This window comes from Elgaria multicarinata, chromosome 2 (genome assembly GCF_023053635.1).
Source record: "Elgaria multicarinata webbii isolate HBS135686 ecotype San Diego chromosome 2, rElgMul1.1.pri, whole genome shotgun sequence".
Taxonomy (NCBI): Eukaryota; Metazoa; Chordata; class Lepidosauria; order Squamata; family Anguidae; genus Elgaria; species Elgaria multicarinata.
This window is the reverse complement of record NC_086172.1, coordinates 13307018-13451196: the sequence shown is the minus strand read 5'-3', so window position 1 is coordinate 13451196 and position 144179 is coordinate 13307018. Positions and strand designations below refer to the sequence as shown.

The 144179-nt window shown below is 43.8% G+C and overlaps 1 protein-coding gene across 1 annotated transcript; it reads left to right on the top strand.

Annotated features, from left to right (window-relative positions):
* Nucleotides 1-92103: 92103 nt before the first annotated feature.
* Nucleotides 92104-142503, top strand: SH3BP4 (SH3 domain binding protein 4). Its single transcript, XM_063116048.1, has 5 exons — nt 92104-92181; nt 124674-124935; nt 130331-132684; nt 140513-140701; nt 141568-142503. The coding sequence occupies exons 2-5, from the start codon at nt 124818-124820 to the stop codon at nt 141793-141795; spliced, it is 2889 nt and encodes a 962-aa protein (XP_062972118.1). The 5' UTR covers nt 92104-92181; nt 124674-124817; the 3' UTR covers nt 141796-142503.
* Nucleotides 142504-144179: the final 1676 nt, after the last annotated feature.

Here is a 144179-nt window from a genome sequence, read left to right as displayed (position 1 = left end):
AGAAGCCAGAGGCCTTTTTCTCAAATTTCCACATCATGGGTGATGAAGGGTCATCTTTAGAGAAAAACTCTCACGACCAACAGTAAGGTGCCAGCCGAGAGAGAGGCCCTCTTCTTTGTGGATGCCCTGTTGCTGCAAATGTTGGAACCTGGCATATCATTGCTTTGCTTCGCTACCACTTCCCTTCCACTTCACTTTGTACACTTGTGAGCTAGGCTCTGACTGCACTGCTGGGATGCAATGCAGAACATTTGAAATGCATACCAGAGAAAAATAGATAGATTTGTGGCTTTGGCTGGCTGGCATATCTCTCAGAGACAGAGTTAGACTGAAGACACAACTCAGAGATGGCTGTAGCTGAGCCCTGAGAGGCTGCTGTACCACACAGAGCCTTTTTAAGAGTGTCTCAGAGTCCAGTTTTGCTGCAGGCAGAGGCGGCTGGCGGTGGATTTTTTTAAAAAAAACAAGCGTCACCGGATGCAACCAAGCCATAAGTTGTTGCCCTACCCCCAGCCACAGGGTACAGGTGCACAGCCTGGCTGGACCATTGGGAGACTTTGGCAGAGAGAGAGAGGGGGTGGGGGATCATTTGAGGCTGGAAATGTTGGCAGGCTGGCATAAGGCAGAGAGAGGCTGAAGGCAACCCAGATGCTCCTGGAGCTTGGCCCTGAGGCTGGCTTGCCACCCAGAGTGTTTTAAGAGTGCATCGAAGTTGTGCAAGAGGAGAGGAGTTGGAGGCGGCTGGTGGCAGAGGTTTTTAAAGTATTGGGCAAAAGGCGGGATATAATAATAATAATAATAATAATAATAATAATAATAATAATAATAATAATGTAAGAGTCACCAGACATGACCAAGCAATAACCTGCAATAAGCAATATCCCAAGCCACAAGTGTGCAGCCTAGCTGGACCATTGGGAGACTTTGGAGGGGTGGGAAGAGAGAGAGAGAGATTGTTTGAGGCTGGAGGCTTTGGTTTGTCTGCAATGACTTAGAGTGAGAGTCAACAGAGGCTGCACAGACAACCCAGAGACATCTGTTGTAACTTAGCCCCATGGTGCTGGCATGAAACGCAGGGCATTAGGAAGAGGGACTCAGAGTTGCGTGTTTGTGCAGGAAGTAGACAGGAGTTCAAAGTCTGGGTGTGCGAAGTGGTGCCAACACACAAGCCTTGAGAAGCGAATGTATATAAGTGAGAAGTGTGAATGGGCAAAGCAGTGTTCACTGCCACAACACCCACCGTAATGTTAGAGTAGAGAAACTTGTGACAATTATACACAAGCTTTTTTTAAAAAAAATGAAATTTAAAAAAGCCAGCCATCCGGCCGGCCAGTAGCAAACCCTGTTAACAACAACAGCAGCTTGCAATGAGTGAAGATACAGTCAGAAAAGATATTTGAGGGAAGGGGAGAATGTAACACACAGAGTATAGCAAAAGCTTCCAAGTACAGCAAAAGCTACAAAAGTAGGAGTGAGTGAAGTTAATTTCAGATACATTGAATCTCTCACTTGTTCTTTATTTCAGTGATTTTAACATTAAGATGTTATGTAGAACAGATTTGTCTTAAATGTGTGCTCTAAAATCAGACATGTGACCAAGGCTATGTTTGGGTGGGCACGCCCCCTTGGTGCTGGACACACCCCCTTGGGGGGCGACCATGTTGTCCTCCTTTTTGGTTTCCAAAATATGGTCACCCTAATTCAGTGGGCATTTTTATTGCGCTGCTTTTCCTGCACACAGCAGGAAATGGCCCCAAGTTTCGTTTCAATAAAAAAAAAAAAAAAGGATTTACCGGGTCTTATTTTGTCACAGAATAAAAGACCAGAAAGAGTGAGAGATGTGTGGGAGGCAGATAGTGTCATTAAAAGGACCCGTGAAAAACCAGGAGTGGCCAATAACGAGTGTGTGATAAAACACTCGTCTGATGACGCTGTATGTATGTATGTATGTATGTGTTTGCAGCCCATCTCTTAGGTTAAAATCCTCACAAGCATTTGCCCTAAATACATATATCAAACAAGATGGCATTAAAACAAGATCAATACATTCAAAACTAAAATAGCAGTAATTAAAATGAAATCCAGCATGAATGCCAACGTGAAAGGTTTTGAAAATATATTTTAAAATAATCAGTTAAGAGCCTGTTCCCAGTATAGTGTTTTGCTGGTTTCACTTTTAAAGATAATATTGCAAGTGTGGTGTGTGTCAGTCATAGGTATGAAACAAAGTTCGTTGGGAGCACAAACTGTGGTTGGGGCAGCTGACATGGCCTGAAGGCAGGCAGGGAGCTATGAAAGGAACAGAGGAAAAGGAGATGGTGAATGGCAGTAAGGAGGCTGAGGAATGGAGTGATGGGTGCAGTTCTGGGGTGGGGGGAGCTTGGAAACCGAGAGAAAGAAAGAGGAGTGGATGAGCCAGGGCTAAGGAAAAGCGAGAGGTCCTCAGCTCACAGATGAACAGCAACTGCACCTTTAAGGCTGGGAGTAAACCCTGTTCAACTCAGCTGGGTTTATTTCTGAGTAGATACTCACAAGCTTGCACTGTAAGCCTTGTTTATTTTTAATTTCCTATTTTTTAGCCCAGGGGTAACCTCCAGGTAACTTGTAACCCTCCAGGTGTTTTTGCCTACAGGTTACCTGCCCCACACTATGCATTAGGGCCAAACTACACATGGGCCACATCTACACCAAGCAGGATATGGCACTTTCAAAATGTTTTGAAAACTGTATCTGGAGTGTGTCCTGGGCCCCAACAGTTGTCACTACTGTTATAAACCATTTTAAAGCAATAGTGTAGATCCTGCTATGATAGGGTGACCATATGAAAAGGAGGACAGGGCTCCTGTATCTTTAACAGTTGTATTGAAAAACAAATTTCAGCAGGTGTCGTTTGTATATATGGGGAATCTGGGGAAATTTCCTCTTCATCACAACAGTTAAAGCTCCAGGTGCCCTGCCCTCTTTTAAATCTGGTCACTCTAGTATAGCTCCTGCACCTTTAACTGTTGTGATGAAGAGGGAATTTCACCAGGTTCTCTATACATATAAATGACACCTGCTGAAATTCCCTTTTTTATGCAACTGTTAAAGATACAGGAGCCCTGTCCTCCTTTTCATATGGCCACCCTATGCTATCACTTCAAAACGCAACAAGAGTTTAAAAATAGTAGCCATGGGTGAACAGATTTTAATCAGATAGGAACTCAGCATGTCATAGAATCATAGAATAGTAGACTTGGAAGGGGCCTACAAGGCCATCGAGTCCAACCCCCTGCTCAACGCAGGAATCCACCCTAAAGAATCCCTGACAGATGGTTGTCCAGCTGCCTCTTGAAGGCCTCTAATTTGGGAGAGCCCACAACCTCCCTAGGACATTGGTTCCATTGTCATACTGCTCTAACAGTCAGGAAGTTTTTCCTGATGTCCAGCCTGAACTCAAGCTGTCCCATGCTGGGGGCTGTTCATTGCTGAAGGGACAAAGAGCTGAACTGAGCTGAGCTGAGTCCCTTGCCTGTTGGAGACTGTTTATTCTTGGATGAAGGGAAGACTGAAGAGCTGAGCTAACCCCATACTGAAAGCCTAAACAGAGAATTGCTAAGCCTTGCTGTAACCTTCCTGAGCTAAATCACTGAAATCACTATTAGGAAGGGAGGCTTGATGTTACACTTGTGTTTTTTTTTATTCGTTCAGTCGCTTCCGACTCTTCGTGACTTCATGGACCAGCCCACGCCAGAGCTTTCTGTCAGCTGTCGCCAATGTAGCAATTACCCTCGGCTTGGAGCTGCTGAATCACAGAAGCCTTAACTGCTGGAAAGCCCCTCATCCCAATGCTGCTGCCATCTGCTGCATCTCAATGCACCCCAATTCCTGCTGCTACCACCTGCTGGTGAACCCCCCTTTTTGCAATGCACCCCAGCTCCTGTTGGTCCAACATATTGCTGCACTACAACATATTGCAGTGCCTGGAGAATCCCTATTCATTGGACTAACAGTCAGTAAAGCCAAAGGACATAGACTTCCATTGGCATATCTAGATCCTGGGAGGGAGCAGGATGTGTTGACCTGTTGTTGTTTTCTATGTTGTTCTGTGCTTGTTGTTCATTGTTGTGAGTTTGAATAAATACCAGTGTGTGTGTGAGGTTGCTACTCAGACATCCCTAAATTGGTGTCCCAGGTTTCCTGGGTGGGGGCTTGAGCCAGAACTAACTATAAGGGAAGAACAAACAACCTCTAGACACAGAACCTGGCCCAGGTTACTCACCCAAGAGTTACACAAGTGACATTTGAAGAATGTTTCACAAAACAAATATTACACTGTCTGCTTCCATTGACTGTTGTGCCACAAACCCCAAAGTCTGTTTACTTACCTGCTCATCAGAGGGGTTGTACCATCACAGATGCAATCGGCTGATCAAGAGGAGGCTCCAAATCCAGGCCTCTGGAAGGGGTTTGGCGGCAGAGCAGCGCCAACGTGGCCCCATGGAGACAAGCCCCTTGAAGAGGCTGGGGATTGAACCATCTGTATATAAAGCAGGTGCTCTGCCACTGAGTTACGACTCCTCCCCTGATCTACAAGGAAGGTGATGCAGCAGCATTGAATGTTATGAATAAGCATATAATAATAATAATAATAATAATAATAATAATAATAATAATGATGATGCTTCCTCCTACATGGCAATACATTCTGCAAGGCAATACAGAATGACCAGGAGACACCAAATTCGGCCATCTCAGGGCTGCTCTGTTCTCTAGATCATGACTCGGGGTCCTGAAGTGAACCCTGCCACAACCAGAACATCAGGCTCTGTAATAAAGCCTCTGAGTAATTTCATCCAGGGCAATACATTCAAACTTTAACAGGCATGGGACATTAAAATGTAGAATTCCTCTTACAGCTCTGGGGAAAAAAATATTTCAAGTGAAATTTGGAGGGGGCTTATACACACACACACACACACACACACACACACTCACACACACAGATTTGTTTAATGTTCGGTAGGGCTCTCCAGGGCCTAATAAAGTGCTTTTGGGGCTGGCTGTGATTCGAGGTGTCACTTGGCCACCCCCTGCCTTAGGTACAAGTTCTGTTCTTTCATTGCTGCTCCTGACCTACAAATGTACATATAAGGATTTTGCCAAGGGAGAATGTTTTATGACAGCCTGAAAGGCAGGAAGTGAAGCATATAACACAGCATGACAGACTTGCATCCAAGCATTGGCAATAAGTCATCCTGAAAGTGGAGAACAACCTTTATTATCATTAAAATCTCACACGCCTGTCCTCCACCATTTAAAAAGGCAATGTTGTCTCTGTTAAAGGGCCTTCCATCATTATGATAATAAAGCTCCTTTTCGCTAAGGCCGGGCAGCCATAGTGACATTTTTGTTAATGAGGTTGGTCTTTTTCCAATTACTTTTCCAAATGTCACACTCTGACAACACAGGTTTATCGTGAAAAAGTCTGAACACTTCAGTTTGCCACTTTCCAGAGGACTGAATATTTTTCATGGGTGTTTTAAAAAAAAACTCTCTCCTGAATTGTAGCTAGTTGATGCTAAGCAGAAATGACTTTTACTGCCAGGTTCTGTAACAGATTGTGTATCAGAGAAAACTCTTTTAACCACAGCAGTTCCTGCATTTACCAGGACATTTTTTTTAAAGGACTTATCCAGACACTCTTGCAAAGTGCAGACTTCCCTTTGCATGCTCTGCACGTTGCTTGGAGAACCGTGTCCTTTCCCCAGGTCAGGAACGGGAATGCCTCTGTCAGTTTCATTATTAAAAACAGTGAAATGAATTTGCTAAGATTCTCCTTCCTTGTTTGCATATAGAAGAGAACCGTGCTGGAATAAAGGAGTCATAAAGCATTATTTCAAAATAATTATGAATAGAAAAAGACATTGATGCACAAGGAGGAAAAATTATAACCTTCCTTATTTTTCAATATATTGTTTTTTTGCTTATTTAAATGTTTGCACACATACACACATCTTCTCAGCTTCTAAAAATTGACCATCCAGCTCCCTAAAAAACCTTACAGAAGCAAATATAATCATGAATGTATGGAAAAACGGCTAAGTGGTGGTTGTTTTTAGGTTGATACCTCCAAAAGAAAGGGGAGAGACAGAAGTGTGACAGGCAAGTGTATATGTGGGGTGTGTGTATGTGTGTGTGTGTGTGTGTGTGTAAATACCTACCTGTTGGTGTGTGCACAAAAGCAGGGGCTGAGAGGGCCAAGGAGGAGGAAGGGTTCTTCTCCTCCCGTTCCTGTTGATTCTTCCCAGAAAATTCTCCTCCCACATATTTTTCCCTTTCAGCCCAGCTTATTACTGGTTTTGGAATCCACTTGGGTGGGAAAACCAGTTAAAAACACTTAGGCCTTTGCTAGACCTACCTGGTAATCCGTGCGGGAGGAGGGGTGAGCCCGCGGTGCAGCTAGTGCAGGCTGTTGCTCCAATCCACACGTCAGACGCGACAGGCTAAAGGAAAGCCCCATCGCGTCCGCCATTTTTTAAAATTACAGGGCCAGATGCACACGAACGCTCGTGTGCTTAGGTAAGTTTTTTGTTTTTTGTTTTTTTAAACATTCTCCCTGCTCCCTCCTGCCCCAATCTCCCCACCCTGCCATGATCTCCCCCTGGTTCCAATCTCCCCACCCCCTTGCACAGGGGCGAGCCTGGGGTTCACCCCGGGCTAACCCGTAGTCTAGCAAAGGCCTTAGAGTCACTTGTAGGGGTCATTGTCCTGAGTTCTTCGGCAAAGTGGAACTGAGGAGAAGTTGGCAGGCAGCATGCTTGCTCACTCCTGCACAGGCATGACTACCCATGGTTTAAACAGCCTGTGGATAGCCATTACATGCAGATGAATCAGACTGTGTAATAAAGAATACTAGACTCCCTCTATGGGTCTACGTATATTTGCACATTATAGAAGATCTCGTTGCCTTTTATTGTTTCACTAGCTGATACCCCTGGCATTGCTCAGCCCAATCTAAGATATATGTCTGTAAGGTCATCATCTTAAAGTAGGGGAAGGGGAGAGTTCAACAATCCACAGCTGCACTCTGCTTTTAATGTAAAAAAATAGGCCTGCCCAAATTAGGTCTGCCAATGTGGAGTAAAAAGAGAGAGAGAGAGAGAGAGAGAGAGAGAGAGAGAGAGAGAGAGAGAGAGAGACCGACCATCCCCAACCCTATGATGTTCTCTTTGGCCCCATCTTTCTGTTTCATTTTAACCCAAACTAGAGCTGTGTTCCAAAGCAAAGAATAGGGTGGGTGGTCAGCACTTTGACGTTTTGTCTTCACGCATAAAAATGTCTTAAGTCCAGCAATTGGTGCCAAGTTTTAAGCCTGTCTAGAATTCACATTGTCTGTCCTAGATTCCCTTATTCAGTTTCCCTTAATCCCAGATGTGTGTGGGCTGGTTGTAGCAAAAATCAATCTTTCCCATTAATTCCTTTCTGCTATTTTTGGAGATGCAAACAATAATCGCTAGATCAGTGCATATCTGTGAACAATAATGTGTTCTAATAAGATGGAGCAAGGGAAATACCTTAGCTACTACAACAAGAACCAAGCCAGCTTTGATACATTATAACTCTTGCCTTTGAAGAGAATCCGAACAAGTCTCTTTTGTCTTGTTAATATCCTGTGGGAAATAATGCCAAGAGATTGCTCGCATTCCGTCCAGAAGAACCAAAGCAGAAGAGCCACCCTCCCAAGCATGGCCACCACCACCACCCAGTCTCTATTGGAGGGAGAGGGTTTATTATTTGTGCAACTTTGGCTCTGTTATCTTTGAACTTGCCTTCAGTGTTCAGCTAAAATTAACCTACCAGCTGAACTAATACTTGTTTCCTTTGTTTATTTCAATGCTAAACTGGCTTTGGGTGGTTTCCCAGCAAATTTGTTTGTGAACCTCTTGCTAAAATACAGCCAGGAGATCAGTCTTGCCCTGAAGTGCTATGAGCATATCCAGCCTCTCTTGCAGACAAATTAAGTTAGCTGGGGCCAAGTGCAAAAGATTTCAAGTTGCACCACAGCATGCTGGCTCAAAGTAGGATGACCACTCTCCCTTTTGGAAATCTAAATGTCAGTTTTATTTGGATCTGTCTCTAAGCACTAATTAGAACACACCGGTTTGGGTTATGCCAGACTGCAGCGCTGATGGCTGAATGAACCTTGACCATTTTTAACATGGAAAATCATCACAAGGTGGATTTTCTTTTCAATATTATTGTGACAAAAAGAATATTCAACTCACAGACACATACCAATACGGCAATGTGCATCCACCGTTTTCCAGGGCATAGCGCTCAGCTTTTTCATTTGGCCTTCAGTGCCCTGAATATCTTTGTTGGAATTGCTTGGCGCGTGAGAAGGAGTCATCTCAGGGCAAGTTGAACCCCCCAATTTCTTGGATGTCTTCTGGAGGCAGGCTAGACATTGTGCCAATGCTGGGAATATTGCCAAATGCTTAATTGCCAGAGTGGTAATGTCTAAAGCTGTTAAATTATTTTCCAGTTATTTAATATGAGAATTATTTTGTATTTAACAAAGATGGTCTTGGGTTCTGCTGCAGTTCCAGCTGGTTTAGGGTTTAGTTGAGACATTGCCAGAGGTTGTGGTCAGGACAATCCCAGGCCTTTGAGAAAGAAGTTCTCTCACTGAAGTCTGTCTCAGAGCTCCCATGTCTGAATGTTCCTCCATACAACACATAGAACATTAGCATGTCAGGAAAGGAAAGGAACCTCTCGTGCAAGCACTGAGTCATTACTGACTCTTGGAGGGACGCCAGCTTTCGCTGACGTTTTCTTGGCAGGCCTAATAGCAGGGTGGTTTGCCGTTGCCTTCCCCGGCCCTTATTCCCTTTCCCCCAGCTAGCTGGGTACTCATTTTACCGACCTCGGGAGGATGGAAGGCTGAGTCGACCCAAGCCGGCTGCCTGAAACCAGCTTCCACTGGGATCGAACTCAGGCCGTGGGGAGAGTTTCAGCTGCAGAAACTGCTGCTTTACCTGGACGATCGTCCGTGACACTTATGTCGGTCCTTTTACAGGGTCAAGATAAGCATACCACCGAACAAGTTGCTAAATTTCTTAATCAGGCAATCCTTACTAGATCTGTTATGGTGGCAGGACTTTCCTTTGCTTCTAGCACAGAATTTTAAGGAGGCTCATGTAATCATACTTTGTTTTATTTTCATGTATTTTAAATATTTACTATGTATTTTATATGTTTTATTGGTCTGTTGACTGTAATAAAAGGAATTGAATTGCTGCTTTACCGCTCTGCGCCACATGAGGCGCATGTCAGAGAGAAGGAAACGTTAGGACCTGTCCCCCGACTTCTAGTTTTCTATGTACAAAGATGTTCTCATTTTCTAATAGGCTACACCGTGGGGCCCTGAGCTTTTGGGGTCAGTGGGCACATTTGGAATTTTTAGAGCGGGTCAGAGGTACTCTTACAGAATGACAGCTATGGAGTGAAGGCTTGGCCATTCATAAAAAGGCTGCCATGGTTGACATGGCTGGTCACAAAACATTCATTACCCAGAAGCTAACCTAAAAACTATCAGGGCAAGTTGGAGTCTCAGCTCCAAAACACAAAGCCAGGGTTTTGAACCCAAATAAAGATGGCAATGGGGGGAAGCCCTTTGCTTTGCAGCATGCCAGCCTCCCAGTAGAAAATGTAAAGTTTATAGACTTTGTAGACATAAAATGAAAACCAGAGAGAAGGGAGCCTGGAAGGTTCCAAGGAAGGTGCTTGCATCCACATTGGAAGCCCCAGGTCCTGACACAAGTGAAGCACCTCCTTGAGAATTAGGCCTATGTATGTGTATGTATAAAGTTTATAGTCCTGTGACAATGAAGAATGTCATACCACTGATTGGTGATTTTTTTAAAAAAATAAAACATTTTTATTATCACTTTTCACAAAATGTGTCACTTGCCCTTTAGTATGTACTATATAGATTGCATTATAATGGAACATAAATCAATAAAACATGTTGAGGACTAAAAAACCAACGGAAGTCACTTTCACCCACATAGAGGTGATCACCAATTTTCCTCCAGCTGCACCCCCCTTATTTTCACCAAAAAACCACTCTGGAGGTTCCCAAAACCCAAATAAGGATGGGAGCAAAAGCATCTTGTGTAATGAGATCTTAGGATCCAAAGCAATGAAAATGTAGAAAGACACATTTGGATATCATGTGGAACAAAAATGTAGACACATAATTGGAAGAGAGTGGGTTGTTGTTTTCCTTTTGATAAAGTCTATCAAAGGCATATGACATTGGCAACAAAACATGAAGTCCTCACTTTTATTTGCTAGTATATTCTGTCATCTTGGGCCTTAGCTAGACCTAAGGTTTATCCCAGGCAAATGGAGGGGTCGTCCCTGCCTGCTCCCTGGATCCCTTGTGTGTCACATAGGCCTTAGCTAGACCTAAGGTTTATCCTGGGATCGTCCCTGCCTGCTCCCGTGATATCCTGTGTGTCATTTACATAGAATCATAGAATAGCAGAGTTGGAAGGGGCCTACAAGGCCATCGAGTCCAACCCCCTGCTCAATGCAGGAATCCACCCTAAAGCATCCCTGACAGATGCTTGTCCAGCTGCCTCTTGAAGGCCTCTGGTGTGGGAGAGCCCACAACCTCCCTAGGTAACTGATTCCACTGTCACGCTGCTCTAACAGTTTTTCCTGATGTCCAGCTGGAATCTGGCTTCCTTTAACTTGAGCCTGTTATTCCGTGTCCTGCACTCTGGGAGGATCAAGAAGAGATCCTGGCCCTCCTCTGTGTGACAACCTTTTGAAGAGTGCTATCATGTCTCCCCTCAATCTTCTCTTCTCCAGGCTAAAGATGCCCAGTTCTTTCAGTCTCTCTTCATAGGGCTTTGTTTCCAGACTCCTGATCATCCTGGTTGTCCTCCTCTGAACACGCTCCAGCTTGTCTGCGTCCTTCTTGAATTGTGGACAGGGATGACCCCAGGACAATCCCGGGATAAACCTTAGGTCTAGCTAAGGCCTTAGATCCACAGGGATGACCCTGGGACGATCCCGGGATGTAGGCCTGGTCTAGCCATGGCCTTAGTTTCTAAGCTAACATTCACACTTAAAGTCTATTGTTGAAGGTAGCTTTGTACCATCAGTTAAAATCTGCAAATGGAACATCTTCACTAAAAGCTGTATTTCACTTGTATTTACTTTTTTGCAGGTGCATAAAGAAACCTTCTCCACATCAGCATTGCCTTCTGACTACAGAATTTCTGTAGTTCTAGCAGTCCTTGAAAAACTGAACTCTTAATAGACAGATCCTATATATATCTAAAGAATAATAAAATTCAGCCGTAAGCTGTAAGAGGTCAACTGAATTATTATCCTTAATTATTTGTAAAGATAAAATAATTGATGTTCTAAAACAGAGAATGCTTACCAGAAGATAAGAACTGCTCCAACCCAGCCACCCAGCCCTGGCAAACACTATAAGTAAAACCTGCGATCATTCCGTGGTGTTGCATAGTGCCTTGGCCACTGCTCAGAACGTGGCTTTTTGAACTGGCTTCTGCAGACTGGGGCACCAAAGGCATTCCTCACCCAAGGTGCTATTTATCCTAGGACCAGCCCAGTATGCATCTGTCTTCCCCTACTTACTTTTGTAATATTACTTTCGTTGGAACAGAATAGTTATTGCTTCTTATACAGACCGGAATTTTATTACATTTTTCATCTTCCTAACCAGATCATGTTGAAATGGATACTTCAAATTTCAGTTACAAAAGTAGAGTTAGAGAAACATGTAAGCAGCTTATTAGAGCAGTAGTATTGTATTTAAGTTGTCAGCATTTACAGGGTAGAAAAACTGAAGCACCGCAGCTTCTAAACAGGCTAAAATGCAGGGTGCTGCTCATTTTAAGGACTGTAGGGGCTCAGACAGTCTGCCGAACAGTTTGTTAAATAATAGTATATAACAAAAAGACTGTGGAAGCCAGAAAAGAAGTGAATGTGGGGTTAGGAAACGGCTGGGGTGGACTTGGAGGGGAAACAAAGTTAACCTCTGCTCGAAGGGTAAAATTCCTTAATGCTCTTCAGTGGCCTGGGCTGCTCCTGATACATGCGGAAGAGGAAAGGTTGGCTTACTTGTTGTCTTGCAAGAGGGCTGAAATTCCTTGCTGGGCTTTGTTGATTTTAGTTGATTGAATTATTTGCATTCCGCTATCAGGAGGCAGCTGGACAACCATCTGTCGGGTATGCTTCAGGGTGGATTCCTGCATTGAGCAGGGGGTTGGACTCGATGGCCTTATCGGCCCCTTCCAACTCTACTATTCTATGATTCTATGATTCTAGGATAGGGAATCTAACATATTTTATTGCTCCTGCTACTACCTTATAAGAGGGGAGCATAAAGAGGAACAGGCATGGTGGTATCTAGGTGCGCAAAGCCTGAAAGAAGATGGGTTTACAGTGAGCCTGCCATGATTTGCATTAGGTGTAAGCCAATTCCATTTACGCAGTGTTTGGTATTTTGCTGTTTGAAGCTTAAACATCACACAACAGAACTGTAACTAAGATTTGTTTCGTTTTTGAAGATAACAATGACAGAAAGGAGATTAACTCTTTCTTTCTTTCTTTCTTTCTTTCTTTCTTTCTTTCTTTCTTTCTTTCTTTCTTTCTTTTCTGTTCAGAGAAAGCACTACCAAGTGCTAAAATATGACACTAGCAAGCCTTAACTTGATACAAAAAATTACTGGCAGAGTAAAATTAATGCACTTAAAGACTAACTTATTCTTAGGTGACTGACTGCCCATGTGAACCAAAATAGAAAAAAGATGCATTGTTTAAAAACACACACACACCGTACATTGTAAGGGACAAAACCCAAACAATTATAATGGTTTCTAATATTTCTGGAAGCACTGAGAGTGGTTTGTTCACCAAGGCCATAGAATACAAGATGCAAAGGACTTAGATCAGTGGTTTCTGTCAAAGGTGAAGTGGACCTTTAATATATATATATATATATATATATATATATATATATATATATATATCGTGTTTTACAAAATACAATATTCTGCAATACTTCCCTCTCTCTCTACCCACCCCTAGATTGAGTTACAAAGTAAGAGAATACAAAATCCCTTTGAAGGCATATTCAATTTTTGAAAATTAACAATATCAAAACATTTACAACAACCATAGTGATTTATAACATACAGGTACCATCCGACCATGTTCTGCCATATTAGTATATTCAATGAATGATAACCATGCAACCGCAAAGGAATCATGCTTCCATTGACTTCTCATGACCTGTAATTTATATGACAATTTCCCCATTATTACTATCTTCCACACCACTTTGTACCACTCATTCAAGTCTATAAATTTGAGATCCTTCCAATGCAATGCTATTACTTTCCTAGCAGCAAACAAAAGAAATGAAATTAACTCCTTATATTTCAAATTCATGTTTGGTTCAATAAATAAGTTCAAAACAGCTAGTTCCGGATCCGTGTGTACTTGAGTTTTTACAATTTGGGTAATCGCAGAAAACACTGAGGTCCATAATTTTTGAGTCTCAACACATTCCCACCACATGTGCTGGTATGTCATGCCAGCCACTTGGCATCCCCTCCAGCACATGGGAGAGGAACCGGAATTAATGTATGCCAATTTTCTGAGAGTCAGATACCAACCATGTAATAGCTTCAGAGAGGTTTCTCTTGTGTTAGTAGATATAAAAAACAGTGGTCTCGCCCACATGTTAGTCTAAACTGCGTCATCAATAGAGATACCTTGGTTCGCTTCCCACCAGCACTTAAGACCATCGCTGTTGCTTTCATCAGAGACCAATAATATTTTATATATGGTGGACACCATCCCTTTAACACAGCCCGTATTGTTATCCATTAGTTTCTCGAAACTTGTTAAACACCGAACAACCTGGTCCCTAACACCCTTGTTGGAAAGGAATGACTGCAGTTGATATCCCAGGAACCATGAAATTCCAGGGTTGTTGTTTGATTTCAGATAGTGAAAGAGGGATCTTATTATAATAAAAATCTTTCAGTTTATACAGCCCTTTATCCCTCCATCCTTTGAAACCTCCTTTATCTACATTTCCCAGAAAAACTGGATGATAACAAAGAGGCAGCAATGGTGAGACCCCTGAGGCAAGAACTGCAGACCTCCTTACCCATACATTAAACATGGAATATGTGAACCTGTTCAAAATCCAATGGAGTGATCTAAATTTATGCTTCATAAATGGAGTGACTGTCAAAGGTACTCCATCTACTTTGACATTCTTTTTGACCTTTTTTCCCCCTAAGAATGAAAAAAATGAAATGAAAAAGAATGGTGAGCCAGGGAATGGTGAGCCAGGGTGCTGTTGCTGCCTTCCTTTGTGTTATTGTCAGTGCTGATGTTGTCAAGTTTTACTTCCTTGGGCTCTTTTGCTGCCATATCATTGGCATGTTTACGGGGAAGAAAGTCCCACTAAGTTCAACAGGAGAAATTCAGGCCAGAGAAGGCTATCAGTAGCTATTAAATGTGGTAGCTAAATGGAACCTCCATGTTCAGAGGCAGTAAACCTCTAGAGTCTAAATACTAGTTGTTCAAGAACAAACAGCAGAGAAGGGCTCTTGCATTCTTGCTCCACCTGGTGGGCTTCCCAGATGTTTCTGCCTGGCCTGTGTGGGAAAGGGGATACTGCACTAGATGGACCCTTGATCTAGTCTAACAGGGCTCTTCTTCTCTTCTTATTACTCGTTCCCCAAGAATGTATGCATCAGATAGCAACCTTGGCTGAGCTTGGAGACAGGGTGAACAAACTGGTTTGCAGGCCAGCTTAGGAGGCCTCAGGCGGGCCCTGGCTCCATCCTCCAGCACCTTACCGTCACTCTCAGCTCCACAGGATCTGCTACCCGGGGCAACCCCCTCATTCTGTCCAATGAGAGGGCCAGCCCTGCCACCGATGATGCAGGAGCTGCAGCCTGTGGGAACTCTTACCAATGTGCCCCCTGTTACTTCTGCCATATTGACACTGCCTGGTCCTTGCATGCATCCTAAATAGGTTCCGGCTGGGGGAGCTAGTAGGTCGGATATATGTCGCTCCTCAAAATGCTGGCCTTCACAGGCTCAACTTTCTTTCCATCAGGTTCAAAACACTGGAAACATCTTGGATTCAAATGGTTCTGTGTCATCGTACTGTCTTAATAAATTGGACAAAGTTAGTAGTACATGAATATATATTTTTAAATGTATTACATTGATATGTATGGATGGATGATTACATTGATATCCCACCTTTCCCTTCACAAGGAAAACAATGGTAGCAGCTCCCCATGGTTTCAGGTTTTCCCTGCCCTGCCTGCCCAGGATGCGGATTGTCCGTGGGACCTTCTGCAAGCAAAATGTTTGCTCTGTCACTGAGCGCCAGCCCTTCGCCATGGCTCCCTTTCTCTAGCTCCTTGACCGGTGCGTCCTGAACACCTTTCATGACCCTGTCCTAGTATTATCTACTCTGACTGGAAGCAGTTCTCCAAAATCATTCAGGCTGTGTGCTTTCTGAGCCCTGTTATCTGAATTTCTTCAGCTGGCGGTCTCAGGAATTAAGGACTTTCAGTGTGCTGATCTGACCCTGAAGCAATATGGCATTGTGAGCAAATGTTTTGAAATGCCTCTGGGCAGCCGAGGCAATAAGCCTATGTATACCAGTTGCTGGGGAACATGGGTGGGAGGCTGCTATTGCCTTCGTGTCCTGTTTGTGCATTCCTAGTCAACAGCTGGTTGGCCACTGTGTGAAAAGAATGCTAGACTAGACGGACCCTTGGTCCAGCATGGCTTTTCTAACGTTCTTATGTTCTTCATGGTCCAGCATGGCTTTTCTAACGTTCTTATGTTCTTCATGGTCCAGCATGGCTTTTCTAAAGTTCTTATGTTCTTCATGGTCCAGCATGGCTTTTCTAAAGTTCTTATGTTCTTCATGGTCCAGCATGGCTTTTCTAAAGTTCTTATATTCTTCATGGTTTTGTCTCATGTGTCAGTAAACGGAGATAATGAAAGGTTTCCTTCATGAAGTCTTCTGATCTATTGGTCTTATATAAAGTGTGTGAGGTACTAGACACCTCATGAAAAACTACTGCCTTCAATAAATGGCATGTGCTGTATTCACCCAGCTGACTTGTGGTAGACTCCAGTGGTCTGAAGCTGCTTTACACATAAAGAAAGATCAAGAATTTATTTATTTATTTATTTATTACATTTCTATACTGCCCAATAGCCGGAGCTCTCTGGGCGGTTCACAAAAATTAAAAACATTCAAAGTATAAAACAACAATATATATATATATATATATATATATATATATACTTAATTCTTGTCCTTCATATACTGAACAATGTGCTTTCATGTAAATACTATGAATAGTGATTTGTAAGAAAATCTCTGCTTGAATAATTCCTCAACCTATTCTGAGAAGTAGGTTTTTGTAAAAACAAAATATTCATTTCCCTTTCCTTCTTCATCATGACATACCTTTCATTTTTCTTTGGCTATCTCAAAAGATTTGAGATCTCTGGAGAATGGCGAAGCAAACAATGTGAAGAATGTAATAAGTAAAAACTTCTCTTTTTTTTGGATCTAGTTTTCTTAATAGTGTGAATTCCTTTTAGGAAATGTAATGTGTTCCACTTCAACAAGGCACTGAAATATATGTTTAACTCTTACATATCTGTGTTATATAAAGTCAGTTACTAGGGCTGTGCAGGGACCCCCCAATCCGCCTCGGAGGCCAATACAGAGCCCCTGGAGCAGCCCCGATCTGCCTCGGGACTGTCTTGGGCGTTCCCGACCCACCTTGGCACCAAAGAACTTTAGAAAAGCCATGCTGGACCATGAAGAACAAGGCCCTCCAAGGTGACTCAGAGTTTTCTGGGTGCCGTCTGAGCAGCCGGACTGCGCAGCTGGCACCCAGAAAACACTCCCTACTTACCTGGTGCCTCCATCATCCACCGCTGCAGATGGCGGAAGCACCAGGTAAGCCCCCCTCCCCCCCTTCCCCACTTACCTGCATCTGCTGTCTGCAGGTAGCTGCCAGATGCAAGCTGGAGGCAGCAGTGGACCCAGGTAAGTAGGGAAGGGGGAGGAGGCTTACCTGGGTCCGCCGCTAGCGCCGGCTTGCGTCCGGCAGCACCGGCAGCAGATGGAGGTAAGTGGGGAAGGGGGAGGGTGGCTTACCTGCTTCCTCTGTTGCCACCGCCATCTTTCTTCTGTCAGCTTCCGGTGCTGCCAGCAGAAATGAAAGGGAGTAGGCTGCAAGATATCTTAAAATTGGGCGGCCTACTCCCTTTCATTTCCAGCAGTGGCACTGGAAGCTGCCAGAAGAAAGATGGCGGCAACAATGGAAGCAGCAGGTAAGGAGACTGGTGTGTGTGGGGGGAGTGGCTCCAAAGCACTGAGGTGGCCCAAAGCTTCGGAGCCAATTGGCTTCAGCTTCGGGCCACCTCGGCCTTCGCCTGAACTGCCTTGGATCCAGATCGGATGGGTTTGAACAACCGCGATCCACAATAAAAGAATTGTTAGACAAGTTCTTTGCCCTTAGGGACGAGATCCAATTCAGCCCCCAAGCACGACTCCATGCTTCCAGCGAAAGAGGGTTCAAAAGCGCTTTATTGATTATAATCAAGATCTGAGTCTCTTGAAAGGCAAGTAGTCAGCCCTATCAGTTACCTATGCCTCCAATTCAACTTAGTCAATAAATGTTATTTTTTTTTAAAAAAATTGTAATCAGATAATAAATGCATAGAAATTATTCATAAACACTGACATTTGACAACCTATTCTTGAGCCGTCCAACACCCCAAAAGAGGGTTGTTATCAAGGCTGGCCTTATCATGAGGCAAACTGAGGTGCCCACATCAGGCATTGGAGCAGAAGGAGTGGTAAACTGTGCTGCTCCCTGCCCCCACCAGAAGGGCATTGAGGTGCTTAGCTTGTGTCATTGGGTTGCTTGTGGGTTTTGTTTGTTTGTTTTAGTTTTAAAAAGTTTCTAGACCTCATGGTCACAAACTGGAAAATGTAAACCTGTTGGTAATGCCTATTAAGAAATACTGCCTCCTTTGCATTTATATGGCATATGATAGATGCTTATATTGGTTATATATAATGTCCATATGACCATCAGGCTCAGATTCAGCTGGGCAGTAAAATCAGGCTTTTCTCTTCTCCATTTGCGAAACTGAGAAAAGGTGCAGAGGGCCTGAGATTTATGCAGATAGGACAACCAATAACAATGAGACTTCCTCCCAGCCAGGTAAGTGTGTATAGGATGGCCACCCTAGAAATTATGAATATGATTTCGATCATCAAGGATAGGTTTTGAATAGGGATGTGCTCCGCTTCTAATCGGACCGGAGAAGCAGTAGCGGAGCGGGGGGCTTCGCCTGCCCTTAAGGCGGAGGCGAAGAGGATTGGGGGGCCGGCGGAGCGTGGCGAAGAGGATCGAGGTGAAGGCGGATCCTTCGCCTCGATCCGGAGCTCCGCCGGAAAGGTAAGTGGGGTTTACCGGGCCCTGCCGCTGTCGCTGTCGTCTATGCGGCGACAGCAGCAGGGCCCGGTAACGCCCCCCGCCCTCCTCTCCCTTACCTGCCTCCGTCCGCGGTCCGTCAGCATCTCCAATTGAGCCCGTGGTTCCAGCAGGAAGTCTGGGCCGCACTTGCAGCCCAGACTTCCTGGTGGAACCACGGGCTCAATTGAAGACGGCGACGGACCGTGGACGGAGGCAGGTAAGGCCCCCCTCCCCCTTGGTCCCTTACCGGGCTCTGCCTCCGTCGCCGCATGGGTGGCGATGGCGGCAGGGCCCGGTAACCCCCCCATGGGGGGACCGGAGCTCCGATCTGGATCCGGAGCTCCGAGCGGAGCGGAGTGGGCACAGGCGGAGTGGGGGCGGGGCGGAGCGGGCCGATCCGAAAATGGCGGATCTTAAAGTGAAGCGGAGTGGGGGGTCCGTGCACACCCCTAGTTTTGAACTCTTTTTTTCCCATTTGCAGGTATCGCTTGTAGCTATTTCTGCACAGCTACCAGCTTGACTCTGCAGATACCATCTTTCTTCCCTTGTTCATTTTTCTGTGACAAAAATACTTTTCTCAAGTCCCATTAATTCTCCCTTTCCCTAAACAATCAGAACAAAGTTAAAAGATGTTGGCCCTGTTCAGAAGACACCTTAAACCACAACTTTAACCATGGTGAATAAGGCTTATTCACCATGGTTAAAGTCGTGGTTTAAGGTGTCTTCTGAATAGGGCCATTGCTTCCTTTGCATCATAAAGGATATCATGACAGGCATACCAAAGGCATTTGCATTTTGTTATATTCCTGCCTGGTTGCAACATGCCTTCAGTGACCTCAGGCTGAGTGATGTCCAAGGTCACCTAATGAGATTTTTGGCTTAGCAAGGATCTGAATCTGGATCTCCACACCCAACATTGTATCTTCAGGGCTGTAGTCCAAATCAGGAGCTCTAGAACCTATAGATGCCCATAGTGCATGTCAAATTTTTGAGTTTTGCAAAGTGAGGGAGAATCATAGAATCATAAAATCATAGAATATGTGCCTAGCAGCTGCTGGCTCAATGAAACAGATTTAAGGGGCACCTCTGCCCAGTGCTGAGTGGGAAGTCAGCAATCTGGAGGGAGTCTTTGTTCTCAATGGATGTTTTTCATGTTGGGTAGGAATTCTCAAATGGAATTTTGGATAGAGAGTGCAAACTCAATGGTAGCTTTTATTGAAGATTAATTAAGTTTTGTCCTCTGGTAATTACAACTAGGGGTGTGCACAGACCCCCCGCTCCGCTTCTCTTCCAGATCCACGATTTGCAGATCAGGCCGTTTCACTCCGCCCCCGCTCCGCCTATGTCCGCTCCGCTTCGCTGCGGAGCTCCGGATCCGGATCGGAGCTCTGTTTCCCCCCCCCCCATAGGCTTGCATTAAGCTAATAAAGTATACAATGTTTTTTCTGTTAAAGTTAGAAACTTCAAGTTTGGCACCATGACACCTCATGGATGTATACACACACATGTCAAGACTCAAGGCAATCCCATCATCCCCTGATTTTTGGGGAATTTATGAAAATCGGGCACCCCATTCATACCCCTTTCGATAGCTCCGTCAATTTGCACGTTAAAAACCTCAAACTCACCACCATGATAGCTTATCCAGGGATACACATGCACACCAAGACTCAAGGCACTCCCATCATCCCCTGATTTTTGGGGAATTTATGAAAATCGGGCACCCCATTCACACCCCTTTCGATAGCTCCGTCAATTTGCACGTTAGAAACCTCAAACTCACCACCATGATAGCTTATCCAGGGATACACATGCACGCCAAGACTCAAGGCAGTCCCATCATCCCCTGATTTTTGAGGAATTTATGAAAATCGGGCACCCCATTCACACCCCTTTTGATAGCTCTGTCACTTTGCAAGTTAAAATCCTCAAACTCACCACCATGATAGCTTATACAGGGATACAAATGTATGCCAAGACTCAAGGCAATCCCATCATCCCCTGATTTTTGGGGAATTTATGAAAATCGGGCACCCCATTTGCAGACGTGGACTGTTCTCTGACATTTGGACAGATAAAAAAAAGGGAAATGGGCACACTCACAGATGCCATCTAGACCCACAATCATGCCAAGGTACAAGGCAATCCCATCATCCCCTGATTTTTGGCAGGGCTTAAACCTGCAGACAGCTCAATGGGGCCATTTCAAAGGAAATTCCAACATGCCATGAATTGGGGAGTAGAGATCATCAACCTAATATGAATCTTCTTCCACACTTGAAAAATGGATTTGGAACTTCCAAAACTCCAAGTGAGCGCAGGAAGGACTTCTCCCCGAGTCAAAGCCAGACACAAACCATCCCTGCGAGGCGGGCAGGGGAGGAGGGAGGGAAGGCAGGCAGGCAGCAGACATTTCTGGGGGCATAAGGAAGTGAGTCAAGGATAAGCCAGTAATGCATATAAAATGGAATAAATAAATAAACAAAGGAGGGGTGGAATTAAAAGCAGCAGTGTTGCTGAATAAACAACAAGAAGAACTTTTTTAAAAAGGCTGTATCTGTCTTTTACCAGTAATGGGGGGGGGGGAGTGGACGTGCCCAAAGGGGGAAGCATCAGCCAATTTGACTGGTCCTGTCTAGGTACCAGTCTTTTAAGAAGCAAACGCTCACTTCAACTCATGATAGGCATTGCTCCACTGGGTTACTCTTTGGAGGGCTCTGATGGCCCTCCAAGTACAGGAAAGTGAGGGCACGTCCACATGCCCTAGGGGAGCTCATCCCCTTGCACCACATGTATTCAGTTGTTCCCCAAAGTTAGGGTGGGTAGCAGTGCTGTGTTTTTTCTATCTCTTATTATTGGCTTAGTATATGATTTCAGGTTGTGTTTGTGCATTTGGTGGGGCTACTGTTTTAAAAAAACACTGGGAAAAGTCCGTTCAGACTAAGAAAGAGAAGTTCCTAGAATCCCAAGTTACTCGTTTTGCCTATACCCTCCTCCAACTTTGGGATCATGTGATCATGACCGGGAGTTGACTCTGCCCCTCAGGAATCAAAAAGGTAATCTTTTTCCCGCCTTTACCCTACTTTTAAAAAAATTCTAGCATGCGAACGGCACCACGCAGAGAGCTGAGAGTAGGCTCAAAATGACCCCCAGCCATGACTCTCTAAGCACAAGAAGTTTCAGAAAGATAGCTTCAAAAACAACCCAGTTATCCCCTTTTCTTTTCCGCAATGCAATCCTATGGGCGAAATGTTTCAAAATGGCGATCGGATCGGTCCGCGGAAAGAGGATCGCTCCGAAAATGGGCACTTCTCTTCGCCTTGCTTCTAGGGGTCCGTGGTCCGCTTCTACTCCACCTCTGGGCAAGGCGGAGCAGGCCAATTTGTTTCTGATTCTCCGGTTCTAATCGGAGTGGAGCACATGCCTAACTACAACTGTGTTTTGTGGATTCCTTTAACTTGAATTGCTCACCTCCTCCTCTTGATCCACAGGTTTTCAAATGTCAGTGCTCCTCTCCTGGCTTTAGGAAACGTGAGTCAAATTCCCTTTGGGTCAAATGCATGCACTTTTGGATTAAGGATGTCAGGTTATAAAGCCCTACATGGCTTGGGACCGCAATACCTGATGGAACGCCTCTCCCGACATGAACCTACCCGTACACTGCGCTCAACATCTAAGGTCCTCCTCCGAGTGCCTACTCCGAGGGAAGCTCAGAGGATGGCAACAAGGGAGAGGGCCTTTTCAGTGGTTGCCCCCCGCCTGTGGAATGATCTTCCCAATGAGGCTCGCCTGGCACCAACATTGTTATCTTTTCAGCACCAGGTCAAGACTTTTCTCTTCTCCGAGGCATTTTAACAGCATTTAACAATGTTAAGTTTGTTTTCAATGGACCCCAGAATTGTTGTTTTTAAATGGATACTGTTGTTTTTATACTGTTTTTTATGTTTTGATGGTTTTTAAATTTTGTATACTTTTAATGTTTACTATTTTTAATTGTTGTAAACCACCCAGAGAGCTTCGGCTGTGGGGCAGTATATAAATGTAATAAAATAAATAAATAAATAAGTTGAGGATATTTTCTAACCAAGCTGAACAAAGAAGAGAAAGTGGGAATGTGTCATCGTATGCTCTGTATTCGGCAGACCACTGCCAGTTTCTGAATTGTCCAGCCTGGAGCTCTCAAGAATGCTGGCAATGCCATAACTCAGCAACAGTGCATAGGTTTTGCATGCAGAAAGTCCCAGGTTCAAACCTTGGAATCTCCAGTTAAAATGGGGCCTTGCTAGACCTACCTGATAATCCGGAGGAGAGGAGGGGAGATCTCGCGTTAGGAATTACACGAGATATCACCCTTATTCAGACGGGAGCCGCAACAAGCTCTGGAGGAGAGCTGTTGTGGCCGCCATTTTTTTATTATTATTATTTTTAAAGAGGCAGCAGGAGACAGGAAAGGTAAGTAGTTTTTTTTAAGTCACCTTCTCTGCCCCCAACCCCGTTCTCCTTCTCCCACCTGCCCCCCACCCGCGATGTCTGATTCCTCCCAATGTCCCCCAGACCCATTCTCCTTCTCCCACCCGCCCCCCACCCACGATGTCCGATCCCACACCCAATGTCTCCCACCCGCAATTCCCCCCCATTTCCCCGGCCTCCGTTTCCCGCCCCCCCATGTCCCCGGCCTGTGATGGCCTCCACTGCTGAGTCCCCGGCCTGTGATGGCCTCCGCTGCCGAGTCCCCGGCCTGTGATGCCCGGCCGGGAGATATGGCAGCTCCGGGCATCACAGGCCGGGGACTTGGCGGCAGAGGCCAACACAGGTCGGGGACATGGGGTGGGTGGGAAATGGAGGCTGGGGACTCGGTGGCAGCGGGAGCCTGCAGCCTGTCCGCTGCTTTTCCTGGCTACTCACGTGCGTGGTCCCGGCTTCAGCCCGACCTGAGGCCGGGACCGCAGGAAGAACCGCGCTACAAGTGGTTCTGGTTAGTGCGGTTCCATGGCGGCTCGAGCCCTGGCTGAGGCTGGGATCCCCTGTGCGTCATTTGGACGCACAGGGGCGAGCACGGGCCTCGCACCGCGCTAACCCCTGGTCTAGCAAGGCCCATGATCTCTGGTAACAGGACCACAGTGGGAAGGTGGCACAGCCAGCAGCAATGCCTGGATGGACCTAGTGCCTACTGCAACATAAGGCAGTTCCCTACATTTCTATAGTAGGAACATTAGGGAGTTACTGCCTACTGCCACAGTGCGATCCCCTCTGCCAATGGCCTTCATCTACCCAACTCCCATCACCTCCAAAGGAGTATCTGTGAACAGGCTTTGAGTGTTTGGATTTCATGAAAACTCCTTGCAGTGCATTGTGGGTACTGATTATAAGGCGTTTTGTATATGGACCCTTAAGCTATAAAATGATTCGTTTCAAGAAAACTAAAGGACATCAAATGCAATTTCATATGCTTTGTTGGGTCTGTTTGATTTTCAGCTTGTAATTAAGAACTTACTTTATTGCTTTTTAATTAAACTTCACAGACATAAAACTGTATACGTACATATTAAATCATTGTTAAGTGCTGCTCTCATGATGATATTGACCTTGAAGCTTAATTACTTATCATTAGCTAAAGCCTTGAAAAGGGACACTGGAGAAAGAAAGGTTAAACTCTGGCCTCTTGAGAAAGAACTCTAGATTCAACTTGTGCATTAGGGAGTTCTCACTTGGGGCATTTCAAAAACAGGTATTTTTTTTCTTGCCCTTTAGTGCAGTCTTAAATGCGTAAAATGTATCTTAATGCTGCTGCTTCATTAGGATTCACTATATCAAAGTATCTTCTTGCATCTAAGAAAACATATGGTTTGAAGGTTTTATCTGTTTAACATTGGAGAAATCTACGCAGATGCTTAAGTAAGTTTTACTGTGTGCTGCTCAGCACTTCTTTGTGGATTAGGAAATTGCATGTGAGAGAAGGAGGGGTAGAGCTCAGCACATGTAGGGCACCGTTTCTCATGCTGTATTCAATTGCCTTTGTGTATCAGCTTCCCATAGTATCTGTCATTCTTACAGCTCCTCCTTCCTGCCCCCACAACATTTTCTCATGCGCTTCCCTACAAAATCTTTAAACACCCGCGTTTGGGATGCAGCCGTGTGCATTTTGGCATAATAGAGAATGGCACAGGCCACCTGGGTCACGTTTGTTCAGTGCAGGATTCGATCTTGGGGTTACAAAACGGGCAGAGCCTCACCCTTAGTGCTTGACCGCTGATCAGGAATTCCAGGGCAAAGTATAAAGGGAAAGCAATTGGAAAGTGGGGGAGGGAAAGCCATGATACCATCCTATTAGATACGCAAAGTTGTCATAGCAACTACTGCATAATTAAAGGCTCTTTCTCGGCTCTTGTATGCTTCAGTTGTGCTGCTGATGGCTTTGCATCATTTGAGCTTGTAAAGCAAAAGGCAACCATTTCATTTTGCAAAAACAAGCGGTATCAGCACTCATGTGTATCAACAGGAAGTCGAAAATGTTAAAAACAGTATTTTCTTAGAGAACACCTTTAGCAAAACGGCTCATTTCCTTTTAGCACAATTTTTCAAAAGAAAAAAGAAGAAAAGTTAACCAGGAATGTTCTAATATAACTTCTACCTCATTCTAAGGGATTTTAGTATCTCTGGCAACCAGCCTCCACAGCAAAAAATGAGTGACGGAGCAAACCTAAGTGAAGGAAGAGGAGCAAAATGGGGGCCATGATCTGCTCCCCCTAAAGCCCTGCTGGCTTGTGCTGGCAAGGAGAGAGGGACAGAGGGGGGGGGACCCACGAAGAAGCTGGGTAGCTCTCCATTTCCCCCACCCCACCCCAATTCCGTCCACTTTCAGCCCACAGAATTCAACCTTCCACCCCCTGAAAATAATTTATGGGCCTGATCCTGGGGGAAAGGCTGTGACAAACCCTTACACTCTGATGTAGCTCAACACTGCCCCTCCCACCCCAGAGTATCTGGTAGTTTTGAATCCTGCCAGGAAGGCTGAATAAGCATATATACCCTGGTCCTTTCCCCTGAAGTTAATCTCTTTTTCATGATAAACCACACTTTTGACATGCATGTTTAGAGTTATTAAGCAGTTGGACCTAGGGCTTGTCTTGACGAAGGGTTTGCCCCGGAGTGGCTTTGCAGTAGTGGCACATCACCTATATGACGCAGCTGCCATTGCGAAGCCATCCGGGGGCAAACCCCAGAAACTCCACTGAAAAAAAGTCGAGCACTTACCCTGACTTTTTTTCAGTGGAGCGGTGTCACAGCCAATGGTGCTCCCTGATTGGTCGCCATTGACTGTGACAGGAAAGGGGGCAGACCTCTGAGAGCTCAGGAGAGTTTCGTGCCCTGTCGTAAAAAATGGGGGTGGAGGAGAAGAACTGGCCCTGTGCCTCTGTGAAAACAAAACAAAAAAAATTGGGGGAGGAGATACAGATACAGATAATATTTTTAAAAAAAAAATGGGGGGAAGGAACGGGCAGCCAGAGGGAGGTCAAAGGGAGGAGAGATGGTTAGGGTGCACTGTGTTCCACTCCTTGTCCTCCTCTGGCTGCCTTGTTCCTCCCCGATCCCTCCCAGTGCTCAGCGACGCACCAGAAAGTTCGCACTTGTGTTCCTTCCCATGCAGATGCAAATGCGGGATAAAGGGGCCTAGACTGGCATCAGAAATGCAGCTTATCAGGCCTTTGGGCAAAACAACTATCCCTAGTAAAGGCTAGCTTTTACTGTTGTTGGATTCCTGTAAATATGGGCGGATCTACACAGCGTACTGAAGGCGCTTGCGTGCGCCTCCAGTGCGCCCCGAAAACGATTGTGTAGATCCTGCCCTGGAAGAGGTGGAGGAAGAGGTGGAGGAGGAGGAGGCTGGGGAATCTGGCCGCGTCCTTACCGCCGCCACTGCCCACCTCCCCGTCGGCCTCCTGCTGCCGGCGAAAGAGCCACCTGGGTTGGAGAGCTCAGCGGAAGAAGGTGGGGCGGCTTCTTCCACCTCTTCCAGGGCAGGATCTACACAATCATTTTCGGGGCGCACTGGAGGTGCACGCAAGCGCCTTCAGTACGCTGTGTAGATCCGCCCTATGTGTCATTAAAAATACAACACACACACACACACACCTACTCACCAAATTGTATTACCTGGTGGTTGGAGGGGATGCACCCTCAGGGTAAAGCCCCTCTCTAGCTAGCAGAAAAATAAAATGCCATCAGCCACCTCTGTGTCGTGTGTCAGGCCAGGCCAGGCCATGGCTAAACAAAGAGAGGGACCGTGCTGGCCCAGGCAGGAGCAAGCCAGGGCAAGCAAATCAAGCCACGTGTGGCCTGGCTGAACGAGGAGGGGCCCACCACCGCCACACTGGCCCAGGCAGCAAATCAAGCCACGCTGCCCCTGGCCTGGCCCCACCAAGGCTGGAAATGTTCCTGCGGTGCTGCTCCTCTGCTACTGCCAGTGGACGATGCTTCCTGCTCTTCCATCATGCCAGTGCTGCTGCTGCTGCTCCTTCTCCTCCTCCGTTGTCACTGCCTCTGCCTTGCTTCTGGCCCCACTTGGAACTTCCTCTGCCACTGCTGCTCCTGCCCGGAGCTGAGGTCTTTCTGTTTGGTGTACGCATGAGACATCCAGGAAGTTGGATCTTGCCGGAAGTCTCACGAGAGTTGAGACTTCGCTCCTGGGTTTTTCGATGCTGCATCCCAGGCTGTCTTCTGAGCCAGGAAGGGAGACAGCGAGGGACGCAGCCCAACCAGATTTCTCTGGAGCCCTGGTTCTGAGCTCCAGAACTGGATCCAACTGGGTTTTCCTGGGTGGGTTGGTCCCCCTACAATGTGGTCTGAAACTGCTTCCTAGTTAGCATTAAAATAAATCTTTGCTGCCTTGTGAGTAGACATCATGGAAGGAACTTAGCCATGGAGAAGGGCATTGCTGGATAATATAGTAGTATATTTAGGGCACAACACGACACATGATTAGATGTGGGGAGGGGAAAGCCCTACAACTCCCCGCAGGCCCCAACCAGCATGGCTGGTTTGGGAATGCTGGGAGTTGTAGGACTGCACCCTAAGTGTTGCATTGAAACTCCATTTTAATTCCAATTAATGCAATTTAAACAATACCTAAGGTGCACTAAAGAGTTCCAGGGTGGAAACACCTCATCTTAGGTAGGCCAAGATATATAGAGTCAGCAATTTATGTCAAATGCACAGAGAAATGAGCAAGGTTGTATGGGTGAAACACCAAGCAATTCTTTGTTTGTGCAAACAAGTACTGATTCTAGTCTAGCTATCCTGAATTGGATTGTTCCGGCATTTGCCAATGACTCTGAGCTTTTTGAAACTAGACTGTTTAATCCACTGCATCTACTTTTGGTTTCATTGCAGAATTGAGATCTGAGCACTGCGCGAGGTGTGTTTCCTTTCCTGCTGCATCATCTCTAGCTGGCACTGTGGTGTGAGCAAAATAGTGCAAACATACAAGTGGGAGTAGCATTTTCTTCCACTTTCTTTAAATAATGCCAAATAATAAATTAAACAACAACAATTTGTTGTCATTTCATGACACGCGAAATCAGTTGCCTGAGGCAGCTACCTTGCTCCATATAGCGGTAGGCAGCCCCGCATTGGTGGCAAACACTCGTTTGGCCTGTCGCGAGCTTTGTCTTTTCAGTTCCAGGTTCATAGGTCATGCTGAACTTGTCTGCTCTGAGTGATAATTATTTACCGGGGATTTTATTTTCAGTCATTTGGATCACAGCAGATGTGCACAGTCACAGCTACACCTGAAGTCAATACAAGTTGCACTTTAGAATAGAAATATAAGTGTCGGAAACAAATCCAAGGAGATCAAAGTTTGGTCATCCAGTATTTGATTTCTGCAAATGTTCAGAACCGTTTTAAGTATTTAAATACCATGATGTGGTGACTTTTGGTAACAGGCAGTAATGGATGACTGTTTTATAGGTGTTCCAGCAATTCTGTGCACTGATCAGCCATCATAGGAGCACTATGATCTAATTCAGTGTTCGTAAGATGTAAATACTGCATCCTGCCTCATTGAAATCTAGGATTTTCATTGCAAAAACCTAAATTTGTATGACCTTTCAATGTGGGCCATTTCATGCATTATGTTTTAAGATGTAAATGATTTAAATATAAACCTAAAAGTGTTAAGTATAAATATGTCAGATGCGTTTGCAAACACATGGATCATATAGATGCACTTGTGATTGGTTGTAGGTCCCCGTTGACTTTTCACTAAGGTGTTGTTGCTTCTGCATAATGTGCAAAATGGCCCTTAGTGGTTTTCTTTTCAAGTTATGGAAATTCTGTCAACTGGAAATATACTGACATTCTGTAGCCCAAGACAGCACACTTTTTCTGTAGTTAAGAAATCTTCATGGGCAGTTAATACTTCAAGAAAGTTGCCACTTGATGGTTTTTACCCGAATTTATTGTTTGTATGACTACAGATCCTTTCCTCTTTTCTTTCTGCCACTTCATCATCTCTCTCACACACCCTGCTCCAATTTCCCCAGCCTTCATTTGCCTGAAGTCTGCCAAGCACTTGGAGACAACTAATTCCTGTGATCTCATCTCCTTGCTGTGACCTTAAGCTGACAGTCTAAATTAATAAATCAAGCAACTTTTTTTTTTTTAGACCTTCCTCCTCCATATTTCGCAAGGCACTGCCTCTAACAGGCCAGATTCTTTAAATACCAATCCTATTATCTGCCCAACATCCCAGTCTTTACTATGCTTTTCTGAAACCAGACGAACCTTCTTCAGAGCAAACTGTTAAGGAGCACTCTAGCCTACAGCTGAGGCTGGTGAGCGCAAAGAAAGGAAGAAGTAAGGTGTTCCAAAGCGGTGTTTGGCTGTTCTTCTGCAGGGCAGGGGTTTCTGCTCTAATTTTCCTGTTTGTTTATCTTAATTACAAGTACATGAGTATGCTTTGAAAGTTTGTCAGAATCAGGGTTTGCATTACCTTCTTTCATCTTGACACTCCTCTTTACATAATCGTGACAGGAAAGGCATTCTGGCCAGAGCAGAAATTGACTTTGGCAAAAACACTCTCTAAAGGTGGAATAGAAACAAGTTGGTTTATTTTATTTTCAGTCCCCTAATCTTACATGCTTCTGGTACTGCTATTGTCCAAAGAACCGCTTTGATTAGGAAGGAAATTACTTGGAGCTAGGCAGACTACCCTTACAATATTTATTTATTTATTTATTTATTTATTTATTTATTTATTTATTTATTTAATGTTTACCACACTGTTTTTACAAGCAGCATCAAGAGGTGCACATGGTCCCACCTGTTCATCCTCACAATAAGCCTGTGAGGTGGTTCGGCTGTCCAGGACCATCCAGTTGGATTCAGGCCTGAGCAGAGCTTTGAAGATGAGTCTCACTGGCCTAAACCCAACATTGTGCCCACTACACCACACTGGCTTTTGCTACGAATGTTCATACTGTATTAGTTACGAGTGAGACCTGCAACAATATGTTCCGATACATCACACCTGCTCCAAAAGTGCTCTTGTTTAGGGCTCCAGACACTGGGGAACAGGCACCTTGTAGCGCTATTCAAGCAGGGAGGGTAGAAAGGGGCAAAGGGCTCCTTCGCCTGCCCCTCAAGACCTGCCCTTGCTGTGCTACATATATGGTGCTAGAGGGCCCAGGAATAGGGCTGGCTGTCAGTCTCCCCAAATGCAGCATTTTATTGTGATGTCGTGGGTGATGGGATGGTTCTCGATTGTGAGAAAGCGGGAGAGTTTCGTTTTTCCTTCCTTCGTCATAAAATATCCTATGCAGCACAAGGAGGAGAGTTTTAGGCACACTCCCACCCACCCGGTCCAATCTTCCCTTAAATGCTCCCTAGAAGCTGTTAGGGTCTGCCCTCCATTTTCCTTTTGTTTTTAACATTCTCTATGAACTGCTCCCCACCTACCCCCAACCCCCCTCCCCGTTTTCAACTGACACAACATTCTCCAGCTAATGTGCTCTATCCATTGAGATATGGTACATATTGATCATCTTTATTATTAGGGGATTATCAGAGGTTAAACCGCCAGAATCTGGACAACCTCCTCTCAGGGATGGTTTAAACTAGATTCCTGCAGTGAGTCGAGGTTGGACCTGATAGCTTAAATGATTCTATTACAGAGATCCTTCGGGAAGGGTTAGGGTTAGATTATTTTGGACTATAAGCACCACTTTGTAATGTCTCTAACTAAAGACCTCTCTGTGATGTAGGGAACTACATTTATTTCTCCTGTGTGTATTTTGTATTGTCATTTTTGGCTTTTTCTGTAATTTACTGTTAATCTGAAAATATTGGGGAAAGAATTCACACATACACACACATTTGAAAAGTTGATACACTAAAGTGAGGCCCACAACAAGATGCGGCCATGTATTCTCCCCTCCACTTCAAGGTGCCAGCCCTGCCCTCCACTAGGAAGCCATCCTACCACCGCCACCACTCATAATTTTCCATTTTAGATTTCCAACTGTCACTCAACGTTCTGTGGTTAGGGAGCAGGCCCAGTCCCCAGTGGGCTGTTGGGTTGTTATTGTTTCACCCATCTGTCTGTCTGTCTGTCTCTCTTCTGGAAACCTCATTGTTCCTCCAAAACTCCTGATGCCTCTCGTTTGTTTTTCAGTGGCTGCATTGGCTCCATTTTTGTTGGCACTCATCACCTGAGTGTGCTATTAGAGAGTATAATGGATAGATTCATACAGTTTGCCAAACATTTCATTACTTTAGACACCCCCTTTCTTTTTCATCTTCAGGATGGAAGTCAGGGCTGCCCATAAAATAGGGTGACCATATGAAAAGGAGGACAGGGCTCCTGTATCTTTAACAGTTGCATAGAAAAGAGTATTTCAGCAGGTGTCATTTGTATATATGGAGAGCCTGATGAAATTCCCTCTTCATCATAACGTTAAAGCTGCAGGAGCTATACTGGAGTGACCATTTTAAAAGAGGGCAGGGCACCTACAGCTTTAACTGGTGTGATGAAGAGGAAATTTCCCCAGATTCCCCATATATAAATGACACCTGCTGAAATTCCCTTTTCAATACAACTGTTAAAGATACAGGAGCCCTGTCCTCCTCTTCATATGGTCACCCTACATAAAAGTAATAATTGAGAACTCCAGGATTTTAACATAGGTATGATTGGGAAGCAATCATACCATCCCACATTCCCAAATTAAAGATAGCAGCAAAGACAGTAGTTCTTATCTTTAGTGTGAACCCAGAAGTTCCCTCCCCAGACAACGAGATACGTTACTCTAATATTTTCTTTTCTCTACACCCTCCTTCAGCTGTGGAAATATCTCCAACAATCATCTAAATCCTGTATGTATGTATGTATGTATGTATTTTAACCACCAAAATACAAATTAAATTAAAAATGGAAGGGGTCACTTTTATGGATTCTTCTCACAAGAGGCAAAATGTGCAGCATTTTTCCAGGCAAAGGGACAGTGCCATTCTTCTTACTTTCCCCCCGTACCTGCTGGTACATACGTTTTATTGAATTGCTAATCCAGCAAGTCTTGGGTTCAGTTAGCTGAAGTAAAGATTAATATTGCATTACCCAGTGGCCCATGTAAATCCCTGGATGTGAGGTGAGAAAATGCTGCTTTCCATTAAGAAATAGACGCTGAAGTAGGAAATCTCCTGCCTTCTGTAAGGTGAAGTCAGGAGATTTCAAATGTCAACGGTACATCTCTGATACAGGAGAAATACCAAGGCTGCCATCCCTTTATTGGGATTAATTCTTTTGTGCTAGAGAGAGATTACTGAGCTGCAGCAATGGAGAATAGGAAGCTTCTTTCAAAATGAATTAAATGCAGCTCAGAATTATTATTGGAGGAGAAGGTGGGGAAGGGGAATTGGCATGGGCTCCATTGTCCTCTACGTTCCTATCTACTATGGGATCACTTCTGCAGTAGCAAATGGTATTTATTTGTCTGGAGTTCAGGCACTTTTTACAATCAGCTCATCCTTGCTTGCATTCATACTTACTACCTTTTCTTTCTCAGAGCAATTATGGATTTTATTTTATTTATTTTAAATTATTTTTAGGCCATCTTTAAGGGTAAAACGCTCTCATATGATTCTCTTCCTGTAGCATTCTGATACAATTTATGATACTAATAAAAGAACTGAAATGAATAAAATGTACAGCCAAGTTCAGCATACCTTGCATAACATCCACTTTTTCTAAGCCTGCTTCTTGATATTTTTCAAAGAGTATCATATTTACTATTGGTCTTGAAAGGGTGCAAATTAAAATCTCAGTTAATGGTGGATCTTCCCAAAATGATAATAAGAATTTTCACGTTGTGCCAGTAAAAGTCAAGTTTTAGTTTAGAAGTTTAATGGATTCTTTAACCTTGACCAAGTATTCACAATGTACAGCTACACAATCTAAATTATGTACAAATATTACAATTGAGTACAGCCTCCCGGCTTGTGTTGCTGTGTCTTCTCCACTGCTGTCCATGCTGAACAAATAATCCACTTCTATTTTTATTTTAATTTGCAGAGAAATTAAAATTTACATGACACTGTGATACACTGAGGCCGTTGCTAGACGAGGGTTTAGCCCGGGCTGATACCCGGGCTCACCCCTGTGCATCCAGATGATGCCTAGGGGATCCCGGGATCAGCCCGGGCTAAACCCTCCCTTGGCCCAGGATAACCGGCACCGGTTGTGGCCCTGTATTTCCTCAGCCCCGGGCTGAGCCCGGAGCTGCGGAAGGTCTAGCCTGTTCTACGGTGTTTCCCGGCTACACGGCTTACTCGCGAGTAGCTGGGAGAAGCTGCGCACTGGGCACAGCACTCCATAGGAGTGTTGTGCCCATCGGGCTGGGTGGGAGAAATCACGGGAGGGGGAGATGGGGGCCGGGGGGAGGGGAAGAGTGGACCCAGCAGGAGAGATGGGGGGAGAGTGGAGCCAGGGTAGGGAGATCGCGTTGCAGAGGGGGCATTGGACATGGCGGGCGGGCGGGCAATTGGGCAGACATGGTGGGCAGGCGATCGGGCGGGCAGGCGATCGGACATGGCGGGCAGGTGATCGGGTGGGCATGGCAGGTGGGGGGGGCGATCGGGCATAGGACATGGTGAGCAGGCAGGGGAAGGAGAATGGGGCCAGGGCGGGGAGATTGCAGACGGGGGAAGGAGAACAGGACCAGGGGTGAGATCGCTGATGGGAGGGGAAGGAGAATTTTTTAAAACAACAACAACAACAACCCTACTTACCTTTCCTGGCTCCTGCACTGCTGCTGCCACTTTAAAAGTAAAAAAACATGGCGGCTGCGACAGCTCTCCTCCAGAGCTTGTCACGGCTCGTGTGTGAATAAGGGAAAATCCTCCTCTCCCCCAGATTTTCCACCAGGTCTAGCAAAGGCCTGAGATACCACACAAGCCATGTGTTAATGTAAGAAGAGCCCCATGTTAGCATTCTGCTACTTATGTGTAGGGCAAAAATGGGGAGGGGGACACGGCTGTGCATGTAAGCCCCACCCCCAATCCTGCCAGGTAGACGCGTGAAGGTTTGAAAAGGGCTCTGCAAGCATATTCAGCTGAATGTTCTCCCAGGGCTCCCATGATCGCAAACTGTGCCTCTGAGGGCTTCTTTTCATGGGAGCTCTGGAAGCAAGTATAGACTATAGAGCCCTCCTGTGCAACCAAAGCTCTGGTCCCACTGCAAGCCTGACCGACAGAACTGTGAAGCTCAGTGGCACCATCCAGGCTGCAGCCCTGGCTTGCCTGAACATTGTCGGCTGACCCTTCAGAGCTAGTTCCTCGGCTCTTATGCGGTGGCTCTGCCTGTCGGCCCTTTTCCCGGATCGCTGCTGCGAATCTTGATCTCTGTCTATTTGCTGATCCTGTTTGGTGTTCTGGACCTTGGCGACTTCTGCCTCTTTCAGAGCACACTCCTGTCTTTGGCCCACTTGGACCTAAAGCCAGCACTCCCCTGCTGGCTCTTGGAATCCTAACCACACGGACAGCTGGGCAGAGAGGGCGGCCTTATTTTTCAACAGTGCCTTATCTTCTTTTCTAGGCTATCTGCTCTCCCAGTTATTTTCACCCAAGATATGCACCCATTATTATTTTTTACCCACTGTCACCTGTATTCTAAAAGGTTTGGTTTAAGAAAGTTTTAGAAAACACACACGCACACTTCATCCACAAATCCTATTTATGAGGGACAAGAGTGCACACACACACACACACACACACACACACACACACACCCCACGGGCAACAATGCCTCAGCTATACCAATTCTCTCAAGTAATAATTATATATCTCTCCAGTGTGGCTGTACAATCAGAAACAAGAGAAAGACTTATCCAAGGCAAGGCAAAATTGAGTGGAAGGCAGATCATTTTTGCTTTGACCACTCTCCTTTAAAACGCCATGCTCCAAAAAAACTTAATCATCTGTGACAGAAATCATTGCCCTTAATTAAGACAGCAAATTAAAAGTCATTCTAAAATATTAATTTACAGTTGCAAATGTGGTTGGAAAGTACATCCATCATCTCTGTAGGGTTGTGCAATACCCCAAAGAACATGGGCTAAATTAGACTCGGGAGTCTTGCAGTGGCTTGTTTTTTAGTTTGAACAACTATTATGTCACCACTATCTAATTTGTAATCACTTTTTTCCCCTAGCTGAAGTGGAAAGTTGCCAAGCAGAGTCAAAGAAAGGCTTAAAGTTAAGCTGGGCCAAGTCTGCACCACCTGGTTTTGTAGGGTTGTTTGTTCCCCACGAAACAGAAGGGGAATCTTCCTTGATTTTTCAGGGTGGACAAATCTTAAAGGATGGTCGTCGCGCCCTTTAAATACAAGGTGGCATCTGGTTTCTCTCCCTTCTCTCTCCCTTTTTTAACCACAAAGAAATCCTTCCTGCTGCTTATAACAGCAGCTTGCCTGATCTCATCAGCCCAGCAGCAGCATTCCTGGGATTCCCAGAACGGCCCCCTGGGAATTACACTCTCTGTCACGATGTTCCCAGAGGCTTCATGATGTCTTCCCAGGAATGCGACTGGGCTGCTCAGAGCAGCCAAGTTGCTTGAAGTGGTGGCGAGGCTTTTGTGGTTCTTGGTGAAAGAAAGGGGATCTCAGCCATCTCATACTTGAAGAGTGAACAACATGTCTTGAAATTCACCCATTCCTCAAAGATTAACCCAATTTGGGGAAGGGGCACTCCACTTTGCAAAATCAGAGAAAAACTCTAGGCCCAGGACTAATTTTAGTTAAGTCACATGACCATTGGTGTGCATGGGCTGGAGCATTTCCCAGCATGGGGTGAACAGCAATGCAGCCCATGTGGGAATAGTTCCAAAACCATTTGAGGAGAGGCTGCAAAGCTCGATCTGGTCAGTGTTCATAGTGACATAGTTGATACATTTCGCCATGAGTTGATCTCATAGGATAGTGGAATACAGAATAGAAGACCATTGTCCCAGAGCCTTATGGCATGGGAAAGGGTGCAGTTTGCTTAAACAGGGTGTACTATAATTAATGCCACTGGTTCCCCATGCTTCTGTGCATAGAGGATTTCATGGTGATCTTGTCTCAGGCAACAGATTCATTCATTAGAAAATTGGCCAAAGTTCAACAGAGTTGGTTATTGAATGGGCTAGTGGCACTTTTGTTCCTTGATATAGATATTCAAGTTTCACTCTTCCTCCAATGCCTGCACACATTCTTTTTTAAAAGTCCCTGTTTCTTATTTGACCATTTACTTTGCTGCTGTACCATCAGCCATTCTGCTCCAAGCTCCTCATCCCTTAGCTCCTTTCCTGCCCCATCACTTTCCTTCCTGACTTATCACAATCATTGCCCTCTTCCTTTATTTATGTGTCCAGTATTGCGTCCAGTTCTGGGCTCCACAATTCAAGAAGGACGCAGACAAGCTGGAGCGTGTTCAGAGGAGGGCAACCAGGATGATCAGGGGTCTGGAAACAAAGCCCTATGAAGAGAGACTGAAAGAACTGGGCATGTTTAGCCTGGAGAAGAGAAGATTGAGGGGAGACATGATAGCACTCTTCAAATCCTTAAAAGGTTGTCACACAGAGGAGGGCCAGGATCTCTTCTCGATCCTCCCAGAGTGCAGGACACGGAATAATGGGCTCAAGTTACAGGAAGCCAGATTCCAGCTGGACATCAGAAAAAACTTTCTGACTGTTAGAGCAGTACAACAATGGAATCAGTTACCTAGGGAGGTTGTGGGCTCTCCCACACTAGAGGCCTTCAAGAGGCAGCTGGACAACCATCTGTCAGGGATGCTTTAGGGTGGATTCCTGCATTGAGCAGGGGGTTGGAATCAATGGCCTTGTAGGCCCCTTCCAACTCTGCTGTTCTATGATTCTATGATTCTATGTAGGGGCTGCCCTATAACAAAGTTCTCAGAGCAGTTCACAGAAAGGAATAAAACTACATAAAATTCAGTAACAATAAAAACCAACAATAAAAGTATAATAGAGCATAAAAAATGGTCACTGAAAGTAAATGCAACTTAAAACTGACAGATTAAAAGACGTGGGCAAATAAAAAAAACCCTCTCTGCTTGACACAGAAATGACATCAAGTCGGTGCCTGGAAAGCCTCTTTGGGGAGGGCATTCCACAGCTAGGGCACCACAACTGGAAAGGCTCTCTTTTCTGTAGCCACTCACTGTAACTCATTGAAGGGGAGCACTCAGAAAGCTTTTCTTGATGAGGCATTTAGCATGCACTTCTCATTCCTTACTCATGCAGTTTAGGGGTTCTTTAGATGACATTGTGACCCTCCAGTTTCACATCTGTGCTGAGCCAGCATTTTTGGCAAGTGTATTAAAAAAAAAAGTAGAAAAAATGCAGCATTTGAGTGTAAAAGCAAAAGAAACTGTTTTTTCACCTGTGTATTTGCACAATTCCACTCTACCACAGTGCCACCTAGAGGTTATGCAGCCAAAAAGCGAGAAAGGAAATTCTCTTCTTTTAGTGCTCACATCCCAATTCTGCAATGAAACCAAAAGCAAATATAGTGGATTAACAGCCAATTGATTAACAGTGTTGTGTAGAAAAGCTCATAGAAGCTATTGAAGTTCAGGAAGAGACCTGTGGGGAGAGGCAGTCCTTCAGGTTCCTTGGTCCCAAGCCATAAAGGGCCTTAAAGCACTCAGAATTGGGTCCAGAAACAGACTGGGAGCCAGTGATCGTGGTGAAGCATTGGTGTGATGTGCTCCTATTGCTCAGTCCCAGTTAGCAGTCTCATACAAAGTGTTATTTCTGGAACAGTTTCAAAGGCAACCCAACGTACAATGCATTGCAGTAGTTCAAATAGGATGTTATCTCTATCCACGTAGGGTTGTTGCTGGTATACCAGCCTAAGCTGGAAAAAGGTGCTCCAGGAAAGAAAAGAAAAGAAAAGTTCCTAATGCTTCCAGTGTCAAGGATGGATCAGTGAGCACTTCCAGACTATGAACCTAAGCCTTTAGGGGAAATGCAACCCCTTCTGGAATGTGTAGAACATTCTTACCTGGCCAGAGGAAACACTCCCAAGAAACAGCTCCACAGGATGGTTGTTTTCATGTGCACGCACACATATGAAAAACTAAAAGCTAAAATAAAGAAGTGCTATAGCACATGTTGTAATTCTTTAAAAACAAAACAAAAAAGATGGTGGGGGGATGATTAAAGATATGCTGCTCAGGTGAAATGGACCTTTCCTATCCACACAGCTATGCCCTTGAAGGGGATAGAACACCATGGGATGTATACTGGAAAAAAGTGCAAAATCCCTGGTAGTGTGATAAGTCAACTAATTGTAGCTTACAGCAGAAGAGCAGTGACTGAGGCCACAGCTAGACCTAAGGTTTATCCTGGGATCATCCAGGGTTCGCCCCTGCCTGAGCACTGGATCCCCTGTGTGGCACCTAGATGAACAGGGTTGACCCCTGGACGTTCCAGGGATAAACCTTAGGTCTAGCGAAGGCCCTAGTCGCACTAGGAGTCCTGTCTGGAAGCACCATTAATGGTTTTTGGAGCTCCCAAGCGAATGTACTGCAATCATTTGGCATCTGAATTAATGTGGCATCTTTTCCCTTGGCCTGGAAGTATTGTTTATGATTGGCTTAATAACAGTATGTAACCACGCCTCTCTCCATTACCTGGACAACCCTGTGCTATTACATGTTCTACAACACCATCCCTTTATTGTGGAATTCATACAGCTGAAACCAGCAATTTATGGTTTTGGAAAAGGTGAAATTGATATGGTCTGTCCTAAGTGTACATCATTTTGTGACCTGGAAATTGTAGCTGGGTTCCCTGCAGGAATAAGGGGATAGGGGATATTGTTAATTTCACTTTTTTAAAAAAAGGTAAAGGGCACACATGCTTAGAGCTCCATCACACCGGGAGGAAACACACTCCCTACCTTCGTTCCTCAGTTACTTCCTCTTTTCAAAAGAGGAAGTACCCAACAAGCAGGAGGCCCATTGAGTCTGCTGTTCTAATGGCGCTGCTTCTCCTGCACATAGCAGAAGAGAGCAGCGATTCCGTGTTTAAAAATACATTGGACTTAATGAGGGGAATTTTGGTTGCGCAAGGAAAGCCAGAAGGGGTGGAAGGCACAGGAGGCAGACGATGTCATGTGAGGGACCTGAGCAAACTCCGCGAGTGCCCAGTAACGAGCGGGCAATAAAACGCTCGTCGGATGGAACTTTTAGACAGAGAGCTTTATCACACCAGCGTTATACTGTGCAATCACTGCCAATTGCATGCAAAGGATTCAGAAGTTTTCCACCTTATAATCTGCTTTGATTGTGAAGTACTCCCATGCATCCTGCTTTAATTGTTCTTCAAAGCAAAAAGATTCGCCCTGTTTAGCCCCTACCTTCTGAGCGTATCTTCCCAGCCACCGCTGGGGCGCAGGAGCAGGATTTTAAACAAATGCTTACATCTGCGTAAGCTTTAAAGATAAAGACACCAAAATTGGCACAGTAATAGGTATTAGGGAGAGCTTTAAGCATACCAAATTTGAATTGAATTGGGTCATCCATTGATTTTTTAATGATTTTTTTACATTTCCCTCCTTAAACTCACTTCCTGGTATGCAAAGGATCGCTGTCACCCGGTAGCAAAAACAACAACGGCGAAAGCTTAGCGCTACGGGGATAATCCGAGGGAAGCAGGTACGGGGGATGAAGCTTAGAAAGACATGCTAGCTGGTGGATGCTGGTGTGAATAATCCACTTTGGGAACTCTAAGACTTTTTTCGGTCTAAATTTGCATAGGGTTGCACCCTAAGGTAGATGGTGTGCAATGATGTGCATATACTGCATTGAATGTGGCAATACCAGCATCGGGTGGTGTTGGGCAATCTTTACAGGGAAAGGAGTTGCTGTTTGAATTCTCCCATCAATAGTGAGTGCTCTATTTAAGGGGAATGGGGTGATATTTCCCTGGCACATTCATGTCTTCTGATGAAGGTGATCCATTGCAGGGAGACTGGATATTGTGCAATTAGGATGTTTGAGTTTTGTCTAGCATTAAGAAAACACAAAGTTGCTTTATTTCAGGGGTCCCCAACATTTTTGGACCTGTGGGCACATTTTGGAATTTGAGATATTGCTGTGCTGTGGGCACCACCACAAAATGCCTAATCAGTGGGTATTAGCTTTGATAGGGTGACCATATGAAAAGGAGGACAGGGCTCCTGTATCTTTAACAGTTGCATAGAAAAGGGAATTTCAGCAGGTGTCATTTGTATATATAGAGAACCTGGGGCAATTTCCTCTTCATCACAACAGTTAAAGCTGCAGGTGCCCTGCCCTCTTTTAAATCTGGTCACTCTAGTATAGCTCCTGCAGCTTTAACTGTTGTGATGAAGAGGGAATTTCACCAGGTTCTCCATATATACAAATGACACCTGCTGAAATTTCCTTTTCTATGCAACTGTTAAAGATACAGGAGCCCTGTCCTCCTTTTCATATGGTCATCCTAGCTTTGACATCTATCTTTCGCATCTATGGATTTGAAGCTGTGACATGTTCAGCCAAAACCTTTGCTTCATGTCTATTGGGCACGGCAAAATCTCTTTAATAAGGGATTATCTAATTCAGCTAATTGCTGGCAGTGCAATGCAGCTAATACTTCTTTTAAAGATACGTTTTGGCAATGTCCAGTAGTTGCTTCTTTTTGCTGGGAGGTTATTACACAGAAAGGTTCTCTATTAGTCATTGATATACTTGCTCTCTTAAATTATTTACCTGCTTCATGGAAATTAACAAATGGTCAGCGTAAATGGATTCTCCTTCTCTGCACCCTTCTGACAGCTAAAAGACTGAGGCCATAGCTAGACCTAAGGTTTATCCCTGGATCGTCCAGGGGTCACACCTGTTCACCTAGGCGACACACAGGGGATCCAGTGCTCAGGCAGGGGCGAACCCTGGATGATCCCAGGATAAACCTTAGGTCTAGCTGTGGCCTGATATTATAATATTGGAAGGATAAGCACTCACCTCCTATAATGCAATGGATTGAGGACTATATAGCACTTTCACTATCTGAACAGTTGGCATATAGATGTCACCTTCAAATGGGTACTTATTTGGCTATTTGGTCCATGTATGTATATTTAAAGGGGGGACAACCCCCCAAATAAATAAATATTTTGGGGTGCCTGTTGGGGGGGGGGGGGTCTCCTGTTTATTGACATCTGGAAGTATCCTGAAGCAGACAGGAACAAAGTAATATAGTGCTTAAATCTGATGCAAAAGACTAATTTCTGAACATAAATTAATGAAGTAGCACTCTAAGAACATCCCAGCCTTCTCCAAAAGCTAATAAATGTTTACTGGAAATTACCAATCTAATGTATGCTCATGAGGAAACCCACAAAGAAATTTAACTACCATTTGGGCAGGTGTGCTGAACTTCATGAGTGACAAGTGGCCTTCCTCCCTACCACCACCACCACCAACCGCAGCCCGTTGTGCAGATGATCTCTGCAGGTAACATAAACCCTCAGGACATCCGCTGAATCAGAAGGAGGTGTGTCTATTAAACTGCCAGGTACTTCAGTGAAGAAATAAATGTGCAATACAAATTACTTCAGTATGAATCAAGTTGCTTGCTGCAGTTATTGCAGGTCCAAAAACTAAGTTGTAACTTCTTGAAATGTCTTTCTAAATTGTCAGTGCAAAATGTTTCCTGTATCGTTGTTTTTATACTGTTGTTTTTATGTTTTTGATGGTTTTAAATTTTGTATACTTTTTTTTAAAATGCTCACTGTTTTTAACTGTTTTAAACAACCCAGAGAGCTTTGGCTATGGGAGCAGTATATAAATGTAATAAATAAATAAATAAATAAATAAACAAGCATCATTTTTGTCTTATGCAGCCTGATCCTCTCTATGTATGCATGGTATGGAGAACGTGGATAGGGAGACATTTTTCTCCCTCTCTCGAAATACTCGAACCTGGGGTCACCCCATGAAGCTGATTGGTGGGAGATCCAGGACAAATAAAAGGAAGTACTTCTTCACACAGTGCATAGTTAAATAATGGAACTCACTTCCACAAGATGTCGTGACGGCCACCAATCTGGATGGCTTTAAAAGGGGGTTGGATGAATTCCTGGAGGCAAAGGCCATCCATGGCTACTAGTCCTGATGGTTCTGTGCTGTCTTCAGTATTTGAGGCAGTAGGCCTGTGTGCACCAGTTGCTGGGGAACATGGTTAGGAGGGTGCTGTTGCACCACGTCCTGCTTTGTTGGTCCCTGGCCAATGGCTGGTTGGCCACTGTGTGAACAGAATGCTGGACTAGATGGACCCTTGGTCTGATTCAGCATTGCATTTCTTATGTTCTTATGCTTACTTGGAACTCCATATGATTACAATATGACACCTTCTCTTGAGGGAAAGTCTTTTATCCCCCCCCCCCTTACCCTGCATGGTGTGAGGGGGAGAAATAGTAGTTGCGGTGGGGAGGAGGGAAATAAAGGCCTCAAGTGTTGCACACATGGGGCATGTGAGGCAGGGGTGGGGCCAAGCCTATAATAGCTGGTCCCGCCCCCTTTCTTGGCCTGTCTGTCTTTATCCCAGAATAGGGACGGTGACCATTCTGGCGCCTTTTAGGTGATTGGCATAGCCAGAGCTCCTGTTCCTTGTGAGTTTCACGGCTCACGTGTCTGGATATGGTATGCCTTTGGAGATCCTCCTGCCTCATCTACTCAGGGTTTTATGGCTCTGTGTGGGGATGACGTGGGGTGGTCTTCCCACACTCTCGAAAAGTTGTATAAGAAAGGGGCTGGGTTACCTGACTCCTGGCTTCAGAGAGCGGCTCGCCCTTAAACCAGGCAAGTAGCCTGAGATTAGGACATATTGATTCCTGCACTTTTCACATGCAGTTCCAAGGAGGGGTTGAATGAATCTCCTTTGCTATTAAATAAAGAGACCCTGGTTTATCCTAAGCTCTGGTGTCTGGGGCCATTGCTAGACGAGGAGTTAGCACGGTGTGAGGCCCGGTCTCCCTGCTGTACATCCAGATGACGCACAGGGGATCCCGGGGTCAGGCCGGGCTAAGTCCTCCCTTGACCCGGGATAACCAGATGCGGTTATGGCCCGGCTTTTCCGCAGCCCTGGGCTGAGGCCAGGGCTGTGGAAGGTCTAGCAGGGTCCGTGGCTTTTCCCGGCTGCTTGCTTACTCGCGAGTAGCCAGGAGAAGCCACGCACTGGGCACAGCATTCCATGGGAGCGCTGTGCCCATCGGACCAGGGGGGAATCACGGGGGGGGGAGATGGGGGCTGGGGGAAATAGCGGACCTGGCAGGAGAGATGGGGGGGAAGAAGAACGGGGATGGGGGACAGGCATGGCGGACGGGGGGAAGAAGAACGGGGACGGGGGACAGGGCATGGCAGATGGGGGAGGACGGGCAAGCGGGGACAGGGCATGGCAGACGGGAATGGGCATGGTGGATGGGGGAGGACGGGCGAGCGAGTGGGGAGGGGGCATCAAACATCGTGTGGGGAGGAAATCAGGGGGAGCGGGGAACCCTTTATTTTGTAAAAAAAACATTTACTTTTTTCATGGGTGCGCTCCTGCGCACATGGCCCTTTAAGCTGAAAAAAACTGGAGCACGCGACAGGGCTTTCCCTTACCCTGTCGTGTGTTTACGTCTAGCTAGGGCGACGGCACGCGCTAGTTGCAGCGTGGCCTCGCCCCGACTCCCCACCGGATTATCTGGTAGGTCTAGCAAGGCCCTGTGTCTTTATTCCGTACTTCCTTCCCCACTCACAAGTGCCTGATTCTGCAGCCATAGCCTGTCCTGTTGCATGGGGTTCCCTTCTGTTCTGTGTAGGCTACTACAGAGGACTGTGCTTTAACTCATGGCCTTAAAGAGAAACATGTGTATATTATAAGGAACATATTTTGGGATATCAAGTCTTCTCTTCTTAACTAGGCACTGAATTAGGACAGATTTTGCTATATAACAATTTATTTGGAACCTCTGTTCTCTTTTGCAGCAAGTGTGAATGAAATAGCTGCTTTTGGTAGACTTAGGGCTAATCTACACACCTGCAGCCCTTTTGCAATGGAAGAGGCCTGCTCCCGCAGGTTCCCCGCTTCCACGATCACCCCTCAAGGGGCACACACAACTGATCTGTACCGCAATTAGAGTACCGTTGTGGGAGCACGTCTGCCCCATTACGGCTGTTCTGCATGTGTATCGGTAGAAATGGGCAGGGCTAGGCAGATGGGTTCAGGACACAAGATTTTTTTTAATGACCCATAAGGGATGCACAGGAGCGCAGACACGCAGCAACTCATGGGTGGATAGGAAGTCCGTCAAATATGCGCTCCTGCGCAGAGATACGTTTGTATTAAAAAAAACCAAAAAACACTCGGTGCTAAAACACGCCAATAACCACACACATGCCCCTCACAGCTAATTGGCTGTTTGCTGAGTCCAGAACTCATGCCGAACAGCAACGACCTCGCAAATGGGGGGCGGGCAGACCGCAAACGTTCTTTGCACTGGAAGCTAGAGAGCCAGAAAAACCATGACAAAAGCAGTCAGGGATATTCTGGTAAAAGTGAGAGGTAGAGCCAAAATCACAGCGGGAGCAGGTGAAGGTCATGTGGCCCATTAGTGACAACTACAACACAATCCTGCAATAAATGGCTGGTGTAGACTCCCCCTTTGCCTCTGATTGTCTGTTTTCCATTTCTGTAGTAACAGACACTAAAAGGTATTTAAAATTTAAAAAAGAAGGAGGAAAAATGGTTTCTGTTCAGAGACTATACTGTGGTACTTAAAACTGGATCTTTCAGGTGTGAAATAAATAAATAACAGAAACTCTGGATACAAGCAAGACACACGCTATGATTTTAAAGGATTTTATGGGAATCATTAGGCAACAGTATCTCTATGGCTCCAAAGGCTAAAGTTTGGTGTTAAAATCTCATTAGAAATCTGTCAGGGCTGTCATGTTTGTACTAGTAGGGATTGCATTTGCAAAGAAAGGATAATGCTATGAAACCCAACATTAATTGGGTTTTAATTCTTTTTTTACAAGAGCTTTAGAAGTCATCCGCTTTGGGAATGAAACAGTACACTTGTTGTTAATCTTACACTCCTGAAGGGCTACATTTTCAGATTTCCTTGCCAGAAACAAAGGCTGTAGCTAGACCTAAGGTTTATCCCAGGATTGTCCTGGGGTCAAACCTGTTCATCTAAGTGCCACACAGGGCATCCAACGCTCAGGCAGGGACGAACCCTGTTTGATCCTGGGATAAACCTTAGGTCTAGCTACAGTCTAGCTATGGCCAAAGACAATTCCATATACCTCGGTTTTAAAAGAAACCCCTTTGAGAAGTAATTACTTAAATATTTGCATCTAATGCTTTGAGTAGATAATAAACTTACCTACTTTAATCAGGGAAGTCCCAAGGCACCTTAAACACTAACTAGCTTATTGTGGCTTAGGTTTTGTAGGAAAAAATACTATTTTCTGTCTGCTTCATGCTTATGAAAGTTCATGCTACAATAAGCTAATTAGTCTTTAAGATGCCCGAGGAATTTCCCCTGTTCATACATCAGCACAGCTCTGTCGAAACAATATGCTGTTCAGGGAGCAGGCATGTATCTGTCTGCCTCACTTCTGCACATTGGGCCTAATTAATAAGTTCTGTGCGCATGTTGGTAGTCCACTGTACGTAGGACTATTACTTAGCAATAATTACCTTCCAACTCCTCTGGGTACTGGATGGAAAAGAGGACAGAACTCCTGCACCTTTAATAGTTGCGTAGAAGAGGCGTTTTCAGCAGGTTTAGCAGGGTAGCCTGCTGAAATCCCCCCTTCTACGCAACTATTAAAGATGCAGGAGGCCTCCCCTGTTTTCTTTCTGGCTACCCTAACCCGCCCCCCTCCAGTTTTGCTTGGTAAGCATTACATGTTGCCAGGCCTAAGCATGCACATCATGCATACTCCCAGCGCATGTAGGCAGGATAACGGAGAAAGGGAAGGGGCTCCGTGGTTAGCAGTTGGGTGCAATCCTGCTGCCCCACTATGCAGAATTATGCTGACTTTTGAGTAAGGGTTTTGTTTCCTATTTTTTATTGGTTCCATTTGTTTCCATTTTTTAAGACAAAGGGATTCTATCCAAAGAAGCCAAACAAATGGAGTTTAACTTTAGGCATGGAACTATATTGAAGCCTGCAGGCTAGCAAAGCTGCCTTATGTTATGACTAAATAAATAAATAAACTTTTATATTCCCTCCCAAAAGAACCAGGAGTATCACAATAATATCTGCAAAGTACAGTGACTACTATCACATGGATAATATTAGCCTTTTGCATTCAACTTTGTCCAATCATCAGGTACTGTCAGGTGAGCTTTCACTGTTTGTGGGTTTTCCAAACAAACAGGCAAACCATGGTCTGGATTAGCTTGTCTGTTTTCATTTTCCATTTCCTTAGCCATTTCTGTGGTCCAAAGGTCTCTGGAGGCAGAGTAATGACTGTAACTAAGGTTTCTCAATTCAAAACTATCGCTTTATGCAGGCATTTACTTGAAAAATGTGAAGGCTAAAACTAGGAAGGGTATGCAGGCATCCATGGAAGCCCTGCCCCCATGCCCCTCCCATTAGAGAACTTTGCACATTCAGTACAAATGTCTGAAAGGGGTGTAGCTAAATGTGTTTACAAAACTTCACATTCAGGAACCCTGTATTATCAGAATTCTTGATTGTGAGCAGGTTTATAAGTCTCTTCAGTTAAATGCATGAACATCTCTATCAGCTGTGGAGGGGTGGAGGGCATTGGGAACAAGGCTTGTGTGCATGTTCACATCCCCACCCAGGTGTGTTGCAAGAAAACAGCTGCATAGGGCTCAAATATAACACATAACGTGGTTTGTAAATCTATTTCAGATTCTGATTCTTGTTTGCTGACTGATTACAAGTCATAATTTGTAAATTTAGACATCATCTCAAACCATTGTTTCAACCTGTTTTGATGACGGTTTGGCATGATAACCGAATTTAGATAGTGTGCGATGCACAGCTTATATTTGCTTACATGGGCTAATTTGTTTAAATCAGGGTGGGCAACTTGTGGCCCTCCAGACTTTTTGATCTAAACTATCATCATCCCTCGCCAATGGCTATGCTGGCTAGAGCTGTGCAAGTAAACTATACTAGGAATTAAAAAAAGGAAAGAGGACTGCATGGTATGATGACTGGACATTTCACCTTTTCCGAAAGAAGTGTGCCAGTAACTTTATTATGCAAAAGTTTTGTATAAATAGATTCAGGTCCTCATACATCATTTACAACTTGAAAATAAATGTCAAATGCTAACAATGTACAGTGAACACTCAGAACTCTTTGCTTTATTCTCACTCAATTATTAATTATGTTTTCTATTGAGATTCTCCCAGATGTCTGTAGTGACTTTGGGGGTGGCTTACCTTGTAGTTGTATTTGAATTTTTCAGATCATGGATTTGTGGCTTCAGCCTTGCCTGAACCTAGACTTTCTAAAAGCTGTGAATATCTCAGAGTTATGTGAAAACATGGCAGCATTCCATCAGTAGCCTACACCAAACACAAGCCCTGGAACTCATATAGGGTGACCAACTGTTGGGATTTCCCTGGATTTGTCCGGGGTTTTGCTGCATCCTGGGTGTCAAGGGGGATTTTCTATAATTTTCTATAATGTCCGGGAATGACATGCTTTCCCCTAGAGGTCCAGATTGGAGCAGAGGAGGGGAAAGTGTGCTTTCCCGGGCCTCTGGAAAGCATGTGATCCCCCCCCCCCACATGCTAATGACAGATGCCACACTAGAGGCCTTCAAGAGGCAGCTGGACAACCATCTGTCAGGGATGCTTTAGGGTGGATTCCTGCATTGAGCAGGGGGTTGGACTCGATGGCCTTATAGGCCCCTTCCAACTCTATTATTCTACGATTCTATGCTGGGGGGAGGGGATGACACACTTTCTGGAAGCCCCAGAAAGTGTGCTTTCCTGCTGCCCACGCACTGCTCCCGTCAGGGCACTGTTCCAGTTGGAGCCTCCCATGGAGTTGCTGGTGGTTGCTGCTGTTCCCGCTGCCTATTTAAGTAGAAGAAAGCAGGCACATCTGATGGCAAGGGCTGGGACAAGTGACAAATTTTTCTGCCCTCCACACCCAAAGGGCCCACCATTTGTCACAATGTGTTGGGGTGGGCTCGCCCCCTTGGGGGCCATCCATATTGGGGTATCCTCTTCTTTGGCTTCCAAAATATGGTCACCCTAATTTTGATCAATCCCCAAATATGTTGAGTGGCTATTTTCATGGATGCCCTTGCCTACTTCCTAGTTCTAGCCAGCAGGTCCTGTTATCCTTATTCAACAAGGACCTATTCTGGAATACAGCATACACACCAGCCTTCCTGGGATACTTTTATTGAGTTCTAACTAGATGACATGTTATCAAAATTCATTACAGTGAGCCTCTCTAACTGATAAATGAGAATAGCCGAACATCTCCTCAGAAGCAGTAACAAGGCTGGGCTGGTGTGTCACCAGGGTGTACATTTTTATTATTTCCTTTCATTTCCCTTTGTCCATATGAAAAAACAGATCTTGTTTCTGGATGAATAGTAGCTGCACCATGAAGGAATCATCATGGCTTCTTAAGGAGGCCATCCTCTTGCATGACAGCCCATAGCAGCACAGCCTTGGGACCCCCTATAGTATCTATTTCCATATTTTTGGATATGTAGAAAATATACACAAAGTAGTTCCCACTACCCCCATGCACAAAATAGATTCTGCATAGTGAGCTCTTAATAATGCCATTCCCAAGGCCTCTTAAGAGCAAATCCCTAAAAACTAGGTATTGTACAAAACATCATAGAGAGACCCTGCCCACTGAGTTTGCATTGTAGTGTAAACTAATGAAACTTAAAAAGGAAAAACTCCCTCGTCATGAAGAAAAACAGGATGGCCCTATCCCCTGCTACTCCTTCTTCATGGAAATCTCTAGCAGGGTGGTTGCTTTGTTAGCTGCTTCCTGTGGTAGTTCAGGGACCCAGTTGTCTTCAACTCCAAGCTTCACCTCTGATGGAAGTGGCAGTATGTGTTAGGGATGTGCAAAGATCTCTACCTTGAGGGGAAAGAGAAACAGTAACAAAGAAACAGACAAAGAAACACATTGAACAGAAAGAGAAAAGAAATTCTATATTTGGAAAACCACAGTTCAAAGAATGAGCTGAGTGCCATGAGGAAACAAGTCAGAAAGAATCCTAAGATGCGGTTCTAAGCCCTCCCACAGAGATGTGAGAAATAAAGAGGCCTGCTGTACAATCCACAAAAACTGCTATTCAGTAAATAAACACCTCTTCACACTTGAAGGGAGTGTGAATGCTAGGAGTTATCCTCTAAGCTTAATTAGCCAAACAAAGTAAGGCAGTTGTTTGTCAACTAAATGGATGGTTTCCTACCATGCCCGACAGGATCTTCAAGTTATAACTTTTGCCACATGGCACCTCCCACCTCCCCTCAACTCTGCCCACTTGACCCTGCAGCAGACTCTGTGATCTGTCAATTTCATTGCTCTCTCCCCCTTCCACAAAGACTGAGGGCAACCAGGATGTCCATGGGCCTGGAAACAAAGCCCTATGAAGAGAGACTGAAAGAACTTGGCATGTTTAGCCTGGAGAAGAGAAGATTGAGGGGAGACATGATAGCACTCTTCAAATACTTAAAAGGTTGTCACACAGAGGAGAGCCAGGATCTCTTCTTGATCCTCCCAGAGTGCAGGACATGGAATAACAGGCTCAAGTTAAAGGAAGCCAGATTCTAGCTGGTCATCAGGAAAAACTTCCTGACTGTTAGAGCAGTACGACAATGGAATCAGTTACCTAGGGAAGTTGTGGGCTCTTCCACACTGGAGGCCTTCAAGAGGCAGCTAGACAACCATCTGTCAGGGATGCTTTAGGGTGGATTCCTGCATTGAGCAGGGGGTTGGACTCGATGGCCTTGTAGGCCCCTTCCAACTCTGCTATTCTATGATTCTATGATTCTATGATCTAAAAGTCATGGTAAATCGCAAATGTGAATATGTGCATTATCGCATTAAAAGAACTGGCACTATGGCGAATGGACGGCTGCATCATGTGTCCTGGAACGTGAATATGTGCATTTAGGTCGAGAGCAAAATCTAAATAATATACTTAAAGGAAACTATCCTGAAAAAAATGATGATGCGTACTTTTGGTATCAATTTAAATATACCTGTCAGAATTTGGAATTTCCCCATTATAATACAGTTTACACATGTTTGTTAAAGTGGTGTCTGCCTGTTGCACATTCCCAGTTGTCATTAGGTCCTGTTCCTCTCTGGAGGAAGGAGAGCGGGGGCCCAGGGGCTCTTTGGATGGATGGATGGATGGATGGATGGATGGATGGATGGATCACAGGGCCCCGTTGTGTTGGAGGAGCAGGACTATGTAGGAAATGTTTCCAAGCACTGCAGCTGAGGAGACTGGCACAGGCACAGGCCCTGCCCCCTCGGCTCTCCTGACCACAGATTTGCACTCTGCCCACCCTTGCTACTGCTGTCTCTTCCCCCGTTGGTCCCTTCCCTACCCCATTTCTTTCCTCCTCCTCCTCTTCCTCCTCCTCCTCCTCTGTTTGTCCTCCTCACCCCTTAGTTCTTCACTTTGCCCTCTTGAGGTGGGGTCTGCACAAAGCTGCTTCAAGGCCAGGGTAGTCAAGGCTAAAGGGTGGGACGGCATGTGCAAGTTCCCCCCCCACTCAAGATTTTATTGATTATAACCAACTGCCATCACAATACAAACACAAAGCACACAAGTATAGAACAGAAAAAAACATTTGATGGCCTTGTATGCCCCTTCCAACTCTGCTATTCTATGATTCAATGATTCTCAGAACAGAACTGGGCCTCCTCTTCGATAAGCTCCTGGGAAGAATCCTCCTTGACCCCTGGAGATTCTTGGGGAACCCCCCCTCCCACTTCCTGTCCTGGCTGCTCTTCTTCTTCAGCCTCCAAGTCCAATTCAGGTTCCACACCGGGCAGACCAAGTCTGATCCTGACGGGCAGTTTGGAAGACACCTTCAACTTATTTTTTCAATGGCATTTGATTCATTAGTAGTCCTTGAAAAAATGGACATTTAATCCATTAAAACTGTTAAAACTAGGGAGAATAGATGGCCTTTCATCCTTCATAATTCCATGGTTCAGGATAAACATAAATGTACTTGGCTTAGAACATTAGCCTTAAAATAAATATTCTTACAGGCTTGATTTCTCCCTCTTGTGCAGTCAGCTGAACTGCTTCATTTCCTGTGACCCTGAAGCATTGAAAAACAGCTGCATTCGTACACAAAGGCAGCATGTTTCAGCTTGCAACAGGAGAGCCATATACAGAACTGCCAAAAGCTTATCTTGAACAGTTTAAAGTCATCTGGGTGAAGCCTTGACAAGATGCCCTTTGTTTATAATGTCATTTGGGCTAGAATTATGAAAGTGCAGAGGAGAAATGGGATCTCCAGTTGCTATGGCAGAGTAAGATGCAGGCCCACCACAATTTGATAGCAACTATAACTCTGTCCTTGTTACTTCATTTTATGATTGTTCATGCAGTTTGCAACTGAGTGAAGAACAGCAAGACTAGAAATTTCAGTGATATTGCACCCCAAAACGAAATGAAACTTTTGAGACATTACAGTTTTGTATGAGAGCACAGGAGGAGTGGGAAACGTTCAAAATCAGGATTTGATGAGCAGCAAGGCCAAAATGCAGCTTTGGAGAAAGGATGGAGAGCTTCAGCTATTGGGAGATAGATAGATAGATAGATAGATAGATAGATAGATAGATAGATAGATATAGATGCCTGCTTTCCCCTCAGTGATTGCTGCTGCTGTTGCCACTCTGCCACCACTGATCGCTGCTGCCTCCCGCTTTACTACCTGAATCATGCCCAGGAACTAGCCTGGCTGGGCTGCTCTCTCTACTTCCAGACCTAGTTTGCACTTTACACCAATTCAGGGGTTTACCCAAGAATTGGCAGAGCTAGAGCTGCACTGAAGTGAGTGAACACAATGCAGCCTTTTCATTGGCTTTCATAAACAACCTAGGATACTTTCATGTGATGTATGGACCCAGAATTCTGGGATATTGAGGGGAAAACAAACCAGAGTTTTACCCCAACAACAAACCATGGGATGATGATGATGATGATAATTTTATTTGTTACCCACCTCTCCCTCTGGATAAAGGCGGGGTACAACACAAATGCAAATGCCATAAAATACATATAATTAAAACATTCAAATCTAATACATCATTAAAAGCAGCTGAAAGTTTGTAAGGCTGCAATTCTATATGCAAATATTATTGAACGCCAGTAGGATTTACTTCTGAGTAAAGATGCATTATGAAGCCTGAAAACTATTCCATTTGTATACACCGATTGCTGTTTTTAAAGTGTGTTTCTGTTTTCTTCCCACAAAGTTTTTTCCCCAGACATGGTGATCATGATTTCCTCTCCCACCCACCGCACAAGAAAAGAGCAGACCCTGCCATTCCCTCTCAAGAGGTGCAGCTCCAAATGCCCTCAATCAAAGCACAGATTATTGGTATTCAGACCTAAATGGGCCAAAAGACGGCTGCTGGCTGTTGTGACTTTGAAACAGGAGATCATATACAAAAGAGATCTGGACTCCTGCCCATGGCCAGGATGTATAATGACACTTTCCTCTGAAGAGGAGGAACGATGGGCCTCATTTAACGGCAAGAGTTCAGCTCAGGTAATTATATTGTGCCAGTGTGAAATTCCTTCTCTAATTCATTTGGATTTAGTGCTGGTCTGGAAAGGGAAAGTTGCCATAATGTTGAAAGGTGACATGACAAAGTGCTGATTGATCTTCACATTCTGAAAATTTATTGCCTTTGAACGGCCTTATTTCATTTAAAAAAAAAAAAAGCTGCCACATTATGGGCTGTTAAGTCATGGAACGACTGTTGAATATTTTATGTTTCCCTGCTGAGTATTAAATGTTTATGTATCTAACTTTGAGGCAGTTTGGAGTTCTTCAACATATTAGCACGGAAAGGATTCTGGGTTGTTGTGATCCAGCTTGAATAGAACCTCTCGAGGAGACCTTGGGGAAACTCTGCCCTTGACATAGCCCTGGTCATTTTGGAGCAGCATGAAATCGCACCTCTCATTCAGATAAGGCGTGGGAAATCTTTTTCATTGACCCCTGGGAAAAGTCAGTCAGGAGTGTTTGTGGGTGTGTGGGTGTGTGTGCATGCGTGTGAGAGAGTGAGGGGGGAGGGAGGATCTACACTTCTGCTTAAATCGATTATTTGAGCCTTTGTAACATTATAACTTGTATCGCTACCTTGTATACAGTTGCTCAGTAGCGTTACTTTACCTTTTCTTGTAACGTTGTTGCGGAGCACACTGTTCGTTGCCCCGTTGTCTGTGTTGTTTCTTCTTCTCGTTTCTGTGATCCTTGCAATTCCCAGACTGTCCTTTCTCTGCGCCTCCCACTTCCTTGTTTTTGTATTTTCCTTGCCTCTCTAGCTAACATTCCTTTATGCGCATGCTCTTAATTTCAAATCTTTGTGGCAGGAGTTCTTCAGAGAGAGTGGTTTGTGGATTGTCGGAGTTGTCTGTCTCTTGAGGAAAGTGTAGGGATGCCTGGTGAATGGAATGTGTTAAATCTTTCTCATTTTTGAAACATTATTTCTGTGGTATTACATGCAACCTACCTCGGGTAAAAACTTTAAAAAATATATATATTAAAGGATGCGCATATGCGCATTTCTAATTTAATTTATTTTTAAAAAAACTTAAGTTAAGGATGTGCATATGCGCATCCTTTAATATATATTTTTTTTTAAAAAAAAGTTTTTACCCGAGGTATGTTGCATGTAATGCCACAGAAATAATGTTTTAAAAATGAGAAAGATTTAACACATTCCATTATTATTATTATTATTATTATTATTATTATTATTATTTATTTATATAGCACCATCAGTGTACATGGTGCTGTACAGAGTAAAACAGTAAATAGCAAGACCCTGCCGCATAGGCTTACAATCTAATTCACCAGTTCTAACAATGGTTACTGAAGGCGCATAGAGAAAGTTACATCAGACAGGAAGCCCGTTGAGGTATCATGTGACATTAGTTTCGCAATATGACACAGAAGACATCGTAACAATGGAGCACATTGAAAGAAGTCTGATGAAAAAGTGTTATAACGAAAGGTAAAATGGTGCAAAACCTTTCTGTATAACGATATAAGGAACACATCACGTGATCACTGACGTCATCCAGAGCTATCTATAACATTACAGCTACAGTAGTGTAGATTCAGCCAGAGAGAGAGAGAGAGAGAGAGAGAGAGACCTCATCTCTGTGAGCTACAGGTTCTCCATCCCTGCTCTAGATATTAAACAATCTAATTCACTATACAACTGGGAGCAGGCAGCAAGGAGCAATTTGAAGCAAGTAACTATATTACTAACTAGGGTGCTACCCAGGGCAAGGAAAGATCATTACTGGAATTGGAGACAGTGACAAGGATGGAAGAGGCCCAAGAAGATACTATTGGCAACCAACTGCAAAGTGTCAATGGATGCAGTGAAGAGGCCCTGTGGAGTTCATCTGTTCCAGAATATAAATATTCACCTTGTCTATGTCTTGAGCTTCAATAAGCAGATCAACAACACTGCAATCCTACGTATGTCTACTCAGAACTAAGTCCTACTGAATTCCAAGTTGGAGTTGAAAAGTTCTGAATCACGTTTATTGTCCTGACGATGGCAATGTATTATGCTTATTTACAGACTATATTTAGAGTTGTACAATAGAGGTGGATGGCCTGATTAGCACACTGTGGAAGCTTGGGAACTGTGGCTCATTTTATCAACTGTAATTAACTCAGTTTGAATGATATAATAGATGCCAGCCTGTAGACATGTTGAAAACATCCAGTAATAAGTCACTTCAAAAGAAGGAGAGTTGATCTTTCAGAAATCACACAGCAGGTCTAGACATCATGTTGTTACACACACACACACACACACACTAATTTAAGAATGTATTTATTTATTTATTACATTTTTATACCACCCAATAGCTGAAGCTCTCTGGGTGGTTCACAAAAATCGCCCCAAAAAAGAAGAGGCATGCTGGATCAGACCAAGGGAAACCTACAGGAAACCCACAAGCAGGAGATAAGTGCAACAGCACACCAGCATCTGGTATACATAGTGTTAGAAATATGGCAGGTTCTTGTCCCTGACCTTAGGTACGAAAGACGAGCGTAGAAAAAGCACTGCAGAGGACACCACGTATCAGTATACTGAGGTGCGACTCGAACCGGGTCGGACCCTGATCGGAGCTTGCACACCACTTTTATTCACATAGGGTCAGCTGACAATGGAAAAAAGGGAGTGGAATGAAGGGGGTGGGATGCACAAAGAAAAAGGGGAGTGGAATACATTTACACAACCTGTGTGAGAGGAGTGAGCTAAACAGGATACCTTTACCTAATCCCATCTCCCTTCCCTGCCATTCCACATCTCTCTGGAATGTGTGAGTCAGCTACTTCCTCTAGCAGGGTCTACAGAAAACACAAAGGGCAGCTTAGAGTTCAATTAACCCCTTCATTTCTTACAATCCCCCCTTTGAGACTCACTTCTTCTTTAAAATGATGTGAAGTCTCACTTATCTGTTTTACTTTCACGAGGTATCATGGTGTATTTTCTTCTCGAGTCTCGATCTTGCTGGCTTAGGGCCATGTAGGTAACTCTTATTTGCTTTTGAGTGACTGACTCAGACACATTACGAATCAAAACAGTAAGGCAGGGAATACAGCATGGCAATAAAAGAAACAATAATAACACCATGAGCACTATGGGAACCAGACTGCGAAGCCATCTAATATCAGGCAACCATGACCATAGCCAAGAAAAGATAGAATCACTTCCTTCATTCTTCTAAGGGCCTTCTTGAATCAGCGTTTCCATATGATGGATAGTGCGGTCAATACTTGGTGCATAATCAGAAATATACATACAACAATGGGACTTGATCAAAACACACACACCTCCTTTCGCGGCTAAAATAAAATCGAGGGCTTGGCGATTTTGTAAGGCCACATTCCTAATTTCACTTTGTTCCTTGGCCAACATTTTAACACTAGAAATTGTATCATTGAACAAACTCTCCGTCCAATTGGATAATAGGTGTAAGTCTCTATAATTAAAGGCAACTCCCACTCTTGGAATTATTCTTCTAGCAACCTCCGTCCCTCAATGAAATCTTAAGGGAGAGTTAACTTCCCTTCGATTACGAAGCCTTCTTTTGATTGTGACCTATGATGAATAATTAACGGGGATAGCATGCACTACCAATCTTTTACTCCCCCCCTTCCCGGTGGAACATGCAGACACATCTAACAATCAGATACATTTAGGGTTTTTGACAATTGCTTAATATCCTGAAAATATGCATTTTTCTCTCATAGATGTTTTTCTTTATACTCAAGAGCATATACCTGGGAAAGAATGGTAAGGAACAACACAATTTTTGCCCACACTCTCATGATTCTACAATTGCGAACTCCCCAAATATAACTGTGAGAAGCACCAATAGTATAAAAAGTATGAGTGCAAATATTCTCTTGTGTACTATTGTCCGTGAGTGTAGATTTTAAGCTTAGCCCTCCCAAGGTGCTTTGAAGTATATGTCTTTTCTTTGCTGGCTTCTTGTGTGGGACCCCTGTCGGCTCCCTGTACTGCGGCAGGGGGACCTACGTTGGTGTCCTCAGGGATGTATGATTTTAATCTAAACAATGTGTCCATTTAGCTGATCCCAGCAATTTTACACAGGCATGCGTCACCAGTCCAACCACATATGGCCCTTCCCAAGACTCCCCCAAAGTCACTTTATTCCACTTCTTCAGCCACACTCGGTCTCCTGGCTTGTATTGATGCAAGGGGGTGTCTAAGGGAAGTGTCTGGGTCGTCACTGCATATTCTCGAAGCTGTAAGAGACATAACTGAAGGCCAGTTAAATGTTCTCGTAATTGGCTGTCTCCTATCTCCTTTGTAACTCCAAATGAATGTGGCCGGGGAATGGGGGGTGGAAATCCAAAAAGCATCTCAAAGGGAGACACCCCCACCCCCTTTCTGGGCATGATTCGAGCTTTTGTCAGGGCTCTTGGTAACGCCTCTACCCAAGACATCTGAAGTTCTATTTGTAATTTTTGCTCTTCAGAGTCCTATTCATTCTCTCAACCTGCCCTGAGGCCTGAGGCCTCCAGGGTGCATGCAGCTTCCACTCAATTTGCAAAGCTTGTGTAAAAGCCTGTGTTACTTTTGAAGTAAAATGAGACCTTAAGTCACTCTCTAAACATTCAGATACTCTATACCTGGGGACAATCTCATTGTAGTTTAACAACTACAATGCGGGCTGTACAGTTTTTACAAGGAAACGCTTCTACCCACACCGTATGCTGGCAAACAATAACCATAAGATATTTATATCCCTTGGAGGGCGGGAGCTCAGCAAAATCAATTTGCACTCGTTGGAAAGGGTAATATGCAAGCGGCCGACCACTTGGTGGCACTTCTTTTGCAGAAGGTCCAGCCTTCTGACATACTTGACAACTCTGGGTGACCCGCTTCGCTGCCATGGTGATCCCTGGGCAAAACATTTGCCCTTTAACATATTCAATCAGGGCTGTCATTCCCGGGTGCCCCAACTGGGCATGAATCATTACAGCAAGGGGTGTACTAAGGCCTCTGGGATATAAATTCTTCTATCTGGGAGCCCCTTCCATCTTTCTGGGAGGTCCATCACGGTCAGCTCTTTATCTAGCGGCCTCTTGCGCTGCCTCATCTGCTAGCTGGTTTCCTTTTTGAAGGTATGGATCAGTGCTCTTCCCGTGTGCTTGCACATGCACTATGGAGACTTTTTCTGGAAGCTTGACAGCCAAAAGCAGTTGTTCTAGCAAACTCTGGTGTTGTACAGGCTGTCTATTTGAAGACACAAACCCCCGAGTGGACCAAAGTCTAGCATGGGCGTGGCAAACCCCAAATGCATACAAACTGTCTGTATAAATGTTCACTTCTTGCCCCTCTCCAAGTTCAAGGGCTCTCATTAATGTCATTAACTCAGCTGCTTGAGCTGAATATTTACTGGGCAATTTCTCTAGGTACTTTCGAGCGGGTTTAATCATGATTACAGCACATCCGGTATATCTCTGTCCATCTTTAACAAAGCTGGATCCATCCACAAACATCTCAAGGTCTGGCTTCACAATTCACCTGGTCCCTTCTTCTTCCCCTCTCCTTCCTTCTAAAATGCTGCTATCATCTTCACAGTTCTCTTTTCCTTCGCCCTTTCTTCTTCTTCGTCTCTTCTCTCAAACACCCCCCTTGCTATCTCTAGTAAGGCCAGCAGGGGCAATCTCAGAGCTCCCAGAGTCTTTTGGAGCTTTCTCTGAATATCTGGGGCAGCCTGCCCGATAAATTGCATAGTCATTAAATGCAAATTCTCTGGTAGGCTCATATCAAGGTCCATATTCTTCTTCGAACTCTGTCTTCAGCCTTTCCAAAAAGGCAGCTGGAGTCTCATTCTTCTCCTGCCTGATAGCAAGGGCCTTACTGAGATTCGGGGCTTTCCTGGCTGACTTTCGCATTCCTTCTAGTAGCAGAGAAAAATATCTCTGGTGCCTTTCTCTTCCTGCATCACTATTCACGTCCCAACCAGAGTCCTGTGTAGGGAGGGCAGCTGTAATTTCATTTTCAGTGGCCCCAGGCTTCCCAGACAGAAACTGCACTCTTGCTCTTGCCAATATCGTGGACTTAATCTCCGGCAGGCAAGAATTAAGGAGCATTTGGGAGTCATGCCATGTGGGCAGTGGGTACTAGCGAGAGATTCACTCTCCTGACGCGGATGCCATGGGGGCCGTGGGCATGGTATATGGAGGAGGCACAAGATCATCATCTTCTTGCTGAAACACTTCCTTTTTTTTTTTTTTTTTTTTTACAGAATGTTTCAATGATTCTTCTTGAGGTTTTATTCTACGGATCACCATGACAGGGTTGCAGGCAAACACCCATTTGGGTGGTGGCTTAGAGGTGACCACAGTCTGCCAAGGAATCGATATAGGGAAATTGATCTAGTCTCCTTGCGTCTGTCACTATAACATGAACAGCGCTAACAAGTGCCGGGGAGAAAGAACCCTCTTTTGGCCAAGAAGGACAGAGAACAGGCCATTCTTTTTCACATAAGTGCTGCAACCTATCCCTCTTCATCTTAACACCATAATCACCACAAAATGCCTTAAAATTCTTCAAACAACATCCTAGAGGCGTTTCCCCTCCTGAACGGGACTGTGCACCACCCATCGTGACGGGGTCCTAGGGTCTGCTCCCAAACACTCTTGCCAATCGCTTTGCTCCTTGCCGGCCCTGATCCGCCTTTCAGCTTGCAATCAGAGAACCGCGGCTAAGAGCTCCACACTCGCTCGGACCGTCGGACCCTGCTCGGAAGGTCTCCTTAGTGTCCTTCAATCAACTCCACACAAGCAGACCCTGCCCTCCCTCTATGTGTCTGGCGTTTCACAGATCACACTCACCGGGTCTTGGTGCACTCCTTCCATTCCCTCGGCCGACCCTTTAGGCGCGTCTGCAGTGGCTCGAGCCTAGCCCGTTTCCGACCAGTGGGTTCTACGGAGCTCCAAAGCGCGGTCCCACGTTGGAGAGACAGCTGAACTCAGCCGGTCGCGACTTCTCTTCCACCGTGCCTTCGCAGCTTTGGACTACCGCAGCCCACTCAGGGACGGATCCGAGTCCACGGCACCAGAAATTGTTAGAAATATGGCAGGTTCTTGTCCCTGACCTTAGGTACGAAAGACGAGCGTAGAAAAAGCACTGCAGAGGACACCACGTATCAGTATACTGAGGTGCGACTCGAACCGGGTCGGACCCTGATCGGAGCTTGCACACCACTTTTATTCACATAGGGTCAGCTGACAATGGAAAAAAGGGAGTGGAATGAAGGGGGTGGGATGCACAAAGAAAAAGGGGAGTGGAATACATTTACACAACCTGTGTGAGAGGAGTGAGCTAAACAGGATACCTTTACCTAATCCCATCTCCCTTCCCTGCCATTCCACATCTCTCTGGAATGTGTGAGTCAGCTACTTCCTCTAGCAGGGTCTACAGAAAACACAAAGGGCAGCTTAGAGTTCAATTAACCCCTTCATTTCTTACACATAGGCATACTGCTTCCAACTCTACTATTCTATGATTCTACGATATTGGAGATAGCATACAGCCATCAGGACTAGTAGCCACTGGAATGTCTTCTCCAGGAATTTGACTATGCGCTGTGTGAGGAAGTGCTTCCTTTTATCTGTCCTAAATCTCCCACCATTTAGCTTCATGAGATGACCCTGGGTTGTAGTATTATGACAGAAGGACAAAAATGTCTCCCTATCCATGTCCTCCACACCATGCATACTTTTGTACACCTCTATCATATCTCCCCTTATTCACCGTTTTTTCCAAGCTGAACAATCCCAGCAGTTGTAACCTTCCCTCATAGAGGAGATGCTCCAGCCCCTTGATCATTTTAATTGCCCCTTGCACAAATATCTTCTTTTAGGTACACATCTATACACAGACACATATGACCAGACATGCACACATATGCACAGTAACATCATATGTGGTTTATGCACTTGGTGGATGGGGAACCTGCAGCCCTAAGACTCCATGCAACCCTCAGCCTGATTTCCAAAGCCATCTGCTGCAAATGATCTCTTCAGGCCTCTGGCAACAGTGACCTGCCCCTTCCTTGGGCACCCAGAGAAGAGGGAGGAAGAGGCAAGGGGAGAACAAGGTGTCATAAATAAAGAAAAGAGGGTGGCCTTTCCTGTCACTGCCTTCAGGACTCCCTATGACCAGCATACAGCCCTGATTGCCCCTCAGGGAATGCAGGCCTCAACAGCAAAAAGGTAGCCCATCTTTTCTCCAAGGACATTGCCTTTCCAAGGACATTGCCTTCCTCTCTTTGACAGCTTTAAAACCATGGCTTGGTGTTACAAGAAAAAGAAGCCTCAAGGGGAGAAAATTCAAAATGGATAGTACTTGCAAAAAGAGCTCTGACTTACCTTGTAATTATGCAGCAAGGTACAAACTCCTTTTTCTAGACTTATAAAGAAACAAGAGGCAATTGTCTGCAAGTCTTGACTGTTTTTTGTGGGGGGATTGCTTAATTAAGTTTGATATTAGGTAGTGTTCTTTGGAAGTGAATTGATAGCAATTGTGCATGTTTTTTTAATGTTTTTTTTTTACTTATGCAACATAACAATTTGTAATTTAAAAAAAAACTATCGGTATGCTAAGTATCATATTATCAATATGCTTATCATATAATCAACATTATAAATACCATATATGTACTATATGCTACATATATATGCATCATATAAGTATGTCCCTTTTTTTACAGATTGCTTTTATTTATTTATTTATTTATTTATTTATTTTATTACACTTATATACTGCCCCCATAGCCAGAGCTCTCTGGGCAGTTTACAGAAATTCTAAAATTGATATAAAAACAAGTATACAAGATTTAAAATTTGAAAACACAGAACATACACACATAAAGTATTAAAAACCGTTAAAAAAATAAACATGTGGGTGATTAAGATGTGCCGCCATACGCCTGGGCAAAGAGGAAAGTCTTAACCTGGCACCGGAAAGATAGCGGCGTTGGTGCCAGGCGAGCCTCATCAGGGAGATCATTCCAGAGTCCGGGGGCCACCACTGAAAAGGCCCTGTCCCTCGTTGCCACACTCTGAGCCTTTTATTGCAGGGATGGTTAACACATGGACCATAGGTGGCATGCAGCCCCTGCTACCCTTGAATTTGCTGCAGTAGCAGCAAAACAATTGGCAGATTTCGAGATTGAAGGCGCATTCCTTGTTTTAAGGCTAAATTTGTCTATTTTAGGCCACTTTTGCTATTAGCTGCCAAAATCCAGTGAGAAAGCACTGATTGTTTTGCCACTGCTGACATTTGGTGGCGTGCAAGGGTGGCTTGGCCCCAAGGGATTCTGGGGGTTTGAAATTGGCCCCCAGAGTCCCCCAAGTTGTTTTATTTCCTTTTATAAAAGTGGTGCACTTGAAATCTATTTCATACAAATGTTTTATAATATAGTTTTCTAATGTTTATATTGCATAGTGACCCTAAAGATTATATTCTAAAGAATATATTCAAAATGCATTGGCTGTTTAACATGTACATGAAACCATTGGGTGCGGTCATCCGGAGTTTTGGAGTGTGCTGTCATCAGTACACTGAGGACACGCAGCTCTGCTGCTCCTTTTCATCCTCATCAGGTGTGGCTGTGGATGTGCTGAACCGGTGCTTGGCTGCGACAATGGACTGGATGAGGGCTAATAAACTGAAACTCAATCCAGACAAGACTGAGATGCTGCTGGTGGGTGGTTCCTCTGATCGGATGGGGGGCATTCAACCGGTTCTGGATGGGGTTGCACTCCCCTTGAAGGAGCAGGTTCGTAGCTTGGGGGTTCTCCTAGAACTATCTTTGTCACTTGAGGCTCAGGTGGCCTCAGTGGCACGGAGTGCCTTCTACCAACTTCGGTTGGTGGCCCAGCTATGCCCCTATCTGGACAGGGATAACCTAGCTTCAGTTGTCCATACTTTGGTAACTTCCAAATTAGATTACTGCAATGCCCTCTACATGGGGCAGCCTTTGAAGACGGTCTGGAAGCTGCAGCTTGTGCAAAATGCGGCGGCCAGATTGATAGCTGGAATAGGGAGGTTTGAGCATATAATACCGATTCTGGCCCGCTTGCATTGGCTGCCTATATGTTTCCGAGCCCAATTCAAAGTGCTGGTTTTAACCTATAAAGCCCTACATGGCTTGAGACCGCAATACCTGATGGAACGCCTCTCCCGACATGAACCTACCCGTACACTGCGCTCAACATCTAAGGTCCTCCTCCGAGTGCCTACTCCAAGGGAAGCTCGGAGGATGGCAACAAGGGAGAGGGCCTTTTCAATGGTTGCCCCCCGACTGTGGAATGATCTGCATCTTTTCGGTGCCAGGTCAAGACTTTTCTCTTCTCCCAGGCATTTTAACAGCATTTAAGAACGTTAAGTTTGTTTTTAATGGACCCCAGAATTGTTGTTTTTAAATGGATGCTGTTGTTTTTATAGTGTTTTTATGTTTTTGATGGTTTTTAAATTTTGTATACTTTTAATGTTTACCATTTTTAATTGTTGTAAACCGCCCAGAGAGCTTCGGCTGTGGGGCGGTATATAAATGTAATAAAATAAAATAAAATAAAATAAATAAATAAATAGGTTCAAGACAAAGCCTTTGAACCTTGCTGCAAATCTTGTCCCCTCTGCTGAAATTCCACCCCCACCCACCCACACATGAAACTTAAAATGGAGTCCCAGGAAGATGAGGCTAAGGCAAATCTTTTCACTCTTTATCAACCAAAGGTGTTGGAACTTAGAGCTTTATCACACCAGCGTTAGACTGCGCAATCACTGCGAATTGCATGCAAAGGACTCAGAAGTTTTCCACCTTATAATCTGCTTTGACTGTAAAGTACTCCCAGGCATCCTGCCTTAATTGTGCTTCAAAAGCAAAAGATTCACCATATTTAGCCCCTACTTTCTGAGCGTATCTTCCGAGCCGCCACTGGGGCACAGGAGCAGGATTTTAAAGAAATGCTTACATCTGCGTAAGCTTTAACGATAAAGACACCAAAATTGGCACATTAATAGATATTAGGGAGAACTTTAAGCATACCAAATTTGAATTGAATTGGGTCATCCATTGATTGATTTTTTATTTTTTTACATTTCCCCCCTTAAACTCACTTCCTGGTATGCAAAGGATCGCTGTCGCCGGTAGGAAAAACAAAACAACAACGGCGAAAGCTTAGCGCTACGGGGATAATCCGAGGGAAGCAGGTGTGGGGCATGAAGCTCGTACAGGACATCTTAAGGAATCTTAAAGTGTAAAACAAACAGCTGGGTGCTTCCAGACAAGCCTTTTATCCTCCTGCTGCCCTACCTCAATCATTTTTTACTGGGGGTCCAGACCATGTCATCTTCCACCTGTAACCTTCCTGTGTTTTCCCAGTGCTTTTTTCAACTCTTTTCTTTCCCCAAAAATCCAGTGAGGAGGAAAAGACAGAACAGCTACACAACGCCTTTTGATTTTGAGTGGTACTACTAAAAGCTCTTCAACTAGAAGCTCCCACTGTTATAAGCCTGTAACTGTGGGCCAATCTACACTGCCTATTTACTGTGGGGTGACGCAGTCACCAGTTCACAGTCCTCCTGCAGTTGCCCTCTGAAAAGCCACATTATCAGAAAGTCCCTTTACTGCATTGTTTTTACTTAAAGTGGCTTCCATCCAGTTCCGCGGCAGTGTGAGCCGTCGCCCTGTATTAAAATCTGGGTGTGCCTCTGTGATGTGGCTGTGACTTAGTAGTGAGGTGCTCAAGGGTGTGTATTGTGGGAGGGATGTGTACTGTGCAACTTGGTTTTTGTACCTAGAAAAAGAAGCGCCTTTGAGAAAGGGTTTTTTTATAACCCGAAACGTGTTGGGCCTTGAATAAACAACATCACCATCATCCAACTGGCAGGGCTTTTGAGTTCAGGTGCTTAGAGGGTTCCCTCCTTCAGTCTGCACCATGCTTTGGTTCCTTCCTACCTCGTTTGTTTGGTCAAAGGGTGGGACCACCCCTTGCCCGCCCACTTTCTAATTTCCCCCATAGTAGGATGCACAGCCTGCAGCCTGTGTTGAGTAGTAGATACTTTCGCCAGTCAGAGTCTATAGCCTACCTTTCCCATTCATAAAAGCAGCACTGCGTGGTTTGGGGGCTTCAGGTCTTTCTCTCCCATTCATAGTAGGGATGGATGGAGCCACTGCCACTGCTGTCCACCACCACTCGCAGCACTGTGTGAGCTTCTTTGTGGCTCAGCAACCATCTTCGGAGTCTGTGAGTGCATCCACCCTGGTCTGGAGCCTCCAGAAATTGCATATCTCCTATGGTGGCCACACAGGCAAGGTTAAAGGTGTGAACAAAGCTGCCATCACAGTTTCCTGGTTCACACAAAGGAGCCAATCTGTCTTTTTACTGCCAACCCCCACCCCAAAAAACCTTTTAAGGAGGGGAAAGTGGAATAGCTGCACAATGTCCTCCATCTTGAAGCAGCCATGGAATAAACTCTGCCACTCTTTTGTGTTTCATCTAAGTTTTGCTGACTTCATATAGCATGAGGCTCCTGGACTGATTTTATCCAACGGTTAAGCATTTGCAACACCCAGAAGAGTGGACCAACAGCGTAAAACAGATCAGGTCTACTTCCTGTGCTGGCTAGGAGCAGCACTATACTCAAAATATGGTAGAAGAGCAGGCCCTGAATGATAGTAATACTGAATATCTGCACATTAAGGGAACACCTGCAAAGAATGAGGCAATGAAAAAAGTACTGTAGTGATTTGCTTCCTGTCATAATGCTTGTATCACCAAAGGCTACAAGTACATTGCATTTTAACATGCAGCAGCATCTTTAAAACATTGTGACATTAAATGACAGAGACACAATACGCTGGCAGCTGTTTTTATACGGCTCAGTTCTTCTCCACTTATAGTCTACTAGTTTAGTCTGTTACTGGAAAATATCCACTCCCATCTCAGGAAGAAGGCCTGCCGAAGGCCTTGGCCTCGTTGGTAGCAGCAGAAAGAGGCGGGTGAATGAACAGCACCCCAGGCACGTGGCTCACCCTGCTATGGCTGGATCCTTGTGGCTGTTGGACTCCTGGCACCCTCCACAAAACGCACTCTGCCCCCAATATTTTTTTGCTGGTGTCACTGGAGATCTGCTGCCAAACCAAGTACTGGGCTAGATTTTCTGAACTGGTCCAAGGTCCGTAAGTTCTGTTTTGGCAAGGCTGGGATGTTGTATGGTGCCACACAAAGCCAGGGACTGGAGGACTGGTGGCAAGTCTAGCTGTGAGCACCCCATAGCTGTGCCTCGGCTGGATGGGGCAAGAACTGGGGAAGCTCACAGCAAGGATTCCCAGGAGTGAAGGATGCTGTTTTCTCAAAAGCCCTATTCCGGTGTTTGTTTATTTAAAGCTGTTCTACCCTGCTCTCCAGCCAAAAAAGGTTCCCGGGGTGGCTTAGAAAGATTAATAACAAGATTGTCCAGGGTCCTAAGTCAAGTGGGGAGCCTACCTGAGTAGAAAAGGCTCTGTGCTGCAGAAAATACGTACCCAACCATGTGAAAGGCTGCAGGAATGTCAGCTGGGACCTGTGAAAGTAGCAAATCTACTTGCTACTTTCACAGTAGCAAACCCCATCCCTACAATATGGGGAGAGTGGCTCAACAGTGCTAATGAAACAGCAAAACAGGCCTAGTCAGTGCCCAAGCCCTGCTCCCTAGCTGAGAGTCTGTAAGCATTTCAGGAGGCACAATCTTCAGAGGTGCTCTCTGCCTTCGTCACTTTCAGGGAGCTTACAAGAGAATGAGGAGACTTGGCTGATTGATAAGAGTTGTGGACTCTTGTTCCTCTGCTGAGAAGCTGGCTCTGAACCTTCAGGCTCTGAAAAGGAGGTGTTGGATCCTCTTCTCTGGTAGCCTACAGGTGGCTGTTCTTGACCTGGACCTCTGAACAGCTTCTTGCCTTGTCTGTGGATCCCTGAGGCAGTGCACGACTGTCTTGCATCTGTACCGCTCCTGTGCATCATAAATCATTTTCTCTGGCACCTGCAAGACATGTCAAGGGCTGATTTGAACATTATAAACCCCCCCCCCCAATGTGGTGATTATTTAAAAATAGTTTTGACAGCAACCCTCCACTTTTGTTGCAGAGGGCTTAATGTTCGGCATCCATTTATCAGCTGGATTGTTCTGGTCATGTGGAGAATCTCCACACCAGCACCCACCATGAGAGTTGCCAGCACCTCCACAAGACCATGGTCACCTACATGGTGAGTGGATTTCAAGTATTAGCTTCCTCCAACGCACACATGTAATGCTGCCAGGTAGAAGCCTTTGAAGTTCTCCACATGGGGTGCTTAAATTGGTCTTACAGCAGTATATAACAGGATCCACAGGATGGTACCAGCACACTGGGACACTGGGTTCACTGCCACCATGTCCACCATCATCGCTGCTGCTACTGCTGCTGCCAGCATCTTGCCTGTCCATGGGGGCAGACAGTGGGGAAGTGGGTGGGTGGCACTGATCAGACCTGTGTGCCTGCCAGCAGTGAGGGCTAGGGGGTTGCCTGGCAGGGGCGCTGACTGGAACTTCAGGCTGTACATGTGAACTCTTCAGCACCACCATCTTAATGATTCCACATATCAGGAACAAGGACAGGTTAATCAAGACAACAGGGCCAGCGCGTTCAGACAAACTGTTCAAAGGGTAGACAAGCACTGCTGCTGCCAACACAACCAACAAGTGCCCACCAAGGGCAGCCTTCAAGGTTCCCCCAAAGCCTGGAGGTGGGCCTGCTTTAGATGTGAAAGGCTGTAAAGTTATAACGTTGCGGCTGCCAGGAGTACCAGGAAGTTTGCGCACTGGCTCCATTCCAGAAAATATTTGCCGTAACTAACAAATTTGAGGGGAGGTTTCTTCCCACCAAAATTATCCTTGAAAAGGATGCAACTTCCAGTTAAAGAAGGTGGGTTTGGCTTTCCAGATCTTCCTTTATATTTGCCGTATGTCTTTACCTGTACTAAATTTTGATCTTTTCCACTCAGATCACATTTTCCATCTTGGTCAGTTTTGGAATCTTTTTGTCTGAATCCTCTCTCCAAATGGATGTCATTAGGTTCTTGAAATATTACATCAGATAGCGTTTCTCTCACAGTTATGGCTGCTAGAAACATGTGGCACATAATGTCATGTTAATTACATTTTGATCCATTTTCTTAGGCTAAATTGGCTCTACAGGGGTGGGGGGAATTGCTAAGGAAATGTTTTTGTGGTGGACTTGGATGGATAAATTGATTTTTACCTGGATCAGTGGGTGCTGATGATGAGTTTTTGTCATTCTTGACTTTGTGTGCCAAATACAATGTGCCTGCTATGGCAGAGTGGGAATACTTGTAATTGCAACAGTTTTAATATTTTAATGCTATTGTGTTTTTGATATTGTGTTTTAATTTTAATGCTAAGAACCACTGAGAGATTCTATTATTTTCAGTGGTATATAAATGTTACAAATAAATAAATACATTTGTTAGAATCTAGGTTTGGTCTTGCTGCTTTTACAGCTTTAGAGTCTCCTTCACTATTGGAAGCATTTATTGAGGCCAATCAGTTAGATGACCCACAATCCATGCTTATAAATACTTATTACTGGTGAATAAATATGATACATGGGGTTGTAAGCAGGAATGGAATGGGAAACTGGATCGTCTTATTTTGCCAAATCAATAGATTGCTACTTTAGTATCTGTATCCAAAGCATTTGTGGATGTCAGGTTATGCTTTATCTAGCAGAAGCTCTTTCTCCATGGCTTTTGGATGTCACAACCCTTTTTAATAAGGGTTTGTCTAAGGCAGCTAATTACTGGAGGTGTACCACAGTTAATGCTTCTTTTAACCATATGTTCTGGCAGTGCCCAATAGTTGCCTCTTTTGTGGATGAGCTTATTATACAGATAAACTTCATATTGCAACACTCTTTAATATTTACTTACATACATGGTTTTTTCAATTATCTACCTGCTTCCTGGAAGTTATTATTATTATTTTATTATTATTATTTATTTATATAGCACCATCGATGTACATGGTGCTGCACAGACCACACAGTAAATAGCAAGACCCTGCCGCATAGGCTTACAATCTAATAAAGTTGTAGTAAACAATAAGGAGGGAAAGAGAATGCAAACAGGCACAGGGAAGTGTAAACAGGCACCGGGTAGGGTGAAGCTAACAGTATAGAGTCAGAACAAACTCAAAGTTTAAAAGCTATAGGGAAAAGAAAAGTTTTTAGCTGAGTTTTAAAAGCTGTGATTGAGTTGGTAGTTCTCAAGTGTTCTGGAAGAGCGTTCCAGGCATGAGGGGCAGCAGAGGAAAAAGGACGAAGCCGAGTAAGGGAAGTGGAGGTCCTTGGGCAGGCGAGAAGCATGGCATCAGCAATGCATGGTCAGTGCAAATGGATTCTCTGCACCTTTTTGAGCGCTAGAAGACTGATACTACAACATTGGAAGGATAAATGCTCATATGGATTGAAGACCTTACAACACTTTCAACATTTGAACAGGTGATGTATAATATCCACCTGTGAATGGATACTTATTTGGATATTTGATCTGCTTTTGTTGAAGTTTATGCATAATTCTCAGAAAGCCATATTTTCATTCATGCACACACATATACACATACATACATTTCATATGCATACATTGAAATTGATAGTTTCAATTTTATGTAGCTACCCTCTTTTCCTCTTTCTTTTCAGTTTTGTTTTGTATTGTTGAATTTTACAATTTTAAAATAATGTTTAAAAAATGGTATTGGTTCTAGGGCTGTGGTCAGGTCCAGATACTGATGCAAGTTGTCTCACTGTGCTGGAGCCCTTATCCAGTATATCTTACAGAGGGCTTCACCACATCAGGCTGAAATTCCACACCCTTATCAGGGCTTTCTGCTTCCAATTTCTTTGAGGGATTACAAAGGGCTCCTTTACACCATGGACATGTGATTTGAACTGAAAATATCCATTCTTGGCAACATACTATTTAGTTTCATTGTACAGTACCATCTAGTGGGTATATTAGAGTGCAACACAGTGATTACACACTGCCGACAGCTCGCATTAATGTTATTGCTTATCTCTGATCTTTTTAAAAGTAGGATAAACTCAAAATATGCAGGAGACGGTCTGGAGGTTGATGACATCATGTAAAGAACCTGCAAATCTCCATGAGTGACCAATCATGATCATGGAATAAATGCCTCTTGAAGAAATGCTCAGAGAAATCACATGGGCTGAATTAAGTGTTCTGTGGCAAGCCCAGTTCTGGGACCCTAGATTGCCACTTCTCTTCCACACAGCAGCATCTGAGGGACAATATTTGAGTGGGAGGGGTTGCAGAGATTGCACCGAAGCTGCATTTTAGCAATGCAATGTGAAGATCCTATTTTTTCATAACCTTATGTGTAGAGGCAGAATGATTCACAAGCACAAGACATTAAACATGGACTTGATTCTGATGGGTGTGAAGATTACTAAAATAAAGACCTGTCATCTGGCCTAAGTGTTTGCAATAGGGTAAACTGCTATTCTAAACAGCTGTCTGTTTTCCACATCCATATATAGTAATGCTTTGTTAAACTATACTCTGAAATAACTTTTGGGATACAGTTGTCAGGCATGATGACCCAAAAGCTCACCCTGTGCAATCCTTGGTGGTATTCTTAGTAGGGCATGGAGCGTTCTGATTCTCTTTATATTTTACAATATCACCATTGAGAGAAATAGATTAGACTGAAGTAGGATGGCAACGGAAGACCTACATACATGAATGCTTTATAGGTCTAGGATGCATATTCTCCTTCAATCATGGTTAATCTCAACACTTCTCAATCAGTTTATAAATGTCAGGCATGCTTATCTAGTTTAACAGGTGAATTATCTTATGTACTTTCTCAAATACTGATATGGATAAAGAAATGTCTGAACATGCACTGGGTTGTTTGATGATAAAGACCTATTTCTCTCATCACCTCAAATTACAGATAGAAATCAGGAATATACAGGTACATTGTGTAGGAGGTTACAGACGTGGCAATGCTCCTAACCCATTTGAAGTTGATGCCCATTTGATGACTTGCTTCTACCACCCTAACCCTAACCAGTTACCCAGTCAAAAATGAGATCAGATTAGTCTGACAGGATTTGTTCCTGACAAATCCATGTTGGTTTCTAGTAATCACTGCATTGTTTTCAGGGTGCTTACAGATTGACTTCTTTACATTTATTTATTTATTTATTACATTTTTATACCGCCCAATAGCCGAAGCTGTCTGGGCGGTTCACAAAAATTAAAACCATTAAGAACATAATAAAATCTGCTCCAGAATTTTCCCAGGGATGGATGTCAGACTGACTGGTCTGTAGTTCCCAGGTTCCTCTTTTTTGCCCTTTTTGAAGATAGGGACAATGTTAGCCCTCCTCCAGTCATCCGGCACTTCCATGATTTTGCAAAGGTAATAAGCCTAGTGTGTAGTTTGGCCCTTAATCTCCCTTCACACCTATTTTGTAGGTGTGGTAACAACTTGGCTCTTTCTCACAGGTCTGTCACTGTCACATCTAGTTTGTCCCTCAGCCATCTGGAGTACACAGTTCCCCACTGCTTGGGGGTGGCTAACAATGACACCACAGATTTGAAGAAATGAACTCAGTTTAATCCCTTCTGTACATAAAAGTCTGTGTGAGGGCAAAGAAAGAATTGGCAGCACACAGTTGCAGCAGCAGCAAGAACCTTTCCCCATTTAGGAGAAGCAAATAGAGCAAATGGAACAGCTGCTGCAGGAGCCCTTCTCTGTTTAAGAGGGATGTTCAACAACAGGGAAAACAGAGCTGGGTTTTATGCAACACATTGGATGTTTCTGGAGAAAAAAGAAAAAAGATGGCACATACAGTTGGCCTGTGGGAGCAACAGAGTGTATGTACAACCTCTTGTTGCTGCTTTTTAATGGTTTGGAAGTATCCCATATTTACAACTCATTTGGAGAGGAGGGTGTATCATGCAGGTGTCTGTTTTGGTGCATCTTATTTCATAGATCAGATCCACTCTATATTTTCTGACCTTGCTAAGACTTAAAGCAGTAATTAAGTCTTAGCCATTGTGAGTGTGCAAGTGGGTTGCTGCTGCATGTCTTTCACAACCCCGACTCCTAAGGTTGGTCTTGAGCAGTCAACCCAATTCCACATAAAAGGAAACAACCCACATATATTGGCTGCGTCCATTTGCTGTGCCTCCTCTTCCCCTCTGCAAGGTTTTGGAATCTTAACTAGATACAACAGCATGACTTTGAGGGGCCAAACATGCTCAAAGGCACTCCATTCTGATATCACTGTTTTCTCAGACTCTGGGTGAAGGGAGGGAGGGAGGGAGGGAGGGAGGAAGGAAGGGAAGGCACTCTGTGCATGCCCAGGAACAGACCCAACAAAGGGGGAAAATCCCCTCCCTGGCCCTTCAGTAGAGGCTCCTGATGGAGCAGTTAGTGGGTGAGAAGCACAGGCCGAGGCAGTCCCAGCGGGATTGGTTGGAGCTGGGCGCATCCACTGGCAGCCACTTACCACCTCACCTTCTTCGGCAATGCTTCTCCTCAATGCTCTATCAAGGAGCAGAATTGGCAACAAGAGGATGCCTCAGAGGACATGGGCACCTGCGGGCTGCCAAGAGCATGCTGGGAGGTGTAGTACAGGCATGTAGAGTGGCTGATTTTAAATAAAGTGTGGTATAGTAAACCAGGTCACTATCTCTCAATCCTAACTCATCTCCTGCTTCCCCGACCTCTCGCTAACTATCTTTGTTATCTGTTTCTCCATTCACTCTTCTGTTTCAATGGCATATTCAGGCTTTTATATAAAAACCATAAGCTTGACTTAGAAATTCCTGCATCTGTCTTGGAATGTTGTGGTTTCGTTACAACAGGGCCAGGTGGGAAACGCAGCATTAAAAAAAATCTCATCAAGTTAGAAGACCTTGGGGGTGAGGAACCACTTGGCACTGGAAAGCCATTCATGCAGTCACTAGGCACGTCTGCCTGGGGAAAAGAAATCCACTAGCAGGGTGCCACAACTAAGAAGGCCCGTTCTCAGGTTGTCTCCCACCACACCTCAGATGGTGTGCAAAGATTAATATGTTATTCAGGGAATTGTGCCTACAATTCTCAGCATGCTCTGGGCAGGAGGGAAGATTTACTGGGCTTTGGTGGCCATTAGGGTGACCATATTTAGGAAACCAAAAAAGAGGACACCTAGTGTGTGTGGGGGGAAGCAGCTTTCTGAGTCCTGCAGAAAGTACATTATTCCCCCGCCACCTTAAAGAACCCGATTGGAGTGGAGGAGGGGAAAGGATTTCATTCTGCACCACCACCATCCACTCCAATTGGGGCCTTTTCTATAATGTCCACGAATGACCCACTTTCCCCTTTAAGACCTCAATTGGAGCTCGGGGTGGGGGAATGACGTGCCTCAAGAAAGCATGTCATTCCCTCCTGCCATGCTAATGGCAGCCTTAAAGAGGAAGGTGTATCATTCCAGGACATTATTGAAAATTATAGAAAATCCCCCCTGACACCATGGAAAGAACAAAAAACAGGACAAATCCGGGGAAATCCTGACAGTTGGTCACCCTAGTGGCCATCATCTGGAAGTGGCTTGCCATGCTGGGCCTGAAGGGAGAGCGACTGCCTCGGTTGCTAGGCACCATCGGGAGCAGGAGGGTGCAGCTCCAGCCCCTTCGCTGACAGCAACGACTGAGCTAACCATCAGTCAGTCAGCCTGCTGCTTCCCTCATGGGCACCAATAGCAGAGTACAGCACAGACCAGCTCAGCCAGACTTGCCGCCCCCGGCAGTTCGGTACAGCCTCCTGTTGGAGCCCTTGGTGGGTGAGAAGTGCAGGCCTTCGACCCGGCTGCCCTTGGAGGCTCCCCGGCACCTGCCAAGAGCCCCCGGCAGAAGATGGTTGAGTGGGCCAAGGAGAGCTGCAGGTTTAAGGCAGCCCTGGCCTGCATCGGGGGGAGAGAGAGAGAAAAGAATTTCATTCGTCTCAAAGTTACCTCACTGGCCTAGCAGCAGCCTACTACTTAAGATGATTACCTTGCAGACATATATCTTAGGGGGCCTGAGCAACGCCAGGTGTATCAGCTAGTTTAGTAATATTTAATAAATTTATTTTCTGAACTTCAGAAGGGAGCCAAAACAGCAGCACCCACACAGAAGCGGGGTGGTTTCAGCAGACTCAATGGAACCCCAAGATTTGCAGAAGTACCAAAAAAATCTATTTATCCACAGGGGGTGTCTCAAAATCAGCCCCATATGAGGACTCAATGCTTTGAAAAGTGGAGAAAGAGATGGAGGAAAGCTGACGATTGGGTGGGAGCAGGAATGAAATTGGATTGGCTAGAAAGGGAGAGGGGAAGAGACACATAGAGATAAAGTGGGTTAGAGAGAAGCTTTTCATGGTCTGGATGACTCATTTCCTGGCTCGCAATGAGAAGTTAATTTAAAATATCCTCAGGGATTGAAGTGGGAGATATTGATAACAACGGAGAAATTCAATGGAGAAATCCAAGACATGTTTATGTAGCTGGAATTGGGCACCAGTTTGTTTGTCTATCTCTACCTCTACCTGCTTTCTAACATAGCTCTTACTTAGGAGGGCAAAGAGCTGCTGAGCTTTGTAAGATAGTATTAAGCATTTAATGCAAATTCCAAAGCAAATGCAACTCCTTATCCACATTCAGGTTAGAAAGGGCTGCATCTTGGAGAGGGTAATTTACAGCAGCTCTGCAGTGAATTCCCCACTCAATAGTGCAGGTCAGGCTCTAACTGGTTTACAACAAATTTGCTATGATGTCCAACAGTTTTAGCCTTTGTTGCAGGCTGGGCAGAATCTGAAAGGGTACAAGAACTCTACAATCTTTTTTATTGCTTTTATCCCCATGTTGCAGGTTGGGCTGAAAGAGTAGCTTGCAACAACCCTGTAGTGTATTTCGCTGTTACACAGCTAAGTCACATCAGAGTGCTGTGCTGGAAGAGAGTAGCTTACAGTAGCCCTGAAATATCGTCCGTTGTTAATATTCCAGGTCAGAGATGGGGCAGAAGCTAGTTTGGATTTCCTGTCAAAAATCCCCTCCCTCTCAGGTTGCAGCAAAGGTCAATCTATGTAAACTGAACTCTCAGACCTCCAACGAGGCCAAATCAGGCAGGCAGTTGCATGCAGAAACCTTGTGCTCCTTTGACTTGAATGCAGGCTTTAAAACGTTTAAAAACTGGCTAAATAAATGAATACATTTTGCACATAAAGCAAGGCCTATGTGTGAGTAGGGACATCAAACGTTTCCTGTCTTTTGATGCTTTTGTTTTTCCAACTTCTACAGGCTCAGGTGACACACACAGCAACGTTTTGCCCTGCTTATATTTACTAAAAGCAATCTCTTTTCTCCAAGTGTCGATCCTTATGTAGCCAAAACATCACCATCCACACACAAGAAAAATCAGGTGGCTCAGGGGAACCCCAAGGTATGCAGAAATAACAACAACAACAACTTTAGGGGAAAATACCCCAAGAGGGAATCCCTCCAGCCCAATGAAGACTAGGGCCTCATCTACACCTTGAGGCCTTCCCAGATGGTGAGGGAGTGAGGATCCCAGGGTTACCTGCTTCCGGGATCATTCCCCTGCATCTAAAGGCCAGGACGTCATCCCGGAGGTAAAGAGGGACGTTCCAGCGTGGCATTTTTGTTTGTTTTTTAAAAGAAGGGACGTTTCGCAATTGCACAGGTGTGATCCTGTGCCAAAAGTATTTTTAAAAACAAACAAACAACAATTTAAAACTCAATGCCCCAACACGCCAAGTGCCATCCTGGGGATGGTGAAAATGCTGCCCCCTGATGGGCATGGAGTCCCTCTGCACAGCTCCATGCCCATTTGAAGAGCCCCACTACTCGTGGGGATGAGGGATGACCCTGGGAGTGTTCGTCACACCACCTGTGGCCCTCGGGGTTATCCTGGGACTGTGGGGAAAATTGGGAAAACCGTGGTCCCGGTTATCCAAGGACAACTGAGTAGGGTGACCATATTTGGGAAACCAAAAAAGAGGACACCTAGTGTGTGTGGGGAGGGGGAAGCAGCTTTCTGAGTCCTGCAGAAAGTACTTTATTCCCCCGCCACCTTAAAGAACCCGATTGGAGTGGAGGAGGGGAAAGGATTTCATTCTGCACCACCACCATCCACTCCAATTGGGGCCTTTTCTATAATGTCCACGAATGACCCACTTTCCCCTTTAAGACCTCAATTGGAGCTCGGGGTGGGGGAATGATGTGCCTCAAGAAAGCATGTCACTCCCTCCTGCCATGCTAATGGCAGCCTTAAAGGGGAAGGTGTGTCATTCCAGGACATTATTGAAAATTATAGAAAATCCCCCCTGACACCATGGAAAGAACAAAAAACAGGACAAATCCGGGGAAATCCTGACAGTTGGTCACCCTACAACTGAGAGGTTCTCCCTGGTTGACCCTGGGATTCCCTGTGCATCATTTGAATGCTCAAGGACGACCTTGAGCTGACCCCTGGATAACTGGGTGTTGCAGATTAGGCCTAAGTGTGCTCAGTGGTTGTGAAATGAGATCTGTTTGGGAGGGGTGGGGGTGGGGATGTAATAGAGTATACTAACAAACAGGAACACTTCGTAGTGCAACATTTTGTTGCAGGTCCCACTTGCCTATATTGAAGAGCACATCGCTGGTAATATCAAGTCCAAGAATAAAGAATTCTTTAAATATATCAGAAGCAGGAAACCAGCTAGGGAAGCAGGTGGACCGTTGGATGACAATGAAGTTAAGGGAGTACTAAAGGAGGACACGGAGATTGCAGAGAAACTGAATGAACTCTTTGCATCGGTGTTCACTGCAGGGGATACAGGGCAGATGCCTGTGCCTGAACTGATGTTTTCAGGAAGGGAGTCTGAGGAACTGAGGCAAATTGTGGTGACAAAAGATGAAGTTCTCAAACGTACTGACAAACTGAAAGCAAATAAATCACCAGGCCCAGATGGCATCCATCATGGAGTTCTCAAAGAACTCAAATACGAAATTGTGGACCTCCTCACAAAAATATGCAACATGTCCCTAAGCTCAGCCTCTGTACCAGAGGACTGGAAGATGGCCAATGTAACACCAATTTTCAAAAAGGGATCCAGGAAATTACAGGCTGGTTAGCTTGACATTTGTTCCAGGTAAATTGGTCGAAAGCATTATTAAAGACAAAATTGGTAAGCATATAGAAGAACATGTCTTACTGAAGAAGAATCAACATGGCTTCTGCAAAGGCAAGTCCTGTCTCACTAATCTTCTAGAATTCTTTGAGGGTGTCAACAAACATGTAGACAAGGGTGATGCGGTGGGCATTGTTTACTTGGACTTCCAAAAGGCTTTTGATAAAGTCCCCCAAGAAAGACTCCTGAACAAACTTAGCAGTCCTGGATTAAGAGGAGAGGCCCTCTTATGGATCAGTAACTGGTTAGAGAACAGAAAACAGAGAGTAGGAATAAATGGTCAATTCTCATGATGGAGGGAAGTAAATAGTGGGGTCTCACAGGGATCAGTATTAGGATCAGTGCTTTTCAACTTATTCATAAATGATCTGGAATTAGGAGTGAGCAGTGAAGTGGTCAAGTTTGCCAACGACACCAAATTATTTAAAGTAGCCCTGATAGTTGTGTGCTATCTCCAGTATTCGAGGCAGTAAGCCTGTGTGCACCAGTTGCTGGGGAACATGGGTGGGAGGGTGCTGTTGCACCATGTCCTGCCTTGTTGGTCCCTGGCCGATGGCTGGTTGGCCACTGTGTGAACAGAGTGCTGGACTAGATGGGCCCTCGATCTGATTCAGCATCAGGGCACTTCTTTATGTTCTTACATTGTATTGTGTGTGAGGCTGTGAAACATCTGACATGGGGCTTGTCTATAAGGCTTGTTTGGAAAGGAAAGGAACCTCTCGTGCAAGCACTGAGTCATTACTGACTCTTGGAGGGATGCCAGCTTTCGCTGACGTTTTCTTGGCAGGCCTTATAGCGGGGTGGTTTGCCGTTGCCTTCCCCAGCCATTATTACCTTTCCCCCAGCTAGCTGGGTACTCATTTTACCGACCTCGGGAGGATGGAAGGCTGAGTCGACCCGAGCTGGCTGTCTGAAACCAGCTTCCACTGGGATCGAACTCAGGCCGCGGGGAGAGTTTCAGCTGCAGAAACTGCTGCTTTACCACTCTGCGCCACACGAGGCTTGTTTACCCCAACCTAAATGCGCACATTCGCGTTTCAGGACACATAACGCAGCCGCCCGTTCGCCTTATAGCACCGGGGTTCTTTAACGCGGGGACCCAAGATTGCCTTGCTCTGGAGTCTCAGTGGAGGTGTGGCTGGGTGGTGCCTGGTGGGAGACGACCACCACCAGGAAGAGGAGGGGATGGCTCCAGGGCCCAGATGGCTATCCAGAGCCCCTGCATTCCTTTCTCTGCCTCAGGATTACCCAACGCCACCCCAGGGGAGGGAAGCTATTTCTGAGGGACACGCCAACAACCCAGTGCTGCAAAGACACAGACCCCCATTCGTAGCACACAGCCCACTGACACCTTGTCTAAGGAAATGGTTCCTATACAGTGGAGCCCTAGCAAAGGGGTCAAATGCTTTCACAAACAGTGTCTGTGTATCTAATGAATGTATATGCAATCAGTGACTGCATGCAGTCTCCCTCCCTGAAAGTATCTGTGAAAAGTTTAGGCAAGTTCTCCCTAGAGGCCTCAGGGCAGGGAGAGGCAGAGGCAACCTTACTATGATGAAACAGCTGCCTCAGGCAGAGGATTTTGGATCCCATTCAGGGAGGCAGAACAGGAGCCAGGCAGACCTGAGGTTTGAGAACATTTCAGGGTTTTGTGTTTTCAGGACACAAAACCCTGAAATGAATGGGCGCGGTGTAAAACCACAGTGGCGGTCTTGCACAGCTTGCAGTTCAATATGGGCTATCCTTCTTTGTGGATTTTGCCATGTATTTGTGGGAGGGGTGTCATTTAGATCCAGTACCAAAATGTCTTGGACTGGCCTTGGGGATGAGCCCCTTCCAGCTCTACAGCAACCCTAGCAGAAAGTACAGGGAACCACAAGCTAGACGTGGGGACCTGGAGACATGGACAGACATTGGCTGAGTGGGGGAAATGGCTTACACTGCATTTTCATGGGTGAGTGGTCCATTGTCTAGGTAGAAAAGACAGCAATCAGATTAGGGCTGACCTAGAGGTGATAGTGGCAATTCTGTGTGTTTAAACATGGAACTGCCCCATCACGTAGAAAGAATGGATTGGGGCCCAATTTTAACAGCATAGGGGTCATGCAGGAGAAAGACAGTGAACCCACTGAATCTTGCTTCTGATTTCATCCCTCCAGCCCAAGTGTTTGTGGGGAGAAGATATGGGAAGATAAGAAGGCTCTGGGAACACAGAAACCCCTCACATGCCTTTGCAACTCCTCCGACTTTCTCTTTCAATGTGATGTGGATAGTTCTGCACATAAAATACATGGATCTATCATGTCATATCTGGTTTGGCTCTCAATGCGAAAGCCGTTTCAGGGACTGGGAATCCCTTGGTTGACAGGAGCTGCTGTACCATCAGAACTCTCATTCTTTCTTGTAAGCCTAAAGTTCTATCCACAGGGGTCTGTCTTCACGGTGCTGGGTTGGCACCGCCTCCCTCTGAAACCCTACAGTTTCCCTCTCCTGGGGTGGAGTCAGGTAATCCAGATGCCAAGGAGGGAGCATGGGGTTTCTGGGCAACCAGAGCCCCCCACCCTCTACCTGGTGGAAGGCGACCAATCGCCGGTGGCCTTCCACCAGGCACCACTGGCAGATTGACCCCAGACCAATGACGGATGGGGGAAGAGCCATATTGACGTCGCTCCAATTGAAAAAGTTGCGTTAAGTCTCCAAATTTTTCAATTCGCAGCTTCACAGGAAAGCCCCACCATGGCTGTGGAGCTATGCCTGCATTGTCTAACTGATGCAGCACAGACTTGCAGCCACCATGGGGCTTTCTCTGTGTGTAGACAAGCCCATAGGTCCTCTCCAAAGTAAATATGATGATTCAGTTATTTGGGGATGCCATTAACTTAACAAACAGCACACTGGACTTTAAGTTTAATGCGTTCAGTTCTCTAGGGTGCATATAGTGAACATACTTCTTACATATAAGCTTAAACACACTGAAATACCCAGTGAAGCAGCCTTTCCACTGACATCACTGAACTCTGCCCTTCTGTGCTTATTTTGAAAACAATAATCTCCATACTCAAAGCAGTACAATAGCACACTATTTCAGCAACATGCCCACAAGAAAGAATAGCCCATTTGATGTATTTAACAATGAAAGGGACTACTTGTTAGGGTTTTGTTTCATCTAATGGGATACACTGTGTTCTTGTCACGGGGGGGGGGGGGTGTTGTAAGAGAAAAACAGCCTTTCCAAGCTCTACGCTATCTCTGAATCTCTCTGGCTCAAGGCTTCCCTTTGAGGTTTTGGTGTTCTTTCTGATCTTCAGCAGCAGATTCCTGTTTCTTCTCACTCTAGACATGCTCCTGCGAAAGTCAAGTATTGTTACATCTCATTGATTTAGTGCAAAGGTGGGCAACTTGTCGACCTCCAGAAGTTTTGGGTTATAACTCCTAGCATCCCTCGCCATTGACTAGGACTGATGGGAGTTGTAGACCAAAACACCTGGGGGCCACATGTTGCCCAGCCCTAATTTAGTGCAAAAGAGTTAAGCATGTAACCCTCCTATTGAAATCAATGGGAATGCTTCACTTTGGTTCTCTTTTGCACATGCTTCACGTTGGCTAAACCATTCTTTCCTCTCCATGCTGTGTTCCATTTATAACTCTTCCATATTTTCTCACTGCTTCTTCCATCCTTTTTACCACAGAAAATTCATTAAGAAGGAAAAGGCACAGTAGAATCATAGAGTCATGGAATAGTAGGATTGGAAGAGGCCTATAAGGCCATCAAGCCCAATCCCCTGCTCACACAACACGTCGGCACGGCTCATTGTGGTTATTTGACCCATGAGAAGCTGTGCAGCCTTCAGCCACAACTTTGTATATCCAAACGTCATGCAGGGGTTGTCGTCTGACGTGAAATCCGTGAGCATGGTTTATGAGAGGGTTAAACAACCCTCTCATAAACAATGGTCTATTCTAGTTGTATGAGCCCCACGTGTGCCTCAGCCTCATCAGGGGCTGTCATGTTGCTTTGGATTGTTAGTATTAGGAATCATCTGTCTTGAATAGGGTGACCATATTTGGGAAACCAAAAAAGAGGACACCTAGTGTGTGTGTGTGTGGGGGGGGAAGCAGCTTTCTGAGTCCTGCAGAAAGTACGTTATTCCCCCGCCACCTTAAAGAACCCGATTGGAGTGGAGGAGGGGAAAGGATTTCATTCTGCACCACCACCATCCACTCCAATTGGGGCCTTTTCTATAATGTCCACGAATGACCCACTTTCCCCTTTAAGACCTCAATTGGAGCTCGGGGTGGGGGAATGCTGTGCCTCAAGAAAGCATGTCATTCCCTCCTGTCATGCTAATGGCAGCCTTAAAGGGGAAGGTGTGTCATTCCAGGACATTATTGAAAATTATAGAAAATCCCCCCTGACACCATGGAAAGAACAAAAGCCAGGACAAATCCGGGGAAATCCTGACAGTTGGTCACCCTAGTCTTGAAGTATCCTGATATTCTTTTCTCACTGTTTTTAGGTTTGAATAGCTTCTTATGTTTCCCTCACTCTTAACTAATCCTTTAAGAATGTGCAGAGGTGAACATCCATGTGGTGATGACTTCACCATTTATTACTTATAGCTGCCTGCATGTTTTGAAAATGCCAACAAGCAAAGCACACGTGATGCAAAATCTCAAGTGATGGGGCCTGACTGGATATCAACAGCAGCAGAGATTGAATGTGTAAATGTATATTATTCCAATGTTGTATGAAATTTAATTCTGTAAAACGTCAGCTTACATGGCCGTGTGTCTCACTTATTGGATAATGTATGCAACTTTGAAACTGTTAATGTACCTCTGCTTGGTGTTCAGCCCTGTGGTCATGTTTTTCAAAGGCAATTAAATAATGAAAAATAGAACTAATTTACTTGGAAATGTTGTAAACTGATGCTGAAGCCCTTGGAGGATTTTGTTTTTAGGGGTGGGGAGGGGGACACTTCCCTCACCACCCCACTAAAACTTGCATGTTTCTTTAAAGTATTTAAATGGATACTGTTGTTTTTATACTGTTTTTATATTTTTTTAAATTTTTGTATACTTTTAATGTTTACTGTTTTTAATTGTTGTAAACCGCCCAGAGAGCTTCGGCTGTGGGGCGGTATATAAATGTAATAAAATAAAAATAAATAAATAAATAAATAAATAAAGCAACACAAAGGCACACGTGGTGATCAGGTGCTTTCGCATTTGTTTCCCTCCAGCTGCTCAAGCCCAACTTTCCCTCCTTACCTTCTCAATCCTCTTGACAGATGAATCCAACACAATTTAGTGGATCCAGGAGAAAAGACAGTATGGAAGTTTGGAGTTAACACTTCCACCCTGAGATCACTGCTAAAATTATGTCCTCCATCTGAATGTACCTGATGACAGTGGTAGCTAGGAATGCCTGGGGTGGGCTTTCTCCAGCCAAGCTACACAGGAACTGTGCTATCTACAGCCATGATGTCTGTGCCAGGTTTGGAGTACAGGGGAGTACGAACCGCAGGTTGAAGTTATAGGTGTCTGCAGGACTTATTTATTTATTTACAATATTTATATACTGCTCTCCATTGAAAATTTCAGAGCAGTGTACAAATAAAATGAAAATAAAAACAGAATAAAACACTTAAAACAGATTTTTAAAAAACAAATACAGTGACTCATGGCTGGACATTAAGGAAAGGCTTCCTGGAATAATGATGTTTTCAGGAGGCGCCGAAAGGAGTACAAATTTGGCGCCTGCCTGACCTCCAGAGGCAGGGAATTCCACAGGAGGGGAGCCACCACGTTGAAGGCTCTTCCCCTGGTGGACTCCAATCCGTGAATGGATCTATGTGGAACCACCAGGAGCAGACCCTTGGATGACCTCAGTGACTGGGCAGGTTGTTAGGGGAGAAGGCGCTCTCTCAGGTATTCTGATAAGTTGTTTAGGGCTTTGTACACTAGCACCAGAACCTTAAACTTGGCCCGGTAGGGAATAGGCAGCCAGTGCAGTTCCCTCAGCAAGGGAGTTGCATGCTGGAAAGGGGCAGCTCCGGACAACAGCCGGGCTGCAGCATTCTGCACTAGGTCCAGCTTCCGGAGCAGCTTTAAGGGCAGCCCCACATGGAGTGCACTGCAGTAATCCAATCTTGAGGTTACCAATGCCTGTACCACCGTGGCCAAGCTATCCCTGTCCAGGAGAGGCCGTAGTTGGTGAACCAGCCGAAGTTGGTAAAAGGCACTCTGAGCTGCAGCAGCCATTTGAGCCTCCATTGATGGGTCTAAGAGTACCCCCAAACTGCAAACATGATCTTTCAGAGGCAGTGCAACCCCATCCAGACAAGACTGAGATGCTGCTGGTGGGTGGTTCCTCTGATCAGATGAGGGGCGTACAACCAGTTCTGGATGGGGTTGCACTCCCCCTGAAGGAGCAGGTTCGTAGCTTGGAGGTTCTCCTAGAACCATCTTTGTCACTTGAGGCTCAGGTGGCCTTGGTGGCACAGAGTGCTTTCTACCAACTCCGGTTGGTGCCCCAGCTACGCCCCTATCTGGACAGGGATAACCTAGCTTCAGTTGTCCATACTTTGGTAACTTCCAAATTAGATTACTGCAATGCCCTCTACATGGGGCAGCCTTTGAAGACGGTCCGGAAGCTGCAGCTTGTGCAAAATGCGGCGGCCAGATTGATAGCTGGAACAGGGAGGTTTGAGCATATAACACTGATTCTGGCCCGCTTGCATTGGCTGCCTATATGTTTCCGAGCCTAATTCAGGGTGCTGGTTTTAACCTATAAAGCCTTACATGGCTTGGAACCGCAATACCTGATGGAACGCCTCTCCTGACATGATCTTACCCGTACACTGCGCTCAACATCTAAGGTCCTCCTCTGAGTGCGTACTCCGAGGGAAGCTCAGAGGATGGCAACAAGGGAGAGGCCTTTTCAGTGGTTGCCCCCAACTGTGGAATGATCTCCCCGATGAGGCTCGCCTGGCGCCAACGTTGTTGTCTTTTCGGCGCCAGGTCAAGACTTTTCTCTCCTCCCAGGCATTATAACAGCATTTAACAACGTTAGATTTGTTTTTAATGGACCCCAGAATTGTTTTTAAATGGATGCTGTTGTTTTTATACTGTTTTTTATGTTTTTGATGGTTTTTAAATTTTGTATACTTTTAATGTTTACTATTTTTAATTGTTGTAAACCGCCCAGAGAGCTTCGGCTGTGGGGCGGTATATAAATGTAATAAAATAAATAAATAAACAAACAAACAAACAAACAAATAAATAAATAAATAAATCCAGAACAGGCAATGAGCCTGTCTCCCGGACTCGGGAACCACTCACCCACAGGGAGGGTGGGGGACAAAGATATACAGTAGTATGCAATTGTAATTCGCCACTACCAGACACCTGTGTATTTTGACATCACTGCCCTTATTGACAATTTCACAAGTTACCCTAGAATTATTTTTCTTCTTGGAAGGAAGCATTAGGAAATGTTCTGTAGAGCAGTGGTAGGCAAATTAGTGCCCCCCCAATATTTTGGACTGCCACACCCATAATCCCTAACCATTGGCAATGCTGACTAAGGCTTATGGGAGTTGTAGTCCAAACCATATGGAGGGCACCAGGTTACATAACCCCACTGTAGATAATAGCAGTGGAGTCTGTGAGTTATTTTTGGGAGGGAGAGGATAAATTAGTATACTCAGTTGGGGTTTAGGGTTCTAGAGGAATCTGGACTACTCACTTTAATTTTGACATTGTTAACATAATACAACTTTGGGATGGCTTGAATTTTGAATGGCAGGCATGTTCTTTTGGGACTATGTTTATTTGTACATCTCTAGTTTCACCCAAGCCTCCTGCAAGAACTAAAACTTGCAGGTTCTCTTAAAGCCATATACACACATACATGCATACATACATCATAACAACCCCCTCTAGCCCTTAATAAATTGCACTGCTGCTACAATCAACCTCATAGCATCCCCACCCCACTCTTTCCCTATGAGTTACAAAGGTCTTGAATGTCTGTCTTTTTTGGGAAGACAGATTACTGTCCAGTTTCAACTACATAAAAATCCTGAGTTGTTGTTTTGCAGCAATCACTCCCTACTTGGGAAACCCTGCCCCACTCCAAAAGTCTTAAAAATGGAAATTCCTTTTCCAGACAATGCTATGACTTCGTTCATTGGCTAAAAACACTGAAAGGCAGGAGCTGCTTATTTTTGCTTACAAAATAAATGGGCAGAATTTATTTATCTCTACCAACGCCCATGGTAAAACTGACTTTTCTTCTCCAGGGGTGGGGGATTGCCCTCCCCTCTGCTATGAGTCTTGCAGCCTTCATGCATGCTTAAAGTAGTAGCAGTTAAAGGCAAAGGGGGAAACTCAAGCTGAGCAGAAAAGGAAGATGAGACACCTTCCTCTGTTCAGCCCCTGTATAGTCTCTTGTGTGGGCAAGTAGCAGGTCACAAGGGGGCTGGACGAAATCAAAAAAAGATCTGATGCTGTCTGTGGGTTGGCACTTCGCCAGCCCTGTTCTGCTTCCAGGCTGTAGTAGGTGATTATTCTGGAAGTTTGGAGTTATCAATCAAAGCTGCAGTGATGCAAAAGTTGGATTCTATTCTATCACACTGCTGTTAGCATACGATCTCTGTGGTGAGAACATGAAGACTCTCATTTAAAGGGTAATTCTATCACAAATATTGCATGTAGAAATAAAAATGAAAATACAGCGCTCACCATGTTTATCCAGAAATCAGGAGCAGGCCAGAATAACAGCTTCACTTTCGAAAACATTAGATCTTCCTATTGTAATTTATTTGTTGCCCCCCCCAAAATCCCCACCAAGGAAATTCACCTCACAGTTCTGCTTCCTGCTGCCCTCCCAACCAATATAGACACAGTTGTTATAAACTGGCTCCCGTGTTGGTTAGCTATGGAGATGTATTTGCACCTGCATTTTCTTGAAAGGAAACTAGAAAAACGGTCACCGAATATAAATTGTACAATTAAAATTGTACTAAAACATTATTAGAGTTGGCATCTATCAACCCTAAATTATTAGGGTTGACGCTTTCTTTTTATTGACATGACTCACAAGTCATTGAATGCTTGTTATAGAGCTTCATCCCCCGTACCTGCTTCCCTCGGATTATCCCCGTAGCACTAAGCTTTCGCCGCTGTTGTTGTTTTGCTACGGGGCGACAGTGATCCTTTGCATACCAGGAAGTGAGTTTAAGGGGGGAAATGTAAAAAAATCATTAAAAATCAACAGATGACCCAATTCAATTCAAATTTGGTATGCTTAAAGCTCTCCCTAATATCTATTAATGTGCCAATTTTGGTGTCTTTATCTTTAAAGCTTACGCAGTTGTAACCTTTGTTTAAAATCCTCCTCCTGCGCCCCAGTGGCAGCTCGGAAGATACGCTCAAAAAGCAGGGGCTAAATATGGCAAATCTTTTCCCTTTGAAGCACAATTAAGGCAGGATGCCTGGGAGTACTTCACAAGCAAAGCAGATTATAAGGTGGAAAACTTCTGAGTCCTTTGCATGCAATTCGCAGTGGTTGCACAGTATAACGCTGGTGTGATAAAGCTTATAGTCCCAGGAATGACTTCACAATGGCAAAGCTATGATTGTTTATGCATCTGTTAAACCGGGTTGCAAGTCATATATTACAAAATCCAAGAAATACAGTTACCTATAGCTATACTTTGTCTATGTGTACACAATGCTCAGAGCTTTGTTTATTTGTGCAGGTAGTGGTGGTGGTGGAACAACAGTAGAATTTGTGATTGGCCAATAAATTTAGCATTGTGAAATTTTAGGTTTCGGCTTTTGCTTTACTTCTAAAATGAGTTGGCTGTGAAGGCTGGCTTTGAAAATGCTTGTGAAATTTTCGAAGCTACAGAGCTAAGGAGTAGCCTGTGTTCTGTATTTACTATCTATATATTTGGAAAATTTATATCCAGTCAATGATTTAATGAACCTGAAGGTGGCTTGAACAACAACAATTCACACACCCCAAACCCACCCAATCCAGCAGCCGTTAATCACCTGGCCCATGCCTGAGGCCAGAGAATGATTCCTTCCTTTTAGCTCTGCAGCACAACACATTGCTTCTAAAAGTAAGTTTGCATAATTCGTATAGGGCATAGAATTTGGGAGAGCTATGGGATCTTCCATCCACTCCCACCTTTTTCATCACTGTGCTAATTTTCTGCTTACATATAAATATAAGTCTAGGTTTCCTGTTCATTGACGTGTGGGTTTTGAGTATCACTACTTTGTGTTGGGTATCCGAGATGGATTAGGGATTCTGATGTAATACCCACCCAGCTACCCATCAGACTCCCTGTCTGAGCTGACAGAGGTTGTCTCAGATTTGGTGTGGAGGCCCCCACCCCACCCTCCAGGATGGTGGTCCTGGGGAATCTCAACTTCTATGCTGAGGCTGCTGTATCCGGGGCAGCTCAGGACTTCATGGCCACCATGACAACCATGGGACTGTCTCAACATGTCATTGGCCCAATGCATGTAAAAAGATACACACTTGATCTGGTTTTCTTGACTGGGCAACAGGAAGGTGATCTGAAAGAGGGGGAGTTAACATCTATCCCCCTTGTCATGATCAGATCACTTTCTATTGAGGTTTAGATTCTCAGCAGCCTTTCTCTTCTGCAAGGGGGGTATTAAAATGGTCTGCCCTTAGAGGCTAATGGACACAAATGGATTCCAGAGAGCTTTGGGGAATTTTCCATCTGGTATGGCTGGTGTTCCTGTCGAAGCCCAGGTTGATCTGTAGAATGCAGAGATGGTGTGGGCAGTTGACATGATCATACCCAAGCACGCTCTCCCTCTGAGCAGAGTCCAGCTAGCTCCTTGGTGTACACCTGAGCTGAGGGTAATGAAGTGAAGAGGGGAGACAGCTAGAACACAGGTGGAGGAAAATGCGTGCGGAGTCTGATCGAACGTGGGCTCGAGCTCATTAATGAGCCAACTCTGTGGCAGTGAGGGTAGCAAAGAGATGGTTCTTTTCCACCAGCATCTTCTCAGTGTTTTCCAGCAGAGCTTTTCCAGGTGGTTCATGGCCTGCTACACTCTGGGCCAAGGAAAGAGACTGCAGAACCCTCAGTAGCACACTGTGACAAGTTTACACAGCACTTTGAAGATAAAGTCACTTAGATTCATCATGAATTGGACACCACATTTAATGCAGTTCCATTAGTAGAGGCGTTCAGAGCACTGTCTGGTCCAGTTTTATTGGATGAGTTTCAGTTACTGTGGCCTGAGGATGTGGACAAGATGCTTGGCCAAGTCCAGTCGACCACCTGCATGCTCGACCCTTGCCCTTCATGGCTCATTACATCAAACAATGAAGGGATTGCTGGCTGGGTCCAAGAGGTTGTAAATTCCTCCCTGAGAGAGGGAGTGGTGGCAGCCTCTTTAAAAGAGGCAGTAATCATGCCACTCCTGAGAAAGCCTAACCTGGTCCCAATGGATGTTAACAATTATAGACCAGTGGCTAATATCCCCTTCCTGGGCAAGGTGCTTGAATGGGAGGTTGCAGGACAACTCCAGGCACTCTTGAATGAAATGGATTATCTAGATCCATTTCAATCAGGCTTCAGGCCTGGTTTTGGAACAGAAACTGTCTTGGTCACCCTCTCCCACCTTTGCTGAGAGAGGGACAGGAGGAGTGAGTGAGACCCTGTTGCTTCTCTTGGGCCTCTCAGTGGCTTTTGGTATCAGCAACCATGTTATCCTGGATAAGTTGTCTGCGCTGGGAGTTGGAAGCACTATGCTGCAGGGGTTCCTCTCCTACTTGGATGGCTGATTCCAGAAGGTGGAATTACTGCTCTGTGCTGGGGCACCTAGGCCATGGGGATCCACAGGGCTCTATTTTAGCCCTATGTTGTTCAACATCTACATGAAACTGCTAGGACCAATTATCTGGAGTTGTGGGTTGAGGTGTTCATCGATATGCAGATGACACCCATTGTTGTACCTCTTTTTTATCAAACCCAGGTGAGTCAGTGGCTGTTTTGAACCAATGCTTGAGCACGGTAATAGACTGAACGAGGGCCAACAAACTGACACTCAATCCAGACAAGGCGGAGGTATTGCTAGTGGGTGGTTTATCTGTCCAGTTAGGTGATGTTCAACCTGTTCTGGAGGGGGTTGCACTCCCCCTAAAGGATCAGGTTCATAGTTTGGGGGTGCTCTTGGATCCTGAACTGTCACTTGAGGCACAGGTGGACTCAGTGGCAAGGAGCACTTTTTATCAGTTGAGGCTGATATACCAACTACGTCCTTATCTGGATAGAGATAGTGTATCTACAGTTATCCATGCTCTGATAACCTCTTGTCTGGATTACTGCAATGCATTATACATAGGGATGCCTTTGAAAATGGCCCAGGAACTTCAACTGGTACAAAACAGGGCAGCAAGATTTTTAACAGGCTGGCCAACAAAACCACATTACGGTTTCACTCACTGCCCGGTCCGGTCCAGATTCAAAGTGCTGGTATGAACATTTAAAGCCCTAAATGGCTTGGGGCTAGGTTATCTGAAGGATTGCTTCCTCCCATATGTATCTGCCCAGACCACAAGATCACCTTCAGGGGTCCTTCTCTATGAGCCAAAGAAGTGAGGCAGGTGGCTACCATAGTGTAAGGTGTCTTCTGAATGGGGCCACTGAAGGCTTTTTCACCTGGTGGACTGCAGTTGGACAGTAGGTCTGTGTGGAACCACAAATCTCTGCATTACTGCTTGGTTTTATTCTGGTTGTGTTTTTATATTGTGGTTTAGGTTTTATATTTTAAAGTGTACTTTGTGGTTTTAATTTTTGTAAACCACCCAGAGAGCTTCAGCTATTGGGTGGTATAGAAGTGCAATAATTAAGTAAGTCAGCTTTCAAAATGCCACCAAAAAAGAACACATGATCTCCATTTTTGTAGGGTATCACTATTCCACATTGTAATGAAAACACATTTGGAAATTATGGGCAGACCATCTAACCCCCTCCAAATATTAATCCTGGGGTGGGCAACTTGTGGGCCTCCAGATATTGCTGAACTGCAGCTCCCAGCATCCCTCACATTGGCTATACTGGCTAGGGCTGGTGGGAGTCATAGGTCAAGAGACATCTGGAGGGTCAGAGGTTGCCCACGCCTGCATTTATCTATACATGCTTCCAAGATCTTCACAGGGCTCTAGCATAGAGAAGGCTCTGTAGATAAGAACAGTTTTGATGTCTCAATGGTGGGTGTCACGAGGGGCCTGGAATAGCTTCAGTTCCATCTTCCAGACTGAACCTCTTTACTTTCTTCTATATACATGAAAGGTTATCGCTCATTCCTATGGGGGAAATTAAGCAGCTGCACCTGGGGACACCTTTGGCATGAAGACGACGCTGCCCTCAACCTCAACAGAAATGGCTCACAACAGAAGCATTGTACAGATCTTCATTAAGTATAAAAAAAGTTGCAGGATCCTGTCCTATACTGGGCATAGAACAGGAGCCAGCACAGGCAGGCCCCTTTACAGATGGGATTCTGAATGCGTGGGAAGTGGGCTAGTGGGAACAGCCCCAACCGACTCCTCCCTTGAATAGTCATTTGTACATTGCCCTATGCAATCATGTCTGTCTCTACGCAAAAGAATATCCCCTCGAGTTTAAAGAGACTTGCTTACTTCCAGGCAAAAGAATTGCTGCAGGAGGCTAGAAACTCCCCAGAGTGTATCTGGCAGATCAGTTTGGGCTCTCTGTGAGCTGCCTGCTGCTCTCCAGGGGCGGTGAGCGATCTTGTCTGGGGTGGGAGCTGAAGGCATCCAGGCCCCTGCACAGGCGGAGCCCCGAGGGCATGGAAGGCAGAGGCACAGGCAGCAGCCCTGAGAGCCCCACCCCTAACCTACCCTTACGCAGCCCCCAAGCTCGCCTCTGCATCTGTGCTACTTAAGGTGGGTTTATGCTTTAAGGTGGATTCCTGCATTGAGGGGGGTCGGGGTTGGACTCGATGGCCTATAGGCCCCTTCCAACGCTACTATTCTATGATTCATTGAAAACAGACGCTCCAAAACCCGCGTGTGCTGCAGTCCCTGCAAGGGAGACTCGGGAGTGTGCAGTCGTGCCCGGGCTCCCCACCCCCACCCCGTTTTAGTTAATTGACTTAAAACAACCACACAGGTTGAATTCGGCCGACACGCTAATCAACTGGGTCGGTGGGTGGGTGTCATACGAACAGAATGGGAAAAAACCCTTGAGTAGCGTGTCGTCCGAACTCAGCCACACATCCACACACACCCCGTGTCCCCTCCCCCACCCAAAAAAAACCCACATAAAGCATCTTTCCTTGAAACGATCAGCCCAGCTCTTCGCCCGACCCGCAAATGCAAGGCTTCCCTCCGTTTGTCAAGCCGGAAAGTTCACCCCGCCTGTGCCTGGCGGACCTCTGGCGAGCGCTGCGCTGGGGGGCTGGCGGCGCGGGGAGCGCGTGGCCCCGCCGGCCCCCTGGCCCCAGCGCGGCAGAGGCCCTGCGGCGCTTCCCGGGCGTGGGCTGCGCCCCGGCTTCCCCCTCCGCCCCTTCCTCCCGCGGGGGTGTCGCCACTTCCACGGCCCCGCCCCGCCCCCCCCGGCTTCCCTCCAGTGACATCAGCGAGGAGGTCCCTGGGCGGGCGGCGAGTGGACGCCGCTGCCTTCGCAAGCCTCGGCCCTGGCGCGCCTCCGTTCCCGGCCGTAGGGGGCGGCCGGGGGAGCGAGGCACGCAGGCAGGGCGGGGGAGCCAGTCGTGCGGAGTCCCCGCTTGGAGAACGGGGCGGCGGCGGCGGCTCCTCCGGCGCCGCCACACGGCTGGATTGCTCTTTCGTGTTGGGCGGACGGGCGTGCAGCGACCGAGGGGAGAGCAGCGCCGAGGCGGGAGGTAAGGAAGAGCCCGGCGCGACGCGCCCCCTGCCCCCCCCCCCCGGACCTCCATGCCTCGGTGTCGCGCGTCGGGCCGCCTCGGCCGGGGACTCCTGCGGAGCCTGGGAAACTCCCGTGTCTTGGAGACAGACGGGGGGGGGGGGGCTGGCAGGGGCTCGGAGCGCCCCGTTGCTGCAGCCCGAGGCGTTGTTTTTTTCCGGGCAGCGAACGGTTGTTCAATCTACTTCAGGGAGTTGAGCCCGTTCTCACGAATGCGGGTTACTTACCCTAAAGAAACCTGTCATCGGAGGGGGGGGGGGCGTCGGAGTCCTTAAGGGGAGTGTGTGTGTGGACGGGGGGAGAGGCGCATCTCCCCGCTTGTTTGGGGAGGCTTTAATCTGTTTTTGTGAGAGTGGAGAGTAAAACTCGCCCTGGATCGATGCGAAGTGGAGGCGCGGCGCGGGGAGGGGGCGAGGGCTGGGCTGGGCTGACTGGGGGAGGGGGCGCTCGGGGCAGGACCCTCCCCTTGGGACCCGCGTGGCTGGAGCCCCCGGACCCGCCGACCTCTCTGATTCGGGAAGCGGCCGCTGGAAACGGCAGCCGTGGAACGAGAGGAGCCAAACCGCGCAGGCGAAAAGTGCGGCGTCCGCCTGGGAGGGCTCCGATGCCCGCGTGCTCTCGCCTGCCTCCGTCCTTGGCCCGAGAAGCCCGCCGGCCTCGGCTCCCCCCGGGCTTGGAGTTGTGCCTTGCGGTTCGTGCCTTGGCTGGCGCGACGTCGGATGGAAGCCCAACAGTTACTTCTCAGAGCGCTGCCGTGACCGAAGCGCTCCTCTTCTCTTTAAATGGAAAGAGCGGCGGTGTGGAAAACCTGGTTTCCAGGGTGGGAATCCGAGTGGGAGGTGTGTGGAGCTGCCTAGAGTTGGCTCAAGTTAGGTCGGAATAAGGGAATCACTTCTAGAATCTACGCCTTTGTTATCACTGTGTTGAACCGGGGAGCTTTTCGCGCACATGTTGTTGATCTATTACTTAAAACAAAGCCACTTCCTATTCATACTTGGGAGTAAACCCTGCTGATGTGGGTGTCGTCTCCTGGATAAAACTGGGCTGTGAGCCCTTGAAAGGAAGCATATCGAACTCGTTTTGCATACATTTGCTTAACACTTCAGGGAGGGCAGGGCGTGATAAACCTTAAAAATTTAAGCCACATTAAAAGTATGCTTCAGTCCTTTTGAGGAAAGAGCAGCCTTATCCACATCGCTTCAACAGATTGTAAGTAGCCCCCAAATTTTCTACAAGGCAGATGAAAACATTGGCCTTTTCTGCAGGACACTATATTCCTGACTAAAGCTTTTTATGACAATGTTTTGTAAGTTTCCCCACCCACCCACCCAAAGTTGTCAAAAAATTCTCATACACGTTCCTTAACGTGTCATAATGGCATTTGGTTTCAAATGAAAACAAAAATTAGGAGCTCGTTCTCCAGCTAAATATAATATAAAAGTCTTAAGTTGTGAAAATAAACTTTCATACATACTAGTACTTTCATGGCGATGAATCAAAAGTTTTAGTAATAGTTCATTCTTATAGACAAACTTTTACTCAAATCAGTGTAAGCTACTGGCTGAGGTACTTGGTGAGGGGTCAGAAGGGTGCTTCCTAGCAAAAGGCCTGGTGCAGCTATTCCATCTTTTCTCCCTTAAAAGATTTTTGTTGTTATTGCTGTAAGAGAAAAGATTGAAGCAGCAGAGGAAAAACATGGAAGGGTTCTAAGGGGAAGATGGATCACTGTAAAATTCCATGAATGAGGCAGGACAATTGCAGGATAAAATCCTATTATTATTTATTTATTTATTTATTTATTTATATAGCACCATCAATGTACATGGTGCTGTCTGGAATCCTAGTCTGGAAGCACTTGTAATGTCTGTTCTTGTGCTGGGAAAATCAGTTCTTTATGTTCTAGTTTCGTCTCCCACATCCTCAGCTTGCTGCCACAAACACTGGGTAACAGAGCATTCCCTTGGCATTATCTGGGAAGGCAAATAGCCTGAATAGACTAACTTGTACAGTATTTAATTCTAGAAAGGTTGAGTTAGAGATATTTTACTGGCCCAAGAGGCTGTACAATACATAAATTTCCAGGACACCTTGAACGTCAATTTATTTATTTTATTTATTTATTGCATTTCTATACCGCCCAATAGCCGGAGCTCTCTGGGCAGTTCACAAAAATTAAAAACATTCAAAGTGTAAAACAATAGTATAAAACCGTAATATAAAATACAATATAAAAGCTCAACCTGATAAAAACAGCAGCAATGCAAAATTACAAATTTAAAACACCAGTTAAAATTTATTTATAGACTGTTAAAATGCTGGGAGAATAAAAAGGTCTTCACCTGGCGTTTAAAGGCATATAATATAGGTGCCAAGCGAACCTCCTTAGGGAACTCATTCCACAGCCGGGGTGCCACAGCAGACTGGGGCCCTTTCTACACCTAAGGATTAGAAGACTGGGGCCCTTTCTACACCTAGGGATTATCCAAGGAAAATGGATAATGGATCCTTCTCCCGGGATCCCCGTGTGTCATTTGCATGCACAGGGATGATCCCAGGTCTATCCCTGAAAAAAAGGAAGGTGTAGAAACGGCCCAAGTGTCGTGGCCCCTCAGCCCTACTTAGTGCACTGTGATGTCTTGGGGGATGCTGGGTTTCAGCTCCTGAACTGCATGCTGTATTGGCCAACACAAGCAAAGGCTGCCAGGAATGGAGGGGACCTGGGTCAGCCTTCACCCTAGAAATGATTGTGCTTAAACACAGAGTAACACGACACTGTATCACGTCAGGAAGTGTGGCAGAAATGCATCCTCTCCTCATTCATTTTAGCCACTTTGTGTAGACTATGGCCTTAGCTAGACCTAAGGTTTATCCCTGGAACGTCCAGGGGTCAACCCTGTTCATCTAGGTGACACACAGGGGATCCAGTGCTCAGGCAGGGGCGAACCCTGGATGATTCCAGGATAAACCTTAGGTCTAGCTGTGGCCTAAGTGTGACTTTCTTTGTGAAGGATAAGTGAAGCATTTTAAGTGATCTTGAGAATTTCTCTTTAATGTGTTCGGTTGAGCTAGATATGCGCTGTTGATAGCAGAACGAGGGCAACTAGGCCTGCAACCCTATTGCATTTACTGGGGAGCAAGAGGTGGGTCTTACTTTTGAGTAAATATGAATAGGATCACACTGCAAATATTTCTAGATGTGTTCAACTATATCTTCCTAATTTCAGTTATGGGGCAGGTTCCCTCCCCCTTTTTTTTTTAATAGAGGCATAAAACATGACCCTTGGATAAAATCTACTTCTTCTCCAGGGTATCTCAAAAGTGAAATCTTGTGGAAATAGGGACCTTGTACAATGTAACAAAAACTAGTCTCATTCAAACTTGCACAGAGCCGCTATACTTCAGTATCTCTGAGATAACTGGTAACTTTATGGTGAGTTTAATGTACAGAAATAGTTAAATATAAGGATCTGTCCTGTGTTCCAGTAATTTTGAAAATTGTTCAGTAATTGTTTCTCTTCATTGAGCTAATAAATATATTTCCCTGGGCACTATTTGGTACCCAGTAAGAATGGAGCTCATTTGGAGGGTGGGGTGATGGACTAGTCCAGCCTTCCTCAATCTGGGGCGCTCCAGATGTGTTGGACTGCATCTCCCAGAATGCCCCAGCCTGGGGCATTCTGGGAGTTATTATTATTATTATTTATTTATATAGCACCATCAATGTACATGGTGCTGTACAGAGTAAAACAGTAAATAGCAAGACCCTGCCGCATAGGCTTACATTCTAATAAAATCATAATAAAACAATAAGGAGGGGAAGAGAATGGAGTTGTAGTCCAACACATCTGGAGCGCCCCAGGTTGAGGAAGGCTGGACTAGAGGAAAAATGGGAGAAAGGATAAGCATGTGTGTGCATACATGCACACCCCTCATGGCCTCTTGGCTCAAGATCCCCTTCAACCAGAATATATATATAGTGTTGAGACTCTGTTGTATGTGTAGTCTTCCCCTGGAAACCTTGATGACTTGAACAAAACAGAGGAAGTTGTGTGGATTTTATAAAAGTTGCTCTCTTTACACACAAATCTGATTTTATTGGTAGAATTTATTTTTATTTATATAAAACATTTCTTGGCCACCTTTCAAAGCAGACACCCTCACAAGGTGGCTTACAACAATAAAATGCATAAAAAGAGTTAAAATATTAAAAGCAATAAAAATATGTTCACAATAAAATAGCAATTATAAACAATAAAGCCAGGAAGGACAATAGCAGCAATAACAGTCCTCATCATGGGGAGACCATGGTAAAATAAAATGTGTTTAAGGCCTTCTTAAAAGCCTGCAAAGATGGTGCATGGCAGACCTCAGATGAGAGTTTTGTTCCAGAGGTTTGGGGCCACTGCAGAGAAGACCCTCTCCCGTGTGCTCACCCACTTAATTGCTCTACCAGCTGGTAGAATGCTCTCCTGGATCAGCCACCTGGGTTTCCCCAGTTAGCTCAGAGTCCAGGAGAACTCCCAAACTGCATACTTTGGTTTTTTAGGGGAGTTCAACCCCATCTAACACCAGTTGTAAACCTCCATCTGAAGTAGTTGGTTTCCTAACCCACAGTACCTCCATCTTGTCTGGATTAAGTTTCAGCTTGTATCCATTCCAAGGCAGCTACCAGACACCGGTTCACGAGTTACACAGCCTCCCTGGGATGTGCAGATGGAAACGAGAGGTAGAGTTGAGTATATTCCACACACTGATGACTCTTCAGCCCAAGCCTCCTGATCACTTCCCTTAGCAGTTTCATGTAGATGTTAAAAAGCATGGGGGACAAGATAGATCCTAGCGGCACCCCACAGACTAATGGCCATGGGTGGAATAGAAGTCCCCAGCACCGCTCCTACAGAAAGGACCGGAACAATTTCAAAGCCGTGCCTCCCAATCCCAATCCAGCTAAACTGGTACTATAATACATTTACAGGTTTAAGTATTTTCTGATAAAATAGTTAACTTGTAATCTACTAAGCAGTTATACTAATTTACTAATTTGCTAATTGTAATGTGCTTTCATGCCGCCATGTTCATGCAAATGCCTGCCAGTCTTTGCTTTTTACAAAATCCCTGGTGTGATCAGACCAGGACATGGTAACTTTCCAGCCATGAGAGAGCTTGTTCACATGCTCAGCATTTTCTTCCTCCTCCTTCTTCTTCTTCTACTTCTTCTTCTTCTCCTCCTCCTCCTCCTCCCCCTTTTTGTTCATCCAGCTTGTCCACTTTTCCTACCCTGGTTTATATCGCCTGTAAATGTGCCTGCATTTCCTTTGTTTCTAAGAGGAGATGACAACTATGTATATTAAGGCATCGCTAGGATGCAACTATGGTGGAGATTCTCAACCCTCATTCTATCCTTCTGTGACTTTATTTATTTATTTATTTATTTATTACATTTTTATACTGCCTAATAGCCAAAGCTCTCTGGGAGGTTCACAAAAATTAAAACCATAATAAAACAACCAACAGGTTAAAAACACAAATACGAAATACAGTATAAAAAGCACAACCAGGATAAAACCATGCAGCAAAAATTGATATAAGATTAAAATACAGAGTTAGAACAGTAAAATTTAAATTTAAGTTAAAATTAAGTGTTAAAATACTGAGAGAATAAAAAGGTCTTCAGCTGGCGATGAAAAGAGTACAGTGTAGACGCCAGGCTGGGGAGCTCATTCCACAACCGGGGTGCCACAGCAGAGAAAGCCCTCCTCCTAGTAGCCACCTCTAAGAGTGAGTTGAGTTTGAAGGTGATCTTTGAAGGCAGTTGAACAGTTGCACATTTCAAGTCTGGTGTCTTCTATACCCTCTTACTTTTTCCTTAATCTGAGGTTTGGTCTGCCCAGAGAGCTATCCTGAGAAGATGTTAATGGAACTGTTTGGCTTCTTTTGATTCATTGGCCGGTGGACTGTGTTGTTTGCAGATTTCTTCCAACAACTGAAAGTCCAATAGAAATGGAACCATTCAGATATATGTGGATAGCTGTGCTCATGAAAATCATGGTTGTAAAGTCAATGCTGGTGTGTAAATTGAGGTGGTATGTGTGGAAGTATGAGAGGGAGCAAGAGATTTCAAGGACACGGCACCTGTAAAGATAGAGGTTTGAAAGAACCATACTACTTTCTCTGAAGTCCTCTTCATTTCCACTTTTTTCTCAGTTGTCAAAATCTTTTGTGGTCTAGTTTAATGCTCAGTAAAGACAATCTTCTTTTCCACTTGCTTATAACCTCCATATTTCCCTTTAGCCTTGTCAAGGATCCACAAATTTGGGCTTGCCAGGAGACTTGGTAGAGAGATGGTCCTTCCATGACATGGGCTTTCGAAATAGGCCTCTTCTGAAGCTTCACACAGCATGAAACTTTGTCTGCCACCTCCCACTTCCATCATGCTGAGCCTTTAAAGGAGGCACTAGACCCTGATGAACTGGCAAATGGATTTGTGGAGGGCTGAGCTTTGTAACCTGTTGTATTTTAACAGCACTCAATATTTTTGGGCCTGTGAAAATTCAGTCTACTATTGTGATTGCTGTATGGGATATGGTTGTGCAGGTTTCACAGACAACTATAGCATAGTGTGATAAAAGTAATCCTATCACACATAATTCCCCTCCATGCTTAGGCTGTTGTGTGAATGTCTGAAAAAATAAACAGCCCTCCCCTTCCACAAAGACCTTTGCTCATGAATTATACAAGTATGGAAGCCTTGTCAATATTTGGGGCCATTGTGTTACTTTATAGTGCATATTGATTAAGGTTTTTAACAGAGGATAACACCTTTGGCAACAAAACCTTTAACTCTTTCTTCATATATTGGAGATTAGATATAGCACTATTGATATTAAAACTGATTTGCAGAAATACAGTATAAACATCAACATGTATTTGGGTTGTGCTGGCAAAGCCCTGTGTTACAGACCCCTGCTACTTCTAAAATGAGTTTAGCAAGATGTTTTTCTGTGCCTTGTTACAAATTAACCAGTATTCATCCCTAAATTGACACAGGTTACAATGTGTTTTGCTCCAAAGCGTTCATGCAGTTTGAGTTTAGTGGGACTTCAGACTTGGACAGAAGCCTTATCTACATAAAGCAAATCCTTCTGACATAAACTAATTTAGGTCATGCTTAGGTTTCAGCATGACAGTGCAGTCAATATAAGTACCATTTTATACTTCATGATCTATGACAACTTGAGTCATTTATAATATGTAAACATTGTTACAAACTTGAGTTTCTTGATCATTCTTTCCCAAATTGCATTTAATCAAAAGTGAGGAATTGCAAGCAGAACCTGAGTTTTGTCCAAGTGATGTTTCCAGATCAACTGCTTTTTCTTCCAGACAGTTGCATTCCAGTGACAAAATTGAAAAAACAAAATTAAATTTAGAATACCCTGTGTGGAGTCAAATGAACATACTATATGAACATACCATATGTTATAATTGAAAGCGAATATGTGGAACATACAAATATCGTCCCCTCTATTTCTAACATTCCAAAATAGGAGAGACTTGTAATAATGCAATATTAGTGCTATTTGTACAGTGCTTTATATGGAAGGTATCCTATAATTGTAGGATTTAAAATGCCTTCATCATTATGTGAAGCACTTATAAGGAATTCAGGCATGAGATCAGCAATCATAAATAGCTCTCAGTCATGTTATGTTATTCTCCAAATCCCAAAGCAACTTGAAGGTAGCTTCAGAACAACAGCTAGATTTTTACTAGTTTCTTGAAATTAATTCACTGGTTAACCGGGAGGCTAGTAGTGACTCAAGATGGACTGTGGGTGGGCAGGCAGGGAGCAGGATTAGAGTCCAGAGAGAGCAATATGGGCTCCTTTCCCCATTGCCCAGATACTCCTTTTTGAGTGGGTTCCCATGCTCTCAGGTGACAGAAAAGCAGCTGGTGGCTTTCCTGTGAGTTTTGGTGGTAAACCACAACAGTGGCCTAAAAAGGCCAAATATAGCTTTAAAACAAAGCACGCACTTTCTTTTACAGCTAAATTTGGCCTTTTTAGGCCACTGTTGTGGTTTACCACCAAAACTCACAGGAAAGCCACCAGCTGCTTTTCTGCTGTCTGGGCAGATTCAGGGGTGACAGAGGTGGGTGGGTGGGGGCACTTAAAACCAGGGTTGCTGCATGTGGCCTGTGGGTGATGTGTTGCAAATTATTGTACTACAACATAGATACAGTCATGGCTGCAGCCTCAACAACACAGAGAATTAAATGGTTGCATTCGAAGGAAGTGGAAAGAGAAAGACAGTCATCCCTCCCTCCTGGCAGATGCAGTGTGAGTCTACCTAGTATTGTTGACCCTGGAATTCCAGCCATTGAATGTGCCAATGGGCACATTCGCTTTCAGATGCTGGAGCCTTCTGTGGGATCTTTTATTCTCTGTATCATGGAGATTATCGTGTACAAGGTTATCAGGTTTCATCAGCAGAAAAGCTTTGTGCCTCTATAGTTCTGACTGTCACAGTAGATGTGTCTTCCCCCCCCTTCTGTGTCTAAATCTTTTGGGGTTATATCTGTGTTGGGGTGTGTAGACTTCAGTATACCTACCTACATTAGAACCATGGTAGTGGAGTTGGAACCTGCTTATTCATTAGAACAACCTTTAATAATCATATAATGGAAACACAGGAACAGTTAATTAATATTTAAATAAAACTTTATTTTTCTAGATTAAGCCTACACTGCTGAAATATTGAAATTAATATTCAGTATATGTTTAAATAATATTTCTGCCCCTACTCGGGATCAAATCTTTTCTTATTTACTGGGCAATCCTATGCATGCCTACTAAGAAGCAAGCCCTGTTGAGGCAAATAGGTATAGGATTGCAGACCTAAAAGAGGTGGGGAGGAACAATACCTGTGTTTCAGATCTCAGTCCCCTTGCCACATGAAATGATCCAGGAAGTGCCAGAAACCTAACATTTAGTGTAGGTTCTCCACGTTTATGGAATTGTGGCCATTATGCAAAAATGCTACCATTACAGGTGGTTTTATTTATTTATTTATTTATTTATTACATTTTTATACCGCCCAATAGCCGAAGCTCTCTGGGCGGTTCACAAAAATTAAAACCATCATAGAACAACCAACAAGTTAAAAACACAAATACAAAATGCAATATAAAAAGCACAACCAGGATAAAACCACGCAGCAAAATTGATATAAGGTTAAAATACAGAGTTAAAACAGTATAATTTAAATTTAAGTTAAAATTAAGTGTTAAAATACTGAGTGAATAAAAAGGTCTTCAGCTGGCGACGAAAGGAGTACAGTGTAGACGCCAGGCGGACCTCTCTGGGGAGCTCATTCCACAGCCGGGGTGCCACAGCGGAGAAACCCCTCCTCCTAGTAGCCACCTGCCTCACTTCCTTTGGCAGGGGCTCACAGAGAAGGGCCCCTGTAGATGATCTTAAGGTCCGGGTAGGTACATATGGGAGGAGGCGTTCCTTCAAATAATCTGGCCCCAAACCATTTAGGGCTTTAAATGTCAATACCAGCACTTTGAATCGGGCCCAGACCTGGACTGGCAGCCAATGAAGTTGTGAAAGGACTGGCGTAATGTGATCTCGCCAGCCAGTCCCTGTTAGTAAACGTGCTGCCCTGTTTTGTACCAGCTGAAGCTTCTGGACCGTTTTCAAAGGCAGCCCCACGTATAACGCATTGCAGTAATCCAAACGAGAGGTTATCAGAGCATGGATAACCGTAGCTAGGCTATCTCTGTCCAGATAAGGGTGCAGTTGGTATATCAGCCTAAGCTGATAAAAGGTGCTCTTTGCCACTGAGTTCACCTGTGCCTCAAGTGACAGTTCTGGATCGAAGAGCACCCCCAAACTACGGACCCGATCCTTTAGGGAGAGTGCAACCCCGTCCAGGACAGGGCAAACATCACCTCGCCGGACAAATGAACCACCCGCTAACAGTACCTCCATCTTGTCTGGATTGAGTCTCAGTTTGTTAGCCCTCATCCAGTCCATTACCGTGCCCAGGCACTGGTTTCACGGAACTGCAGTGAAACAAAAGACATAGGCCTTAGCTAGACTTGGGGCCTTGCTAGATGTTAGCGCGCCTCCCCCAGGCTTCCACACGCACGACGCGCAGGGACGTTGTTCCTGTGGCGTCCGCCATTTTGTTGTTGTTGTTGTTTGTTAAAGGGGCCGGGTGCGGCCCGAAGACGGCGGACTGGTAGGTCCGGTTTTTTGGGGTTATTTTTACGGGGAGGGGAGGATGGCAGGGTGGGTGGCACGGGGGCAGGGCGGGTGCGATCGCGCCGCGCGCCGCCCGAGCAAGCAGGCGAGCGGCGCTTGCCCGGGCAATGCCACCCACCCTGCCATCTTTTGCCCTCCCCTCTCTTCCCCCCTCCCCGGGCCAATGGGCACAGCGCTCGTATGAGCGCTGTGCCAGGCAGGTCCGCGGCTTTTCGTGGCTACTCGTGAATAAGCGAGTAGCCGCAAAAAGCCGCGGAAGTCCCTAGACGTTCCCCAGCTCCGGCCTGAGGCCGGAGCTGGGGAAAAGGCGCACCATAAGCGCATTCGCTTATGGCGTGTTGGAGGAGGCCTCAGCGCGGCCTGCCTCCGGATTCCCCTGTGCGTCATCTGGATGCACAGCAGGGAAACCGGGTTGGAAGGCGCACTAAGGCCTCGTCTAGCAAGGCCCCTAGGGTTTATCCCGGGATCATCTCTGTTCATGTAAATGACACACAGGATATCCCAGAAGCAGGCAGGGACGTCCCCGGGATGATCCCGGGATAAACCTTCGGTCTAGCTAAGGCCATAGACTGTTGAGGTGATTGAAGAATCAATTGAATTTTAGACTAATTGATGTACTAGATTAACTTGATGTGCCCTTCGCCTTCTTAGGCTGCTTCCTGCATCTTATGAAATATGCTGTTGACAAAGATGCCAGAGTGTACTTATACATGGTAGACACCTAAACCCATTTCTCAGGTGAAATCCCATGGACAGGGATTTGTAATTTAATCCCATATAATCCAGTTAGTAGAGTTGCCCACTACTGCAATGCTATTGCTTCTTCTGTGAGTAGAAAGGGAAACAGTATTTGCTGAGAATTTTTGCCATGCCAGCCCTCAACTGCAGCAAAGGCATTCAGGGTGACCAAGCCCAGCATTTGAAGTTTGGTATTACCCCCAGATAGATAGTTTGGGAGACAACTCAAACTTCTTGCTACACATCAGGGAGTTGCCATGTTAGCATCAGTCTGAGTTTCTTAGAAATAGTGTTGGAAAAACAGAAAAAGTTCTAGCCCCATTAGCAAGTACCCCATGACTGAGAGTGTGTAAGAAGGGCAAAAAGTTGCAATGGTGACCTAATAGTAGCCAAAAGTTGTCACAAGATTCAAGGAGAAATGTATTCCCTCCTATCATGAGTGTGGCATGGGCTGGATGGCCTCAGAGCAAGCAATCTGATTATTTTTTAAACATGCTTTCTCCTTAACAGTATAAAGCAAAGCTGGTTTGGTAAAATGCCAGTTCATTCTTTTCATGTTTTGTCCCAAGCCTCTTGGGAACTATTCTTAGTTTTTGTTACGTAACACCATTCCCCATGCCATTCTTTAGTGATGAAAGGAAAAGGAATTCATATACAGCAGCATCCTACAGAATTAAGGAAACTTGCACGATATTGCCAACCAAGCAACCTATTTTTGGTAAACTTACTGGTTTTAAGGGTAAATTGTCAAGCTTCTGGGTGAAAAAGGGATCTGTGGAGATTACAGACAATATATATGATCAAGACCTTACCCCCAAGAACAATCTTCAGTTATTTGGATTTGGACTGATTTCTTTCTTTTTTCTTTTTTAATCCTCTTTTATCTCCATTTGACTTGTACTTTCCAAAGAATGCTTGCGCTGTTCTGAACTAGAATTGTCTGCTGTGATAATCAACTGGAGACTTTTGCCGCTCTTACGTAGTGTTACGTTAACTATGCTATCTCTAGCTGCTTCTCTTAAACACTTTTAAAAATTCAGTTAATTCACTTAATTATTTGACATGCAATGTCTGGTTATCACAGGGTGAGGCAACTTTTGGGTGCTGTGGGAACATTTGGCGATGTGAAATATTGTCCTGGGCAACACCAGAAAATGTGGCTGCCATGGGAGGAATAGATAACAGAGGCAAAGTAAGATTATTTTGCTTTTCTCACTGCCACATAACAGTCACGCAAAGAGTTTTTGCTGACCGTTGATCGTACTTCCTTCGAGACTTGTGCTTTCTGTACTCTACCCATCATCCAGCCTGTTTTATTGCCCACAGCTCTTCTGTAAACCAAGGGGAGTTACGGGCTCCACAGCACTGGAGTAAACATTCAGGAGTGATTATATCGATGGCCTTTCCCTTCTCAATTGTAATTGTGCTTTTAAACTGTTGGTTGTTTTATTGTGGTTTTAATTTTTGTGAACCGCCCAGAGAGCTTCGGCTATTGAGCGGTATAAAAATGTAATAAATAAATAAATAAATAAATAAATAAGACCTCGACCAAGTCACCAGCCCTATCAGCTAGAAAACCCTCCAGAGCATTCAGAAATCCTTCGGATTCAATAAGTCTCTAGGGGCGGACCATCTTAATCGGTCCTTCACCCCTGCAGGGTGTATCTGCTACTGGCAAATCAAATTACACAGAGAAATTTATCTGTCCATGACAATAGGGCAGTTGAAAATCCCCCCAAAACCAGATCATCCCCCATCCGACCAAGAGTAAAAATCAGGTAGGGTATGTCCTGCCACATATATTGGGCCAACAATGTACTGAGACAGCCCCATGGTTGTCATGCTAGCCCAAGTGGGCCCTGTCAGGACAGCCTCAGCATGGATATTGAATTCCCCCAAACCCACAGTCCTAGGGTTCTCCAACACCACCTCTGAGACCACCCCAGCCAGCTCATGCAGGGAGACTGCTGGGCAGTGGGGTGGGTAGTACACCAGCAGCATACCTGTTCTGTCTCTTTGGCCCAGCACAAGGTACAAACCCTCAAAACTGGTGCTAGAACAGATGGGTTTCCTTGTGAGAGGGATGGAATACTTATAGATGACAGCAACTAGTCTCCCCAACCCCAACGGCCCTCCAATATATGCTGGTGCTGCACTGAGTACCCAGGTGGATAGAGCTGAGACAGATCCACTCCACCCAGCTCATCCATCGAGGTCTCAGTAATGCACACCAGGTGGACCAACCTGGCATCCAGAAGCAGCACTAGCAAATCAGAGGGTGGGCTGATAGGGCAACCTGGATCTTGAGATATGGGGGAAAGACCAAAAATTGGGGGGAAATTCAGATATCTGTCCTGCCTTTCCCTTACCTGATGTGTCCAACTCCCAACTCTCCTTCTGCCAAGATTACACCAATGGGGGCACTTGAGCAAAGAATGCCCTTCATTGTGTGGCAGTTCTGTTCTGGGAATGCATGAAAACACAATCCTACAAATCTTTTTTTAAAGTCAGTTTTGGAAGGTGATGAATAAGCCTTGTGACTTACTGTAGAGAGACTGAAAGCACAAGCCTGTGCACGCTTAGACAGAAAAAAAGGCTTATAACTACCAGCATGGCTGGCTGGGGCATGCTGGGAGCTGTAGACCCTGTTTTGCCTAAAGATGTATAGGTTTTCACACATAGAGATCTTATTTATAAATGCCAACGTTTCTTTGATCTCAACAAATTACTGCATATGGAGACAATGAATAACATGTATATAAATACATGGGGGCATGATCTAGGCAAAATTAAGCTCTTTTAAGCCCCAGTGGTTAAAATGAGAGAGCTAAACATTGTAATCATGTTCACCTTTGGCAGGAGCACACCTTAGCATTCATATTGCACGTTTCATAAGAACATAAGGAGTGCCATGCTGGATCAGACCAAGGGTCCATCTAGTTCAACACTCTGTTCACATAGTGGCCAACCAGCCATCGGCCAGAGACCAACAAGGCAGGGCATGGTGCAACAGCACCCTCCCACCCATGTTCCCCAGCAACTGGTGCACACAGGCTTACTGCCTCAAATACTGGAGATAGCACACAACCATCAGGGCTAGTAGCCATGGATAGCCTTTGCCTCCAGGAATTTATCCAACCCCCGTTTTAAAGCCATCCAAATTGGTGGCCATCACTACATCTTGTGGTTGTGAATTCAATAATTTAACTATGTGCTGTGTGAAGAAGTGCTTCCTTTTATTTGTCCTAGATCTCCCACCAATCAGCTTCATGGGATGACCCCAGGTTCTAGTATTTTGAAAGAGGGAGAAAAATGTCTCCCTATCCACATTCTCTATACCGTGCATAATTTTGTACACCTCTATCATGTCTCCCCTTAGCCTCCTTTTTTCGAAGCTAAACAATCCCAGCTGATGTAACCTTCCCTCATAGGGGAGATGCTCCAGCCCCTTAATCATTTTAGTTGTCCTTTTCTGTACTTTTTCCAGCTCCATAATATCCTTTTTGAGGTGTGGTAACCAGAACTCTACACAGTATTCTAAGTTTGGTCACATCGTAGGTTTGTATAAGGGCGGTATGATCCTGGACGTTTTATTCTCAATCCCTTTTTTTATAATGCCTAACATGGAGTTTGCCTTCTTTGCAGCGGCTGCACACTGGGTGGACATTTTCATCGAGCTGTCCACTACAATCCCAAGATCTCTTTCTTGTTTGGTCAGTGCCAGCTCAGATCCGATTAGGTTATACTTGAAGTTGGTTTTTTTTTTTTTTGCCCCAGCCTGCATCATCTTACACTTGCTTACATTGAACTGCATCTGCCATTTGGATGCCCACTCTCCCAGCTTGGAGAGATCCCTTTGGAGCTCTTCACAATCCCTTTCTGTTTTAATAACCTTAAATAATTTGGTGTCATCGGCAAACTTGGCCACTTCACTGCTCACTCTTAATAACAGCTCATTTATGAATAAGTTGAAAAGAATTGGTCCTAATATTGATCCCTGTGGGACCCCACTATTTACTTCCCTCCATCGGGAGAATTGACCATTTATTCCTACTCTCTGTTTTCTGTTCTTTAAACATTTACTGATCCATAATTATTCCATGTCTACTAAGTTTGTTAAGGAGTCTTTGGTGGGGAACTTTATCAAAAGCCTTTTGGAAGTCCAAGTAAACAAGTCCCCTGTCTACATGTTTGTTGACACTCTCAAAGAATTCTGGTAGATTAGTGAGACAGAACTTGCCTTTGTGGAAGCCATGTTGATTCTTTATTGTTGGACTTGATATTATTAGCGATGTGCTCCTCAAAATGCTTTTTTGCATCTCTTATTGTTTGCTTACATCTCCTTTGTGCCAGCTTGTGCTCCCTTTTCTTTTCCTCACTTGGGCAAGACTTCCATTTTTTGAAGGAAGCCCTCTTTTCTACAATAGCTTCTTTGACAGGTGCCTCATGTACATTCTCTGGATCACTAATACTCAATAGATTAACATTATTGTCCCCATGTTGCACATTGGAGCTGGAGCTGGGGATAAGAGAGTGGCCAGGTTCAGATAACACAATAACCAATGGCAATTTAAATTGTTGATGGTTGGTTATTTAACCCACCATGGGTTATTGTGTTGTGTGGAGGAGTTTTTTTTAGCCAACACAAATAACTGAAATAACCAATGCAAATAACCAATGCTGTGCAGAGTTGGCTGTTTGAACCACCATTGGTTATCGTGTTGTGTAGAGGGCACATTTGGTTACTTCCTTGACCACCATTGGTTTTTCAGCCACAGTGTCGCAAGGCAAGAGCAGGCAAAGTGGTGGCTGCCGCTCTAGTCCAGCAGGCAGGATAGGTTTTCGGCAGCAATGGCCCAAAGGATACAGTCTGTTAATTGATTGTGCGATTCTCGTATGTGAAAAATCCTGAGAGACTGTCAAGAATACAACTCTCAACATTAGTACATATGCAGATCCTCTGCTGTAATGTTTTATCTGTAACAAGTACTATGATTATGATTGCTTCACACAGTTAGTGGTCATGCAGCAGTTATTTCATAAAGCACTAGGTTGGAAACAACGCATTCTGTTTAATTCTTCTTTGTTCCAGAGTCCAGGCAAGTGTTGTATGAATTAAAATTCATTAGAAGAATGCCACGAAACGAGAATGGCATAATAGCTTTGATGCAGCTGTGCCACCCTTTGAACAGAGGTTTCTCTTGAAGAATCTGAAGCTGTAAAATAAGCGCTAGGATTATGCCCTGCTGGTCCTTGTGGTGCTGCTGCTGCCGCCGCCGCTTCTCTCACGCTGACTGGATTGAGCAGTTCTGTAAAGGGAGAGTGGAGTTACTTTTCCCCCACAGGATCTTGTTTCTCCTCCCAAATATGGGAAATGCAAATCTCCTAATGAGCTACCTGATCATCTGGTGGCGAATCGACAGTTAGATTTAGAGCTTACTAAAGTAAATGAGCAAAACCATTCAAGCAGGCTCTCCTAGAAATAGAGAAGAGTGAATCTAACTTCACAGTTTTAAGTCTGTATGTTAAATGGCAGTGATATCTTGAATAGCATAAACATTATATTATATACACACACATTTTGTGTGTAGGTGAAGTTTTCCTATCGTAAGCAATTAAGAGAAAGTATGAATGAATTGTCTTCATTCAGCCAAATAATTTTAACGCAAACAATATCTTGTTTTGGTTAATGACTTTTTCAGCATAACAAGTCTTTGTTTTTACCAGTCTTTTACTTAATATGCAGTTAATCCTATTGTGTGTCTTGCTTTGACATTGCAATTTTGCATCACACGTGGCTCTCATTTACCAGGCAATACTCCTAGCAACCTCACAATAGCACTTTGTGCATGGAACCAGCTGGACAGCTGAATAGGGTACAATTGCATAATAAGCAATGTTATCATGTCGTTCAATAAAGAAAGTGAAATAGCATCCAGATGACATTGTATCCCTGGCATCCCCACTTGACATGATGCCCTGGTGCTCATGAACAACTCCTTGGTCCAGCCGAGCAGCTGGGCAATGCATTATGGGGATTCTGAAATGACAACAGCCACAGAGTCCCACTACCCGCTTGGATAAGGACATTGGAGGGAGCAGTGAAAGAGAAATCAGCAGGGAAGGATGAGACAGAGGGAAGAGAAAAGTGGAGTGTCCTAGGGGAGGAGAATGGAGCAATGGAGGGTGGGGAGAGACAGAAAGTGGGGTGATCCAGGAGTCAGAAAGAGCCAGGGCATGCAGGGAGGAAAGAGAATGGGGTGCTTGGTATAGAAAGGGGGCACAGAGAAATAAACACAGGACACGGACACGGACACACACACGGCAAAAAGTCAGATCCAGTAAAATGCATCCTCTTTAATTTGCACGTTTTTTTTAACATGGGACTTCCCCCAGACCTACTTACCAACTACCATCAAATTACAGATCATGTCTGTGTCCTTGGACTGAACCATAAAATATATATTGTGATATCAAGTACAAGTACAGCCAGTGGGCAATTTGCAAGAGTCATCGACCCATCATGGGTTGTTTAACCCCCAATGAGCCATGGCATTTTGAATATGCAGCCTCCAATTGGGAGTTGTCTTGATGTCCAAATCTGGCCAATAGGTGTTATGGGAGGGTTAAACAACTCTTGCATGTTCCTCCAACAAGCCAACAGTTATGAAAGGGTTGTTTAACCCTCACATAACCCCTGGTGGCTGGGATTGAAAGATATGGTAACCCCTTAGAGGGGGGATGCATATCCAAAATGGTGCCCATGGCACTGTGACTCATTGTGGTTTAAATAGCACATGGTGAGCCCAAATGTGGTTTGCAAACTAGGTCAGTGACCATTTGTTAGTTATCATTATCAATTGTGAGAACCTGGCCCTATAAATTGGCCATTTTGGGGGAAGAAGCGGGTAGCTTTTTACTTTCCAGAAATATATGGAGCGTTCAGTGTTAAATTAGAGGATGCTATTAGGAAACTACCTTGTGGTCAGATCCTTGGTCCGTTGAATAAACAAGTATTGCCTCCTCAGACTGATAGTAACTCTCTTCGGTCGCAGGCAAAAGTCTTTCCTGGTCTACCTGAGATTCTTCTCACATGGGATGGAAAATTTGGAACCTTGAGCTCTGCTCCTGAGCTGTGGCAATCAAATTCACAACTCTCCCAGTAGTGTTGGTTATGATATTCTGATGCCATTCTTGGTCATTCTGTCTGCAAAAAGACATGGCAGTGCTGTTACTCTGAATGGGTTGAGGCTGTGTTCATCTAGCTTTGTGGCAGCATAAGTTGCAGTACCATTTTTGGTGGAAAGTGGCATAAATCCTCAGTGAATGCAAATAATAAATAGCAGTCCATGCAAGCTTACTCTGATATTATTTTGGTACTTAGATTTTGGCAACTATTTTGGTTCTTCGGTTTTTGCTTTTACATTTTATTTATTAATTGACTTAAACAAGAATAGTGTCTCTTAAGGTGACAATCTGATTAAGTCTTGAATGAGAACACCTTTCCTCTCATAGAATCTTCTGGTTTCAATATTAAAGGCTTTAAAATTTGTAAGCTGTCTCAGGAACAGATATTCGTAACAGTAGTAAAGTTAAGGAAGAATGTTTTGGCTCTCTTGGAAGTTTCATGAACACGGAAGTTCAGATGACCATGCCCAGAGAAACTGGGAACTTTGGATACAAACAAGCCACTACTTTTAAATTTAATTTCCACACAAAAGCTTTGCCTTAACAAATGGTTTTCCTTTAACCAGCAAGATATTAACTATTGCCTGGAAAAAATGAATTCAAAGAGAACTCTATAGAGTTAGTGTGAATGTGGTCAGATAAGATCTGTAAGAGCTAGTGTGAGTGCTTTGGAAAAGATGTGAAATAGACATGGACATGTATGTAAAGTCAGTCAGTTTTACTGTAATGTAGCAATCAGCCATTATTGTGTTGGGGATTCCTTCTCCATTGTCCTCATCTAAGCAATGTACTATATAGCCTCTTGTCCTTCCATACAAAAATTAGAAAGTCTCTCCATATAGTAAACTAGCAAGTGAGGGGTTACGTTTCTAGCTTAGTTTGTTCTTTGATGTGCATATTTTCTTTGTAGAGTTCTTTTTCATGTGTGCGTGAGTGTGTGCTTTAATATGGAGCAATATTCAATCATGTGATCATCCCCAACCACCTGCAATCTAATGTAGTATAGCTCAGACACAGATTTATTACTATATCAGTGAGGATTAGGTCAAGCTCTCATACAAAGCCTGGGATTTATTTCCTGAAAACATATTTCAGGGTGTTGAGCATTAAAATGCATTAAAATTTGCCACTTCTAGATGTAGAACTAGATTATCTGTGTTATAAAGCAAAAACTAGTTAAAATAAAATAAAAAATAGCCTTCATATTGTGATTACTCTCATCTGGTGCAAATTAAAATATAAAAGGATTTTTAGGCAATCAAAATATAGAGCTTAGAAGTGACGCACACACGCGCCCAAACCCGGCTTTTCCCATCTCCTTAACTTGGTGAAAGAAATTAAGGATAGAAGCCAACTAGTTTGCCTCTGCTTATGGAAGGCTTCCACTGAAGGAATGGGGTGTGATTTCCAGCAAATCCTTCTTCCTTTGCACACACACCCCCATGCCCTCCCAAATCTGCTCCAGAGGGTTGGGAGACCTCAGCAGCAAATTTGGGGAAATCACCAAAAATTGTACTCTTCTCTTTACAGAATTGGCAAAGGAAAACTGATTGGATTCCAACTTACTCTGTTTGAATCCACATATTGAACTGTAGAGCTGGACAGTGTATGAGATTCATTTAGTCTAGGCCCCTGGCAACAGTGCTGCATTCTGAAGTTAAGCTGTTACTGAAAGGTACTTGTCCTAGTTTCCTCTTAAACTTTGAGACACAAAATGTACTAAAACAACTGTATCCGATAGTGTTCTCCTCCCAACAAAACAGACAATGCTAGTGGGTCAATTTCTTTTCCCCACACACCCTGAAACACACACCTCAAATCTGTTTCAGGGGCTTGGGGGCTCTCTGGAAGAAATCTGGTGGGATTGTTGGGGGGCTACAGGGGGGAACAGAAGAGAAACTCCCTTTTCTGAACAGATGTTTAACTCGAAGTGTCACATAATCACATTTCTTATCGTGTTGTTCCTGCTTATCAGTTTAAGGAGCAGATTTATTTAAAACAACATTTAAATCAGATAGGTGTCCAAAGAAGTTGAACTTTTTAACAAGTGTCAGAGGTAAAGAATGTACTTTTGGGCACTGTTGACACAATATCACAAGAGTATCATCACAAGACAAAGGAATGCTGCTTATTTTAGAATTCTATCAATACAACTCAAGGAAGGGCTCAAAACCGTGGCTACATTAACCCTTCCTTTGAAACTGAACCACATCAGAACAGAAAAGAAAAAGCAGGCATTCTCGCCGTAGAATTGGAATGAATGCTCAACATCTCTCTACTACTAAATCCTTTCCATAGCCTTGATAGCATATTTCTAATGCCTGTTCCACCAGGAAGTAATATGAACAAGCAGGATTTCGTAAGATTTTCTCATTGCCTAGAAACAAACCAGTTTGATTTGGTTAAATTGTTACAAACTGAAATGTCAGAGGAAGAGCAGGTATCGAAGCATGTTCCTTATAATAAATAAAATTAGAGCAGTGCAGGTGCTTAACTCATGCTGTATTATGAAGCCATTCACAGGTTGGCGTAAAACCAGGAGGTTGTGTGCATGGGTTTAGCCCTGTCTTGAACATTTTTGCTGCTGATCTTGATGAAGGGTCATGCTAGAAATGTAATCTTCTCAAACACAAAAAATGAAAATTCATAAGCATTAAAAAAAAAACTGTGTAAGAGATTTAAGTATTCAGGAGCAGTCAAAGGATGCTTGAAGATTTGGGATATGTAACCATTTCCAGAGGGTAGCCATGTTAGTTTTTAACTAGTCCTGTGAAGGTATTATTGAGTGCTTTAAGTTCTTTTATATGTAAATGTTTTTATATTATGTTTTATACCATATTCTTTGAGATTTTAATCTTTTGTAAATTGTGCAGAGACCTTTGTCATTGGACAGTATAAAATGTACATAATAACAACAGTAGTAGTAGATACTCAAAACGCCAACAACAAAATGTCTCATGGCAACTTAAAGACTAAGGGCATTATCCAGTACTGCCCACCAGCACAATGGGAAGCTAGCACTTCAGATATTCCAGAATGAACAGGTTGGCAGGGCTGACAGAAGGGACATCCACTGGAAATGACCGTTTTGGCTTATTTCTGGAGTTGCTTTTGGAAGTGCTAGCTTCCGTTTGTACCAGTAGGGAGTCCCGCTGTGCAACGCAAACAATGGAGGTGCAAGGATAGCATTGGGTACTGCCCAAAGGGTTGAATCCAACATTACAAGAGTGAATTGACAAATCTTCTGTCCATGGCTTGCTTAGTGTTATGTGTGAACGAGGAACTCTGGCTTGTCTCTCCTCTGAAAAGCTAGAGTGATAAACCACAGTTCGTTTTTGGCTTATGACTGGTTTGTTAAGGGAGAAACGAACCAGAGTTCTCAGTTTGCACGTAATGTTAAACATACCACAGATGGAAGGTCCATGGTTTGTTTAGCTGCTCCCTCTGGCAGTGTTATTAAGCACACTTCTCATAAACAATAAGTTGCTGGAACCCTGGCTTATCATGATGTGTGAATTCAGTAATGTGTTTTGAACTGGGAGTAGTGGTGGACTGATGGTACTTTAGATTAGCACTGCATGGTTTTCCTCTTGCACCATTATGATTCCTTCTTGCTCTGTATATTGATAAATTATAAAATCAAATCAAGATACATTCTGCTGCACACTGGTGCTACAAACCATGATTTCTTGTTGGTCAGAGAACTGGGAAATAAATAGCATGTGTATCGGGGAAATGGCTACTCTGCAATGACAATGATAGATAAAAATGAAACAAATCCCTTTACCTTATTTGCAAGGAAAGTACAAGCTATTTTCTTGTAAAGAAAAGGTTGTAAATTGGACAGAATGATCAAGTAGTAGTAATCTCCAAGGTTTGTAAGGTACTTCACACAGCATGTAACAATTCAGATAATATCCTATTAATACTTCAAACTCTCTTTATGATTAGCCAGAACACCCCAGGTCTTTTCCTCCTGCTATATCTATACCTGAATTTGGCCTATTTTGCAGTAAGAGCTGCAAAAATTAGGAAGGAACACGTTCAGGTGGATGATTGTAAACAATAGATATACCATAGATATACAGAGTACAACGAGAAATTAGGATATGTTTACTGTAGAAGATGTGTGCTGATGGGAGTAATTGCTGTACAGAGTTGGCTAATTTTATTTTTTTATGTAATAATGTGTGATAATATGTGTTCAGCTAAAACCCATTTAGGGTAGCCATGAATAAAATTTGTATTTTTTTTATATAGGAAGTGTTTTAAACGTTTGAATTAGTTGTATGTATTTTATGGTGTTTTTATTTGTGTTGTACCCCACCTCGATCCAGAGGGAGAGGCGGGTAACAAATAAATTATTATTATTATTATTATTATTATTATTATTATTATTATTTACTTGTTAGGAAACATGTTCATAAAACCTGACAGTTTTTTTCTCAAAGGAAGTCCTGTGGATTGTTGGGCACTATAGAGGTGAGTATCCCCAAGTGGTTTTGCATGTCTAAGAGTCCTCAGACTCAAGGTTCAATATCTTGAAAGGAATTTTGAGACTCCACTGGGGCTTGCTGAAGGGGAGGAATTATCATGGCCCCATTCAGTGAGCCTGGCACTAACTCCTCTGGACAACTGTGAGAATTGGCTCTGCTGGCTCGCATTTCTCACTGCTGCCTAGAGGTAGAGGGCAGGCAAACAGACATTATAGTGATGCCCAGCAGCAAATTAGGGGTTAATTAACCCACGAATTGCATGGACATGTGCCATGCCTAGATACATGCGAACTGCTTCCTTTTTCCGTTAACAAGCCATAAGTTAACTTGAGGTTGTTTAACCCATGAACAACCCCAAGTGATCCTGTTCAGATATCCTGGGAACAACTCTTGAATGCAGTATTTCAGAGTTTTTAATGGAAACAGGAAGCAACTTGCATGTGGCTTGGGTATGGTGCACGTCCCTGAAATTTGTGGATTGCCACCGGATGCTGCTCCTTCCTTGCTGGCCTTTATGGCAAGTGGGCAGTGGCAATTTCAACAGCATCAAGGAGTAGGACTGCCAGAGATCCATTCAGGGTGTTTTGCCCAATGGCCCTCCCAGATCTGAAGTTGCCACTGTGCACTAATCAAGGGATGGGCTTCTCTATAGCTATAAGAAATTTCTTGACCTTGTCATACAATTTTTGTACAAATCAAGTACCAATTTCCCATGCTGAAATCCAGACAGTAGACTTCATTTTCCTTGTCCCTGAAGCTAATTATCCTCTCAAAGGGCTTGTTCAGACAACACGCTAAGCCATGGTTAGGCTGCTAACTCTTTTGCAGCAATTGGTTAGTGAACTTGTTTAAACCATGGTTATGTAGTGACCATGTTTAGGAATGATTCACATGACATGTTAAGCCATAATGTTTAGCTCAAAGTGCTTAACCACCATGGCTTAGCGTGTCATCTGAAAAGGGTCATAGTATATTATGTTCAACCTCTGCCATGCTGTAATTGCAATCCATTCTCCTTGGTCCTATTTTAAGGACCAATTCGTAATTGGTCCTTAATTCGTAATTAAGTCGTAATTCACCATCACTAAGCATTTGCTAATATTATTTCAGGTACCACTTCTCAGTTAAATTCTGTGGCTTATTTAAGCCACTGTGGTTTGTTTAAATCTGTGGTGCCTGCCAGGCACCATTACCCTAATTACCCTGGCGCAGCTAATCATGTTCAAACTCGGGTGGCTGCTTGTTAGAGGGGGAAACAATCCTTAAATAACCCAACAAGAGCTCATGGGTTATTTGAGGCCTGTTTCCTCCTCCCAGAAGTCGTGCTGCCTGGATTTTGATGACATGACCCAGGCGGCTAATTATCCTAATGGCCCCCAGCATGCCCCACTGATTTAAACAAGCCACAGTGTCTTTTTTGACCATGTGAAATGACCTGCTGGGTGTTTCACAAGTTATAAACATGGAATGTACATACTGTGCATTATATATATATCTCACAATGTAGTTGTTGAATATGCATTTTGAAGCAATAGATCATTATGGGGATAAAGGCTTCTTAACCCTTTTCCCTCCATTTTTCTATTAAAAGTTGACCACATACATGCAGGAAAAGGTTACAGGTACTGACGTGTTTTCCTAAGCAGGAGCAAAAGAAGACATTTTCAGCAGAAAAACTGTGTAAGGAGAGAGGGCTAAGCAGCTTGTGTCTTCATGTGCCCATCTTCCACTTCAAATTGCAGCCTCCACAGCTGCAGTGCATTAAAAAAGAAAGAAGTAGAAAATTACTCACAATGTGTAGTTCCATCCATACGCTGGCTACAATTTAGCATATTACAGTGAAATTAGTAAATACCTTCTTACAAAGCCCTAATCCATTCTTACTCCAGATCCATCAGAGACGGCTGTGTAGTCCTTATTTCATTTGTCTGAGTTTGGCTAAGATTTCTCTGTAGGTATGAGACTTCGACAGTTCAATGTAGCAAAACTGCCTAACCGTGTGGCAGGACAGATGCTGGCTCCCTGCTAGGCATAATTATCAAATGGGGAGCAACTACCCAAATGCACACTCCTACTCCTCCTCCTATTTTTCTGCTGCTACTGCAGTACTGAGAATCTCTTCAAAATGTGTGAATTGGTGGAACATAAACACACTAGGGGTGTGTGCTCCACACCAGAAAGATCTGATAACCGTGAACACCCGTGGAGCATTCGATCTTCCAGAGCGGAGATTGGCTGCTTCTAAACCCATAGAATAATTTCAGAGCAGAGAGGTGTCCAATCAGAGCTTCTAATGTCTCTGAAATTATTCAACCATTGTGTGTGTGTGTGTGTGTGTGTGGTATGTCTAATTGAAAACCTCCCAATAAGGAACATGGGGTGATCGGGTGGGGTAGTTTTGCAAATTGATATTGACATCTGTGGCTAACCAATTAGGAATTGCCACAGCGCTGTCCAGGGTGGATAAAAATCAATGATTTTTTTTATAAAAAAATCTAAAAAATAAAAATATATATATTTAAATCAGATTTTTTTTATTTAAATTGGATTTTTTAATAAAATGCTTTTTGAGGAAAAATCTATCTAAAGATAGTTTTCTATTAAAGATACATTATAGTCCAAAGGTTATTCATCATGAAATAAGGATTATTTTTAATTATGTAGCACGAGGCTGTTTAAATTTTTTGGTAAATGAATCCCATTAATCCATTCCCAATGTCATGCTCCTCCAGAGGTTTCTGTAAGATTACTTTTCTCCTTCCTATGAAGTACAGCAGAAAAGTTGACCAAATATGAATGATTAGTCTATTAAACTGGAGATAGATCACCTCGCAATAATTTCATAATTATCTATCTATGATGTGTTTCTAATAGTATAACCAAATCAGTTTTTTTTATATAACTGTAAAACTAATCTGAAAAGTTGCTATTCTAAGAATGAAACCTTCATTTGGTTGTAAATATTAAGATTATACCAGCAAGAATGAGTCTTTGGTAACTCTGAGTTGTGTAAAATATAGCGAGGAAGAGTGCACTTTTGAGGGGTGGGGGAAATCACATGATTAAATCAAGTTTTTCTGTGTAGCGATTTAAATCGTGATTTAAATCAAATTGATTTAAATCAAATCCATCCTGGTGGTTAGAAATCGGAGAGTCCTAGCATATTTCATGTTAGAAATGAAATCCAAGAAACAGTCTTCGAACTAAAACTGTTGGGTGTTTTACTGTGGTTTTAATTTTTGTGAACCGCCCAGAGAGCTTCGGCTATTGGGCGGTATAAAAATGTAATAAATAAATAAATAAATAAATAAATATTCTTTAGCTCTGAAATCTTGCCCATGTTCTGCAGTTCTTTTCTGTGACAACTGTGGTATCTTTTCCTTCTTTGGCCTAAAGCTTCTGCCTCTCTTCCCTTTTTACATATCTGAGATGTGACTCACTGAAGTGTTATGTATCCCTCATGCCTCAAATATAAATTGAAGGGAGAGGGGACATTTTAGTTTTCAAAGCATAGCTCTCTTCCCTAAACAGAAGTTATGATCAACTTCAATTATTAACAACTACCAAGAAATTAATAAGTCAAGGCAGTGTCCCTGGTGGTGTTCAGTCATTGCTTTCAGGAATGTTAAAAAGGGGGGGAAGTAGTGTGTGTGTGTGTGTGTGTGAGAGAGAGAGAGAGAGAGAGAGAGAGAGAGATCACATCTGAGACAAAACAAATACTCTAAATAAGACTACTGCCTGAGTTAATGGTAAAATCAATAGTGTAACTGAACAATACTATTTCTAATGAATAAGTATCAACACTAAAGCTCAATTCAAATGTCATGCCAAACCATGGTCGTTCAGAACCCAAGTCATGGTTGGAACTTCCAGATGTACAACAACCCATGGTTTATTGCTGTATATATACTTCCTCCGCCCCCATCTGCTCAGCATGCCAGTTTATCAATTAAGACATCACAATAAAAGCCCTGTTTGCATAATCTATAGCTTGTAAACCCAGAGAGCTCCGGCTATTGGGCGGTATAGAAATGTAATAAATAAAATAAATAAATAAACTCCAAAGCATGGGGTCTGTTTCTGGTTTAACAGCCAGTTACAAGCCTTGTGTTGTCAATTCAGGCAATGCAGGAAGCTTCCTTGACCATGGTTTGAAAATATAATTGCATTGAGTCTATAATAAATCATGAGGTAATTGGAGCTGGCTTTGTTTTGCACATTTTGGGATATGCACATCTATGTTGACTATCATGCAGAGATAAGGGTTCCCTGCACTTCTTGTCATATCTTGAAGCTTCCCTGGTTATTCCACATGCTGACACACAGAACCACTCTAGTGGTTCTTGCAAGCAACCAACTGTATTTTCACCCTGAGTCCAGTATTGCTGCTTCTGCCACTTCTTCAGGCATTCTCTTAGTCAGGTGTTCCAGGGACTTGCCCACAGGAGTTAACGTGATATATGTCTGTGCACAAGTGGTTTTACTCAGTGGCTTTTCTGATGGTAATTTCTTCCCTCCGAATTGTATCAGGCATTATTATTTATTAAAATATGCATTATTGTTTACTAAAATATTTATGAATTACCCTTCAACCCAAAGCCCCATCTGAAGTAAAATACAAAGGAATTCCCTATCAAAACAATCAAATTAAAAACAGAGCAAGCCATCTTTAAAAACACCCAGAGAGCAGAGTAAAGCTGTTTAAAACCTAAAGCTGCCTGAATAAAATAGTCTTTCTGGTCTGCTGAAGTGTGGGCAAAGATGAGACCAGTCTGACTTCCTTAGGGAGGGAGTTCCATAATCAGGATGTTGCCACAGAAAACACCATGTCCCATAATCCCACCAACTTTTTGTGATGGGGCATTTAGCAGGGGGGAGAGGAAAAGGAGGAGGAGGAGGAGGAAGAAGAGGAAGAGGAAGAAGAAGATTCTAAATTACAGGCAGGTTCATTCCACAGAAGCCAGTCTTTCAGACATTGTGGCCCCATTGTACTCTGTAGGTAAGAACCAGCAACTTGAATTTGGCCCAGAAACAATTGGACAGCCAGTGCAGTCAAATGAGGCCAATATTATAAAGTCTATTAAGCACATACCAGAAAGCAGTCTTGCTGCTGTTGCATTTTGAATTAACTGTAGTGTCCAAACGCTCTTCACAGTCATCTCCACATTGCAGTAATCTAAATGGAAGGTGAATCACTAAATGAATCACTGTGATCCAGGAAAGAGTACAGCTGGTGCACTATATGAAGCTGGGCCTCAGCAGCTACCTCACCATCCAGGAGCAATGCTGGGTCCAAAAGCATCCCTAAGATGCAAATCTCATCCTTAATGGGGGTGAAACCCCAATCAGAAGAGGCTGTACCCCCAATCCCTGATTGGCTTGTCTGCTGGCCAATAGAATCTTGTTTAGATTGAGCTTCTGGTTTTTAGCCCACATCCAATCCCACACTGCATCCAAACAACAGTTGAGGACTTCCACAGCCTCTTTGTCATTAGCAGAAAAAGAGAGATTGAGCTAAGTAGCATCACCCTAATGCATTCTCTGTGTCTGGCTAAACTTTATGGCTTGGCCAGGCAGAGCCTGGAACAAGACATGGGAATACACAAATTGTTAAACTAAGCTTTATTTAAGGAGGAGAAGCAGTTTCAGACATATCAAAAAGAAATATAAAATAGCATTCTAATTAATTATATGACTTGGTAAAGTTTTTAAATGTCACAGCTCTGTGTTTCAAAGACTCCATAGGGGTACTTCCGGGGTGGGCAACCCACAGCCCTCAGAAGCCACCAGCAGAATCGGGAGAGGGGAGGTGCAATCTCAGCATGCAAGAAAGGAGGCAGGATTAATATTGCTGATGGTGGATCATGCAAGACTCTCCTCTCAGCAAGTCCGTTTGCTTTTGAGCAAAGTGGCAGCAAAGATTCATCCCAGTGCGAGTCTTCTTCCTGAAGCAAGAAGTGAAGCCCAGGGAAAACCCCTACTTACCTAGACTATGAACACCAGACAAGGCAGCACCAAAGAATTGCTGCTCCTTTAAGACAGAAAAGATGGACAGCGTGGCGTAGTGGCAACCACTTGGCTATTCGTGTAATTTGCTTTCCTGGAGAGAGTTAGCTGGGAGGAAATTCTAAACCTGCTTGTAGAGTTGTCAGATTCGTGTTATATTTAATCCCAGAAATGCTCTTGTATATAGCATGAAAAGAACAAGATATGATCCTAATGACAATTAGGCCGTAGCTAGACCTAAGGTTTATCCCAGGATTGTCCTGGGGTCAAACCTGTTCATCTAAGTGCCATACAGGGCATCCAGCGCTCAGGCAGGGATGGACCGGGGATGATCCTGGGATAAACCTTAGGTCTAGCTACGGCCTTAGTTGGGTTTTTGTTTTTTTCCACATCAGAAACCAAGAGGAACCGCTCAGTGCTATCAGATGCCTAAAAATTAGTGGGAGGTATCCAACAGTGCCTTTGTGGTCCAGTGGGGGAGGGGGGAGATAATTTTTGCCATCTCCCTTTCCCCACCGCAGCATTTTCCACAGTGTGGCAGATTTGCTAGAGAGGAAATTGACAAAAAATCCTCTCCCACCATTAGCAGAGACCTCCAATGGATCAAAAACCCTTCTGTAAATGGAAAGTCACAATTCATTTCTCTTTCTATCTCTCCACCTTTTCGAGGTCTGGGTCACAGGATCAACACAGGGCTGAATTATTTCTGCAAGAATTATAGTATTTGAAACAGTGCAAGAGTATATTGGCATACCAACTAGTGAAGGGATTGATGGCACTTGTTTTTTTCACGCATTAAAAGATGCGTGAAAAAAGCAAAGGAAATAAAATTGAAATGTGATAATATCTTTCATTACTAAACAAGCTTAGAATTTTAGTCCTGTATTAGAAATAGAAACTATTTATTTATTTATTTGCTGCTTCCTTTTTACTCTTGTAAATATGCAGACATGAGGCATGTTTTCTTTGAAATAATCAGTAATTCATTTGCTCAGGGACCAATTAGAACTTGGAAAACGTTAATGTCTTGGTGTGGGACTGGGAACTATTTGTAACAAATTTGATGATGCCTATGTTCGTATTAAATTCAAACAGGTGGGAAGTAAAGGTGTATACTGACCACAATATTTGACTCAGACATAGATGCAATGCTTTTTAAGATGGCCCAATTTGACTTGCACCAATTCAGAGGCCATCTGCTCCAACTCAGGTACCAAACCTGATCATCCTGGGGTGGTCCCTGCCTAATCCCTGGATCCCCTGTGTGTCATTTACATGAACAGGGATGACCCTGGGACAATCCTGGGATAAACCTTAGGTCTAGCTAAGGCCTGAGTCTATGAGCAAACTTAGCAGTCATGGAATAAGAGATGTCCTTTTATGGATCAGCAACAGAACAGAAAGAACAGAAAGTGGAGAGTAAGAATAAATGGTAAATTCTCCCAAGGGAGGGAAGTAAATAGTGGGGTCCCACATGGATCAATATTGGGACAAGTGCTTTTCAACTTATTCATAAATTATCTGGAATTCGGAGTAAGCAATGAAGTGGCCATGTTTGCCGATGGCATCAAATTATTAAAGTTGTTAAAAGAAAAAAGGATTGTGAAGATCTCCAAAGGGATATCTCCAAGCTGGGAGAGTGGGCATCCAAATGGCAGATGCAATTCAATGTAAGCAGGTGTAAGGTGATGCATGTTGGTGCAAAAAAAAACCCAACTTCAAGTATAACCTTATGGGATCTGAGCTGTCAGTGACCAAACAAGAAAGAGATCTTGGGGTTGGGGTGGATAGATCACTGAAAATGTCCACCCAGTGTGCAGCCTCAGTAAAGAAGGCAAACTCCATGTTAGGCATTATTAGAAAAAGGAATTGAGAATAAAACTGCATGTCTCATACTGCCTTTATACAAACGTATGGTACGCCCACACTTGGAATAATGTGTACAGTTCTTGTCACCACACCTGAAAAGGATTTTGTAGGGTTGGCAAAGTGCAGTAAAGGGGAACTAAAATTATCATAGGGCTGGAGCATCTCCCCTCTGAGTGTTACAACGGGATTGTTTAGCTTGGAAAAGAGAAGGGTAAGGGGCCATGATAGAAGTATACAAAGTTACACATGGCTATCAATAGCTAGTAGTCACAATGGCTATGTGCCATCTTCATTATCCAAGGCAGTAAGCCTATATACACCAGTTGGATGCCCACTCTTCCAGCTTGGAAAGATCCCTTTAGAGCTCCTGAAATAATTTGGGGTCATCAGCAAACTTGGCCACATCACTGCTCACTCCTAATTCCAGATCATTTATGAACAAGTTGAAAAGAATTGGTCCCAATACAGATCCCTGTGGATTCCACTATTTACTTCATTGGGAGAATTTACCATTTATTCCTATTTTCTACTTTCAGTTCTTTAACCAGTTACTGATCCATAAGGGGACCTCTCCCCTTATTCCATGACTGCTATGTTTTCTCAGGAGTCTTTGGTGAGGGACTTCATCAAAAGCCTTTTGGAAGTCCAAGTAAACAATGTCCACTGGATAACCCCTGTCTACATGTCTATTGACATGTTCAATGAATTCTAGAAGATTAGTGAGTCAGGACTTGCCTTTGCGGAAGCCATGTTGATTCTTTTTCAGTAGGGCATATTCTTCTATATACTTACTAATTTTGTCTTTAATAATACTTTCAATCAATTTACCTGGAAAAGATGTTAAGCTAACCGGCCTGTAATTTCCCAGATCCCCCCCCCCCCGGATCCCTTTCTATTAATTGGTATTACATTGGCCATATTCCAGGCCTCTAGAACAGAGGCTGACTTAGGGCCATGTTGCATATTTTTGTTAGAAGATATAGCTGTTGGTACTTGGAGTTGGAAACATCTTCCCATATGAACCTGCCCATAGTTTATGTTAATCATTGGAGGTCTGTTATATGTCCCAGCAGAGAAGTTAGGTTGGTGGTACATAGGATGAGGCCTTTTCAGTAGCAATACCCTAATTGTGGAATTCTCTCCTGATGGAGATGAGGTTGTCTGCCTCATTGCTCTGTTTTAAAACAGTGAAGACTATTCTGTTCCATCAGGCTTTTAACTCCCTGATTTTCATTTTAACACTCAGATCTTATTTTTGGATGGGCTCACGTGATCAACTTGGTGATGTTATTTATTATCACATTTATATCCTACACTTCTTCCAAGGAGCTCAGGGTATCAGACATCCTGATAACAATCCTTTGAGATGTGTTAGGCTGAGCTACTGACAGACTGGTCAAGGGTCACTGAATGATACACATTTCTAAGAAGTATTTGAGTCCGGGTCTTCTTGGCCAAAGTCCAGATAGTGACATGAGAACATTTATTGCATGGCAATCTGCCCACTTAACCCTTCTATAACTTTTTGATGAATTGACATTATGGAAGCTTTTTGATGAATGAAACAAGCTTTTGGGTTGTTTTATCTTAACTCTGTTGTGCAATTCTGTCGAAAAGTTGCTTTCTAGCATCTCTTGCAGACGTTAGCTTTCACTAGGAAGAGAGCTCTTGCCTGATGGCCACATGAATGTAGTTACAAGTAGGTCATCTGAGTCTTGCCATTGCTCAAAAGTTGTCAAGATTATTTGTGGTAGTAAAATAACACACCTAGATTCGTTTGTTCAAAGTAAAATGCTTTTAATTGGAAAGGTGTTTTTTTAAATAATTTAATCACACAATACTTCTAAGAGAAACCATATTTTAACTATCTCATTTTCTTTTTAGATTTTCCTCACGGTATAAAGAATTGAATGACACTGTAATCACATTGGTAGCTAGAACTCCTGAAGATAAATGGCACAACATTTGTAACAACTCTTCTAGAGAAGATGGCACACTAGATTTTCAGGGACGGGCGCAGATCTCAAAATGGCAGCCCAGAGGATTCGTGCTGCTAATGCCACTGGCCTCCCACGGTGCAAGTCTGAGGGGACATTGATTGATCTGAATGAAGAATTTTCAGAAACCAGCTTCAGTTCTGTCAAAGGTGAGATTCTTCTCTGTAAGTTGGAGCATTCACAACATCCAACTAAAACCAGTGCTTACAAGAGAAGGAGATTCTGTATGCATATCACATATAGAAATCTTAATAAACCATGATTTGCACTAACCGTAATTTTGAACCCAAATTTTGCCTTTGCCTTCCAAATGTGGGAGGTTTAGAATTTCTTGTCTGCTTTCTTCCTGTGTATTCAGCACTACAGTAGCCTCTAGAGGCAGAGTGATAACTGTAACTTCTGTTTGTCAATATGTTTGTTTGTTTGATTGATTGATTGATTTCATAAATGTTTGCCCTACTCTTCAGCTGTTAAGGTTCTCCAAGCAGCTTGAATAAAACCAATATAAACCAGTAATAATAAATAAAACATTAAAAGCAGAACAGTTAATCAAAGTGTCAAAGCAGAATTAAAACTAAGGTTAGAAGGTTTTTTAAAATTCAACCTACAGCAAAAGGCCTTGGCAAATAATTAAAAATAGTTTTACTTAGTGCCAAAAATGAAACGTTTCCAAGCAAAACTCTCTGGGAAGGGATCTGTATAAACAAGATACGGTAACTAAAAAGGCTCTGTCTTTGGTCATGGCTTGCAAATCCATTTCAGTCCATGGATTCCCATTCTGGCTTGTCAATCAGACATTGCACCAATCCATAGTTATGTTTCCTGAACTATGGCTTGTTGCAATATCTGAATTGAGCTTTAGTGTTAGGACTACAGACCACTTTAGAATATCATTATAGAATGAATTTCACTGATGTAAATGTTCTTCTAAGGAAGGGTCTGAGAGTGTAAAGCTTCTAAATAAGTGGCAGAAGTAAAGACTTCAGCATGAAAAAAATGTTTATTCTCCAACGTAGCTAACATAATGGCTCAGTGCCACTCAACAGTTGAGTTTTTAGGAGATACTCCCCATACAACATGTTCTAACTCCACCATTGTGTGACTGTGGGCTACTGTGGAGTTGAATAAAATCCATCACGATGTTTGATTGACAGTTCCTCCGCACCATGTCCTGCTTTGTTGGTCCCTAGTCAACAGCTGGCTGGCCACTGTGTGAATAGATTGCTGGACTAGATGGACCCTCGGACTGATCCAGCATGTCACTTCTTATGTTTTTATGTTCTCTCTCTGCTCCCCCGGTCCTCCCAATGGTATCCCATCAGCCATTGCTGCTAAAAAACAATCCCGGCAGCTCTGCTAGAACAGCAGTTGCTCCTTTCGCTGCTCTTGCCAGGGAACTCTGTAGCCAGTGGGAAAAGTCAATGCAATGCAACAGAAAACTACACGGAACCCACTACACAACACAACAGTTGTGCAGGAACTCTCCTCTACACAGCGTGGATATTCTGCATGGAGTGTTTTCCAAAAAGCTCCCCCATTGCATGGAGTTTTCCTGCCAGACAACACATTTCTCAACGGTGGTGTAAAAACTCCACTGTGGAGTTCTAAAACCACCATTGACTAACTAACTGTTAGTCTGAACTGACTAACAGTTCAGACTAACAACTAACGTGTTGTCTGAACTGAGCCAATATGACTGTTGTTGCAAGGCAAAGACAAGTCTTTTATCTGTTTGAGAATTCATTAAGACAACTCAAGGAACTGCTCAAAATCAGAACTGTGGTTAGGAGGACATCTGACTTGAGCTAGGGTCTTCCAAATGGAAATGGGGAAACAGCTTTCAAAGGTTTCTGATGGAATTCGACATTCTGCCCTTCGAGTTCCACCATGGCACACTCCCAGAAAAATGTACCTGCCATCTCTTTCCAATCTTACTACAATATTCAAGACATTATGAATGTTTAGGCATGGGGGATATGTGTCATAAGTAGTAGAAGATGGCCTAGCTATTATTGGTTAAAACTGAAGGACTAGATGGACTCGCCATCTGACTCCAATTGACTTTTCACAGAACAGACAGATTTTTTCCCTCACAATGTTCAGTGAATTTTGGAGTGCATAAGAACATACAAAGAGCCCTGCTGGATCAGACCAAAGGTCTATCTAGTCCGACATTCTGTTTACTCAGTGGGAAGCCCTTGAGTAGGACATCCTGGTGGCAGTTAAGTATATTTTAGTATTTCTAGTTCGTTGCAGACGAACTAGTTAAGAGCATGAACTATAAGTTATAAGATTCAAATCTCAGCTTCAGCATAAACTCACTGAGTGGCCATACATACATACATACATACATACATGTGGGAGCATTCATATGAACTCACTGAGTGGCCATACATAAATTCAGGTGGGAGCATTCAGGCGTGCTGCCCCTTAGAGTCTATCGAAAGTCCAAGGAGGAGGATGCTATCTTCCAGGTCGGCATGATTTTAAAGCCACCATTTAAGGTAAGCTGGGTGTTGTTGTTGTTCCCATGGCAGGGCTGAAGCATGCCAGAGACCACAGTGAGTTAATTGGGTGCATTGTGTTCCGGGCTACTGTGTGTAACATGGCTTGAGAGCAAGAAGGGATTTTGGTAAAATTTGGGTGAATCAGCACATTTAGCCAAAAGTATTCAGTGCCTATTGAAAACATGAATTCCTTGTAGGAAATGTAGGAACATGAAGCATTTCATGACCAAAATGTTGTGTACTGTTCCTGTATTTGCCATAAGATTCTTCTTTGATTGAAGTTCAATGGTTGAGAGACACATGGGCCACAGCTAGACCTAAGGTTTATCCTGGGATTATCCAGGGTTCACCCCTGCCTGAGCACTGGATCCCCTGTGTGTCACCTAGATGAACAGGTTTGACCCCTGGACGATCCAGGGATAAACCTTAGGTCTAGCTATGGCCTTAATGGTTCCTGGAAATAAACTTGATCCAGAGATGGAAAACGTTGCCCCTCACAGAATGTGGCTTGTTGAAGTGGCCTGAGGAGACAGGTGGGAACCCCTCCGGACATGTGCAGTGTGACGGTGGGGGAGGGGTTCCTGCCAAAACAACGCTCCAAGCGGGCGCAGAGCCCATGATGTGTTTATGCACAGATGGCCACTCGAAGAATTGCAGTGAACAGGCAAGAGCAACCTGTTATTCCCCACACTCATTTATATCAGCTGTGCTCTTGCTTGCCTTGCTCAGAGTTATTTTCCTTAATAATAATAATAGATGGAGAATATTCCTTAAGGATGCTTTTCGCCTTGTCTAAGATACCTTGAACTATTTGTATTCTTACTATGCAGGGCCTTCCTCCCACTATGCAGGGCCTTCCTCCCACTATGCATGTTATATGCATTCTGTTGCGTGTTTTGTGGGAAATTAAATTTCATTTAAGATTCAATTAATGCTCAGTCCTATATTTTACTTTTCCTTTGAATCTTGTACTCACTATGAGCCTTTGAGTGAGTCCATTGAAACAAAGAAAATAAGTGTGTGTGTATATATTTGTGTGTAATATAGGCTGACCCTATGAAAAGGAGGACAGGACTCCTGTATCTTGAACAGTTGCATAGAAAAGGGAATTTCAGCTGGTGTGGTTTGTATGCATGCAGCACCTGGTGAAATTCCCTCTTCTTCACAACAGTTAAAGCTGCAGGAGCCCGGCCCTCTTTTGAATCTGGTCACTCTAGTATAGCTCCTGCAGCTTTAACTGTTGTGATGAAGAGGGAATTTCACCAAGTTCTGCATCCATACAAATGACACCTGCTGAAATTCCCTTTTTCTACACAACTGTTAAAGATACAGGAGCCCTGTCCTCCTCTTCTTATGGTCACCCTAGTGTAATATAGATTCTCTTAGTGTACAAATTATCTTCTGCTCCTTGTATAAAATGTCCACTGATATTCCAGTTAAGATCCCCCCTCTCTCTTTTTTTTAACCTGAAGCAATTACTTACAATCTGTATTTCAATACAGGAGAATATAAAATAATCCAAAAGGGAGAGGCCCCTCTGACTTCTGGCAGGCTCACATATTGTACAGCTATTTCTTTAGATTTGGCTCTCACTAGTATGGAGTCAGATTCCCCAGTTAATAAGGCAATTGTAAAAATAATCAGATATAGGAGGAATGCGGTGCTTGCAAATGCAAGTACAAGAAGCGCTGTTTCAGACGGCTTTGCAACTATTTTACCAATACGATGCTGCTGAATCAGTTAATGGCCAAGGTCATTCCCAATAATCCTGTTTTTCCTATCTTGCCTTTGTTACTTGCTAGAGCCACTTGCCAGAGCCACAGCTACCAAAGCACCTCCTTGACTCTTTAGTGATGAATCTGCAGATATTGAGACCACCATATAACTCTGCCCCTACCCATAATATATTTACAGTTCAATTCTGTACATGTCTTCTCAAAAGTAAGTCACACCAAATTAAGTGGGGCTTAGCCTCCAGTTAGTAGGTATAGGTTTTCAAGTTTAGTCGCACATAATGCAGTGCAGAGTAGAATTAATATCTTAGAGGATCTTGCCACGACACAGGCTCTGAACACCAGGCCCGGCCGCGGCTACTCCCTGCTCAAGCCAAGCACCACCACTTGATACGCCTGAGGCGAGGGATAAAAACCAGCTTCCTCCAAACTACGTGGAGAAAGGGGTTTAAATGGAGAAGGATTTTAATATATAAAATAAAACACTGTGAGTTTTATATGTGCTGGGGAGAATTATTGACAGAGTGGGTGTTAAATGAGTAAACTTTAGATGATAAATGCCAAACAGACCCGTGGGATTTTTGTGGTAGTTTAAAAACAAAACAATCAAAATTTATTTTCAAAAGTACACAAGCTTTGTTTCAAATAAACCATTTAAAAACCTTTTTGAAACCTTTCATACAATCCTTTCACTCATTCACATACGTGCTTTCCTTTTTCTCACACAATCACTCTTGAACTTTCTTTATTATCAGTATTGATTAATATACATCAACTACGTGCACACCACACTCTAAAGACACCACTCTCTACACTGACCCTCAAATTTCTCAGAACTTAAGTACCCTAAACACAGAGAGCACTAAAGACTCTAAGAGTACCTAACAAGTCCCCCCACAATCCCCTCAGTCATTCCTTTATATATCACTCCTCCCCCCTCCCAAGACATTCTGACTCCGCCCACTCAGGCCAACATTCTAAAAACCACAGACTTACAAAATGCAGACATACATTTGGGAATTGACTTGTGGGGTGTAACGCCACAGATCTCTTGAATAATAATCATTTCTCACACGTTCACAACAATGCATGGTATCTTTTAATAGTCACTAAAACCATTTAGTGAAGCAGGGCTTAGGGGTCTGTAGGTGATAGATGAGTGGCTATTAAAAGATGTACTTACGCAATGAATGATTATGGGTATGGGGGCAACAGTGCTTCAGGGATCGGTGTAACTTGTGCAGTGTGGCTAGATAATTGCACCATTTGCAGTTGCTCATTCATATTCTCCCTTTACTTTGCAGTGCCTTCTCCTAGTGCCTTGATGGTAGACAATCTTACATCATTTGGAAATGCAAAGGAAGTTGTAGCAATTAAAGACTACTGCCCAAACAACTTTACCACCTTGAAGTTCTCCAAGGGCGACCACCTTTATGTCTTAGATACCTCCGGTGGCGAGTGGTGGTATGCCCACAATACCACAGAGATGGGTTACATCCCATCCTCCTACGTCCAGCCTGTAAACTACCGGAACTCTTCTTTAACTGACAGTGGAATGATAGACAATCTGCTTGAAAACTCCGATGAGGGAGCCAAAGAACTTGATCTGCTCGGAGACTGGACAGATGTAAAGTGGAGCTTAACCAAAAACAACCCTTTTTTGAATAACATGCAGACTAACCCTTTTCTGAATGGGAATGTGCAGATAATGCCTGACGGGGACAAGGAGTGTTCCCGCCAAACCACGGTGGATTTGTTGCTCTTTGACACAGGGTTGCCTACTTTTACAGGGTCGAGTTATGCAACCGATAGCAGTGTAGGTAACCATCTTGATGAGATTCCATCAATAAATGGATTTGAGTTTGATCAGCCAAGCAGACGGGACAATCCTTTTTTCAGAAGCAAACGGTCGTACAGTTTATCAGAGCTCTCAGTACTTCAGGCAAAGTCAGAAAATCTGGCATCCTCAGGCTTCTTCACTGGGTTGAAATCTCCTACCCCAGAGCAATTCCAGAGCAGGGAAGACTTCAGAGCTGCATGGCTGAACCATCGGAAATTAGCAAGGTCATGCCATGACTTGGATCTGCTGGGCCAGAACCCCGGTTGGGGTCAGACACAACCTGTGGAGACTAACATAGTTTGCAAGCTGGATAGTTCTGGGGGAGCAGTTCAGCTTCCAGATACAAATATTAATATTCGTATTCCAGAAGGACATGTAATTGCTGGAGATACACAGCAGATCTCCATGAAAGCTCTGTTGGATCCACCTCTGGAACTCAACAGTGACAAATGCAGCACCATAAGCCCTGTGCTGGAGATTAAGCTGAGCAACATGGAAATCAGAACCTCCATCATACTGGAGATGAAAATCTCTGCCGAAGTTAAGAATGACATTGTGAGCAAGAGTTTAGTAGAAGTGCAGTGCCTGCGGAGTGACATGAAGGAAGGCCCATATGCACCATTGCAACTAAGATATTGCTATGGAGACACAATCCAGGTTGAACTGGAGAACCTGGAGCCTTGTATGTATATAGCAGTTGTCGCCCAAGGACAGAATATTCTATATCCCTACACTGTGTGGGATTACATCACTAAAAAAGTTACAGTTGGTGTCTATGGTCCAAAGCACATACATCCTTCTTTTAAAACAGTAGTTGCCATCTTTGGACATGATTGTGCCCCAAAGACTCTGTTAGTGAATGAAGTTACGCGCCAAGTACACTGCACAGCACCTGTGGCACTGCAGTTGTGGGGCAAGCACCAGTTTGCCTTAGCGAGGCCACAAGATCTAAAGCTTTGCATGTTTTCAAACATGACTAATTATGAGGTGAGAGCCAGTGAGCAGGCAAAAATAGTGAGAGGCTTCCAGATGAAACTGGGCAAAGTCAGCCGCCTCATCTTCCCCATCATGTCACATGACCCTAATGAGCTGTCCGATTTCACGTTGAGAATACAAGTCAAGGATGACAAGGATGCCATACTGACTCAGTTCTGTGTTCAAACACCACAGCCACCTCCCAAAAGTGCTGTCAGGTCTACCGGACAGCGAAGATTCCTGAAGAAGAACGAGGTCGGAAAGATCATCTTGTCGCCTCTTGCAACCACCACCAAATATCCCGTCTTCCAGGATCGGATTGTGGCAAACCTCAAATATGGCAAACTGCTGAAAACAGTGGTGAGGCAAAACAAGAACCATTACCTCTTGGAATATAAGAAAGGGGACGCCATAGCTTTGCTAAGCGAGGAGAAAATCAAGTTAAAAGGTCAGCTCTGGACAAAGGAATGGTACATTGGCTACTATCAGGGTAAAATTGGTCTAGTCCACACCAAAAATGTGTTAGTTGTTGGGAAAGTAAAGCCAAATTATTTTTCTGGACCTGAGCTCACTACTTGTATGTTGTTGGAGCAAATCCTGAGGCCTTGTAAATTTCTCACCTACATCTATGCTTCCGTAAGGACTTTGCTCATGGAAAACATTAGCAGCTGGCGTGCGTTTGCAGACGCTCTGGGATATGGCAACCTGCCACTTGCTTTCTTCTGTCGAGCAGAGCTGGACAGCGAGCCAGAATGTGTGGCTTCTGTCCTGGAGAAATTGAAAGAAGACTGTAATAATTCGGACAATAAGGATAGGAAGTCTTTCCAGAAGGAGCTGATGTCAGTAAGTATTCTGGTTGCTTGAGGCATTCTTAATTCAAAAATGGCCGCTTGCTCTTCTGACCTTTTGTTGGGTTAGAAGTTCAGCTGAGCAATTACTAAAATTGAAGGCTACTGCTTACTTCTAAAACACTATAGCTCAGAAACCAACCCTTCTTCACTGTTGTTATATACTATCCTGATCTACCCTGAAATTAGGGTGTTTGGGATTATGGCTGTACAACCACTTCCGCATTATGCTCACTAAACAGTTTTAGGGTGCAAATCTAGACTTCCATGTAATTACCACAGAAAGCAAAAGTGATTAGGGTTTGAATATTAGTCCTGTTGTTTTCAGTGGTTGAAATGCAAATAGAAATGTTTGCATTTTGTATTCTTTGTATGTTATCTAAGATTCATTTTTGTACGAGTGATTCTAACAGGGAAATGCAATCACAAGGGACATCTCGCTGCATTTTATTTATTTATTAATAAATCCACCCCAGGTGATGAAATCCAAATATCACCACAGCAAATACTATGACTGTATTTCTATTTCCCTGCTTGGGGGTACATTTTTTTTAGGAAGAAGCAATCTCAGATAAATTTCATGTTAAGGTTATGTCTGCCTCAGAAATTGCTCATAAAAACTTTGCTTCAATGGGCAAGGAACTGGACTGCAACTGACAAATTGAAAGCCATGTCTCTTGAGACTATGATTATCTTAATAAGGCAATTCTACCTTTTTCATTAAGTAAATATGACCTTCAAGAAATCTATCTTGTGGAACAGCTGGGTAATGATCTCACGTCTCTCTCAAGAGTATAGAAAATTGTATGTGGTCAGAGCAGCATTGTAGTTATAGCTGCAATCAAACCCTCCTCAAAATAGAACATCTCTTTTTGGGACACTAAAATTGGTAAATAAAGCTGAATTGTAGACCCAATGTCTAAAATAATAACACAACAGGCTTTTTGGGGTGGGGGGTTTGATGAATGCATGTAGATGAATTTGACTTTGAAAAGAGCTTTGCCTTAGGACTAAATGCTTCTTTTATGTCAGGGTCTGTAGACCACATGTCTTCATGGCCATTTTTGCACACACACCCTGCTGAATTTGCTGCTGCTCCAGCAGTGAAAAGCACAACAATTTTGCACGGAAACATTTTGTAAAATGGTTGCATTTTTTCTGCTGTTACTGCAGCTAATTCAGCAACAATATCAATGGTGGCAATTTCATTGGGGGTGGGGGGGGTGCACCCCAGTGGCTTCTGTGGGCAATGTTGCCCCTCAACCTTAGGAATGTAAAATTTCCAGAAATTTTGAAGCCATGGGGGGGAAATGGAAATTTTCGGAAAAATTTAAATAATGCAATATTAGCACTTTTTACAGATTGAAAATCACTTTGTTACTTTAGTAACATAAAATGTAATTATGTCCAAGTAGGTTTGGTATAAATTATTACATTTGGTATATTAAAAGTAGTTTATTCAAACAATTATTACAAATTTAATGTATTTTTTTAACTTTTTTTGTAACAAATGGAGCTACAAGCTCCTGAACTGTAAGGAATCTCTTTGGTTCTGCCAGTTTATGTGGAGCAGGCAAAAAATCAATTTAAAACAACAACAACAGAAGAAACTACCAACATTAGCAACAAAGAAAATTATTTATGTTTCCACTAGTCCTCCAGTGTCAAGACATAAAGCACCCATTCCCATAAAAAGAACTGAGGAAAAAAAGGGGAACCAAGATTCAATGAATACGCATGAAATTTAATCAGACTCATTTTCTGACCTATAGCTATCACTATCAGTTTCAGTCTCTGCTTCAATGGCAGTGCTGTCCCCTAGAGGCAGAAATGCATCTTGCTCTTGCATTTGAGAGTTGTAGTCTCAGTTTGCAACCTAGGACTTGCTTGTCCTTGGTACATAGACATTGTAATAATCTGATACTGTACATAGTTTTTAGAAATCATTTGGAGAAGTAAATATCTGAACACTTTGTCTTAAGATTTTATTCATCATGCTAAAATGAAACATCCCCTAATCCGTTTTTTCTCCATTTTTTTTTCAATTTTTTCAAGAGGCTTCGGGAAAAAAACCATTTTTTCCATTTTTTCACATCTCTACTCAAACGGTTAAATTTGCCCACCCCTGTTTTACATAGAAGATGCTAAAAACTGACTGTGTCCTGTAGGGACCCTCCCACTTCCCTGCCTGATGTTGAGCTACTGTAATACAAAATGACTGCAAAGATCAAGGACAGGAGGGAAGTGACTATCCATAAAAAGTTAACAGTCAGCGAAGATTCTGCAAGGGGAATGAAAAATCATAAAAGGCGGATGAAAAGCATCATGCAAAGGACAGAATGGAGCCAGCTCTGTTTTGGCAGTGAAAATAGGATAGTTTAAAAGTTTGCTAAAGACCTGAAATGGGGTAGCTCCATCACTGCAAATGAAATTGTTATAGGATACAAATCATAGAATAGCAGAGCCAGAAGGGGCCTACAAGGCCATCGAGTCCAACCCCCTGCTCAATGCAGGAATCCACCCTAAATCATACCTGACAGGTGGTTGTCCAGCTGCCTTTTGAATGTCTCTAGTGCGGGAGAGCCCACAACCTCCCTAGGTAACTGGTTCCATTGTCGTACTGCTCTAACAGTCAGGAAGTTTTTCCTGATGTCCAGCTGGAGTCTGGCTTCCTTTAACTTGAGCCCGTTATTCCGTGTCCTGCACTCTGGGAGGATTGAGAAGAGATCCTGGCCCTCCTCTGTGTGACAACCTTTCAAGTATAGTTTGATCATGTCTGCCTTATAGGAAGAACTGGATAATCTCCTGGACTGATAGTACTACCCACAGCAGGATAACATAAATGGTACAAAAATAGTGTATTCTTGAAGTTAACGGCTGAAGTTAGAGTATCTGCTGGGGTTGAAGTAATGGGGGGAGAAAATTCTCGCCTGAATCAGAAAACGACTAGGCTGTCAAAGTATTATAGCTGTAGAGAGAGGTCTTTGAAGAACAGACACTGTGTTTTGTCTTGCATTATTTTTTTGTAAACAGCTGCAACAGCAAGAACAGGGTGAGAAAGAAAGACTCTCTTACTCAGTCTCGATAAAGGCCGTGCCCTGAGAATGTTAGCAATAGGGCTCATTCAGGCTCATTCCCTCCCTTTCATACTGAGAAGTAAGTAGCAGTAGCATCCTCCACTCAGTTTGGAATGACTTGAGTAAAATAACTTAATTTACTTTTTTGTGGGGCAGAGGGGAAATTAACTACTTCATACCCCCAGTAATATCATTGGCAGAGGCAAAAATCATGGAAACATACTGACTGGCATGCCTCCTTTCCAAAAATTTACCTGATTGTGGCCATAAAGCAGCCTTATCACTGAAGCCGTAGCTAGACCTAAGGTTTATCCCAGGATCATCCCGGGTTCATCCCTGCCTGAGCGCTGGATGCCCTGTGTGGCACTTAGATGAACAGGTTTGACCCCAGGACAATCCTGGGATAAACCTTAGGTCTAGCTACGGCCTGAGAGTCATTGTAACAGGGCTGAAGCAGCAACATCTCCGGATGTAAAGCAATACTGGAAATGTACTTTCCATGATGCCTGATTATTGGGATGCTGCCACAGGCATGCTGGGGATGAGGCAATAAGAACTACATTTCCCATGGTTCCTTGCAGCTGAGGTTCGAGACCTTGCCACAAAGCTAGGTAACTTTGGGAGAGGCAGGGGAAGGGGGCAGTGGTGGCGGGCAAGGGAGACTTGGTGCTGAGGTAAACTCATTCCACTTTGTAGTGGATTTGTGTTCCTTTCAGCCGCCTATATTATGGGTCTTAGCCTAATCAATAGAAAGAACTGACATTGATATGCTAGCTATACACTAGTTGAAGAAACAGGTGTCTCTAGAAAGAAGGAGAATATTTTCAAAGTTGGTGTATTGCACAGCCTACAGACTCTCTCAGGCCATAGCTAGACCTAAGGTCTATCCCTGGATCGTCCCGGGGTCAAACCTGTTCATCTAGGTGACACACAGGGGATCCAGTGCTCAGGCAGGGGCGAACCCTGGATGATCCCAGGATAAACCTTAGGTCTAGCTGTGGCCCCTGACTCTGCCTTCCAAACAAACCCAAGTTTTATTTTAACAAAGTCTTTCCCTTAATCTCTCTCAGACTGTGGCCTCTCTCTCCCTAAGCCAGAAGCAGTGGGTGTTGCCCTCAATCTCTTCCTGGTTCCTCCACTGGAAGCACAATCCACTCAAACTGAGTCATATTGTTACAAATATTGAATCCATGGCATCTGGAGTTTTCTTGCAAGAGCCCATTTTTTGGTGAATAAATCAGCATTTCTTTAAACCTATGTGAACCTGAATTTTATTTTTTCACTTCTTCTATGAAGCAGTATTTGGTGTGGATTTTTTAAAAGCCCAGAACACATACAACTGCCCATAAGCTATTTTGGATTTAATTAGATATTTGGAAAACAAAGTTTGGACTTTTATTAAGATGTTTCCCCAAATACATAGACCGTGTGAATTAAAATTACATTCTTCCAATGTTACTTTGAAATACAATTTGAATGTGAAGTCTTCTTTGGTTTACTGCCTGGTTTTGGTGCATAGCAAACACTTCAGTTAATAAATAATATGGAAGGGCATTGTTAATGCAGAGTTGCAAGGTATGGAAAAGACCAGTGAGGTCCATCTGGATTTTACCACGTTCTTCTCCTCCTTCTCCTCCTCCTCAAAAGTACAAACAGTATAGGGAAGCCTGATGGGGAATTAAAACGCCTATTGTCAAAATAGTGTGGTAACCACTCCAAGCGCATGTAAAGCAATACTGGAAATGTACATTGATGGTGCTATATAAATAAATAATAATAATAATAATAATAATAATGTAGGTTATAATGTAATTAATGCAAGTTATTACAGGCCAGCCACTGGGGCTTCCCCACTCCATGATTCCAATCCTGATCAGTTGCAGAAGTGAACTCTGAACCATCCCACCTCCCAACATTAGAATATGGTCTTTGTATTTAAATGAATGGACTATTCCCGATGGTATGCAGTGAACTCAAGGCTCTTGCCACTGGAACCAACAAAAGCAGAACGCCAAATTTAATCAGCATGATTTTTGCAACTGGTTTGCTTAATCTCCTGCACTGAGTTCCCAAATGAAAAGGAAGAGCTGAGTTCAGCCACTTTTGGGGACTGTCTTTTGGAGAAACAACTTACCCTTAGTTAGCACCTAATTTATTTATTGCATTTTTATTTATTGCATTTTTATACCGCCCAATAGTCAAAGCTCTCTGGGCAGTTTACAAAAACCATGGAAACCATTCAAAATATAAAACAAACAGTATAAAAGCATAATATAAAATACAACATAAAAACACAACCAGGATAAAATCGAGCAACAGTGCAGAATTTAATACAGATTTAAAATTCAAATTTAAAACAGCAAAGTTAAAATTAAGTTAATAGACTGTTAAAATGCTGAGAAAATAAAAAGGTCTTTACCAAGTGTAACTCTTGTGCTTCCAATAGCAGCTCCGCATTTACTGCTACATGAGCGGAGGCACATATGCGCCCATGTGCACAGTGGCCCTGTTCAGAAGACACCTTAAACCATGGCTTTAACCATGGTGGTTAAGCCAGAAAGCCATGTGTAAACAGCAACTGAAGTTCTGTGAGAAGCTACTTCATTTGTTCACTAGTGCATCAACCATGATGCAGGCAGCTGAGGAAGAGAAGGGAAGAATTCTGCCCATCCTCTACCTGGGGTTAGAGATTCCTTTCATCTCTATGCCCGCTTGTGTGGGAGAAGATAGTGAAGGGGTCGCTGACATTGGGAAGAGTATATTGGCTCACCAGTTGTATATCTCTGTGTTATGTTTACTTCTGCTTTGAAATTGAGTTTGGAATAGAGTGTGTGTCTCCCCCATTGACCTGAATCATGTTTAGACATCCTAATAGTGGTACAATTAGAGATGTGAAGGCCTGGGGGGAAAACAGAAAAATTCAGAAAAAAAAAATCCCCCCCCCCGTTTTTTCCCAAAGCCTCTTTTGGGGTTTCCCCCCCAAAAAAAAAAATTGAAAAAAATAGATTATGGGATGTTTCATTTTAGCATGATAAATAAAATGTCTAAGACAAGGTGTTCAGATATTTGCTTCTCCAAATGATTTCTAAAAACTATGTAAAATTTCTGTGCACCAAGGACAAGCAAGTCCTAGGTTGCAAACTGAGACTACAACTCTCAAATGCAAGGACAAGATGCATTTCTGCTTCTAGGGGGCAGCACTGCCACTGAAGCAAAGACTGAAACTAATACTGATAGCTATTGGTCAGAAAATGAGTCTGATTAAATTTTATGCATATTCATTGAATCTTGGTCCCCCCCTTTTTTTTTCTCAGTTCTTTTTTATAGGAATGGGTGCTTTATGTCCACTTGACACTGTGGAGGACTAGCGGAGACATAAATAATTTTCTTTGTTACTAATGTTGATGGTTTCCTCTGTTGTTGTTTTAAATAATTTTTTGCCTGTTCCTCATAAACTGGCAAAACTAAAGAGGTTCCTTACAGTTCAGGTGTTGCTAACAGTTCAGGAGCTTGTAGCTCCATTTGTTACCAAAAAGGTAAAAATAAAATTTAAAAAGTAAATTCAGTTTGTAATAATTGTTTGAATATACTGTACTTTTAATATACCAAATGTAATAATTTTATGCCAACCCAACTTGGACATAATTACATTTTATGTTCCTAAAGAAACAAAATGATTTTCAATCTGTAAAAAGTGCTAATAGAGCATTATTTCAATTTCCCCGAAAATTTTCAGTTTTTTCCAATGGCTTCAAAATTTCTGGAAATTTTACATCTCTAGGTACAATAATACTATTTTTCCAACTATAATATTTACTGACCAATAACTGAAGGCTTATCTTAGGGTGATGCCATTCTGTTTTAATTTTTTTTTTTAAGTGTACCATAATATAGGCCAGTATCCTTATTTGTATTTAAATTTCTCAAACTATTAGATGGTGCCAGACAGGCATTTCTCTCTGGAATTTGGAAAATTCCAAACTTTAATCTATTTTTTTTCCCAAACACAGAATCAACCAAATTATTCATTTGACTATATTTAGGGTGACCAAATATATTTAGGGTGACCAAATATATCTTTAACAGTTGTATTGAAAGGGGGATTTCAGCAGGTGGCATTTGTATATATGGGGAACCTGGTGAAATTTCCTCTTCATCACAACAGTTAAAGCTGCAGGTGCCCTGCCCTCTTTTAAATCTGGTCACTCTAGTATAGCTCCTGCACCTTTAACTGTTGTGATTTAGAGGGAATTTCATTATATGTACAAATGACACCTGCTGAAATTCCCTTTTCTATGCAACTGTTAAAGATACAGGAGCCCTGTCCTCCTTTTCATAGGGTCACCCTACTATATTCCTTGGTTTAACTATTAAGTATTTACCTGGAAGTGCTTCTGTATGGAGAAACTGGCAGCACATTTTACTAATGTGTAAAATCAGTAAATGAACCCATCAGAGAAGAAGAGATTAGAAGTTCCTTAATTATGTCTCTTTTCTCTTGTGTCCTAGAAGTCTATTGCCTATTATCCTAAGGAATAAAGATCTGTTTACATATTTATTTATTAACATAGCAATTAATGTAGTATTGTTGAATATGAAGATAAGAAAAGAGTGTAAATAAAATAGTTGTGGTGTTTATAATATCTCCTCTCCTGCTACCAAACATTACCTACACCGAAAACCTGTTGAAACTTCAAGAAAAGTAGTCAACCCATGTCTGACTTGGCTGCTTTTGCCTTCTCTCAGGCCTTACTGAAAATGGACTACCAGGGCTTGGTTGTTAGGCTTATTCAGGATTTTGTGCTTCTGACTACGGCTGTAGAAGTGGCCCAGCGCTGGAGAGAACTTGCTGAGAAATTGGCCAAGGTCTCCAGGCAACAGATGGATGCCTATGAAGCCCCCCATCGGGACAAGAATGGAGCTGTAGACAGTGAGGTAAGAAAGCACTTGTGTAATAGATTCTGAGTTTGCTGGATGACTGACTTTGTACAATGGCTTGGAAAAATAGCTTGTTGTTATGTTCAGCTGCCTTTTTGATCTCGGAATGATGACCAAGCCTAGTCTGAGGTACATAGCAATTTTTGTTGTGTGGTCACTGTGTCCAAAAACACAGCCACACACAAAGGAATGCATCCATTCCTCTTCCAGTCTTGCAGATCTCTAATTCATTGCAAAAAGATTGAAGTATGACGTGATAGGTGCAATCGTAATGTTAGAGCACACATTGAATCTATTTTACCTTAATTTTTGTGAACTGCCCAGAGAGCTTTGTCTGTTGGGAGCTATAGAAATGAAATAAATAATAAACATACTCAGCACAGTGCCTGTTTCCCTGCTGTTTACTGCCTCCCCCCCTTGACCCACCCCTGGATTGAGGGCTCATATTAAGTAGTTGCCCACCCCTGGATTAAGGGCTCATATGCCACAACATACTCTGGTGTCCTAGGAGTAAAGCTGGAGATGGAATGATTTTTATAGAATGGATTTTTACCCATTGTCCCCAAGCACTGAATTGCGTTGGGAAAGGCAGATAGCATTTTGTATTTTACATTGTATTTTACATTGTAAAACAAACCAATCCCCATCAGTGCATTGAACTGTCTCTTGGCCCAATTAAGTTGTTTAATAGGAGAAATCAGATAGGATGGCGTTCCTCCCATTAAGAATGAGAGTTCTACTGTACAGTGTTATCTGCTATCTTGCAAGTGGGTACTGTGTACACCAAATGCTTGGCTAACGTAAAATTAAATGGTAGACAGTTCTTATCATCTGCTTTTATGTCAGTTTCTTGTTTTTGATAGGCAATGTGGAAGCCAGCGTATGACTTTATGCTAACGTGGAGCAACCAGATGGGAGACAGTTACCGGGATGTTACCCAGGAGCTTCACATTGGTCTTGATAAGATGAAGAATCCTATCACGAAACGCTGGAAGCATCTAACAGGAACCCTAATTTTAGTCAACTCCCTGGATGTATTACGGGCAGCTGCCTTTAGTCCACAAGAAGAACATGACGATTGTGCCATCTGATGGGAGGTTGTAACCTTGTCAAATCTGGCTGCTCTTTATTTCTATGTTTTCCCCTAATGGTGTATGTGTGAGAGAGGGAAAACAGTTCTGAAAAGCCAAAGTTTTGGACAGTGATTCCAGGGCTTGGATTTCAAACTTCTTACGCTCTGCAGAAGACTCCCAAGACTGTAGTATTTTATATACTCTGTGGTTGACAGCCTTCCTTAATTGCAAAATGGAACTTTTTTAGGCATTTGCAAATATCAGACTTGAGAGTTGAAATTGCTTTGGGGAGGCGTTACCATTTTTATGGAACATGAACAGTATTTTTGTCCTTTTTTAAAATTATCACTTTGAATCATTGATGTATATTAAAATGAATGAAGCACAGCCTTGCAAGCATTTGGATTCTAATACGTGACTCTCAGAACTGTTTATAAATCAGTATGTTAACTCCACCACCTCCTGTGATCCTATCAGTGTTATAGCTGTTCTCTGTGATTTGCTTTTATGTACACCCTTTTGTAATGAAGAAAATGCACACCTTTTTCAATGTAGCTTATTTTTGTAACCCAAAATTTAGCACTACGTGTCAGTGTCCATGCAACAGTTGTGTTTCACTTCTGTCTGCTTCAGAACCTTGATCAGAAAGAAACAGAAACAATTTCAGGTTGTGGGACTGCCCCATCCCCTTTCAGATTTAAGAATAATAAACTTTAATTGATATTATTCGTGGTCAAATACAATATTTCACTTCATTGAATGTTTCATCTTTTAACAGTAGCATCTGGCCAACAGTTGCCTTCTTCAGAAGTTTACATTGTATGGATTCGCTTCAAATATGGAAGATGGGTGTTTCATGATGGTTCTTAATTGTGCCGTCATTCAATGCTGGGTCTGGTCTGTGCCAGTTCGAACTGAATTCTCCTCACTGGATTATAGAGAAGCGTTTGGCCATGTGAGGCCCTCACCCACTGCACCTGAAGTAGTTGTAGCCCTTGAACACAGCCCTTTATCACCTCCACAAGAACTTGGCTCACCTCCGATTAGGAGTAATCGTGCTCTGAGAGTACCACACTATTGTTCATATGTTAATTCTAGGTCATTGGTATTCACCATATGTGCTGTTTGACAAGAAATGCTGTCCTGGGCAACTGAGAGTTGAAATGGCGTCACCTGTGTGGCTTCATAGACCATATAAAAGCTATAAAAATAAGTCTAATTGTTCTACTTTCAAATGAAAATTTAATAAAACCCTTTCAGTCTACCTTTTGACTCAAAAATATTTAGTGTGGGAGAAAATACATGTGTGTGTTTTTCCGGGTGTGGGTGTTTTTTTTCATTTTAAGATACGTGCATTAAATCTCCCAGATAATTAGGTACTGTTCAAATACTGTATACTAAAACTTTTCTTTTTCAGTCAAGATTTGCAGACAGACATAAAAACACCTCATACTGTGGCCACTAAAAGTAACTTCTTTAACCTGTTTTCTTACATTAAAAGCATGTTACAGCTTTGTTCTTTGGAACAAGCTGACCTTTCAAGCAACTTGGGTTATGCAACATAACTTTCCTATCTGCAGTTCCGGAGTTTCATGGAAGCCAAGTCGAGCTTGTTGGGAAATCATTCCTGTTGTTCCATACAAGTTCAGATAATGGGGGCGGGGAAGAGCCTCTTGTTCATTTCGCTTTTTAACCAGCTCCTTTTAAATGGCCCCTCCACCCTCTTTTGCAGCAGTTTCCAATGAAATGCACCTTAAATTCTGGATCTTGTCACAAGAGATTGAAGCAGATTCCTATGCAAGTTTTCGCAGCCCATGTTTAAAGTTCATTACGTTAGTATTCTTGTATGCTCAAGGAACCCTTCACTCCATCCCCAAAGTATATATATTTTCTTCTCTCAAAGTCAGGATCTAAGCAAGTTATTGAACGGTGTGTTTGAGAGTATGGGGAAAATGTCCTAGTGCCCCATGGAAGAACAGAACACAGGTTAGAGAGCCAGAATTGCATGATTAATACAGGGCCAAGCAACCCGTGGCCCTCCAGATCTTATTGGATGCAACTCCAATCAGTCCTAGTCAGCAAAGCCAATGGTGAAGGATGATGGGCGCTGCAGTCCAACACCGTCTGGGGAGTCACAAGTTGTCCACCCTTGGAGTAATAGAGGTTTTGTTTTTGTTTATGGGATTCTCTTCTATAATGGTATTGTTCAGAACTGAAAACAGGCTACAGAATGGTTAGTCTCTGTATATGCACAAAAATGCAAAGGGAATATATTAAACATGGTCGTCTGTGTCACCCACAGACTCATGAACTGACTTGTGTGTGAGAATCCAGGCATGTATATGTATATAAATATTCTCATTGAGTTGTGGACAACCACTGAGCTGATGCACCCACAAGTG

What these genes read in the sequence shown, in the direction of transcription:
- SH3BP4 (XM_063116048.1), top strand. Translation starts at nt 124,818, where the DNA reads ATGGCAGCCCAGAGGATTCGTGCTGCTAATGCCACTGGCCTCCCACGG. An exon ending in TCCAGAAGGAGCTGATGTCA is followed by an intron (nt 132,685 to 140,512) that starts GTAAGTATTCTG and finishes GCCTTCTCTCAG; the next exon opens with GCCTTACTGAAAATGGACTA. An exon ending in ATGGAGCTGTAGACAGTGAG is followed by an intron (nt 140,702 to 141,567) that starts GTAAGAAAGCAC and finishes TGTTTTTGATAG; the next exon opens with GCAATGTGGAAGCCAGCGTA.